At 37.6% G+C, this 115,878-nt stretch overlaps 2 protein-coding genes across 3 annotated transcripts; one reads left to right on the top strand and one right to left on the bottom strand.

Annotated features, from left to right (window-relative positions):
* Positions 1 to 13,703: 13,703 nt before the first annotated feature.
* On the top strand, positions 13,704 to 23,123 carry LOC137277944 (glutathione peroxidase-like). Its single transcript, XM_067809955.1, has 4 exons — positions 13,704 to 14,178; positions 19,423 to 19,555; positions 19,972 to 20,115; positions 21,605 to 23,123. Exons 1-4 carry the CDS (start codon positions 13,847 to 13,849, stop codon positions 21,818 to 21,820), a joined length of 825 nt encoding a protein of 274 aa, XP_067666056.1. The 5' UTR covers positions 13,704 to 13,846; the 3' UTR covers positions 21,821 to 23,123.
* A 1,455-nt stretch (positions 23,124 to 24,578) lies between these two features.
* On the bottom strand, positions 24,579 to 112,309 carry LOC137277945 (potassium channel subfamily T member 2-like). 2 transcript variants are annotated; one of them, XM_067809958.1, is made up of 30 exons: positions 112,085 to 112,309; positions 102,550 to 102,629; positions 89,642 to 89,738; positions 86,049 to 86,108; positions 64,084 to 64,192; positions 63,365 to 63,439; positions 62,939 to 63,025; positions 61,640 to 61,743; positions 61,094 to 61,280; positions 60,017 to 60,181; positions 59,403 to 59,539; positions 58,161 to 58,224; positions 53,054 to 53,162; positions 52,778 to 52,886; positions 52,467 to 52,616; positions 51,832 to 52,028; positions 51,223 to 51,363; positions 47,751 to 47,819; positions 44,319 to 44,478; positions 41,572 to 41,677; positions 40,529 to 40,701; positions 40,013 to 40,084; positions 39,711 to 39,845; positions 39,025 to 39,136; positions 38,141 to 38,245; positions 37,056 to 37,139; positions 36,310 to 36,459; positions 34,511 to 34,670; positions 33,937 to 34,021; positions 24,579 to 32,613 (listed from the first exon to the last, which is right to left on the bottom strand). In XM_067809958.1, exons 1-30 carry the CDS (start codon positions 112,177 to 112,179, stop codon positions 32,361 to 32,363), a joined length of 3,630 nt encoding a protein of 1,209 aa, XP_067666059.1. In that variant the 5' UTR covers positions 112,180 to 112,309; the 3' UTR covers positions 24,579 to 32,360. The 2 variants fall into 2 exon arrangements, with proteins under 2 accessions (XP_067666059.1, XP_067666060.1); XM_067809959.1 differs by lacking the exon at positions 47,751 to 47,819.
* Positions 112,310 to 115,878: the final 3,569 nt, after the last annotated feature.

Genomic DNA, 115,878 nt, shown 5'->3' with positions numbered 1-115,878 from the left:
TGAACTTCCATTGCCTCCCCTTCGATAAAACTTGTTGCGTGGAACCAGTTTTACGGCATTAAAAGAGACTATCGACGGGAGAAATGTTGTGCCAAAATTATATCGGTAAACAAGTCCGATTAATGTGGATACTGTGTGTATGTTTTTGGTGTAAGTTAACACACTAACGAGAGTGAGTGAATATTTTTTTTCGCCGTTCTAACGGTACTCACGCTATATCACGGCATGTCTGGTAATCATGGGAGGAAAGACCGAAGTAGTGCATGTTTTCGACATGATTGAAACCCACGTCTGTGGCGCTGACAAACCAAGAAACAGAGCAAAGGCTAAGAGAGATTCAAACTTACGATCATAGCCTCCGGGCGCGCCCAAGGGAGGCAAATCTGCACGGCGAATTGCAGTGCCCGAAGGGTCTGACCATGCGTGTAGTGCGTGCGATGGTAGAGTAGAGGGGGAGAGCAATGTGAATAGCAACAATGCTTTATGGAAATATATCATTTTTCGGGGTAAAACGCATGATACATTGCTTCGAATATTACAAAAAAATATATTTCATGGCAACGAATAATGGATGCGATTTTTTAGTCTCCAAACAGCAGCCACTGTTTGTGGTTACACGTTATTTTATTGGACCCGCCTTACGCCAACACAACATCAAGCGAGTTAATGAGCCCAGTATTCACTCCAATATTCCTGCAAGGACGCGTATGGACGGATTGTAAGGAAAATATAATGTGTATTGTGTCGTGCGTTATTCTAACGGCGATATTAATCATGCAATACATATGTTAAAGCTACAAGACCATCTGTTCAACATATTATTTCGATAGAGAGCAGCGATAGGGTTAACACAAATGTCATGCAGGGAGTATACACACTTGACACGGCCCAGTTTCATTGCACAGCTTTGACATAAAAGCGATCAGTCTTATGAGAAAAAATGTGAATAGCTTCATACATGTCAGGGTTCTGCAACATTCAAAGCCTCAGTAAATGTTCATAGTAGATAAGTAATGGACAATACAGAACCTCCCACAGACACACAATTTCCACTCAGCTCATGTTATTATTACTGCGGGCCACAAATGTCTTTGTTTCCGCTTGGTCCAGTTCCACGAAATGATGTTAGCGCTAAAACGATCGTAAGCGTACACAAAGCCACGGAACATTCACCATGAGTTGAAGCTGATTTCGTTTTATAATCATAGTCTAATGTGGTAGAGGGACTTGCACGTTTACCCCTATCTCCCAGAAGACAAAACCGTGAAGCCAACGGCTAGATTTGTTCTTCAGGAACCCATGCTTGTCCTAAGAGGCGACTGACGGGATCGGGTGGTCATGATCAGGTTCGCTGACTTGATTGACACATGTCATTGTATTCTAGTTGTGTAAGTCGGTGTTCATGCTGTTGATCACTGTTTTGTATGGTCCAGATGCGATTATATACAGACAGCCACATAGCTGGAATATTGCTGAGGATTGCGTTTAGCAAGAAACCGACAAAAAATAAACGATCAAAAGACCAAATGTATCTGCTATGGTTCCTTAACTCTCCACCTCCTGTTTATATGTCATGCCATTGCAAAGGTCACGTCCTTTGCTGTCCATGAGTATGACAATTTGATGAGTAAACATCATATGTTTGTTGTTTTAAGCTCGGCAGATGGATCAGCGGAGTCAGATGAATGCCCAAGCAGACATAACAACATGCGGGTTCTTTTGAACTAAAGAAATGGCCCCCTTCCGACACTGTGTGGCATTCGGGTCCCGACATCTATGGAAAGCCATTTGGTCTGACCCAGTACAAGACCTGTTAACTCAAAGTAAAACACAAAGATGGATTTAGACTCAGGACTAAACGACCCCACATCCATTTTCTTATAGCCTGCCGCTGTCCCCGATGTGGCCGGACCAGACTACTTTCCCTTCCCTGATTTCTTCCCGCAGTACTAACGCGCTAAATGAAGCAAGTCTAGATATAATCAGGCTCCATCTCCCTGGGTATACTTTGTAATATAAATGGGATTATTTCTTACTATTACCATTTGATATATTTACAGACTATAAGCGTTAGGCTACCACCTTCTGGGAACACTACCATGAAAAAGTTAAGAAGTTAATGGGAGTTAAAAAGCCTCTCTGTCATTTCCGACTGCAGACAGTAATAGGATTCTATAGGGCTTAGTTTCATCTGTATGGAACTCAACGACGCTGTAAGAGAGAGTTTTAAAGAATAGAAAATAGACAGACGGAGACTCTGCCCTAGTCTGTCATACAGATCCTGAAGCAAATATATCCAAGAGAGTCCACGAAAGTCTAGAAAATGTGGCAAGTACAGATTTCAGGAAATGAAAATAAAGAAAGTCTCAGGGCTCCGTTTCATTGGGTTTTTTTAATTATTTTTGTTTACAATGAACTTTTTTCTGTAGAATGTGCTCATCTTACTCTCCCCAAGAAGGGACATTCACGTGTATGCACGTTTCTTCCTACCCAACGCCGACACAGACGACATAATGGTGATACCATTTACACTTAACGAATACTATTTCCGTATTTATCGTGTCAATCACAATGGAACTTGAATAATGTCCAAGGTTTATAGAAATAGTTACAGAAAATCGCAGCAAGTATCACATGACGTACATGTATATCACACAGATGTTCAATGAGGCTAAGGTCAGGGTAGTAGTCGCCTAATACAAACCATACCAGATGTTTCCATTCCTAAACACAGCAGTTGACACACGAGCTGCGCTTTAGCGGGAGCGATTTCTAACCGATGACCAAGTTACGTAAAAACATGATGACACAACCACACTTATCGATATCACCTGTGTGGTTGAGCCCTGTCTGGAAATCCTTTCGAGCAAGTCCAAGTACAACTTCAATCAGCTCTCTATAACCTCGCCACAAAACCTGCAGTGACACTTTTATACACTATATTCTCATGGTGCCTTTGTGACAATTATGATGTCATGATGACGTTATGATGACTATGATGCCATAGTGACGCTGTGACAACTATCATGTCATGGCGACGTTATGACGGCTATGATCTCATGGTGATGTTATGACAACTGATGTCATGGCGACCTTATGACAACTCTGATGTCGTGATGATGCTGTGCCAACTATGATGTCATGGTGACGCTGTGATAACTAAGATGTCATGGCGTCGTTATGTCAACCGTGATGTCATGGCGACGTTGTGACAACTACATGATATCATGGCGACGTTGTGACACCCCTGCTGCAGTCTCTCACGTCATGACGTCGTTTTGAGATGACGCCTTCTCACGTCATGTTTCTCTTGGGATGCCATGACGTTAGGCACCCAAGATTCTGTCTTACGATATGTCCCAAAGTGGCCATGACGTCGTGGTGCATAAAAAGTGCTAAATAACATTTACTGTGACCAAACCGCATTTCCTGTGTGAATTCCACAGTCTACATATTCAACTGAATTGTTGCGTTCATTTGGTATGAGTCCTCCGACGAGGACTGGGACGGTGGTGTTTGTATGTTTCTCAGTGCATTCAACATAAACCTGGGGAAATCTGGACTTGCCTCATTTAGTGTTTTAACATTACAGAGAGGACTGAGCAGTAGAGGAAATCATGTGGTTCAGGGACTGTGAGACCGACTTCTTGGCTGGCATGGGCTTTCTTGGATTTCTTGGACGACAGGCTACTTACACGTGCACCACGCACACAACACACAAACCAGCACAACACACACACACACACACACACACACACACACACACACACACACACACACACACACACAATTCTGAAGGTCTTAAGGACGTCATTATGCCTCAATTGCTTTACGACACAATAACAACTCGCTTCATTATTGCAATGCAGCAACATCATGCAAAATGTTCGTCACCACTCGTGTCTCCCTCAACCCCTCAGTTGGCCTTTTCCGGGAGGAAGCAAGTGGCTGTCACCAAGTGTAGCAATATCTCATCAACAACGCTGTATGGTTTCGTTCCCAGCCACATTTTGTGTCAGTACATGTACATGTATATGTTGGTATACACTGTATTCAAATAGAAGTGGTGATTACGTAGTTTTGAAAACCACCAAACGCCAATTCTCAGAACATGATCTACCCACCTGGGCCCCGTTTCACAAAGCTCTCGTAAGCCTAAGATCTCGTAACCTTTCTCGTAGCATCAGTAGCTCCTGTGTTACAGTATAGGAGGTACAATGGCTATGAGAAAACTTACGAGATCTTAGGCTTACGAGTGTTTTGTGAAACGGGGCCCTGAGCTGGAAGCATGGGAAACGACTGAGAACATCACAGCAACTATCTTATTTGAATTTATTGTTTAATAAAGCAGTAAACGCCCTATAAACCTGTGAACAAGGATTTCCTGTGTACTATCATGACTGCAATACTTCCGCTATTGTTGTCGTCCAAAAGGGGATTGATTGTTATGATCACCAGCTCAAGCATTCATAATGGATACCGTCCATGTGAAGGAGTGAAAATGAGAGTGCCACCGAAAAGTTTGCTGTGTGAAATATTGGTTTGGAATGGTTTCTGTTGGTCAAATCTATCGCATTTTCCATTGTCAATTACAGTCTGACGCCCTGGCGCTTTGAAATTATTTCATCCGTGGCACTTTCTCCGTGCCATGGCACTTAAATGAAGGACCATTCCGATCCCTGGACGGGATGTGAAAAACTGCAGACTTGACATTAATGGTATTCTTGTTAAGTATTCAAGTATATGAGCGCTTGCCCTTGCCACGTTGGTGGCGGGGCGTACTTGCATGGCTGTAAATAGTTTGAGAGGTTGGGTACTCCTTGGCTAAAGCGTTCGCCCGTCACGCCTAAAAAGATGGGGTTCCATTCTCCACATGGGTACAGTGTATGAAGACAATTTCAGGTGTTCCCCGTCATGATATAAATGGAACTGCGCTAAAACCGACATAAAATCATACTCACATATCCTCCCGGAGAGACAATTTGTTTGAAACATTCGCAAGTTCAACAAGGGTTAGAATGAATGATTCTGAAAGACATGAATTTGTGACTGCACAAATTCTGTCTCAAGCGGCTGCTTGATTCCCCATTACGGTGAGAATAAAAAATGACTGCACATTGTTCGAAAGACCTGGGTAACTATAACGTAGAATACCAAATGGAAATTAATGCATTAAAATCAAGTTCTAAATTCGAATACGACTAACGGAAAATTCAACGTAGGAAACGCATCTGCTACGATGCGGCCCTCAAAAAATATGATCAGCATTTGTTTTGTAAGGACCTTGTTTGCCCATATATCGTAAATATTTGATTAATGAATTGTCGGTTAAGCTTCAGTTAATCTTGGAAACACATACATATATCGACGTCAGCGGTAACACCTTGCTCGATTATGTTGGGATGAAAGTCCGTGACTATTAATATGTATCATGTCTTTTTGAATGCAGTACGTCAAACACGCCACGTAGCATATATCACAGATGTGACAGGAAATCACAATACTGTATACATCTGTTGCAAACTCTGAGTTTTTAAGTTTCAAACAGCCGCGTTGTGTGCATATTGAGCTATTTGAAATCTGAAATAAATAGTGCTGACGGGTGAAAAAATATTTGAGAACCACCTCATACGTGGTCAGTTATACAGACCCTGACTTTACATTGCTCGTGTAAGTTCAGAATATGTGGCAAGTCTAGATCACCGCTGTATTCAGGCTTGCTATTGAAGAGTTTCCGGGCTCTTTATTATATTTCGTGAGTCTAATTCAGTCACCATTTCCTCTGTTCATTTGAAAAACTAGATGCCAGTCTATCTTATCCGGGCGGTGGGGAAGCCTTATGGTTAAAGTGTTCGCTCGTCACGCCGAAGACCCTGGTTTGATTAGCTACCTGGATGCTATGTGTCAAGCCAATTTCTGATGTCGTGATTTTGTTCCAATATTGACAAAAGCAGCGTCAATACATATTCAGTCAGCGAGTCTATCATATCTGTTGCAATCCTGAAATCATCAATCACATTGCCAACAGGCAGTACACGGAAAGCACTTGAGAAATAACGTTAACTCACCACCAATCTCTGGAATGACGGTGAACGTTTACTTTCCTGTGAGTTCGACCCTGCTTTTATTGGAGAACGAAAGCCTAAAGAGATACCATACTCTCAGAGTCCATGAACCATATTATTTTCCTTCTGCAGCCCTTCCTACAATGCAAAATCCCCATACGAATGGTACATTTTCAGGTTGCGATATCCCATCTCACCGGGGCTTCTTTTCAATTTAAACGGAATTTTATTTGTTTGAATCAAATTTCTATATTTTTAGAGACAAAGACATTAGTGAAGTGACACTGGTCCATTTAACACAAAGAGCAGGAGCCCTGGCCGGTCGACAAGCTAAGGATAGTTGTCAGTTTCTTTTGGGAATTCGAACTTTTTGCTCTTAGCTTACCCAACTGGGCTATCAGCCTATCTTGGAAAGGATTGTGTCCCTAGTTGCTAGGATACAAGCGGCGTAAAGCCATACTCACTCACTAGACAGCAAAGGCCTGCGCTTTATTGTAGCAATCCCTGGCATACTCTGGCATGTCGCCTTTTCATTTTAATGGGTTTGTTTGTAACTATTAATTCATATATTAGAGACCAAGCGTTAGTCTAATTCTTACATTTTGAAAATGTGATGTTCTTTTACGATTTATACAGAATCTGTCTAGTCTGAACCTTATTCAGTTAGTACTTCCGCCCTGAACGTTCCTGAAGTGAACTTGTGACATCACAAGTGGTAAAGGTTGTGTTTGTGAGTACCCTTCCTGTTTCCCTTTGAACAAACATCAGCGCGAGGATTCCGCATTCAACTGTTGGTCCCTGGTCATGCCCTGTAATTTAAGACGCGACAAACCAGGTCGGCGTTTAGCCTCACTGACCGGGTTGACAGCGTGACACCTACCCCGACTGTGTTTTGTATACATCAAATCACCGGGTCGTCTGGTTCAGACTTAAAAAGTTCAAATCGCATCGTTTACCCGAGGTATTGCGTCGTTAAACAAACACTGAAAAGAAGACGAAAACACTTAATTAGGACACTCTAGTTCGGCTCTCTCAGCTGTCAGATTAAGGAGGTTATAGAGTACTCAACCTCCCCACAACGCCAGCTCCATCAGAGGCTTACGACGATGCCGACGTAGCAAACAATACAACTCCAGTGATAAGGGGAAGACATATGGTTTAAGATAACAGCCTCAATACTATTTTTTATCTTGTTGCGTGAGTGACGTCGGTTTCAAGTTTCACAAAATAAGATAAAAAGCAACACCTGTTATATCTCTCTTTACCCAAGGCGTTTCGTTTTTTGAGACATTAAAACGTTAACAGGTTCCGAGGTGTTTTCGTGAATCATTTTTACCTGACTCGTCGGTTCTCTGCATCCAAAACCTAAACCTAGCTAAAGAAAACGGGATAAAGAAAACACGGGAATACTTTTACTGCCTGTTTTACTGCTTAAATAATCAACAGAACAGTGTTATTGAATATCAAAGCTTTCTCAACGAAAACAAAGGCCAAGTTTAACCCCTGAGATTTGAAAGATATAACGTTGAAAGATATATTTACGTTCTGTTGTTATAGAAATCTTATCTGTGTTGCTAAAAATCCGTTCACTTATTGCAAGTTGAACACAAGCTGAACACTCTTGAACACAAGTGTTTTTCAAAATTCCTGCAAAAGGCATCTGAAAATATATGCATGGTAAATCGTTTCGCGAACACTTATGCCATGGTTACATTGAACGAAATATAGACTAAAAACTTAACCGTGGGTATATCATTTTCATGGTACTTGACATATAACCATACATTCAAATAGAAAAGGAGCCCCAGCCAGATGGAGGACTGAGATCCTGGGGAAATTTAGACCGTTTCATTTAGGGCTTTAGCATTTCAGATAGGATTTTTGCGGTAAGGATAATAATGCAGTTCGGGGACTCTGAGACAGACTATACGCGTTCTTTGAATACTTGTGCATTCAAGTGGAACAGACAGTGAGGCGTTTGTGCGCATTAATGATAACCGTTATTCAGGAAAACCAGATGTATCAAAACATCGGTGAATATAAAACTCCAGTACTGTACGCCAAGGGCCGTCTGGTTTTTAAAGTCAGTGTCATCTGAAGAACCAACGAAGATTTTAAATCAGTGGACAAGATAATTCTGTAAAATTATTTTGAGGTGTGTTTTACCCGTAAGACATAGTTGTTAGTGAAAAGTTCCTTGTTCAGGAGTAAGTGAGTGAGTGAGTTTAATTTTTCGCGGCACTCAGCATTATTCCAGCTATATGGTGGCGGTTTGTAAATTATCGAGTCTGGACCAGACAATACCGTGATCAACATCCCTGTCCAGGAACCTTTTCGATTGCGCAAAGCGACAAGAGCACAAAGATGATCGTATTAACTCAAACTTAGGGCGTCTTTTGCTCCGAGGCTGCTTTGTGAAACGAGACCCAAATGCCTCTTTCAAAGAAGGCCCTTTAACAGATACATACAGATCTGTTTAACGGACTTTAATTGAAACCAGTGAGATTACTGGTTAAAGAGTGCATAGTCTCCCAAACTAACGCTTAGTCCTTGAACATGTATAGTTTTGATAGTGACAAATAAACCTATTTTGAACCTAGGAAATATAGACTTGTTTTGTGTAGAGATTCAGCTTTTGCTGGGAAGGTAGTGCAGTAAAGATAAATGTGGTTCAGGGACTGTGAGACAGACTACCAGTTGCCGTATTGCTGGAATATTAATTGTGCAAAGAGTTAGCCCATGTTTGTTCTATCATCCAAATGTTAGAATGTGTATGACCATAGCTAGTCTGTCGTGCAGACCCTGAAGTAAATATATCCAAGAAAAGCCAAGATTTCCTTAGCTTCTGAAAATGAAGAAAGTCTCAGGGCTCCATTTCATTACATTCTTTTTCAGTGTTGTGTTGGTAGTATTGGCCCTCAGGTGAAAGTGTTAGGTGTTAGTCTCTGTATTACATTTTAGGCATGCTAATATATGAATTATAAACTAAAACACTTTAAATGCCGATCTAGATAAAGATTTATTGTTAATCCATTTCCACCTCAACTGACCAAGATAACATTTTGCTACATTTTAGTTTGATTGTATTTCGAAAATAAAGAGATAGTTACATTTGAACCCTCTTTGTTAGAACTGCCAAAAATGCCAATGTGCTAGTTAGTACCAGTTAACTTTGTGAGCGGTATCGAATTACAAGAAGTTAAGTAAACACTGCCTCTTCCAGTGACCTAAATGCCCGAACAAAACTTTATCTCGAAACGGAGCAGATCCCTCGGTCCAGATTAGTATATTCTACTATGAATTCTACATAGATGATAATATCTGTATTCAAACAGACTTCCATTGCACGACAAAGGATATATTCCTCATTAGATTCGATACGAATACACGAATGTATATTCGCCCTAAAATGAAATATATTTCAGATAGCATCAATGGTACTGTCAGTCAAGCAGTCGGCCGGCGATTCATCATATCGTTGTACATATTACAGTTCATATCTGTATAAAGTACATATCTAGTTCACAGCTGGTATGGACACAATGAATAATTTTCCCACTTATCATTTTGTGTAATACAAAAACAATCGCTCTGTTGTCACAAAGCCTTATCTAAACAAGCATTTTCCAGGTTTGAAAGGCCATTTCCCAAACCTTTATCTGTTACGAGATCTGTTTGGCGATATCAAGCCCTTCAGAATGTGAATATCTGTTACTAGACACTTGTGGTGATATCAGGCCCTTTAGAACATGGGCATCTGTAAACAAACCTCTTTGATGGGATCAATCACACAAAAAACAGAGCATTTGTTATTAGACACCTTTGATGATTACCGCGGCCTCTAGAATCCCAGAATCTGTTAAACACCTTTGTTGGCATCAGGCCCTACAGAATACGGGCATTTGTTATTAGACACCTGTGGTGATACCACGACCTCTATTATCCAGAGGAGTGGTGGGGTAACCAAGTGGTTAAAGGGCTCTCTCACCAGTCCGAAGACCAGTCCCCATATGATCACAATGGGTGATGTCCATTTCTGATGTCCCCCGCAGATATTGCTGGAATATTGCTGGAATATTGCTGAAGGCGACGTAAACCATACTCGCACAAGAACGTTCTGACCCAGTTACTTAAACTGATGCCTTCTTCTATCATTAAAAATAATGAAGTGGATAGCTATAGCTAATCGGTTCATACGTATAAAGCCAGTAAAGTGCGCGCTGACAAAACCGCTCACTCTGCAGAAACCCGATAACAACGATCAACAACGACTCTCCATTTTAACCGAGCAAGCATACACATCTGTTGTGCTGGACAAAAAAAAATACACAGCCTATTGCCAAAAAAATGAACTAATGTTTACTGTCTAAATGAATGTTAATTTCTGGCATAAATACGCACCATGCAAACAAAGTTCAGACATGTCGACAAGACAACCTTGGATGACGTCATTAAAGTATCCATGTGGTACTTAGGCAAGGCGCCATGCTCAGATACCGACAGTTTGCAAGTGGCTCTTTTACTGTAACTGGTATCAGGAAAGGAATTTAGAACTTCAGGAATAAATATTTGTCCCGACTTCACATGAGGAGACATTTTAAGAGACTGGAGAATCTTAACTGCAGTGGTTTTGTCGGACATGTATAGGTTAATATATAAAATGGGGAATCACTCGCAACGTTTTGCAGTCTACAAACGTTCTGAGTAGACACTGTATTGTTTCAGGTGAAAATGGCTACTGTTTGTAGAATGGTAAACCCTGTATCACGATTTCAGTTAGATAAGTTTCAAGTCGGGGTAGCTGAGACATATCTTTGCTACAGTATTCGGTCTGAAGTAACGATGACAGAAATGCTATAAGACATTTCGGTATAATGTGACGACAAAAACATTGTTGACGTTTATATGTAATTTCATCGGTAAGAAAACCGAGTTGATTGGACACTGTGATAAACACGTGTCAAAGAACCATTACCAGTTGATACACGATGTTTGTGAAAACACGAGAGCATCCTGTCCCAAACACTTGCACGTGCATGCATACCAGCTCTTCATATGAAAACAAAACGGGAAAGTTCAACTGAAAATGTCTGACTCTTAGGCCCTGAACCACATTATTTTCCCGGCTCCCCATCCTTACAATGCCAAACCCCCAAAATGAAGCAAGTTTAGATTTCCTCAGGTTCTGAATCTCCAATCTCGCCGGGGAATCTTTCAATTTAAACGGGTTTATCTGTTACTGTCAAGATTATATATTTTCGGAGGCTAAACGTTAGTCTTTTGGAAAGATGTAATTGCATTGCAAATCATTCTTGTCACGGCTTCATGTAAGGGGCACAACCACATCGGCATCTACTGGTAAAGGTTTTATTGCTCAACAATATGGGGGTGAGAGGGTATTCCTTTATGTCAGTCAGTTTCATTCCATACTAGTGAATATTTACTTATCCAAGCAATGATTAATTACTTATCCAAGCAAAGTGTTTAGTCCCTGAATATATGTGAAGAAATCTTGCTTCATTTCTGGCTTTACCATTGTAGGAAGAGTTTGAGAGTAGTGAAAACAATGCGGTTCAGGGACTGAGATAGTCATACAGACCTTGAAGCAAATATATCCAAGAAAGCCCACGCAAGTCTAGAAAATATGGCAAGTCTAGATTCTCCGGGCTCCTTTCTATTGTATTCATATGTTTAATTTCAAAACCTTTATTTTCTGTAAAATATGTCCATTGAAGAGACTAGCCGTTAGTCTAGAACTGTGGGACAGACTAGATGTCAGATGTGCACTGACAAACATTGTCATGGTACGATCATACACCGCAAGTGTTACATCGCATTAATTCCATTTATAAAGATTGTTAGGACAGAAACTTTGGTATTTGTCGGAATGTAAAAATATATACAAATAGTGACGCCTTTATAAGGCCCCATTCTTCTGCCATACAAGTGCCGTGTGCTGCTTTCCTTCCATGTATGCCTCACTTATGCATAATACCTACACATTCTCCAACCCAATACTCCTACACATTCTCCAACCCAATACCACAACCCTCCCTCCAACCTCTGCCCGGCCCATATATTCAGTTTATTAATTTCATCTGCTTTACTAGTACGGGGAAAAATAAACTGCACTGTCCAGTCTTTTCAACGGGCATCATGGTTAATCGATCATAATTTGAATAACATCTTTATTTTTACTGAAGCGTGTAGGACACAAACACTACTCACTAGCAATTATTGATAAATATTTAGAACAAAACGTACGTGTAACTACGTTTTGTTTGTAGCATGTATAGTCATAGTGTTGGTATCTTTCAGAATCTCTTGGTCACAACTTTCAGTTTTCATTATCATGGATAAGGATTTCTGTCAGTATATAGCCTCTTCACTCAAGCCGAACGTGTTATTCAATAGAACCCAAATGAGGCAAGTCTAGATTTTCTACGTGTTTATCTATTAGCCTGTCAGCAAGGGACACTGTTTGGAAATGGTATAGGAGAACCACCTGTTCCTTGACGCTGATAAATGTGGAACGGGGTACACAGGAACGTGCCACACAGAATTTATGGAACCTGTTTATGTAGACTTGCGCAAGTCTTTAAGGTAATAATTATAGTTTGAATGATAATTAAAAAGATAATACTATTACAAAAGTATGATCAGTACATTGTATCAGTATTCTCTAATAAGCTCTTGCTCTGTAGAGAGCTGTGTTATCTAGACTTGCCTCTGTATAGGAAACATTGACTAAATATAGATACATGTACATCCGTGAGCTGAGGTTATCATTTCAAGTCCTCGCTTGGATGTCACGTAGTCCCGGATTATATATCTTGGAACTTGACTTGAAATGATAGACTCAGCTCACGGATGTATCTATATTTAGTCAATGTTATAAATGCATGTATATATAAAAGGTTACAACAAACAATATATATAACAATATATATATATATAACAATATATATATATATATATATATATATATATATATATATATATATATATATATATATATATATATATATATATATATATATATATATATATATATATATATATATATCTGTGTGTGTGTGTGTGTGTTATCTACAATCTATGAAACATGTCTCATTCTAGACCTTTCCTATTTTACTCTCAGTGGTCTGTGAAACAAACTAGCTCTCCATTGCCAGCAACACTTGATGAAAGTGTCAGACCAAGTAAGGCAGACAGCAAGCCCGTCAAACTATAATGTATAAGACAGCTGTTCTAGGGTATGTTTTTATTGTTCTTGGTTCTTATATGCACCAATATTTCAGTGGTAACCCTTTAAATAAAATATGAAAAAACATGCCTGATACGTTTGCACCAGGTTGTCCCAATTCAAACCATCTGCCCTTGAGGACTGTTCAAATCATGGTAATTGATGTTTTTGTAGGATCATTTAAAAATTCCCTACTGGCTAATTCCATATAGTGATGACCTCTGCCAAACACCATATAAACGCAGGCATTTGGCAATCATGAAGTATTTAATCTCTTTATACAGCCCAGGATTTATTTCATCCTCTTTCATATCGGACACTTACTCATCACAATGTAACGTTTAGATAAATAATATCTGTTTTTATCTTCACTTATCTTTTCGACCTTCCCGAAATCCAGTTAGCCTCATAACGTGTTCCCATGGCCTTACTGGCATGCTGAGATATTCAAGTAGTGGTTTTCGTAAACAATTTTGACCTTGTGAACAGTTTACGTTGATAGGGATCACAATGGCTGTAGATCGTGACTTCTGGAATGAAAGAACCAATTTATACCCAACATGTGGATCACATTAGCTTTATCAGCCTCGACAAGTCGGATCCCAGAAACGTGCAATTCAGAAGTTTAAGAGAAACCTACTGTAGTCACAGTTGGTCATTGCGCCAAGCGGTCGCGAGTGCGATGTTGCTGCATGTGTTTTGCGCTGCCGTTGTCGTCTGCTGCGGCGGCGCGACTGCGCGTTCCATTCCGCCACCTGGTGAGAGGAAGGTGTCCTGCTATCAGTCAGACGACTCATCCCATTCTGTGTACAATTTTACACTAAATGACCTTCAAACGGGCACGCCAACGAGCCTGTCACAGTTCCGGTAAGTTGCCTTATGATTTCAAAAATTCCGAACGAACTATTTTCGAAATCTACTTTTCAGTATGTACTGTAAATTGAAAACGAAAACGGAGCTATTTTCGTAAATTTTGGACATTCATGGACATTCAATGCACACTTCTCCCAACATGCTCACGGTGTTATGGAAAACAGTACATCCAAACAGTGACTGAATGTGGTTTTACGCCGCTTTTAGCAATACTCCAGCAAATGACACGATTAGGGACACCAGAAATGGAACTTTTCTCTGCAGAGCCAGCACTAAGTGACGCAAGTCTATATATCCCCAGGTTCTGAATCTTCCACAACACTGGGGTCCTCTTCAGTTGAAATGGGTTTATTTGTTACTAACAAAATAATATATATTCAGGGACTAAACGGTAGTCTAGTTATAATCATACAACGATAATGTATATAGAGGGATATAGTCTAGTTTGGTGCGTCAAAAGCCGAGGGATTTATTTCAGCTGACATAAAACAAATGTAACTCTATACGTTGGATATCATATCTGTATTCATAATATATATTTTAAGCTGGCATGCAGCACATGTAATTCTATACGTTGGATGTCATGATCTTTTTTTAACTCATACAAACCGTGAATAGCATTAAAATGTTTAGCTCTAACCTAGCCAGTGCGAAAAACCAGGCTCTCCGTGTGAAAATCCCATTCTCTCGTGAGTTAGTTTTACGTGGACACTGAACGACTCCGGGTTCCTTGACTTTTTCACGACTCCCACCTTGTGAACCTGATTTAGACGTCCAACGGGTTTCTGCAAGACTTGAGTTGCTGAGGTGCATGTTGTATGGGCAAACTGAGATGTCCTTTCACCGAGTTATGACAATGAATGGACATCAAGCTTAAACAGCTTCCTTTCAAATGCCATCATAGCAAGAAACACTGGCCCCATGGATAGAGCGACTGCCCCGAAAGCGTAAGGCTGGTGGTTCGATCTCTCGTCAAGTCGTACCAGAGGACGTTGGATTGTGTCACGTGTTATCCAGCGTATTATCTGATCCTAGGAAATTTACACAATTAACAAAGCTTGTCTCAGAGTCAATGAAAAATCCAAAATGAGCAAGTCTAGATTTCCGCAGGTTTCGCATCTCATTGGGGTTCATTTCATTTTGAATGGGTTTAACTGGTTACAATCAAAATTATATAATAATATATTTAGAGACTAAGCGTTCTTCTGGCGTTCAGAGTCTGTTCTTCCTTTTGCATTGCACGATCTGTGCAATAATCTCAAACGCGAGGTTAAATCTAATTTTACCCACCTAAAATGAGAATGTTGAAAGTCTGGAAATGGTTAAATGTACATTGTTGGAGGTGAGGAGCATCAAGGTTGTCCTGCCTTAAATCTGATCTCTATGGCAACAGTCCTAGGCATGTTCCTTGACTGATGACTATCTATGTAATAGAAACCGACCGATATGTCACTGGTGAAAAATACCAAATCCAGCAACGGCAGCACATGAAAATATGGATAGGGAGAAATCTATTGCTGCTGTAATAAAATATTTTATAGATATAGATCAGACTGAATGTACGTTTGATATGGAAATCGACAGCAGAATTACATCTATGAATGTATATTAGATACAACAGTTCGTGAAGACATGTGAAGGAAGGTTACATTGACACGTTTGACAATTGTTTGTTTGAATATACGTTTTGTAATGAACGGTTTCATTCACTCTTTTCTTGACATGCCCGGACAATTGCCTCTGACAAACGCTTAGTCTGTGAATATATATAATTTTGACTGTAACAATTAAAGCAATATAAAATTGAAAAGGAGATTGATCAGAGATTCAGAACTTGGGCAAATCAAGACTTGCTTCCATTGGAGCTTCAGTGAGTGAGTTTAGTTTTGCGCCGTAATCAGCAATATTCCAGCTATATGGCGGTGGTCTGTAAATAATCGAGTCTGCACCAGCCAATCCAGTGATCAACAACATGAGCATCGATCTGCGCAATAGGGTACCGATGACTTGTGTCAAGCAAGTCAGCGAGTCTGACCACCCGATCCCGTTAGTCACCTCTTACGACAGGCATGGGATACTGAAGGTCAATATTCTGACCCAGATTTTCACTGGATAACTGTTTCCAGCGTGTTGTGTTTACCATTACCCCAATGTGCACATGCATCAACAGTCGTGATATTCATGAAACTAGGAATCGTAACTGAAAAGGTCCAACAGAGGCATATCATTAGAATATTGTTGCCATAATATCTGCTTAGCTGCATGTCCAATAAAAGTGAGATACTCATATGTGACGTTCAAAGCGGCACTCAGCAATATTTCAGTTTCGTGGCTGGACGTTATATGATAGGGGTCTTCCCGTAGATGTCATAGGTAAAATCTTTTGATGAGATGGCAGAGCTGTTAGATCAAACGCCCAGTTAATATGAACTACAGTGGGAAAACTGGTCCTTATGGACATGCAAGTAACACAATTTTAACGATTAATAAAATCAATTTCTAACACGACTCAAGAAATTACGGGATTCTGATTAGTTGTTCAGAAAAATCAGACGGCATCAATTCTGGATCGAAGATCATCTGTTTTTGGAACGTTTCGCCGCGCATTAACGTGGCGCTTTCAGTTCCAGTTGAAATTTAGTCGCCATCAATTCAGTACAACATGTCTCTGATTTTCAAACGCACCATGTATCTCCTAAATCTTCCTACTACCACGATCATCATTTTGGGGGTAATGGTGTGACGGTTAGTGCAGACTACTGTACATAATGTATTGTACTTAATGTATTCTACATGTGTATTACGAAAAAGGGAAAACTGATGCTACTGCTTAATGTTTTCCGATGTGACAATGTAATGTAACCCAGTCACTGTTAAACTGGCTATACTGGGACACGACGACGCGCTGTCATCAAAGTCAACCAGCCTAACAAGCTGGACTAGTAATACTAGAAATACAGTTGACAGGATTCTCTATTTTAACCCTGTGTATTCACTGGTCTTTTGACATACCACATCAAAACAAATACTAACAAAAAGACAAATGACATATACTGGACAAAACAAGTGAGGGATATTGGCGATTTTGTAATAATTGTTTTGTCGAAGAATAAATGCATCATTATTCATATTATTAAAATTTACATATGTCCCTAACTATTTTGTCCAGTATATATGCAAATGGGCTTTTCTCTCATTTTCCATTAACCCATGAATAATACTAACAGTAACGTCGACGCAATGTCAGAACTAATGCAGAACATCAGTTTCAAAACGAAAACATTTTCACCTTACTTCGTTGTTTGGCCATATCTGAAATACTAAAGACGAACACCAGTTCACGGTATAGTGAAAACTTGCACTGGTCTCCATAGTTATTCATCCCAGTCTTAATTTCTGGAATATATGAATGATAAAAGAACACATTGCCCCTAGAAGACTAGAGCTATGTCTGCTTATCTAAACATGGTTATTTATTACAAGGATAGTACAACTCTGGATTGTCTCATACAACCCGTGAACCACATTTCCCCCCCAATGGCTCACACACACACGCACGCTCTCACACGCACACACACCACCAACAACAACTCCACCCCACACACCCCTCCCCATTAAGTCTGACCGGACGAGTCCAGGTTTCCCCAGGTTCAGGGTCTGAATCTCCCATCTCACTCAGTTACTGGGGCTCCTAGAACCAAGGTCGTGTATATTCAGGGACGTTCGTCTATACTCTGAAAGGAAATATGTTGTTACATTTTACAAATAATAAGAACACGTTGAATTCATTAAGCACTGGCGTTCATAGACCTTGTTTTCCATAGACTTGGCTATTACAGGAATAGAATTACTGCACACTTGCACAAATGTATAATAATTATTCAGGACTGTCTCGGAGCAAGGCTAAGTTTCTGTGGGACCTGATAATGTTCGTTCCGTCTACGTTCCGATACCGATATTCCTGGAGTATGTCTACCATGTCACGCACAAGTAAAGTCATTTATGCCGGGTAATAGTTTATTACAGTTCGGACGAATCGAATTGTCCAGATTAACTGACTGCCGGACCACTGGTTATTGAATAGACCTTGGGGACCGGACGTACAATGAATGTTATTACCGACCTCGGGTTCTAGGGCAGCATGATAGGTCACCAGGATCTCTAACTAAGTACGCCAAACACTCTAGCAGCAACAATGTGATGACTGGACTTGGAAAGGAACGGTGGTATGATTGGAACTGGTTAGCCACGAAGTGAGTGAGTGAGTGAGTGAGTGAGTGAGTGAGTGAGTGAGTGAGTGAGTGAGTGAGTGAGTGAGTGAGTGAGTGAGTGAGTGAGTGAGTGAGTGAGTGAGTGAGTGAGTGAGTGAGTGAGTTTATATTTACACCGCGTTCAGCATTATCCCAGATATATTGGAATCTGGATCAGTGATCAACAGCATGACCATCAATCTACGCATGTGGAACATGATGGCATATGTCAACCACGTAAACGACAATGACCACCAAATTCCGTCAGTCCCCTCAAGCATGGATTGCTGAAGATCAATCTTCACGGATTGTTATGCTGTGGATTGGGTAGTGACAGTAGTAGTATTTGGATTGGTGTGTCACTATGTTCTGATTGTATTCAAAGTATTTTGATTGGAACTGAGCATTGACAATGTTATGACGGGATCAGGGTATTCACAATGTTATAATTGGTTGTGGGTTTTCACAATTTTATAGCTGGATGTGGGTATCCACAATGTTATAACTGAAGTATTCACAATTGCTATTCGCAGCGCTATGATTTATATTGGGTATTCGCAATGCTATGCTTTCAAATGGGTATTCACAATGTTATAACTGGATGTGGGTATTCACAATGTTATAACTGGATGTGGGTATTCACAGTGTTATAATGGATGTGGGTATTCACAATGGTACAACTGGGATTGGGTGAACATAACGTCATGTAGGGGATTTGTTGTTCACAAGGTAAGATGTGCTGTAAGGGAACTAAACGATCTAGTTCTGTTATTCCCATGCTGCGGACACCGGGTTTGGAAGTGGGATTTATACCCATAGGTGTCTGTAGCACATGGAACGAAACAGTTTTGAGCTTCCAAGACTTATGGACCACCTATACCAGTGGATCTACGGTACAAGAAAATTAAATGGTAGACACATCCAACAGAATTTGCTCATGAAACTTCTCCTTGTATATACGTTCATCAGTATTTTTCTTTTGTGTCAGGGGTCAGGTGCTGCTGATCGTCAATGTGGCGGGATTCTGAGGGTCAACACCCCAATATTTGGGACTGAATGCATTACAGAAGGAGTTCAAGGGATTCAGGATTCTTGGTTTCCCTTGTAATCAATTTGGGAAGGTAGCTGACCTTTACAGATAACGAAATTGCAGAACCATGATAGGGTTACTACAAGGCTTTCTTTCTGGATCATCGACGTAAACTTGACCAACTGCAACAGTCGAAATTTTTCCTTAAATATTGTGGACCACATAATATATACCGATGTGGAGAACAAACGAATATAACAAGCTATTGAAAGGGTCCGTAATGCAGCTCAATACACCACTATCATCTAATTATCACGTATGTGATGACTTCTGTGCATAACGAACTGATTTATGATTCATCACGGGCCCAATTGTCACAGATTAATAACGTGTATATGAATTATGAGCAGGTGTTTTCTACATGTGATTTAAATGTTTTCAATACCAAAACTATGAATTCATTGCACGGAAAGGTTTAAATTGTGGCTCATCTGGGTTTTTTTTCAGCAAGAGCCCGGAGCTAACGCCTCCGAGATTCTCAACACGCTGAAGTATGTTCGTCCTGGTGATGGATTTGAGCCAAACTTCAACATGTTTGAGAAAATCGAAGTAAACGGAGAAAATGAGCACCCGCTGTATACATATCTCAAGGTAGACTCGATCTCTTACGCTCGCTGTATACATGTCTCAATGTACTCTCGATCACTGACACTCGTTGTATACATATCTCAATGTACTCTCGATCACTGACACTCGTTGTATACATATCTCAATGTACTCTCGGTCACTGACGCTCGTTATGCACTTATTTCAAGGTATCCTCTATCATTGACTCTCGTTCTGTACTTATTTCATGTAAAATAGTCCTGATTATTGAATCACGCTGTATACATATCTCAATGTATTCTTGATCATTGGCTCTCGTTGTATACATATCTCATGGTAGACCCAAGCATTGACTACTTCCCTTCAAAGATTTAAAACTCTCACTGTATGTTATATCTATAAACATGGTTACATCGAAGACAGATTTTACCATTAACTTCTGGGAACCATGTGCAAACCGTATACAGATGAACTGCCAGAGAATCATGCATCAAATTGCTGTAATACATGTGCTCATACCGTACATGTGAACACCTATGTTTTGGTGTAAAGCTTTGTTAAGAATTTACCAATTTTCATAGGCATCATTTATTGAACTCATGACAATAATCTCTTTAACGTTGCAAATTTGTTCTACAATACATCAGTTCATTTGTAAACAGTACCTTTAAACAGTATGAAATATTTTGCAAAATTTAATTTTGATTGGTTGCCTGAAGTAAGTGGGTATATTTACTCTAGTGAGTCTAAAACTTTGAAATGAAGTATAAAATGCCGCTTTGATTCTCGCTGTATTCATATATCAAGGAAGATCTGAGTTTAGACTCTCGTTGTATACATACCTCATGGTAAGCTGGGTCTCTGATTCTCGTCATATACATATACCAAGGTAGTCTCGATCTTTCACTCTCGTCATATATTTATTTCAAGGTAATCTTATCTTTAACGTTTACGATGCGTATTAACGTCAGTTGAGATGAGGCACTTTAGCTTTAGTTTAGTCCTTTTAGAGAGGTTTGAAAAGCTTACTTTTAGTCTCTCACAATCCACAGGTGGTTGTGTGTTGAGAGTCAGCCCATCTTAGTAGTAACCGGATTTATCGGGAGTGGGTCATACGATTTTACAACCGCTTCAAACGTTCTATACGGAAACGTCAGTTAACTCGGGTCCCTGTGTATTCCTTTTTCAACTTAATGTGTTTCTCGAGCCCCATCAAACTACACTGGACAAAAATAGTTACGGATATTTGCACTGTTTGAAATTTTGAATAATGATGCATTTATTCACTGACACTGATAACATATCAATCATAAAAATACCAATATCCCTAACTTAGTTTGTCCAGTATAGATGCGTTTACGAAGGTCCCTTCAACTTCGATACAGTGGTGTTGGACTCATAAAGTCTATTTTCCCAATTAAAATATGCCTTTCGGAGAGTATCCGACAAAAGACTTTTTTTACGAGTTATCAAATAGAATGCAAGCAATAATTAGGTTAATGTTTGTCAGTACTACACCCTGTTTCTCCTGCAGTCGTTCTGCGCTGCCACAACCGACATCTTCTACACAGACGGTCCTGGCATCTACTACCTGCCCTACCGAAACGGGGACGTCCGCTGGAATTTTGAGAAGTTTCTCATCAACAAGAAAGGAAGGCCGGTATCTAGACATCATTACAAGACGTTGCCGGGAGATCTGACAAACGACATCAAAACGCTGCTGGAGGAGAGCGTGGACAGTGACCAGTAGATACACAAAAGTGAAAGGGCGTACCCAGTGAAATTAGGCAATTCTCCCATTTGTCATATGAACCCATTTCCTTTCATTTTCTCCTGACAATCGTGCTGTGGATTCACGCCTCTCGCCAAACATCCGCACCTTTCATAGTTTTTTTTTTTACTTCATAATTCTAGCTCTGGAACCTACAATACCATGTTCAGACTTACATATGCTCCTGAAAAAGTTGGGAAACCCGAACATTCAATTTGGATAGGAAATATCAAACTTTCAAACACACACATCTTATGAATGCTCCACCATTTGTCTTTATTGCCACCCTAAAACACAACACATGGAATGCAAGTGCACAGTACAGTAACCTCATCCACGTGCGTTGCGTGTCATTTTGTATTTCAACGGTTTTAAGAAGGTTGATAAATCAATGTAGACCATTAATGTTGCATCACGCAGTTGTTAGTGTCCGTTTGTAGACGTTTTTTTCTGGTTGAAAAAGAAAATCGTGCACATGCAAATTTCACATACATCCATCATCTTTCAACGGCGATTACTGTACAAAAAATCATAGTCATTACAAGGTACAAGTGCCATGCACTCTCAAAATTAATATCGCCCAAGTTTTTCAATCGTTAATTAAAAATGTCGTACCCCTACATTTGTTTAGTGTATACAAATGACAACTGAGAACCACAAGAACCATTATTGTACATACTATCCACTCTGCATGCGTGCTTACTTTGGCTTTAGCATCCTTGCTTAAAAAGAGGTGGTGAGGTAGAAGAGGAAGAAGCGTCCGCTCGTCACGCCAAAGACCCGGTTTGATTTCTCACATGGGTACAGTGTGTGATGTTTGAAATATTGCTGAGAGCGGTGTAAAACTAAGCTCCCTCGCTCGCTCCTATGACCAGGACAGCTTTCCTCAAAGACTAAAATTGAGCTGTGCTTTCAATACTGCATGGCTTTCACCTTGAACATCAACAGCCCTGGCGTTAAACGCCCATTTATTTCGTGCCATCCTGCCATTACTGATAAAACGTATTTCAAAGATAGCAATGTCGATATTAGCCTCCTGTACAATCGTTGAAAGTATAAGCACCTTGTATAAGTTTAAAGCGTGTATATTCCAGCAATAATCATCGTATAATGAAAGGCCTGATGACGGGAAGATTAGCAACCGGAAATGGATAATCTCCCCTGACCTCCTTTGAGCATGGGCGCTTTTCTGCATTCGAGCGTTCTTGAGCAATGGAGTCTTTCAGTGTGGGAACTGTTGTGGGAATATACACGTTTTTTTTAAATAAATGATCATTTGAAATGGCCAGTTTTATTCATTTTTATATTTGGTATATTTCGTGACATATCCTGGTTCTTGCTCAAAAGTTCTTTGTTAAAGTTACAGATGGCTCAGAGAACACAGTATGGGCCGTGACAAGAAGTCACAAGGGCCTTATTCCTAGTTATTTGGGACGAAGAGAAAAGTCAAGAAGATTCATGTTCAAATGTCAATTAAAATCACATCAAACCAAACACTATTTACAGTATTTTACTGTGTAATTTATTAATTTTTTTCGGCCTTCTTTACTTTTCATTTCGGCCTATTTGGCTTTTGGCCTCGGCCCTTTTGACTTTTTTTCGGCCTCTTGGAAGACCGTAGTTCGATTCTCCACATGGGTACAACGTATGAACCGGATCACTGGTCTGCCGCCGTGATACTGCTAAAGTACTAGCATTGCCAAAGCTGCTTAAAAATAACCCCACAAACGGACATAAACCTGTTGGGTCAATGAAAGCATCCACAACGTCCTCATGGATGTAGTTCTGTGAAATAGCTACGGCAGTCACTGTGTGAGGGAATAATATTCACCACGGGAATGGAGGATCGGAAACAGTTACTGGCGAGCAATGCCATCAATGGGGGAAATCGATAGCCTTTATCACAATCAGAATTCCACTTTCTTTGTCGTGTGTGAAGTGAATTAATTTCTGAGTGTTTAGTTTCCGTTTTCCCTTGATTAATCTGGTGCAATCCAACCAGATGGCAATCACGACAAATTGAAGCTCACTCAACTCTCGCAAGTCCCCTCTTTTTAGATGTTAGTAATGTGTGCACGCCCTTCTCCATTTAAACTATGATGATCGGGTTAGAACTGGTCTTCAACAACCCATGCTTGTGACGAAGACTAACGGTATCAGGTGGTCAGGATCAATGACACGTCATTATTTTTGGTAGGTCGATGCTTCAGCTGTTGATCACTGGATTGTCTGATCCAGACTCAATTATTCTGCAGACTGTCACCATATAGCTGGAATATTGCTGAGTGCAGTGTTAGTTTCGTAAAAATAAAACAAACACAAACAAGGCTGCACACTAACCTGGAAAATGTCACTGTGCACACCCCACCTAGATATGCCCACAGTTGACACATGTCAGCATATCCAAATTGTGCAGATTGATGCTGATGCTGTTGATCACTGGACTGTCAGGGCCAGATCAATTATTTACAGACTGCTGCCATATAGCTGTAATGTTGCTGAGTGTAGGGTTAAATAACAAACAAACAAATGTAAATTGTGGCAGATCTTTGAATTTTCCCACATTGGTAAACCAATAAACACAGGTTGGGTGGTGACAAATCTAGCAAAATAATCAAAGAGACACAACATTCTAAACCAATATGACAGGATCCAGTTGTTCCTCGGACGACAGGGCAATCAATGCCCCTTGGGGCATGTGAAGAGCAGGATTGTCATATATAACACTGAAGAAACACAAAATTGTGATATTTATTGATCACATAAAAATATTACAAAAATATTCAGAGTTACTTCGATTCTCTGAAACTTTATGCATAGTCTCATGCAACCGTCTCATTCAGTCAAGACAACCCTCTCTGAACTCTGTATCAGCAGTATACACCACATATCCACTAAGAAGCACATTGTCCAGTTACTAGTCTACTTAGAGCAAGTCTATTTTATAGAACAAATATATATGGATGACAACTTCTTTAATTCAAGAGCACAATGTTTCAAGATACAACAACCTGTACCGATATGTTGTGCTCTTGAAATAAAGAAGGTGTCATCCATATATACTTGTTCTATCTTACTTCCAACTTCTAAATATGCCACTGAAAGTTTATTTTCATTCAAGATATCTCTCCTCCTTTTCATCAATATCCCATCAGTAAAATAATGATAATTTACTTTTTATCAATCTGTGGACTACTTCATTGAAGAAAAATACTGAAAACGTTAAAAGATATCTTAACAAATCCGCATTTAAGATATTATAAGGATTTAAATAATTTTTACATTAGCAATCAAATGATAAATAATACACAACCATTAACCTTGACCTTGTTCTTTCATTCTTAATTCAACCTTATCAATATGGAAACTTATTTCTGCTATGATTCATTCAAATGTGTTTTGAAAGAGGAATGTGGACATTAAATGTTTACTCCAATATGTAATCAAACAAAATTTCTATCTATTGTTTTATAAGAGCATACATGAATATAACTAGGTTTGTCCTAACACAATTGCGGTAAAAAACCTATTGGTAATTATTAACTCATGGATGAGTGATATGCCATACTGATTAATGCATATTAAGAAGGAAAACTGTATTCAGATTACATGTCAAAAAACAGCCATAAACATTGGGGAAATACAATTCTAAAATCCCTAATAACATTATTTTTTCTGATTTTTGATTAATTGGCAGGATGGGGAACTATGTATTTCACTTTTAATCCAAGAAAGCTATAAATGTTACATGTTGTCAAGGGCTGGCTGGTTTCTGAATAGCAATGTGCCAAAACATGTCATTATTCACACATGATTTCTTATCACTCTGAAGCATATTTACAAGAAAATAATAATTAATCAATGACAGAAAATGCTGTGAAAACAAATTCTTTACAAGTGACTGCACAAAATATGATATCATTTTAGAAAGACAACATTTTGGAATGGCTTTTGAAGGATGTTACGTCTGATCAATTCAAGTCAAAGAAATTAGTTTCAAACTGATTAATGCATATCTTGTGATATGATACATTTTGTATAATATAGTTATCAGGGAAACATCATTATCACTTTTTCATCTGACAGCATGTTAGGGGCAAGCATGCAAATTTTATCTTAAGGCCAGACCAATTTTATTTCTTGTTTTTCAAATTTTTGTCCTCAGAAAATCCAAAGACAGAATGGAAAACAATATATAAATAAAATCAACAGTCAAAGTCATATTCCTTCTAAATATTAAAAGTATTTTACTTCTGGAAATTTATGAAGTATACATGGGATAAAAGACAATCCAAAAACAAATCCTGGTAAATTTACATTTTTGGCTGATATAAACATAAGGATTGTTTTTTTAGAGCAGCGAAAATACATTTTTATATTTTTTTAGCATTGAAAAACTCCAACAGGCAGGTCCGTAAAACAAGAAATAAAACAGTTCTGGCCTAACCTAAGCTAATGAGGCAATAACAATTTTTGGTTAAGCAGATTGTGACCCTTCTGTCCTAATATCTGTCAGATACAGAATAATAAAGACCTGTCCCCTAAAACAATGAGATGTAAAACAATGGGAGCTTGTTTGCAATAATCACTGACACACCGCTATCTCATTTCCAGGTTATTACTTCAACAAATAAATTGCCACCAAACATATTTTATCATCAGCAAATACATCATTGACAATAATACCATACACATTAATGATCTTCAATTTCAACACAAAAATGATCCATAAAGAACAATATTGTGTGGTTTAAACAATAAAGAACAAGCTATGTTAGCATGGCAGTAAAACTATCGATTAACAGAATCTGACTATGTTTTTGCATGCACCAATGGTGAAAATGAACAAATACTACCCATCTAACAGCTAGGCTACAAGTCCCTGATCACATAAAATAAACATTTTGTGCTTTTTTCATCATTACTGATGGAAGTGTCTGGTAAAACACAATTACATATGACACCATTTTGATTAATTCTGCATCAACAAAGCCAATGATATGTGTCAGTTTGATAGCATCTGAGTGCCCTTGTACAAATTATTTAACAGCTAAGGTGATTATATCTCACGTACCTTTACATAGAGTTACAGCATACACAGAGTACAACATGCTTTGTACAATGGTACCCGGATTTTTCCCCTCTATGTAATGCTCAACTTCTGATAGGGACGTCTGTACAACAAATACTAATAAACAAAAATGTCCCTATCAAAAGTTGAACTGTTTACATAAAACATCCTCTATCAGAGATCATAGGGTATTACACTTACTTTACTCGAGATAATAGGTATAAACTTTAACTCTTTGATCTACTGTACAGTAAACTGATTGATTGTCTGGCCAGTGTTTTGAGAGAAAACACCTCTATCAAGTATGTATGTAATAAGGCCACAAGAAAGTAATTATTAGATTTTCATTTTGAATGTTATGAAGGAAGCAATTATATTACAAAACAAACTGTTCAAGGCATCTTTATTATTGACACAGAGGATTGATGTGTGCACTCTCTGTGTGTAATTAATTGATGACCAAAAAAGGCAATATTCCAGCAATATCACAGTGGGGGACACCACCATTGAGAGCTTCAGACTCAGGTTAAAACAAAACATATAATAATTAATTAATTATGGCCTGATGCACAATATTAGACACATGTCTATACACAGAAACAATAATAATGTTATGCTACATTTTAATCAATATATACTACCAAAATATGCCCATACAAGTCAGCAATCAATATTAATAAATACAGAAGTTCAAAATATTGTTAGAAGATCCTGATTACTTGTCCTCATGATGACATTTATGGTTAGTGTGACGTTTAAACTGCCTTGTGGTGTAAATCCGCAGTATGACTTACTCGGGGGCAACATGGTGGGTAGATCAGAGAATAGGATTCCGAGCAGCACTGGGCCCTTGCAAACCAACCTTAGAGATAAGACAGGACTAAGTCTCCATTATCTGATCACTGAGATCACTTTCTGGGACAAGTCTCTAGACCCCGTTGTAAAATGCAACCTTAGCTTTGAGTGTTGTAGATCTATCCTGATTATTGAAGTTGGGATCATCTAATATCTAAGTTTGTTACTTTTATGAAACATATTTTAACAATCATGCACATATCTGACTATCTTCACATGTAAGTTACTGGATAAGCATGTGTTACAACCTAGCTATAAAATCTGATACGCCTTCAGATTGGTTGGTCTAATCTGATTACACAGGAACAGGTACAATGCATAAAGCACATTCATCCGGCTTGTCTCTGATGTGCGAAGCTCTAATTACATACTTTGTTTCAACTTTCAACTTCATCCATACAGTATATAGTCAGCCAATCAGGTGTTAGCATGGTAGCAAAACAATCAAATGTTGACAATCAGCCAATCAGATGCACAGAATATTCTACACCATTCAGATGGTAATAATCAACCAATCAGAAGCTTTGTGTAGATTCTTGACCAATTATGCTCAGACAGTAAAAGCTAATCTGACACCAGTTGCTGATGTTTACCACTGAATGCTGATAATGACATTCAAGTTAAATAAACACTACATTTGACTCGCCACAGCATTTGGAAAAGAAAACATCCAAGACTCTTTACTGATTAACAGATTTCCATTATTTTATATTACTTCTAAACTGTGACATTCACAGTTTCAGTTTTAAACTCAACAAAACAAAATGATTAAAAATATGAAATAAGTACATCATAGATCAGTTCAGTGGAAATGTATTCCTGACGCCAACTGTCAGCGGTAAAAAAAATAGTAAAATTGTGCAGAAAGCCTTTTTTAGATCACATAATATTTCAGTAAAGCATACTGAACGAGCAATAGATCAAGGCCAGTCAGAATATGGCAATGTATGGCAAGGTAAGCATCTGGTATTATGCTGATGAAAAGTTATAAATCAAATGCATATCAACATCAATCGCCATCAGATCTCTAACATGACTGATCCATGAAAAGGAATTAATATAAAAAAGAAAGCTATACAGGAATGATAATATTAAATATATAGACATTACTAACAATCTTTGGAATTATTTGTATCACAGGACAAATGTCAAGCAAACAATTGTCAAAAACAAAAATTTCTTTCTTGGAGTTAAAATATGATTCTTCACAACCAGGCAGACATTTTAGGAAATATGTAACAAAGATTGTTTAAAAATCAGCGTAAAGATCAGACAAACCTAAAAATATTACAAAGTAATATAACTTAATTTGTACAACAAATCTATCAGCTGATCTTAAAAAGATATACAAAACTGTCAGTGACAGAATCAGACACTTTTTCCCATATCTAATTTTAACTGGCCCTGGTTACTCCTAATAATCTTTCTCCAACTCAATTATGCATACATGACTAAACTGCAGGACTAGAAAACCAGAATGACAATGCCTAGTAACTAACAAATCAAATATATCTAAATTACTAGTAACTAACAAAAACAAATATATCTAAATTACTTTCAATCACATTTTGCCATTTACCTACATACGAATTTAACAAACAAATTTATAAACTAATGTATAAAAATGTCTGGCCTAAAAATAAGCTGCATAAAGGGCTGTGAGAGGTTGACACAGTCAAACTGTACGTCGCGAATCAAACATGTGGTTTGTCAATAAACATGCAGAAAAAAGTAGCATTTATTAATAACTGCCAGCACTAGATATTCTACAAAACTACAACAAATGAACAGAATATACATTTTGATCACTGATCATCTAACATGTTAAACTATTGAGATTCAGTATAACATCAGGAAATACTATTAAAAAAATACTGAATGTGAGATTCATGTAGTATACAGCTAAAACTATGAGTGATCTTCGCAAGAATTTCAGTGATCTAACTTTGGTAAGAGTTATTAGCAAGTGCAAACCGGAACGTAGTTAAAGCAAATCTTTCACACAAAAACCAAAGTTATGATGACATAGCACTGAAAAATTAAAAGAAATCCTTACTAATTCCTTTTAACTGAACTGTACTTACAATCTTTACATATTGGAATATTGAATCTATCCGCTTAAAACAAGCACCATAAAATCATAAACATTTACCAACAAAGCTAAACCATTATCAAATTGAGAATTGACAAATGAGAGTATTTTTTTCATAAACAATCAAATTAATATACCATAACAAAATATACAAACAAGGATGCATCAGCATGAAATGACATCTGGCCAGTGTGCTTCCAGCAGAGTTATCTCCCCTGATTAAACAGCATGATTTCAAATTACCATGACCGGACTCATCTATTACATCATTGCTAATGTTTTTGTGTAGTTCTCCCCTCGCAAAAACACATGAGGATATAACCAAGACTGATATTAGGGCTGGAAGGAAGAACTATGTTGGGTTTTCTTTAATAAAGAAAGATAACCTGCTTCAGAAATTGATTGATGTATGTATCTGGATAAAAACTAGATACTATTCTATTATGAGGAATAATGTATGCAGTCACACAGGGAAGCACCAGTATGATTCTGTGCAGGAACAGAACAATGGTAAGAATCCCATTCTGTAATTAATGTGTAGGGAATGATTGCTGCAATAGCTGGTGAGATTCCTTGCTACCAGTCTGTTGATAATTTTGGAGGAGTTATTGATGCAATCCCAGGGAAGGACACTGGCTACAAGTTTGTTAATTTAGATCAGGGGAATGATTGATAATTGAAAGAACATGGCTGCCATCTTTGAGGAATGGTCAATGAATATACTGGGCAGGAACAGGATTGTTTCTGTTTACCAAGGATTATGTCGGAAAGCACACAAAAATCATCATCATCATCATCATCATCATCATCATCATCATCATCATCATCAACTTGAAAACGAATACAAAGCAACTATTTGCTTTTTGCACTGGAGGACATATAGATTAACATGAACCCTGACTTCTAATCTGACCCTCAGATTTGCACATTGTGCACATTGAAAAAATCATGTGGATGAACCAGGTATTGGTCTCATTACTGTTTCAATGGAACACTGGCCACAGCCATAAGGGATGTCTGATGTCAAATCAGAAATAATTCCATTGCTATCATATCAGACATAATAACTCTGTCAGAAGACTTGATTTAGACACACTTGAAGAAACTTCAGCCAGATAGCCTGCTGTTTTCAAAAAAACTAAAGACTAGTGATATCATATTCAAATGACATCCCAAGCTTTGTTTATGATATAAAAAGCAATTTTGTTGAGTATTCAAATGAATATAATTCTCATTGATGTTTCAAATGTGCACATAAAGAACAATGCATTCAACAAATTCAACAAAAGACTTGTTGTATCAAAAAACTACCTATACCACTGTGGTTGTGAAATAAACTATTTCTATACCAGTATGGTTGTGAATAAACCTCCTACACATGTAGAAATCCAGAAATGAAATTGGTGGTGGAATATATCTTGAAAATGATAGTGCCTGCACAGGATACGTCTGGAATCTCTCATCAAAAGTTTAACTGGGACTAGTCCAGGTTTCAGATATGAATGTGTCCAAAAGCATCTGAAAATTGTTTTGTCTCAAAAACAAAAGAATCAAACTGCTTACAAATATTTCATTTGAGTTTTTTCCTATTTTGTATAGGGTCATTCGTGACATTATTTGCATTTAATTACCATAAAAACTACTGTCTATTTTGATCAGACATAGTTAATGTAAGCAGATACACAGCTGTTCCCACAATAAGAGGATAATCTGTGAATCCAGTTTAAACACTATGAAAACACTGACCTCAAAACATACCCAATCTCATTGCACATTGGTCAAATGAGGAAACTGACACAATCCATGGTAATCAGTGTGACTGTGTTGACATGATTGAACTAAACTGAGAATAGTTTTATAGATTATATTTTCTTTGACTACGATCATGATTGTACAAGCAAACATAATACAACTTTACAGTTTAAAAAACAACAATACCTTACTCACTCATGACACAATTTCCTCTGTTTTCCCATGAAGTAGGGGGCCAAGACATCATGGATGTCCTCATAATATTTCTTCCATAGTTAGGAACTTTCTATTTCGCTTTAATGAACATTTATTTCAATTTAGAGATACCGAATGACTGAGTAAAGATTTTAAACCACAGCGGCAATATTTCTGCCATATCATGACTTAGACACCAAATGATTGTCAGTTTAGTTTCTGAGGATTTGAGAAATCAGTACAAACTTTCAAAGTAGCAATTTGTTAAGAATAAGGTTCTTGTGATTTAATGTCACAAAAAGAAAGCTTACACATCTAGATATCACCTTTGGATCTGTACTTTGGCATCACTTCAACGTTTGGTAAAACAGAATGCACTGTCCTTGTACAAAGAAAATCAACAGATGTTTAATGTAATGTATGGAGGTTTCACTTGCACCTCAACCATAGCATCTTGATCCTGACATATTGACATTATATATAAGGATCATATTGTCCATGTGGATGTGAACCTCGACAGATGATAGTTCAGTCTTTACAGCCAAAGGAACATATCAGTCCCTCTCAGGCACTTGAGATTCTGATTTTGATCGGAATCGATAATCATTGGGTCGTAATCCATTTGGCTTCCGATTTTCCATGTTGGCATTTAGATTCCAGCTGACGCGAGTCTGTGATGTCCTGGCAAGAGGTGGTGTGGAAACAGAGTTTACTGTGAAGTTTGAATGTTTAGCTGAGACATTTCGCTGAGTCCTCGATCGTTGTTTGTTTGGGACGGCCATCATGGTACTTGGTTGTATCACATATCTGTACAGGAAAAATAGAAAGAGATCTTATACAGTCTCTCTATTCAGCAACTTCATCATACAGACATGAATCTATGCACGCAGGAGCCACTTGGGAGGTCTGGTTCAAGGAGACTGTTTTTGTTTGGTTTACTGTACGACACACTCAACAATATTGCTGCCATATAGCTGTGGTCTGTACACAATCAAGTCAGGACCCACCCATGAAGGTCCGGGGTATAATAGGCCTTCAGCAACCCATGCTTGCCATAAAAGGCAACTATGCTTGTCGTAAGAGGCGACTAATGGGATCAGATGGTCAGGCTCACTGACATGGTTGACATGTCATCGGTTCCCAACTGCGCAGATGTATCCTCATGCAGTCCAGTGATCAACAGCATGAGCCTCAATCTATGCAACTGGAATACGATGACTCTCACTCTGTGGACACATATCTGTCTCTGGAAACACATATCTGGTCTAACTTGATTATTTAAGCTGCTTTTAGCAATATTCCAGCATTATAACAGAGGGGGATACTAGTAATGGGCTTCACACATTGTACCCATGTGGGGAATAGATTTATAATATTGCCTGGTGTCAGGGATAGAAACACAGAAACAGGGATAGAAAATGATACATAATCAAAGAGAGGGTACTGACAGTCTAGCATTACTTACTACACAGCACATTTGCCAACAGGATATCATTATAATGATATGTTATTGGTAACAAGATTAATGTTACTTTGGATTGCAGAACACCATTTGGGCTTTCAAACATCTCCTGTTTACCATAAGGGAGCATATGCGAGCAATAATCTATGATCACATCATGGTATTCTTAAGATAATCAAGAATCTTTTTATCTGCCCAGGACCAGTCTATGACATTCAAAATTTTCTACTTAGGAGATAAACATCATGTGTTGGCCAATTTCTGGGTGTTATTGAGTATTTGAAGCCCGGGAATACATTTGGAACCCACGGCGTCGACATTATAAACCAAAAAGTAAACCAAAGGGTTTTACTGTCTGCACTCCTTTACATTGAGTATGGATACAGCCGTGAAGTGTCATCAGCTGGCCGTTTCATCTGGTTCCCATGGTAGCATTTGGATCTGCACATTTGTGACGTCATTCTGACTTTATGTCACAATATGATTTGAATGACGTCCCCACCATGGATGACACAACAAAACAATTGTTTGTGATGTTTCTATGTGTCAATATGCAGCGAATAGTCTTGCAATTTCCAGGAATGAAATCCCATTTGATCATATTTTTCAACCAATCAGATTACAGAACACTGTGATTTTGGTTTACAATATGTGATAAATACACTTACATCATATCTCCATTCTTCAATTTCCTCTTGGGAGAGGGGTTCACTATCACATAGGACAGCAAGCTGTCTTGTTCTTTCACTGCACCTGTTCCAGCAAGATTTATCCATGATTGACAGGGCTTAACTACGAATGAATCGTCACATTGACAACTGTATGTCTGAGGACACTTATACTTTGTCAGATGACTAGAATATACAACCTTAAACAGTGACGTTATGAAAGTGGGTAATTTATATTTAGATTACAATTAATGTCATATTTAACAGGTATACCAATGCAAATATAGGTCTATAAGCAAGCTTATAGAGAAACTAAATCAATGACATTACTTAACATGACTTAAATCACTGGAAGCTGGTGATTCCAGACATAGAAATTCTAGAATTCTCTCAGTACTAATCATGGCTTATTGATACTGGATTCAAAAGATTATAACTATTTTTCCATTATCACAGGGTTCTCTTCTAAAATAATTCAAAGGGAGATAACTCTACCAGCACCCAATACAAATCTTACATGAGAACTGTTTTGCCTTGGAATATCTGTAAAGTTAAAACCTTCCAGTTATCTTACTCTGTTCGTCAGTAATGTTGAGACTCTTCATTCTGCTGTTGATGAGATCTCGAGCCTCATTCTGATCAGTGTCTGTGAAATACATCCTACTGGCAATGGACTGTTTATACTTGGTCGGGCCTTGTCGGGGCCTTGGTTTACTGATGTTGTTGTTCATGCTCTGTGAAAGAGGTACATAAATGTTAGTCACAATTACTCTGTAATTCGGAGAAAACCAATCTTCTTCTCTGCAGGAGATACAATGCTGTCATGCAGGCTGCAGATACTCAATATCCAAACAAGAGTCATCAGAAGCTGACATGTCCCCCCAGCCCCCACATGTTTGAAAGGACAAATCATCTCACAGTTACACATTGTTTTTTGAGACTTAAGTTTGAATTGTTTCCATGAAATTCGTGAAAAACATAAATGCCATATATCTGTAATCAGCAAAGTCACAATTTCAAGATCTGTCTCATATATCTGCCAAGATCTGTTGCAAGATATGAAATGGTTTTCAAGTTGTGCTCTGGGAACGATGCCCATCCCTCCATTTTGAGACTAAGTCCGAAGCGTTTCCATGGAAACCAAGAAAATAATACATCAAGAAAACCTTCAAAATCCAAAAGGCAGTTTTTGAGTTCTGCTCTGGAAATGAAACACACCTCTCCCTTTTCAGACTAGGTCCAAAACGTTTCCATGGAAACCGAGAAAATAATAAATCACAAGATCCTGTACATAGCAAAAGGCACCACTATAGGTTCTGATTGATATATCCACCAAGTTTTGCATAAAAATAATGAATGTTTTTTGAGTTTTGCTCCGGAAACGAAGCCCATCCCTCCATTTTGAGACTAAGTCTGAAACGTTTCCATGGAAACCAAGAAAATTTGAAATCACAAAAACCTGCAAATAGCAAAAGGCACCACTTCAGCTTTTGACTGATATATCTACCAAGTTTTACAGAAAAATATTGAACGGTTTTTGAGTTCTGCTCCGGAAATGAAACACACCTCCCACTTTTGAGACTATGTCCGAAACATTTCCATGGAAACTGAGAAAATAATAAATCACAAAAACCTGTACAAAAACCCGGTAAAATGTAAATGTAGCCTGTTTCAGGCAGTCAGACAGGTCTTATTTCATACACTGATATTTGTGATCAAAAATGAGGAGCAATGTGCTGAATACATGGAATTAATGCCACTTTTAGCAATATTTCAGCAAAATCAAAGTGGGGTACAGCCTGTGAAGGTCTGGGGTAGCACAGACATTCAGCAGCCCATGCTTGCCATAAAACCCATGCTTGTTGTATGAGACGACTAAAGTCAACCTTGCTGACTTGGTTGACACATGTCATCGGTTCCCATTTGCGCACACTGATGCTGATGCTGTTGATCACTGGACTGTCTGGTCCAGATTTGATTATTTACAGACTGCTGCCAAATAGCTGGAATACTGCTGAGTGTGGTGTAAAACTAAACACACTCAAAGTGGGGCACACCAAAACTATGCTTCGCCCATTATAAAAGCTTTAAATACTGGGTTACTCATTTGCCACCATAATATGATTTAAACATTAGACTTTCTATAGATAATACGGACTTAAAGGATAACAACTTCTTACATTGCCTGAATGTGAAGATGTATCAAAACATCACAATCACAAAATAAAGAAGCTGTTATACTTAATGTTGTCAATATAGTAATCCCCAACTTCAAAATTCTACTGAAAGAATTTATATATATACATGTTCCTTGAAGAGTGTCTAGTCAAGTCTAACAAGTGAACAGTTGTAGGGTAGATCACATGACATTACCCTGAGGTCTGGGTCTGATGACACAACAGGCGTGGGTCGTTTCTCCGAGCGGTAGATGGCAATTGGGATCTCCCCTGTGGTGGAACACAGGCCCTGATACAGATCCCCGTAAGTAGGGAACTGAGCTAACGTGGCCCTCCGGACCCTCACCTGTAACACAGTCATATAACTTTCTAACAAAGACTCTTATAATGAGGCCAACAAACTCAGGTGGACAGCTTTAACTGGATTTCAGTTGCATACCAAGAAAACTTCATGGTGGGCTCTCATGAATATATTGCAAGTTAACTTCATAGTCACATTATTAACTAGGGCTTTGATGGTGATGCTAACAAACTCTTCAGCGTTAACTGAATTTCTGTGACATAACATATTTGGCATAAAAATCACCTTAAACACTAAAAAAATTCAAATGTTGGACTCTTACATAAGCACTGCAAGTGAACTTCATTGTCAGTGATCAAATACATACATACACAACATAATTTAGAAAGTGGTCAAATGTACCACATGTTATATGGGTTTACTCTTCTTCAGGAAAATACAGATTCAGATACATTTTGGGGTTGAGTCCCTTACAGGAATTTGAACCCTACCTATCAGAGATACGGACTCTAATCTTTTGGTATTAAATTGAAAACATATGTTAAACAAGAATCATTGAATATAATAGCAGAAGCCAAATCCTGAGTTGTCACTGAGTATCGTCAGCCATATTAATGTGATGGTAATGACTGAATACTTACACTGGAGAGATGGCCAGAGTTGTGTTGAGCATCAATACCCAGAAGTAATCGTACAAAACTGATGAGGTAACCCTTCACAAATGTCTGGGGGAAAGAAAAGATGCAAACATTTCACTGAGACCTTCCTCTTATTCCTCCTCATGATCAATGAAATAGTAACAATTCAGATTTTTAAAATCAAGATGAATGCAAAATTTAGAAAGGTTCATATATTACCATTAGAAAAAATGTAAACATATCAAAAGGAAAGATATGAGATCCCATGCTGTCAATCTCACTGCTTATATGAAAGGACCAGTTAGAGTTATCCCCCATGATTACCCAGAACACAAGCTCTATCACATTACAATTACAGAATGCCAAGTGCTCTAGTAAGAAGCTCACCAAAGATGACGTCTGCTAGTTTAAGAGGGCGTTCTCCTGGCTGAGTTTTAAGAATATGCTCAGCAGGTGGGTGTTTTATTTATCTGCTCCTTAGAGTAAATATGCAGACATGAGTTTCTAACTTTTTGCTATTTGTGAGACATTGTAGGCAAATAGCATCAATCAATTTAGTTAACTGTGCATAAGGTTTGGTCGAATATCTATGACACTATCTATCATTACAGCTATTTATTCTTGTGTTCTGTAAAAAGTGGCATCTTATTACTTTCCTGACCATCAGTATTGGGCTAAGCACAAATTACGAGAGAAATGTCACATAATGCTATACAAGTCATACAAAATATATCTCCTTCATGAGCACTGCTCCCCACTCCGAATGTAGAGATACCAAAGTGTGATTTACTATGGAAAGAAATAAGCCACATAACTGATAAAACACCCTAAAGAAACTGAACTGTAATGTAAATCTTGTAGGTGTGTTTACTGTTATTGTCCGGAATGCTTTCATCATACATACATTGTGAAAAAGATAAGCCAAATCCATATTGCTAACTGTCAAGCACCTATGAGTCAGCATACACCTTATAGCTCAGCCATAGCTATGACGTCAGAAGACAGTTTTTATGAAAAGAAACTTGACAGTTATATGTCAGACTTGACACATCATTGCTGGATATGTGAGAGGGTGAGTGCAGCTGTACCTGGTATAGAAGTCTGTCCAACATCCCTGCACTGAACACCTGCCCCGCAGCGAATGGGAGGCGGAACAAATGTGGCAGGTTGGAGCTGGTCCTCTCCTTCAGTTTCTGGGCAAAACATTAGACACTATCAAGATAAAACTTAATCTAATCAAAATGACTCTCAAACATGAAGTGCAATAACTTGTTTAGAATTTTTTAAGTAACTGCAATATGTTCAATGAATAGAAAGAAAAAGTACCCAAGACACAAATGAAATCCAATTTTGTCCAAGTTTAATTTACATTAATTCCACACAGTTCATATTGGCTGTAAAAAAGGATCAATGACGTAAATTGTGTTGTATGCACTAGTAAAATGGTATCAAAATAAGCATGAAGATATTCTACGGTATCAGTGGAAATATTACTTAATCTTGCCCAAATAAGAGGAAGGACCTTTGAAAACTGGTCTATAAAATTCACACTGAATACAAAATGTACAATGGACAATTTAAAGATGACATTGAAAATCAAATTTTAAGTGTTTCTATTCAATGATTTTGGAGATATTTGATCACTGTGTGTTTACAAGATATATTTCAATCTATATCAGCTGGTCTTACAAAACAACAATATGGATTTATCATTAGCTTTGTTTGATATATACAATATACAGCTGTCATCTCTAAGTGACAGTACATAAGTTAATGATACTTTCAATAATTCATGAATATTATGTGTACTACAAACACAATTGCCTATCATTCATACATATATTTTTGTGAGTCAATGACAATTGTCTATGTCTGTGATAACTGAACAACACAAGAAATGTACCCAAATTCAAAGCTAGAATTTATCAGTATGTAAAATAAGATTAAATGATCTTAGTGCCTGCAGATGTACCTTTTCCAGCTTGGAGATCTCCTGAGAGTAAACATCGTGTGCCTGGAACTGCATGAAGCGCATGTTGGAGGCATCATTCAGCTCTGTGATTACATTGGTGCTGGGGAATAATCTGAAAGGTACGACAATCTACCGTATCCTTCAATTACCACACATGGACAATAAATACAGAGAAACAAGTACATTATTACGTCCAGTCTCTAGGGTAGCTGCTGTATGCTGTATCAAGTCATGACTGAGATCTGGTATGATTCATCCACTTTGACATAATACTGAAAAAATGTAAAGGACCACTTTGGTCTGCATCATGACAAAAGAATGGCACTCATGAAGATCCATGTTAGATTTGGTTTTCAATCACCTATGCTTCTCATAAGAGGCGACTAAAGAGATTGGGCGGTTAGGCTTGCTGACCTTATTCACATATGTCATTGGTTCCCAATTGCAAATATCAATGTTCATGCTGTTGATCACTGGATTGTCTGTTTTACAGACCGCTGCACAGCTGGAATATTGCTGAGTGTGGTGTTAAAAAGCAAACCAACTAAAAGAATGTCTGGAAGATATTGTGCATCATTCTACAAACTGATCTTAGTTTTAAGCAGATCATAACATCCCTACTTCTTATACGAGAGTCGCAACACATTATGGGGTATGGGGCCTGGCTTAGATGGATCAAGACATACCTAGATATCTTCTGGACTGTCACAACTGTTTCTGCATCAGCAAGAGTCTCCTCACTGGCGTCAATGTCCGACTCTTTATTGGAAATGACGACATGAGATGCATGGTTGATGCCAGCACGGAGTAGATCATCGATGCTGAGGGTTGAAAACAAAATAGACTCTAAATATAATGACTCAAAAAAATATTCAACTTTCTGGGCAGAATGTTGTTCAAGCCACGCAGGTACTGCTGATGGAACTTATATTGTATTCTACTGGTATGTTTAATTTAGTTGAAGGCAGATTACTATAAACAGTGATACCTGGAGATTTTTCCTTGTAACCAGTAGACAAGAGGGAATGCAGCTATAGTCTCCAGAAACATGGTGTCTGGTCTGGAAGTACAACCAAAAAAAATGTGTAACTACATACATATCACAGTACTCAAGGACTATATATAGCACAGTGTATGTAAGCAGTACCACCTTAGTCATCAACAATATATACCACAGAATCCATCAGCAAAATATCACACAGTATCCATCATCAATATATGTGATATACCACTGCAATAACTGCAGTCTGGTATTGACCACCAAACGATTGACATCCCCCAGTATGGGGGCCACTTGATGTGAGGCACTATTAATTAATAAAAATTGCAACTACATGGTCCTCATTCTTAAAGCTCACACACAAATTCCTCCTACATTCATTGACCATTTTGGCCATGATTTCCACACTTTGTACTTCTTTCATTTTGGATTAGACACAAGTCAATATTCTGTGTTCCCACATAGATTAAAACAAATTTGCAGCATCAACTATATTTAACCTACTCTTGTTCCAGTAGTAGAACTATGGGGTTGAGACAACCTATACTATGGAAGCTGCTGCGCAGCGGCACAATGAAGTTGTAGATCCCGGTACTAGCGTACTCAGCAGCCAGGATGATGATCTGGCCTTTCCAGAGGTCGTCTTTGGCCGTCTTGGTCTGACAGTGGTCACAGTTCTGTAACAACACTAAACTATTACTAATATAGGACACATTTTTGGAAAGAAATACCTATGAGTGAGAGATTGAGTTTAGCTTTACGCTACACATCGGTAAATAGTCGACATGACAACACAGTGATCAATGTCATGAGCATCGATCTATGCATTTGGGATCAGATGACATGTCAACCAAGCCATCGAGTCTGACCAGTGGATCCAATTAGTCGCCTCTCATGGCAAGCATGGGTTACTGTGGATCAAGTCTAACTTAGTTGTTAACAGGCTGGAATACCTACAATGTCACACAACTGATAAATGAATCTTGAAGTATTGTTGTGCAGATACATGTATAGCCCAAATATATACATCAACACCTCCTGCACACATACACTGGGAGAAGACTATACTGTTTGTGTTTAATAATATACCTATTTATGTAGACATTCTGACAGATTTGTTGCAAGTTGTGAGTTCTAGTAATACTGATACTGACACTCTGAGAGTGGTGATAGGTGGCATAGTTTCAATTAAAAACAGTATACAGGCTAATGTTTTTTTCATCTACATTATAAGTTGAACTGTCTTCTAAAATATATTTCAAACATCAATCCTGAATATGTGACGGTGTATTAATGAAAATGACCCAAATGACAGTAAAAAGTATGAAATGTCAACAAATAAATCACCATACATAATCATATAATTACAATGTATTATAAACAAGAAATTACAATGTAGTACAAAAAAGGCACTTTATAAACATTTTGAGAATAGAATGAGCTTGAAAAATCATTGCTGTTCTGAGAATCAAACAGAGATGTTACCTACAATAATCCAAGTAATTCTCACTCCGCACACGTAACAATGCAAGACCATGCCGCTTTACCTGTCCCCACTCTAGACAGCAGTAGGGCCTTGGTTCCCTGTGAAGATGGCACTTGGTTCTCCGTGTCCCAACATACAGGGTGCTGGGAGGGGAGCCAGTCATGTACCTGCACAGACAAGGGTGGGGGTCTCCTTGACAAGCTAAGATCAGATGACTGATTTAAGGGAAGAATAATTATGTAGATAATTTGATTAAAACTGCAATTTCCTATTCTCATTCAGTGCATAAACTGAAACTATTCAGTTATCACATCATACTAACTTTCTATGCAAATTCATTAATGCAAACACAGAATCCGCATGCTAATCATCCTTCACACATTACGTACCCATTCACTATCTCACCCTTCAACAGCATCACATCAACCAACCACTATCTCACCCTTCAACCCCATCACATCAACTATCCACTATCTCACCCTTCAACTCCACCACATTAACTAACTGCCATCTCCTCCTCCAACCCCATCACATCAACTATCCACTATCTCACCCTTCAGCAGTATCACATCAACTATTCACTATCTCACCCTTCAACTCCACCACATTAACTATCCACTATCTCACCCTTCAACCCCATCACATCAACTATCCACTACCTCACCCTTCAACAATATCACATCAACTATCCACTATCTCACCCTTCAACCCCATCACATCAACTATCCACTATCTCACCCTTCAGCTCCACCACATTAACTAACTGCCATCTCCTCCTCCAACCCCATCACATCAACTATCCACTACCTCACTCTTCAGCAGTATCATGTCAACTATTCACTATCTCACCACATTAACTATCCACAATCTCACCCTTCAACCCCATCACATCAACTATCCACTATCTCACCCTTCAATATCACATCAACTATCCACTATCTCACCCTTCAACCCCATCACATCAACTATCCACTATCTAACCCTTCAACATCACATCAACCATCCATAATCTCACCCTTCAACAGCATCACATCAACTGTCCAAGACCTAAACATTTAACAGCATCACATCAACTATCTACTACCTCACCCTTCAACAGTATCACAACAACTATTCACTATCTCACCCTTCAACTCCACCACATTAACTAACTGCCATCTCCTCCTCCAACCCCATCACATCAACTATCCACTATCTCACCCTTCAACCCCATCACATCAGCTATCCACTACCTCACCCTTCAACAAAATCATATCAACTATCCACTATCTCACCCTTCAACCCCATCACATCAACTATCCACTATCTCACCCTTCAACTCCACCACATTAACTAACTGCCATCTCCTCCTCCAACCCCATCACATCAACTATCCACTATCTCACCCTTCAGCAGTATCACATCAACTACCCACTACCTCACCCTTCAACAATATCACATCAACTATCCACTATCTCACCCTTCAACCCCATCACATCAACTATCCACTATCTCACCCTTCAACCCCATCACATAAACTATTCACAATCTAACCCTTCAACAACATCACATCAATTATCCACAATCTCACCCTTCAACAGCATCACATCAACTGTCCAATACCTAAACATTTAACAGTATCACATCAACTACCCACTACCTCACTCTTCAGCAGTATCATGTCAACTATTCACTATCTCACCCTTCAACCCCATCACATCAACTATCCACTATCTCACCCTTCAACCCCATCACATAAACTATTCACAATCTAACCCTTCAACAACATCACATCAATTATCCACAATCTCACCCTTCAACAGCATCACATCAACTGTCCAATACCTAAACATTTAACAGTATCACATCAACTATCTACTATCTCACCCTTCAACAATATCACATCAACTATCCACTATCGCACCCTTCAATCCCATCACATCAACTATCCACTACCTCACCCTTCAACAATATCACATCAACTATCCACTATCTCACCCTTCAACAGTATCACACCAACTATCCACTATCTCACCAATAACCAACATCACATTAACTATCAGCTATCTCACATAGCAAAACCGTCACATCTGTATCACCCACGTACAAAATCACATTATCCCATCCCATCAGTAGAGGCGGTGGGGTAGCCTAATGGTCCAAGCTTTTGCTTACCACACTTAAGGCCTGAGTTTGATTCTCAACATGCGAAGGCTATTTCTGGCGTCCCCTGCCATGATATTGCTGGAATATTGCTAAAAGCATTGTAAAACTAAAGTCACTCACTCATCTATAAACACCAGTCCACAAAGTGTATTTTGACAACAAGATATATCAAAGTACAAAACCAGAGGTGTTGATATTCAGCAGTAAGTCATTTCAAACATCAAGGTATCACCCTGTTGTTATAAGCCACTAATTTGTACCTCTTGTCCCTCGTCTGGCTGTTCTGTTAGCTGTACTCACTCCCCTGTAACTGTATCATCGGTAAGATCATTGGGTTAGGTGTTCGCTGTGAGAAGATGACTACTGGTATTTGGGGTGAAGTTTTGAGGTTTTGATGTATTATAGATCGATCTTATAAAATAGAAATCTCACCAGAAATTAAGTATGATTCTGTAACATGAATGAGAAAGTGGAGCCTGTCGATAGTGCTTGAGGCAACAAGGTACCAGTAATTGAACACCATGTTTTCTCACAATCAACACTTGAGTCTAATGGGTTAATTAATAGTAGCAGTTAATCCAGTTTCATGGGAGCGAGTACACCTAACAGAAAAGCCAGGTGAGGGGCTAGAGGGGTGGAGTCACCATTCTACCAAATCCTCACCCTTCCACAGTAGCCTCTGGGAACAATCCCATGACTTTCCCCACAGGCGAGGGTGTCGACTCATTCACAGTGTCCAGGCTGTCTTGGCAGTCATACTCCGGGGAGTTGGGTTCACTTGACTCCCCAATGTTGTCTACAGTGATCTTCAACAGCGGCAGCGCTGCAACATGTACATCACAAAATGTATTCCTGTCAATTTCAGTTCTTCACTAGTACACATCCTCAAAAAAGATTGTCCATTTTAAATAGCCTTATATCGTTGGAAACATATAAACATATTTCATTTCAAAAGTATCTAATGGTCCAGATATTATCATGTAATTACAAGATGATATTCAATAAACTTTTCTGAAATAATTAAACATGCAATAAAACAGGTTTATCTTGAATAAATTCTTGTTTGAACAGAAAATAAATACTAGAAAATTTGTAAAAGAAATTTTGTAGGTAGTTGTGGGGAAAAAGGATTTGGAAACATTTTGGTGATTTTGAAAGACCCAATCTGCCATGTCATTTTTTCTGAAAACAAAAAACCAACTCATGTAAGCATGGTAATTATTGTCTGAAAAGATAAAACCTTGGACATTTAACTGAAAGTGCAAATCAAAAATGAAAATGTCACATGTTCATGGTAAGAACACATTGGTGCATATCACTGAGAACTTTGTAATCAAATGTATGCAACAGAAAATCTCTCAAAGCATGCTCAGATCTGCACATGCATGAAGCATTGAGTGCCATCCTACAGACTGGGTGAATATCAAGCATTTATTTTTACAAAGTTACATTCAATTTTAGCATTGGTCAGAGGATCTGTTTACCATTGTGTTCACAATGATGTACGTACCTAGCACCTTGATCTATCATGTTATTCTAAAGCATAATCTGTGGTTTTAATTGCTGAGTCCTCAACTGCTTGTTAAACTGTGTTCATAAGCTGGGTCAGTGATATTCAGGGGCCTTGCAAATTCTCACCTGGACAATTCCCATCAAGGACATTAAACATTGGACATTTCCACACTGGACAATTCCCCACACAGACATTTCACAACACATATTTTTCCCACCTTACAATGCCCCATCAACATTTTCCAAAACAAACATTTTTCGACTTTACTAATTCTCCATAGAACATTCACTTGAGAGAGATAAGTTGTTTGCCTTGGTTGACAGGATGCTGGTTGTGGTTTGAATACCTAATTCGGTATAATTACGATCCTTGGAAGATCATCAGCATGCTTTAAAGTTTCCCCACAGTGGGAATCATCACATCACGCCTTCCCTGTTACATTTAGCTAAAACAGTTGGCAATAACTGAACAAGTTGTACAGATAATCAGAAGCTAATCTTACATGCTGTGAATATTAAAAATAGTTTTAATATCTGTATAATATTCCTCTTATTCTGAACTTCAATACTTTTCTGAGGAAACCAATGAGAATGAAGGCTTACTTAATCAATAGCCTCTTAAAGAGAAAAGATGTACTTCATATGACAATGGTGCAGGCAGATTAAATGACTTCTAGTCTATTAGTTACATGAACATATATCTGTTAATAATATTACTGTCAGAAGTAAAATTTGAGTCAAGTCATATTGGATGAAATTAGTCATTAAAATGTTAAAATCAAATTAATTTACAAGTAATATCTGTTACATTAATAACACTACAGTTTAAGTGGGAAAATAAATAATCCAATCAAGAGGATATAAAAAAAATATCTTCTACAGTCAATGAAAAGAAAATGGTGCCAGGATATCCTTTCTCACTGCATCACACAAGGCTGGTATTCAGTTGCATTTATTCAGTTTACATTATTTTTCTGTCCATATTTTAATTCACACCTGAAGCCAAACTTTCAAATGCAGTTACAAAAATAATTCTACGCTTGTCGTTTATGTATAAAATACAAGTACATGGCCACCTGTCAGAGGCCGTCTGTTGCCATTTGGGTCTCAGCATGCATCAGTTGGTTTACTGAGCCTGGTTGCCAGCATCTACAGGTCAAGCTAAAAAGTTGGAGTCAGTTCCACACATTGCTACAATGTATGAAGCCGATTTCTGGTGTTACCTGGCAAGATACAGCTGGAATATTGCTAACGAACTGGGTGAAACAAGTCACCAACTTACCTACCAATGGACTTGTGTAAAGTCTATATTTGGAGGCAGTCAAATATTGAAAATCATGCCACAAGTCTCAACCCATGGAACTGAGAGATCATAATGTTAGCTTGAATATGTTCAAATGTTCAACAGACTTTTAAACTTCTCTGTTCTTGAAGGTGATATTTTTTGGAGAGTTTTAACCTCCATTTTACTCAATTTTACGATAATGAAAAACAACCTAAGCTTTGAAGTAATATCTCTGTCAGAAACCCTGATTTCAACCCTGAGACCAGTCATGAGAGTTGTCAGCTGACCACTAGCCAGGAGAGATCATATCGGTTAGCAATGTTAATAACACAATCACAGACAATATTAGGTTGAAACAATGTTTCATGCAATCATGCAACATACATCATGTCAAATGAAAACAAATAGTATTAGCAGTCAATTGCAGCCAAGCATATACATGCTTTAAATCAAACTAGACTGAACCAGTTATGTATGGACTCACTTGATATATCAAGTGATACTTTGACAAACACATAATAATTGCATAATAATTGCATACATAATAATTAGCTCTGTTACATAATAATGCTCAGTTCATAAAGTAAGTATATTTGCACTTCATATCATTGGATGCCAAATCCACCTGAATATGTGCTCAGCTGGTGTCTTGCATTCTCACCAAACTGGCATTTGCCATTGACATTTGACATGTAACACTGACTGAAATCTTAATTCCAGCCTCGTTATCTTTTTTGAATATTTATACCTAAGACATATGGCCCTTATGCTTGTTAGAACTGTCCAGCCTGTCTGATGTATTGACTGATCCTTGACTAAATTTATATCATATACAAACATCTGGTATCATGCCAAAACACCCAGCAAGGTCATGTACAAGAGCTTTACATCTAATAATACAGAAAAAGATGTGACTTTGATGCTTAAAGTTCGTTCATTTTAAAGAAACACCTTTGAAATTGTGTATTTTCATTTGTGTTTGCTATTAAGACAAATGAGTGGCAATAGTGCTTCAGTCTTATCAGACTTGTCTTTCATGATGGACTTAACAGGTTTGGGCAGTATGTTTCTTCGCTTCTACAACTTATCATCAATTTAGCCAAATATGTCAATGGCACTGAGGAAGATAAAAAGATGGTAGATAGTGCATAGGTACTTAGCTCAACTGGTCTGTGACTAGATGAACGAATGATACTAGCAATAACTCATACAGAGAAAAGCTACATTAATGAAGTTGATCAGTCAGTTGGTGGTATTTGGTTGTTATTCAAAAGAAGTGTACATTCACGATTCCTTACTCATCGGTGTTGATTGAGTTGTTGGACTTGAAGACTTGACACCATTCTGATCACTTCCTTGACCTTCACCTGGTTAGTGTGAATGGTCACAAACAGTTGGAAGACAAAACAGACAACATGCTAACACAATCCATGAATTAGAGACCTCACCCTCTTGTAAGTCCATATTCATTCAAAGTTACCCAAAACCATTTAACTAACACATGTGGCAGTGTAACTCATGCTGCATTAAGTGTACGATAACTGTTACTGAAATGTTGATAGTTGCCTCAAAACTGTCTTATCTTCTTTATTTTTGACTTTGATGAATGCGTTATATAGAAAAAATGTTATTCAACTAATTGTTCTTCTTATTTTCAATCTGGTTACTAAGCCAAGATGCACAAGTAAATTAAAAATATATTGTGAGGGATGAAAGAAACTAGGTTTGACTCTCATTTGTACAATCAAACAATGAATTTACTTTTTAACTTTTGCGATATATTTTACAAGTTCATCTGTAAAACAAGCAAAGTTAGTCTGGCCCCATTGTAGCTTTCCTATGGCTTTCCATAGACAATCTGATCCATGGCTGGGTGAAACATGGCCTTAATGTTGGCTGTGTATGGAGTTTTATGGAGTCATGTTTTAACAATATTAGTGAAACAAACTCATAGATACCATTAGATGGGCTATATACATACTTACAAAATGGGAATATACATATGATCTCACTGGACTTGTGGTCACAATATAGAGTAAATACATCACCAGAATATTTCCAACAACAAATGAATCACTCAATTAAGGCCAGGCTACATTCATTGCCGTTTTACAAATGAGACAACTGTGAAAAATGCAAAATATAGAAAAGTAGAATGTGATTTTGAAATAATTCGTAATTTCAAAATAAACACTGAATACTTTAGGTCCATTTCCACCACTCTCTGAATGGCCTCAGCATATATAAATATTTCTTTCTTCTGATCCTGACAAGGTGTAAGTATCATCCAGCCTTTATCATTAAAACTAGGAACAACCAAGCTAATCAAATTTCTTTTACTTTGCTACACTTACCTGGCACCGGGGAAAGACCATTTTGAAAAATGTGGTATTTCATTTCAGCAAAACAAATGTACCAGTATTTGTTTATGATACATACCGCCTCTATTGTTTTCATATTTTGGACAAAGACACTGTTTCAAAGTTCTGTAGCTCACCACATACACAAAAACGATAACATGGGTGCAGTATGCAACCAGAGCTTACATCACCCCCGACAAGTCAGAACGGTCATCGTAACAGATAACATGGGTGCAGTATGCAACCAGAGCTTACATCACCCCCGACAAGTCAGAAAGGTCATCGTAACAGATAACATGGGTGCAGTATGCAACCAGAGCTTACATCACCCCCGACAAGTCAGAACGGTCATCGTAACAGGTAACATGGGTGCAGTTGAGAGCAAGTGGAAATTCTTTATATTTCAGATAAGAGTTTTTAATTGCTTTTTTTTCATGTTTACATATCTATCAAAATGAAGTCAAAAATAAAAAACAGACATTTATGATTCACGTTGTAGGCATTTGTTTGATACTGTCTTACTGCCTGGCAATAAACTTGTCACCCCAGACAAATAACATCAATGGCATGTCGAACACACAGTGCAGGATTACCCATATGTAAATATGAGTGTATTTGATCTACAAGAAATAACTATGTTGGCAAAAACTCCTAAAGCCATATATATATATATATATATATATATATATATATATATATATATATATATATATATATATATATATATATATATATATATATATATATATATATATATATATATATATATGGTCAAAATCTGTAGTCTTGATCATCCTTGATCAATTTGAAAAAAAACACATTATCCATTTACATGTAAATCTATTTAAGCAATTTACAATACTTGTCAGTCTGTCAATAGAGGTTTGGAGTTGATCTTAAGAGGGTGTGACCCGTGTCATGAAAAGAAGCATGAAATATCCAATACTTGTTTTCATTTGAAAGTACTCATTGTTTTGTGATTTAAGACAATAAGACATATCATATATATCCTTAAATATAATTTTAATTTATTAATATGATTTAATAATTTTTGGATAACATAAAGTATGAATCTTCAATTTTGATTTCAATGCTTTTTTAAATATTTTTATACTCTTGTATTCAATGTCCACTGTGTTGTTACAACAAAGCTGACCAATGCCAATCACAGACAACACACTACTATATAAGCTCACTTCGACCTTGGGTCATAGTGAGTTACATACAACTGTCCATGTTCCAAAGACTGACATTAGTTAAATTTAAAGATCTTCGTGCTAGGGTCACAGCATCAGATCAGATTTTGATTACATAATCTGAGGCTGCAAATACTTTCATATTGCCAGGCAGATGTAGTCTGTTTATCATTTTGATATGTATTGCTGCTGAGGTAATTAGTTTAAACTTCAGCTTGTATAACAGTTAACGTTCCCTGATATAGTGAAGGGATGTTACAGTGACAAGGGAAGCAACTCTGTCATTACTGGAAGAAAGTGCAAAAGCCTTCTCTAATACCCTGACCTCCACTATTTTGGAGGTCAGTTGACATAATGATAATTAACAAAGGTGATGACAGTTGATCACAGATGTCTATAAACATATATAATCAATCTCTTCGCTTGATTAACAATTTACTCCTTAACACAATACCATCCCCTATACACTGTAACTTGAATTCCTCACTTGTGTAGCACACACACACACCAAAATCTGTCACTAAACACTGCTGCATGTAGTTAGTGAAAAACACAGTGCACATACTTTGAACACGGAGACATGCAAATCAACAATATAGTTAATTAAAACAAAACATTAACATCAACAAACTTGAGAAACTCCTTGAGCATGTCTATAGTCCTGTATAATATCAATGCATAAGCCTTGCCTCATCTAGTTGTGGCTTACATGGCTTACGCAAGACGTGTGAAGGTCCATGTTAGAATACTGGCCTTAGTCCATGTTTGTCTTATGAGGCAAATAACGGGAATGAGTGGTAAGGCTAGCGGACTTGGTTGACATATGTCATCGGTTCCCTGTTCAGATCAGTGCTCATATTGTTGATCACTAGATTGTCTGTTCAGACTCAATTATTTACAGATTGCTGCCATATAGCTGGAATATTGCAGAGTGTGGCGTATAACTAAACTCGCTACCCAAACCCTGATGATTAAGAACACAAGAACTATTTTGCATTATCCACATGATATACGCAACACTTTCTGTGCTGCCAAATCTGTATCCCTTGCAGCATTTAACCTTTTGCATTCCTTAATCTAAAATATGAGAGGGAGACATTATTTCATAAAATGGGTGTGATATCATGAGAGGTTTAAACATGCTCAAAAAGCTTCTTACTAAACACACCAGAAGATAGACACTACATGTGGGGTGACTGATGGACTGTACATACTTTCTGCAGTCTGCATGAGACGGCGCGAGATTGAGCCGCCGAGATGGGATGTTATCGTACTGAACACACTCTCCTCATCGTTCACATCGTCTCCTTCACCCTCCGACTGCAGCCACTTCTGGATCTCGTTAGCAATCAACTCTGAAACCATTGAGCAAACAGGAATCATTATGACAGGAACTAGAGGTAAGCATTTGTTTTCTAGTGAGTATCTATGGTTTTCTCATAACCTGTAAACTATTAGTCTGTCATACAGACCCTGAAGCAAATATACCCAAGAAAGCCCATGCAAGTCTAGAAAATATGTCCACAGCGTCTGAAAATGAAGAAGCTTTCAGGGCTCCTTTTCATCACATTTTAGTTTTTTTAACTAGGAGCTTTTTATCTGCAAAAAGTAGGATCATTTCATTATTAACACATCATATTATATCCAGTTTTTATTTAGTATGTAACATCCTTGTTGTTATACAAATGATGTTTATTTCATCACTATAGCATCAAATACATGTATCTTCATTTATGTTTTCATCCCTGTGATGTTAATCAATCATCATAAAAGTTCTTTTTCTTTTGATGCTGCCAAATCTGCATAATGTACAACAGCCTCACCAATATTCTTATTCCTGTTGGCAGAGACGGACACATTCTCCATGGCCCCAGACTTAATCTTGGAATTTTCTTCCCTTGTGACCCCCATGTAAAAACAATAGTCAGATCCCTTCAGGATGTAGTCAGGGCCGGGGTTGAGCTGTAAACTTGGCTCTGACTTTGTCACATCCAGGACAGCCACAAGCGACACTCCAAACCTGTTGCCAAGGAAACATTCATTATTTTAACATAGAATCAATAGAGTATTCAGGGATATCCCAAAAGATTGATGCTCATGATGTTGATTGCTGGATTGTCTAGTCCAGACTTGATTATTTACAGGCTGCTGTTTTACAGCTGAAATATTGCTGGGTGCTGTGTTAAACAACTAACAAAGAATAGGGTATATCCCAAATCATATTTTTCCAGCAGTGATGACCACTTATCTATCCTTCAGATATCTGTAACTCAAATCAAAATTTATATATCTATCTAGACTTTACCCAATTATATCTCTCGGTTTGATGGCACAGTGCATACTTCTATGACTTATGACTCAAAGGTTGCCTTCCTATCCTTTGTACTCTTTGACAAAATCTTAATTCTGGTAAAAGCAGAGTTAGACTTGACTCATGTATCACAGGAAATATTCTCACCTTGTGTGGGCACATGCTGAGGCCTCTGTGAACTTCTTGCCATCATACTGTCTGAAGAAGGCACTCCGATTCAGCTGTATATGATACACCTCATTGCCAGAGTGTCGGCCATACACCTGCTGCCATGCTTCTGTTGCCAATTCTCCCTCTCTGACCACAGTCAAACAAAAAATGAAATCAAGGTTTGGAAAAGTGACAATAAAAGAATCATTTTCTGACTATTGACCAGTATCTTAATTATTGTAAATAGATATAACTGCAGTGAGATGACAGCACATAATTCATAATAAGTATCTGCAATCATGACTTACCTCCCCCTTGATGTGTGCAACAGCAGGGTAACAAGGGTAGACAACCCAGGGTACAGACAGTTGTTAGCCAGTAAAGCATATTTAAACTCATCCTCACAAACCACATGTTCTGCAGAGAGAAAATAACACAAGACTCAGGGTCATGCAAATACCTGTATAACTTGAGAAACAATGTAACAATTTGGAGACACATAAACTGGGCATGATTGAAATTATGCTTGACGAATAGTTTGATGAAATACACATTTGTTATTGCTTTCTCAAGACGAGGCTCACCTGCAAACTTCACATGCATCTTATTTTCTGCTCGGAATAGTTGCACATATTGTCGACACTTTGGTGCAAAATCCTTCACAGCCCATGAACGCAAAATTGTATGCTGATCCTGCAAAATAAGAAATGCCAGTTTAGACATAAAGGTTCTTCAAAAGAGGAAAATAATTTGCTCTAGATCAGTTTATATTTTACTGAAGATAAAATTTCCAATGTAAAGTACACAGTCTACACAGACATGAAATTGGAAATTTTAACCATTTTGACACGAGTGTGGAACATGCTTTAAGCTAAACTTACCCTATCTCACACGATGGATGCCCACCCAACCTGCCCCATATCATAGATTACAGAAGGCTCCAAGACATCAAAATGACAGGCACAGGTCATCACAGTGGCTGAGCATTCTGTAAGCTTAATGATGATTGACAAGTGTTGATATCAGGGTAGGGGCAGGGGTCGGGTGGGCAGAGGACAACAAGTTTTGATTCAACTGAGCTTAAAGCATGTTCCACACAAAGTTGGAGAACAAGAACTGAGCTGCATAACATGAGATAGGCTAAGTTTAAAAAATTAAAAATATATGAACTATATTTATTAAAAAACTTAGAAAAGGAATAGTCATAAACACATGTAAAATAAGTGAAAATGGCAAAAGTGAACTGGCAAAAAGGTGACTCAAATCATTGTGTGCAATGAAACAATCTCTAAACATTGACAAAACTTTTGCTTTCCAAATAAATTCTCATGATCACCTTTCCTAAAAAATGCCCTTTGTTTTTACATCAAAAGCACTCAAACATTCGGCAAAAAAAATCCATCTCCCAAAGCTGTTATTGTCGAAGAATTCAAAAAGAAGGAAATTAAATAAACTATTTGTTTGCTGTAAATAAAAAGTTAGATTAAAAAGTGACAAGAACAAAAATGCAATTAACGAATTAGGTGCTTTATGTTATGTCTGTTATCTTGGTGTTATGTCTGCTGAAAATAAGCTGGTCAAAAGTTATCCTGACAGTCTTACTACTCATTGATATTATTATTATTGTTCTACAAGTACAAATGTGACGACAAAACAAACTGTTCTGAATGTACAGCATGCAGATTTGACAGTTTTAGTTAGTGCCAAATGTGCAAAGTGAACTTTCTAATGCTAAATCAATCCTTGACAAAACTACAAGTGGTATAGTTTTCTATTAAAAAGACAGTATGTCCATCTCTGTTCTACCATGACCAACTGGAGAAAGGGTTTAATGCTAGCAGTATGTATGTAAGTAAACAGACTTACAACAGTTTGTAAATACACGAATCTTGACTAGAGTAAGAAACCTCATACTCCACTTTTATCTGTATTCCAGTGATGTTATAATACACCAGAAATAGGCTTGACACACTGTCTCAGTGTGGCATTCATGGGGATCATGGGGAATCAAACCTGGGTCTTCAGCGTGATGAGTGGACGCTTTAACCACTAAGCCACCAAACCGCCTCAATCTTAACCAGACAAAACTTAAGCTTGATAGCAGAAACAACTTTGGACAATAATTGTTTCTACACTGGAAATCCTTCAGTGATGATCTCCCTCCTAAAGAGACTAATACTGAGAGGCACAATACTGTGATTTGAAACCTTTACTTTACCTACAAGAAATTAGTATCTCAGTCATGGTAGAACTATGCATTAAAAGTTATTATTATTTTCATATTTTGAAACGTCTAGACAGTGCAAAGAAAATGACCAAAGTACTAATACCAACTATAGAGCATAGAAGACTAATATTTCCATGACCTCTGAGGTCATACGATGTCCATCAAGAGTGAGTAAGCAGGATTTCATGCTGCGATAACGATGACATGACTGCTTGTTCTCGATGAGGGTGAGAACCAAGTAGCCCTGTGACTTGAGTGACGATATTTACATGGTACTTTCCCTTAGTTATAGTGATTTACCAATATGAAATCATCCTGTTATACTAGTGAGTGAGTGAGGTTCTATGCTGCTTTTAATATTTATTCCATCAACAGCACATCAGGAGACACCAGAAACTGATTCTGTACCAATGTGGGCATCAAACCCGAATTTTCAGAGTGATGAGCAAACGCTTTAACCACTTGGTTATCCCACTGGCCCAAGCTTTAGATTTGTCTTTAACAAAAGGCTTACACAATATCGCTTAACTGACAAAGTCATTAAAACAAGATTTCGCTCTGTGACAACAGAGTCACACAGAAGTGACTGCATGCATACACTACTGTTGTATGTCAAACCACATAGAAACATAAACATACTTTACATAGAAAAGAATCAAATTGAAATAGATCCAGAATGGCAAACCTCTCGACTATGTAGTGGCATATTACGAGTTGGGAAGTGTAATACTGACAAATTTATGGTTAACAACATGCTTTATTTAGTAAGTGCAATGTTTCTGTACAGATTTCGGTGTCACTGTCTAGTTGTGTTTCGACAAAAGCCAAAGAAGCTGTTCCAAAATGTCTCTCACCAAATAAAAAAGGCTTTCCATAAATTTTTCAGTATTCTTTTTGGAATCAGACATTTAATTCATTTCTTTTTTAGAGTCATAGGTATACACTGCATGAGAAGGGAAATAACAACAACAAAAATAACAGAAATAAAAGATATCTTTGATAGGCATTCTAAAAGATGCTGCTATTCCTGACTACTTCACAATAAAGAAATGTTAATTGATCATGAATTATGGTTATCGTGAATGGATACTTACTTGTGGTTTAAGCTTCACTGTGTTGTTAAAAGCAATGCAATAAATGAAGCTATCATTAATGGGTACATTTTGTGTTTTTGTGAGGGTCTCTCAAGGTTTCTTTAAATGTGATATAGATGTGATAATGGTGTATGCAAGTATGAACCCTAACAGACCCTCTTTACTTACACTATGAATCATTTCCTGTTTTGAAACAAACACATTGACAGCACATGACAAAACAACAAAACCATACAATAGCTTCGTTTCATACATGTAGACAAAACATAACACAGCGAGGTCTCTTTCTGACAAACAGTAAATGCACTGGAAGCAGTTTTTATGCCATTTCTTTTTTATTGTACAAAAGTAGAATAGGAAATATTAATGAAAACTGATTGTCCTTGACTCCTTGTTTTATTACTAAATTGGAACAAAGCCTGAGAGTCTAAACCAGAAGGATCCAGTTAAACTGAGGGGCCAAAGAAAGTATACCAAACTTATTTTCATGTGCGCTTATGGTTCTAATAGGAAAATACTTCATTTTGAAAATATTTTTCCATTAAAAGGTTTGAATAATGCATATGGTTTTGTGTCACTGGTTTCAGATCACACTAGATCTAAAATTGAAAAACAAGTATGCTTTGAGAGAAAACAATCACAATTCATTTTTAGATGTAGTAAATTTACATATTAAGAAGAGGAAAATAAAGAAATATGACAAAACCATCTGTGAGAAATGGTTTCTTTTGCCCCTTAGTATACAATGATCTGGAAGTGGTACCATGAAATCTGTACAGTTGTACAAACCATAGTACATGTATGTGCCCCAAAAGTGGTCGACCTCACCTGGACAATTATAAAAATGCAACTGTTTTTATGCTTATTTTTCTACATATTATCTGTCAAGCTCAAGCAAATTGTTTTTCGGAATGTTCTAGCGTCACAATCAATGTTTTGTTTGATTATTTATCTTGGTACCTCCCAAATATCGACAATAAATGCATCCCTTACTTCATGAGATAAAATATGAAAAAAAAACAACATTTTGTGAGTTTGAGATAACTAGAAGTCCTCCAGAATCAAATGTGGATAATAAAATGTATAAAAACGTAATTTGAAAAAACAGTCACTTGTTAGAGTGACTCCCCTATGATGTTTACTGACAGAGTTTGTTTTGGAGACACTACCCACCAACATTTTCAGATGACGTAATCAAAAGGACATAACTTATTCTAATGTTTTCACTTATTCATGCATGATGCCAGGGGGTCAAACGAAATACTGAATGGTCACACAAGTGTCAGCTCTCAAAATATTGTAAACAGTGCCAACTTGAACTTTTGGACAAAATGTTTTAGAAAGAATAAAATGGTGGTGTCATTTGAAAACAGCCTCATCTAAATATATATCAAGCAATCCAAGTCTTTGAATGGGATTATGACATGAAGTCATCCATACTGTACTGAACATATTTCATAACATATTATCTGAGCACATGCCACTATCCAAGAGGTACCAAATGACATATTGTTTTTCACTTCCTGCAACGTTGCAAGAATTATTACACCCCAGGAGTTGTGATGACAAATATCTCGTTAACCATATTAACTACATACGTGAAATTCTGGACATGCCTTTGTTAATGATTCCTTTAAAATAAAATGGAAGCTTTTCTAACATTACATATTGAGAATATCATGAGGCTGACCACTCTTGGTCAGTACAGTGGCCTGTATCAAACAGTACACACCTGTACTGTTTCTTGAGGCCAGTACTGATTTGTCAACAGAATTACATTACACACTCAAGGCATACACTGAACACGTCATGCATATTACACATTCAAGTCAGCTGTCCTTCTAAAGGTGGGATCAAGTCAACTCCCTCCTGCCTTACGAGACATCAGAAAGATACAAAAGAGAAAAAAACATTTCATTTCTGTTCATATTTGTTTCACCTTCAAATACTAACATCAAAGGCGCAATGTCATGCTTTTTTGACAATACCTTGGTCTATAATACACATGGTAGGGCATATGCAATCAGTTTAACTTTCTATTGATACCTAAGAAAGTCACTATTCCATACAACTTGCCTGAAATATATTATTGAAACTTCGAGGTGAACAGCTTCCAAACAGAAAACAATTTCCACTTTTGGAATCTAAATGATTGCTCCATACATTGAAAACTGTCACACACTATGTTGTCAGTGTTTGTCATACTGGCTTCAATCACTTGTTGCATTATTGGATATTTGTAAAGAGCGTTCCAAGGGACATAACTCTATGGGTCTCACAGTTTGGTCATGAAAGGGTGCATCGCATCACATCACAACATACACTCATATGTTAAATGGCAACAGTCAGTCATTCCATAAAGGTACTTACCGCTTTGTCTCGACATCCACAGTTCTTTGCAGCAAGAAAGAAACAAGCTTCAGCATCATTGATTCTATAACAAACATTACTGATCGTAAAACATATATCTCTCATTCTATAACGAACATTTTTTATCATATAACATATAGCCCTGATTCTGTAACAAACATTGTTGATTCCATAACAAAGATAATGGATTCTAGAACAAATATCATTGATCCAAAAGCATATATCCCTGATTCTAAGCCAAGCATTATTGATTTAATAACAAAGACAACAGATTCTTGAACAAAACTCATTGCTCCTAAAATATATATCCCTGATCCTATGACAATCATTATGGATTCCACAAATCAGATAATTAATTCAATAACAAAATCAATTATTTCACATTGCATGGCAGATCTGATCTTCAACATGACTATCTTCTATCACTGATATGGATTGTAGCCATGAGCATTCAACCAATGAGGTATACTTTTAGACCAACATAATTGCAAACAAATTCAATTTTATAATTCATCATTTTTAATCCTAATTTTCCTAACAAATCTGGAATAAAGGCCAAACGCTCAGGGAGAAATGTACAGACTGGGGTCAAGAACGTCATCCTGCTGGATAGTTTCACAATGTTACAGGTTCCAAATTTTCCTGTTCTCAAATTGGTGTTGGGCTTGCCAAATTGCTTGAGCATTCACTCATTACGTCAAAGATCCATATTCAATTTCCTACATGGTTACAAAGGTGTGAAGTCCTTTTTGTGTATTCCCCTCCATGACGTAATGTGGTTTAAAACCCAGCTTTAGACTGTTTGACTCAAAAGCAGACCAGGGAATTGTAATCTAACTTGAAAACTAAGAAATGTTTAATACTTAATGAATCATTGATTATAATCAACATGACACTAATTCTCTGCACTCTGTGAGCTTTCTGCAGAATTTATGTGCTAATGATAAAAAAGTTGTTTAACGAACTATCATTAAAACACTGACACAGTTCACAATTTGTTACGTAGGAGGATTGCAAAGAGAGGAACAGCCTGGAGTGTGTGTAGCACATGCACAAGTGCCAACAAAGTTTTAATGGGCATTACACATTTATTAATTTTCAAGTTAAATTGCAATTCAATGATCTGCTTTTGAGCCAAACAGAATATAACTCACTCACTCATTCCCGTTCTCTCAGTATCACATGACATGCCTGATTGGAACTTCTATATCGCACAGCCTTGTAGTCTTACAGAACACCTACCGACATCTCTTGAGGTCTATATCCTTCAGGGCAGACCCTCTGATGTACAGGACCCTGTTGGCCCACTTGGGATCTTTCAGGATCATCTGCATACTGGTGTCCAGCTCATCAGAGCTCATCAGCACCACAGTGTGTTCCTGACATAGAAATATTGGATACAACAATGCAGTAATAGTCAAAAAGCATTTCCGATATAGATGACTAAAACAATCGATAATTGGAAATATTGTTGTTTGGAGAAATGATTACTGACTTTCAAAGCTAGGTCTTTATTCACAAGGATGCGATTTGTTGGTAATCCAAGTCTAAATATGTCACCACACATCACCTCTGTGAAATACATAGATTTCTTAAAGATTTTTAGTCATTTTTGCTTAAAGTTAACTGTCCAATATTTCTTGATATTCATTTAATGAAGACTAACCTCTATGATCTATATATTGTTAGTCAGCCCTGCTACTAAACCCCATAATAGTTCACTGTCATTGGATACCTTCACATAACTGAAGGAAAGTATAATGCGGTTCAGTATCATTAATTCCAAATACATTTACATACACAAGTTTGGCTTCATCAAAAAAGTTTCATCTGTGGAACCAATTCAAAATACATACCTCAAGTTTGGGATGTGCGTAGAATTCATTGAGGAAGTTCATGACAGTCTCTGTGGTGAGTGAAGTGGAACACACAACCACATGTTTGTTGCGTGCAGCCTTCCGTCGGCCATATTCCCCTCCTGACCGTTTCCTCTGTACATAGGTGGAGGCGATCTCTTCCAGCTGAGGAACACAGAATACTCACACTTTCCAACATTGTAAATGATGCACAGAGTTAATCATTTCAACAACCATAGATTTATGATTATTGAAAGTCCATAACACTAGTAACTTCCTAGCAGCTAATTGTATTTCTTGCTGCGTCTAAGAACATGTAACATTTTCTCTTATAATGGCATGGTTGTTAATGGTTGTCATAGATGACCAAGATCTTTTATGGATAAATCTTCTTTTAATCTTTTACACACAAGGTTTCAGGGTCACTTCAGATCCCTCCATCAGGCGTTCATCAGAAGTTCACCTGATGAAGGGATCTGAAATGACCCTGAAACATTGTGTTGAAAAGATTAAAAAAAGATTTATCCATAAAAAATCTCAGTCAAGTGACATGTTGTCTTTATGTATACACAATATGCTTTATTTGAAGCAGAGACATGAAACATATATACAGTTTCTGATGTCAAGGTTTATTCTCAAATCAATTGTTTATCAGCTTTCCAGAAGACAAAATAGGCAATGTTTGACATGTAACCTATAGGCTTCCTGTATCTTGTTAACGTTACTTTTGGTAAACAATTTTACAGATTTAATTCACCTGCGTATATCCAACCAATCTTTATACAGTTAGATACAGATGGTGACAATCCTGAATTTATAATCTCTGATGGTGTATCTGAGCCTGTGAACTGTGTAGGTGCCTTTGCTTCTACTATGAACCTCCAACATCATATGGCTTATATAAATATAGAGTATATCACAACACATTATTCCTTTATCAGCTCAAGAAAGAATCCATTTGACAAAGTTTTTAGAAAGAATATACAACAAAAATAGGTTTTCGTGCCTGTCAGGTTATCTGATTCCTTCTCTGCAAAAAGCTACTACCAGATAACTGAGTGTTCAACAGATACTTACCTGCCGTGGTATAAATGCGAATGCCACACAGATCATGAAAAGCATGAAGAGGCGACCAACCCATATGTCTGGAGAGATGTCGCCATATCCGACAGTTGAGAATGTCACTATCACAAAGTACACCGACTCAAACATGTTGAGTTTTACAAGTGCACTCGATCTTTGGATGTGCTGTATTCCACAGATACTGTTAACAGAAAATACAAAAATAGTAACATATAATGAACAGCGAAAAAACACTACTCCGTTGTTAGTCAAGTTTGTAAGTAGAACACATAAACATGAACACTTATTTTTATGAGATTTCATTTTTCAAAATTTACGTTTCTTTTGATGTTCAGTATATGTACAACATAAACCTCTTCATGATCCTCAACATCAAGAACTGCCGCTATGCTCATCAGCTTTATCATCCTGATCATTAATAATAATAATAATGATCATGAGTAAGTATTCATCATGATCACCTACATAGAATTGACAGTGAAGGCGAATGTTGTTATAACAGGAACAAACATAGCCTTAAAAAAATGAGAAGTAACTCACGTAGTAAAGATGAGACAGAATAGCGTGACATTAAGTAGAAGAATCTGTTGTGATAGTGTCACAGATATGGTCTGGAATCGCTGCTTGGTAAGGTGAAGGTCATTCTGGAATGGAAATGGTTTGTAGGCACTATGGAGCACAATAGTCAATCAAAGAACATACCTGCATGAAATATTCACTGAGTACAAGTTTGTAAAGACAATTGATGACTGCAACAAAACCAGAAAATGCTGAATCATCAGGTAAAGACAATCTGTAAAATTGCAGCTAATATTAACTTAAAGTCTCTCCCACAACATAATGATGCAAATACCAAAGATACCTCAATCCAGGAGAAAAAAAACCAGGATCTTACTTATCATGATCAACTTCTGTAACACAGGAGCTCATAAAGATTTACTTTAGAATTGGTCTTCAGCAACACATGCTGGTTGTGGGATGTCACATGTAAGATTGGTGGACAGGATCACTGACTTCGTTGATCTGTGTCACTGTATCCCAACAGCAAGGATCAGTGTACACAATGTCAATGCCTGGACTGTAGGACAAAGGTCTTCTCTGTCCTCTGAAGACAGAGCATGCCTCTTGCAAATGTCCAAGATTGTTTATAACCAATGGAATCTGTGTTGCCAGATGATTAATATTTTAAACTAACATATTAAAATATTCAGATTCTATGAAGGTGGACACATGGATGCTCTAAATTGCTTAACAGAGAGTCAATAATCTCTTCTAAGTGCAAGTACTTCTGACCAGCACTACCTACTTCATCCCTCTTTAAGTTTAAAATCCTCAAGCAAAATAAGAAATACTATGATGCAATATGCATGCTTGAAGCAAGTGACGGGTGACCCGTGATCAGAGTACATTATAAGCTGCATTCACATAAACCCATGGCTTCTTGCTAAGAGCTAGATAGTATTGCATTTACTTATGATCTTAGCCTATCAGGGACAGATTAGCTTCTGGCTGAGAACATACAGAGCCAACAGGGAAAGGCAATCATCAAATGTGCTGCCTTCTTGGGAACTGTATGAGACATTTTCACCCTTACACTTAAATCAAATCCATGTTTTTCACATCAACACAATTACATAAAGATACATAATTGTACGCAAAAAAATTATACCTCCGGCCTCAAACTTTAAGGGACATTTCAATGTCATTCTTTAAAACCATTATTTCTGTCCATTTACATCATGATGATCCAGGGATCAAATCAGTTCCAATCCACGACTATACAGGGGTACATCTCACTCTGCCTTGATCAAAGCAGATGTTCAATGCAACAGTACTTACAAATAGTCTCTCCAGCGCCATCTTGGCCAGCCAGACATTGAGGAATATAGGCAGGAACAAATCCTTCAGCAGCACAGGGTAGGCTACCTGGAGAGTGAAGAATGGATATTATAATGAAATAACATCATATGTAGCACCCTTACATGCAAGACTACACAATGGGGCTATATGGTCTTTTAACTTCAACTTTGTGTAACTTGTTCCCAGTTCAACGTTAAGAATGATTGCTGCAGTGGCTTAGTGTGTTAAATCACAGACATGTGCCTGCAGTTAGATGCCCTACTCTGAGAGTGTGGTATGGAATCCCAGAAAGGACTCAACCTCTAAGAGTAATAGAATGTGTATTTTACATATAGAGCTTTAGACCCATATATAACGTATGTTACATATGATGTTTCAGGATCATCACTGGTATTTTCCACTCACTGTGGCTATGACAGGAACTGAACAGAACAGTTCCAACAGGAATCCTGGCTGAAGAATGTTTTCATGGCGCCGGCCCTGGAACATGTACTTGAAGTGTAATAACTCAAATAATTGCACAGGGTTTGTCAAGGTCTTCCACTAAGAAGAAGTCAATACACTTTCATCAGAAACTACAATTATGAAAACATGATCTTTGAACTCATGTACAGATACTTAAGTGTCATGAGGTGAAAAAATATAGTCATGTAAAACAAACATTTCATATAAATTTATATTTTTGTAGTTTTGTTTACAAATGAGCCTGACAAGTCATTTCTTTGAAGCTCTTTCAAAATATACCATTAAAATAAAGTAGCTGATATTGGATTTACAACATTGAAACAAATTTTACCCAAAGAGGGAAAATGTGACAACTTATTCCAATCCTTTTGAAATGTTTCATCTGTATGGACATACATTACCTTTTCTCATATGCTTTGGCATCTTCTAGTGGTATGCTCACAGAATGGAATGTCCCCTGCTTTTTTTAATGGACTATATTATCAGTTAATCCCAGACCTTTGTTTACTTATATTACTGCGATGTTTATCAGTTCATGAGGAACAAATAATATGTAATTAGATTAGAGCAGGTTCCTCAACCATTAATTTTCTTCAAAGTCAATCAGAATGTAATTATCATATCTTCGGGACTGCCACAGCTGTGTTTGTTGTCTTTACCTTTGTCATGACATAGATCTGTAGCATGGCCTTGATGAGAGTGATGACTGCCAGGAATATCTGTACAATCCAGAGCCCCAGTGGTCTCGATACCCACAGTATAACATACCTGTCAAATAAAACCAACGGCTTAAAGCTAACTACCATAACAAACTAACTACCATAACATATGTTTGAAAATACTTACTATTTTATTCCTATACTTGTTATGATCCATGAAGTATCCGACCTTTCTTTCTGCCATAATTGTTAAAATAAGTTGTAATTTGCTCAAGAAATATTATCTCAACATACTTCAATTACATCAGGTACATCACATACAACGTTTTTGTCCAGAACAACTTTATTTCTTTTGTTGCAGACTTCTACCCTCAGAAAACCTACAGGCAGGAGGGAGAAAAAAATCATCAGTAAAAGCAAAAACCCACATGAGTTTCCATGATATCTCTTTTGGTTTGGTTATATTAACAAAATGTAATCTGAGTGAATTTAGGGGTCACAGTCATTTCAAAAGTATTTCACATACATAATTTAATGTTAGGACTTCATTTTTTGGAGCATTGAAAATTAATTCATAATTTTATTTTTCATATTTTTGAAAAAAAGTGTGATGGCAGATCTGTAAGACAAGAAATAAGAATAGTCTGGCCTAAATGAGGAAATTTTAGGCTGTTCTACAGTGGTCATTTAACTGATTGTTATTATTATGTACATGGAAAGAGAAAACACTTTACCTCAGAAAACAGAACAGGCCAGTTAAGCAAATTATAAAATATCAAATTTCAGAATATTTTTTGTACAGAGCATAATCAAAGCATAAAATAGATATTATGACATGTGAACTTGATTTGTGATGCCATGGAACAAATAAAATGAAAAGAAGAAGTTCACGTCAAAGGAACAATTCATCTCTCCTACTCTACTGTGAGTCTTAGAGTGCTACCTAAATGTCACACAAGCAGATTGCCTGAGATTTGATTTTGTTTTTTGCCAAATTAAAATGGCATGCTGTCATTAGGTAAAACAAACTATAGCGTTTGAAGTGATATTATAAAGTCCTTCATTCTTGTGTGACAGAACAGGCCAGTTAAGCAAATTATAAATTATCAAATTTCAGAATATTTTTTGTACAGAGCATAATCAAAGCATAAAATAGATATTATGACATGTGAACTTGATTTGTGATGCCATGGAACAAATAAAATGAAAAGAAGAAGTTCACGTCAAAGGAACAATTCATCTCTCCTACTCTACTGTGAGTCTTAGAGTGCTACCTAAATGTCACACAAGCAGATTGCCTGAGATTTGATTTTGTTTTTTGCCAAATTAAAATGGCATGCTGTCATTAGGTAAAACAAACTATAGCGTTTGAAGTGATATTATAAAGTCCTTCATTCTTGTGTGACAGAACAGGCCAGTTAAGCAAATTATAAAATATCAAATTTCAGAATATTTTTTGTACAGAGCATAATCAAAGCATAAAATAGATATTATGACATGTGAACTTGATTTGTGATGCCATGGAACAAATAAAATGAAAAGAAGAAGTTCACGTCAAAGGAACAATTCATCTCTCCTACTCTACTGTGAGTCTTAGAGTGCTACCTAAATGTCACACAAGCAGATTGCCTGAGATTTGATTTTCTTTTTTGCCAAATTAATATGGCATGCTGTCATTAGGTAAAACAAACTATAGCATTCGAAGTGATATTATAAAGTCCTTCTTTCTTGTGTAATGGCAAAATTACAACAGGTAACCAATGGAGTTATAAGAGCCTAACAATTCACCCTGTCAAGATAAGGATGGCACACTTTAACAACGGAAACAGTTTTTCCAAAGGAGGGGCTCGTTTTGTGATCACAGGTAAACATACAAGTGATACGGGTAACCAAACTCCTGGAAACAATTCGCATTTTGTGTTTTGCTCATTGACATATCACTTATTGAGTCATGGTGTTGTCAATAAATCCACTCACCTGCATAAAAGTGTCTAAATGACTAAATACTTAGTATGCTTCAAATAGGTGGACCCTCTTTCTATTTCTCATGCACTTGTGTATCACCAGGCACAAAATGACATGTGGACTTCACTAGTAGTTTCAAATCTTAGTCACATCCCTTTGCAACAACTCTGTTTGTGTATGCGACTAACGGGATCGGGTGGTCAGGCTTGCTGACTTGGTGGACACATGTCATCGGTTCCCAATTGTGCAGATCGATGCTCATGTTGTTGATCACTGGATTGTCTGGTCCAGACTCGATTATGTACAGACCGCCGCCATATAGCTGGAATATTGCTGAGTGCGGCGTAAAACTCAACTCACTCACTCACTCACTCACTGTTTGAGTACCTTCAAAACAAGCTTTGTGCACCACAGTCACTTTTATTCCGGGAAACATAAAAGTTATGTTTTTTCAGGGAAAATCAAGTGTTCACAGTGACATGATAGAAAAACAAGAGTTAACTTCTCAAGAGTTGGTACCACTAACTGAACATGTGAATAGGTTAGATGATGTTTTAGTGGTAATAAGACAAAAAGTTTGTTTTTCATTAACTGAGTTCAACACCATGACAGCAGTTCTACATAAAAGTGTTGGTAAAAAGCTTTTTCTTCATGAGAGTTATCTCCCCTATCTGCCTTAGATCCATTATACAGAGGGGCTTACATAGGGTTCAACAAATGCAACAATTATAGTAACAATTGCAAACAATGCTGAAAAGAGTGAGTAAGTTAAGTTTTATGCCGTATGTGGCAATATTTCAGCGATATGGCGGCGGTCTGTAAATAATCGAGTCTGGACCAGACAATCCTGTGATCAACAAAATGAGCATCAATCTGTGCAAATTGGGAACCGATGATACGTGTCAACCAAGTCAGCGAGCCTGACTACCCGATCCCGTTAGTCACCTTTTATGACAAGCATAGTCGCCTTTAATGGCAAGCATGGGTTGCTGAAGGTCTATTCTACCCCGGGACCTTCAAAGGTCTCCATGTTCTGAGTGCTTGTTAATATGCTAAAAAGAACGCGGTTTAGTTCCAAAAGTTGATTTGGCATTAGAATTTATAATGTACCATTTCAAATGTACAAAATCTTACACAAAAATAGGTCATAATACAAAAGTATAGAGAACATATCTGTCAAACATAGCACAGTTTTACTGAAAAACAACTTGCATCTATTGACTTTGAAAAGAGATTATATATCTGTAATCGACAGATTCAAATAATTTCTCCATTACACAAAATGAAGCATGACTGTCATTTTTCAGTTTCAACAGGTGTTCATTCATACATTACATGAGATGAACACGTTTCCAATGACCTTGATGACAATGGTGTAATAGGAACAACTTTTTTGTCTAGGCGTGATCACACCCAAGGCATGGTTCTTTCACGTGGCCTTACAAAGAAAACTTGAAAGTTAATCCCTTATGACATATTTTCTAGTTCCTGAAAGGTGAAGGACACCTCTGGGGTTTCGTAAAGACAAGCCGAAGATTTACACCTGAGTGTACTTGGTCAGCTTCCATTTTATTCCTGAACAGTGACACATGACAACTGTGTCAACTAAAGTGTATCACTTACCAGATCGGTTACAAACATAGCAAAAGTTCTCCAATTACAAATCCAATTTGTATCCATGGATTCTCATCTTTCAAATTGGTCACGTCATGATGATATAATTTTACATAAATTCCTCTTATCTTATACAGGAAAGTAAGTTAATCCCAACCTATATTACCATGTTGGGCGCTGCCATTGTCGGTACAGACTGGACACTTTTACAAGGAAAACATAATTTCCATAAATCATGTGAATTTCAATCTTCTTACCTACATCAGAGTGACACAATGTCCCACATTGCAATCAATCCCAAATTGCTATGTGGTAACTTGAACAATGTTTCGTTACTATGTTGAACAGAAATAATTGAAACAGTATTAGTTTGATGCAAAGTCTTATGACAGGTGGGTCATTAAAGAAAAGAGACGGCAACAGCCATACATCTGACCGTAATCCAATAAGGTTCTAATTATCATATCAAAAATCATGTTGACAGGGGTCTTGAACTGCTGACTATATAAAAACATGCATAAAAAATCATGGAAAAAAGGCTTGTTAAAAATTCATAGACCCTGAAAAGAAAGACTATCAGATACCAAGGACACAAGGGACATAACTCTCATTTACCATACAGTCTTCAAAATAGTGGAGGCAACAGGCAGTGACACAAGGGACGTAACTCTCATTTACCATACAGTCCTCAAGATGTTGGCGGACTTAGCAAAATGTGACACAAGAGACATAACTCTGGTTAACAATACAATGTCCAAGATGGTGGAGGTAGCAGGTGCAGAGACAAGGGACATCACTCTGACTAACAATACAGTTTTCAAAATGATGGAGGTAGCAGGTGGAGACACTGGTGACATATATGGTTGCAGAGTGATTGTTCATAACATTATGTCTGATAACAAATGATGTTTTCATAGATTAGACTATAGACACTTGCAATCTTTTGACCCTTCATCAGTCATCAGGAATTCAGCATTTCATTTACTTAAGTCTGCACAACAGTCCATATTATCTTACAGATTTTTACGGAAGGAGTCCATGATTGCCAAGACACTATTCCTGAAAATGTTTATTTTCACCGAAATCAAAATTAAGTTAGTTTACTACCAATAGGCAAGTTCAACTCTGTATGGTATTAATAAGAGCACCCTCCTTGACATTTTTCTGAGTGAGTGAGTGAGTAAGTCTAGTTTTATGCCACTTATAGCAGTATTACAGCAATGTCACAGTGAGTGGACATCAGAAATGATGACATTGTACCAATGTAGGGAATCGACCCCAAGTAGGCCACGCAACTGCTCCTTGACATTTTTCTAAACTATGGATCATTTATTGAAGTGAATCCAAACTTCAAACCCAGAACTTGCACACTGAATCACAGAACTTTCGGCTGCTGGCTCTCCTGTTTCTCCATGACATGCTGAACTTAAACATGGAAGTATGAATGTGGATTCTAAAAACCCACGTATATGCTGATCAGTATGAAATCAATAAAACAGCAATCAAAAACATGCATGCCACATTCATCTCTGTTATGTTTAAACTTCACATATTTCTCACAGATGCAACGCCTGTAATCAATAGTATTCATCTTGGTATAACAATGTCGTGCAAGCCTTGCTGAATTACAATCACTTAACAGAGGGAGGCTTACTGTTCTTATCTGATTAAAGCCTCCATTTACACAGTTTTAGCTCAACGACAACAATGTGGGGTTTTTTTAACAAAAAAAGAAAAGATATCATGCAAACTCCGTAACAGTGTGGCAGTTTTCTGGATAAAACCCCAAATGGCTTGTGTGCTTAAATTGTTATTTCAGAGCAAATTTGAGTGTTAAGATAAATAAAACTTTTTTCATATTAAATTGGCTATTGTGTGTAAAAGTTTGTTATCTGTATTCATTGTGGAAGAATATGAAAGAAGAAGTGTCACATCAAAACATGAACCACACTGAATTTGAACATATCTGTTGCACATCCATGGCAGTATCTAAATGTCGTAGACCAAGATGGACCCACTTATCTCATGGGGCATTTTCACCTGAAAGACCTGTCAGGTCGTCAGGTAGTTGTGTCCCTTGATTGTAGCAGAACCCACCGAGCATTGACAAAATTCCATACTGAACCAAAAACATTTTTTATTTGTTGGGTTAATAGAAGTGACTAAACACTTCCCATATCCATAAGAATTATGCAAAAACCAAAGTGAATTGTCCAATTGTGACTATCACATATAACTGTACATAAGCCAATGTTTTAGGACAAAATAAATTGTCAGAAAGGGGCTGGCTTATCTATGTGTTACACTTCCATCAAAGCGATTTTCTGGTGGTAAAAAAACATTATCACATCACATCATTTGAAAGAACATAAGAAAATGGCCTCTGTCAGTTAATGGTCCAGGTAAGCTCTCAGCATATCTGTGAGATCAGCTCATCTATGGTCACATACGGTATTGTGAGCGAGTTTGTGTTTTTTAACACCATACTCTGCAATATTACAGCTAGGATCTGTAAATAATTGAGTCTAGTGACAATTCAGTGACTGATTTCAGAGAAACCATTGTTTCATTAATGCACCCAACAGTTAAGGGTCAAAATGAAACTTTCATATCTCACCAAACAATCATTCTAATACCATTGTACTAAAGTGCCACTGCAGTAGGGGTGCATTGAAAATTGAATCTGACACCTTAGTTTCTATTTTCAATAACCATTATTACTATGTTGATTTGATATTTGAAGTTATTTCCACACAGTCGAAACAGTTTTTAGCACTGAAATAAGGCAAAACGTGATTGGTTGACACCAGGTTAATTATCTGGTTAAAACTGTTGTTAATAGGTATCGCAATCATTCATGCTAAATAAGCAGACTTTGAGGGTTAAATGAAATTTGATGTCTTTACATGTATGAGGAATCAAAATGAAAATGATCAAATCAAGGACCCAATATCAGAAATCAAACTGAATCGAGGTCCGGGTGAATCGCTGCAGCCCTACACTACAGTGATCAACCAGTACAAGCCCATTTCAACACAATGCTAATTGTTTATTCACCTAGAAAACCTATCCCACCTACACAAATAATGAAACAGTCCATTATTTGTTGGAGCCCTGACACAATTACGACAACTGATACTTTTGCAACTTTGATTTTTTAGAAATGGAATGTTAGGGTCAGATGAGTGCAGAGATACCAACTTAAACATTTAACACTTCACTCAAATTATGTAAACTACCACCTTCTGTCGTAAAATGAATGTGCAAGTGTAGGTACAACAATGGACAATGCTACAATAAAGCAGCTTTCAAAATTGATGACGCATTTTATAGTGACAATAACACATGCACTTAAAAGACACTGATAAAAACACACTTTATGATTATCTCCAGGAAAAATTATAGAGAGATGATGATCACAGAGACATGAACAGTAAAGATGATAAACAACAAGAGTCCATGGACCCGTGAAGGTCCCAGGGTAGAATAGGCCTTCAGCAACCCATGCTTGCCATAAAAGGAGACTATTCTTGTCGTAAGAGATGACTAACGGGATCGGGTGGTCAGACTTGCTGACTTGGTTGGCACATGTCATTGGTTCCCAGTTGCGCAGATCGATGCTCATATTGTTGATTATTGGATTGTCTGGTTCAGACTTGATTATTTACAGACCGCAGCCATATAGCTGTAATATTGCTGAGTGCAGTGTAAAACTAAACTCACTCATTCACTAGTGCCCATGTTTAGATGACAATAGGAAAAGCATTAGGCTAAGTATCTATAATGGTTGTTGGTTGTTTCATGTCACAAAGAGCAATATTTTCAGGCTAAATGGTGTCCATCCATAAATAATCGTGACTTGACCAGGCATTTCAGTGATCAACAGCATGAGCACTGATCTATGCAAATGGGGTACGATGATATGTGTCAGCCAAGTCAGTGTTCCTGATCACCCAATCCTATTAGTTGTCTCTTAAGACAAACATGGGTTACAGGTTCCGGTATATTCCGGAACCTGAAAGACAAAATCTAACATGATTCCAGTTAAATGTCTGCTAATTTCTAAACCATAGTGGTTTAAGTATAAAATTCTTCACCATATCATTACCAGCAAATTCCTTTCTTTTTAAAATGTGATACACATACAGCACTTTATGTGGATATTTTAATACCAATGCAAATCAGATGATCATCTGTTTGGCATTGTGATCATGTGAGTTCCATCTGGACGCATTTTGAAACATAGGTCAAGCAGGAAGCCAATTTATCCATTAAACTTTAAAAGCAAAATAAGCTTCTTGGCTCTCTGCTACCCAATTTCGGACCAATAAATGTTCTAATAATAGTATGCAAACAATGTATGTTAAAAAAAAGAGCATCTAAAAAAAACAATAAATTTTGAAATTGATCCTTGAAGAACTTGCATGGTTTTATTGCTTTACAAAATACACAGCAAAAATGTACTGACATCTTAACCCTAAGTTTTATTCATCTTGTCACCATATGTTTACTGATATGCATGTGCCACTGTGTATAAATGCAAAAAATAGCGAAATTATAAAAAAAAGCATGAGTTACTGAAGATCAATTGTAACAGACATTTTCACACACACTGAGGCATTTCTTACTGCCACTTATTTCCACTAACATCCGTATATGAGGGAATTATTACTGCCTCATAACTATGTCGTGGAAATCTTTAGTTTCACTGGTGTGAAATATCAGGAATAAGTATGAAATAAAATTGTTCACAACCAATTAATTTCAGACACAATTTTGATTATTTGTGCAATGTTTCTCAATACGGACCCTCCTTCAATACATACTGCTTATGGTGACAGTTTTAGGCAGGACGTTAAGTTTGGCAGTTTGGTCACCAGCACTTGCAATATTAAATAAATTTACATATGCAAGCTGAAAAAATACTAAGAGAAAATTATTTCAGTATATTCCTATTTGGGAATGTTAAACAACATTTACTGCACCAAAGACCCGAGAAGGTCTTGGGGTAGAATAGGCCTTCAGCAACCCATGCTTCACACATGTCAACCAATTGCGCAGATCAATGCTCAGGTTGATGGTCACTGGATTATCTGGTCCAGACTCGATTATTTACAGGCTGCCGCCATATAGCTGGAATATTGAGGAGTGCGGCGTAAAACTAAAGTCACTCACTCACTACTGCACCAAAGGGATGAAACCCTGGCCTTGGGAATGAACACATGAAGTGCTCGTACAGTATGTGGAGTGGTATAATTGAGTGCCTCATGGCCAAAGTCATTACATGTTCAGAGAGCCTTGTGGAAAGTAGAATTGATTTATTGTTACTTCAGACATCTTATCATGCAATTAATATTTTAACATATCACGAACAGATTTCATTTGCTTCCTTTCTCACAGAACTGATGCCATTAATACCATTGTCGGTAGTTGTCAGCCAATAAAACATTTAGCCTCTCACTACATCGGTTATTGAAAACATAAATTGCACATGACTTCATTCCTGCCAAGAGGAGGTTAGCCTTGTGTTTAAAGTGTTCACCTGTGACGCTCAAGCCTCGGGTTCGATCACCATATGGGCACAATGTGTGAAGTCCATTTCTGGTGTCCACCACCATGATTTTGCTGGAATATTGCTACAAATACTCTCACTCACTCATTGCTGATTGGGAACTTATTCATGACACATCTTATTTCTGGCCTCACTTGTCCATGTCTTCAAAAACACAGGTACAGTTAGGGGCCAACATGGCTGGCAGCCATCTTGGATTTCTTCAGTGCATTTCCGTAACCACCACTTACGCTGAAAAACTATTTGTCACCTTATCCCCATTATTCATGCAAATTGTCAGTTATGTAAAACTTTGATGAGCACCTGTCCAGTAGTAAAATGTATGAAAAAAAACAAAAATAAAAAAGTAAGCAAAGATTGTGAGAAAGGCCATGGTGAGTTTGAAGATATTTCCCCCTAGAGTCTAATCCACTTGAAACTCCATGTGAACTTTCTCACAACCTCACAATGGCCAAGAACATGAGTAAGCATTCTTGATCTTTGGATGATTGACGCTAATTTGACGATACCCATGACTACAATGATTCAAAGAAAAATGACCGATGGTATTGTAACTTCCTTCCTAAAATTGTTATGGAGTAGCCTTTTCACTGGCACCCTCCAGCGTTCAGTCTGATGTCAAAGAAATCATCTTTTGTTGAATGAGTCAGGGTATTTTAGTTGTATCATGCTGTGACAGGATAATGTTTTGAGGAACTTGATGTAAGTGAATGACCTTCATCTTCATAACCTCCGATGGAGATTCCAGGTTAGAGCATGTCCCCAATTACTGAAAGTGATTTTAACAGGAACCACCCAACCAATCTTGTTGAATGCCAACAGCGTTACCGGTTAGCAGTTTGTGGCATGTCACTTTAACTTTCCTAACAAGATGATGATATGCAGGATTTTGAAATAATATGACATATCAGTATAAGCCAAACCTATTGTGATATATATTCATTAGTATTTCATATCAAAACACAGTGTACATCACACACTACATCCCCGTGAAGGTCCATGCTATGTTTGATATTCAGTAACCCATGCTTGTCATAAGATGCGACTATACGATTCGGGTGGTCAGGCTTATCGACTTGGTTGTGCAGATCGATGCTCATGCTGTTGATTACTAGATTGTCTGGTCCAGACTTGATTATTTATAGATTGCTGTTATATAGCAAGAATATTGCTGCGTGTGGCATAAAACTAAACTCACTCACTCACTCACTCACTCACTCACTCATGCAACACTTGGTTGTAACATGAAAGGATAATAAGGATGATCAATCACAAATTCAAATTTAAGAATATAATACATTGGCAACACACTCAACTATACTCAACACCACCTGCCACTGGTGCCTCCTTTCTCTTGAGGACAACTTGCCCAAGGTTAAAAATCAATGTTATTCTACAAATTCAGTTTCTGTAGTTAAGCCTTCACTACAGACAGAATGATTTTACAGCTGTGATACAATGATTTTGTTTATGATTTTTGTGTTTTTTTAATGTTTATCCATCCAGTATTCATCCAGTATTTCCAATATTCAATGCTGTCTTTTTCAACACAATGACTGCTGAATGAGGAAACAGACATTTTCAAGTAGGCAACATTCCATGAGGAACTGGAGTTAGTGTGTTAAACTTATTATGCTTGGAAAAGGAACTGGCTTATTGTGACTTTTAATGGCCATACTGTGTATGGATATAATGGCTGTCAACAGCTTGGTTATTTCTAAAGACAATATAACGTTACTATGGAAAAACATCTGGTTTTTATGTAACCTCAAACAGTTTTCTTATTTGATGTGCATTAGAAGTTGAGGTGATAAAGAATGATGGCAATCGTTATGGATTTACAACTTCTTTTATTCTGTGAAAGGAGACGTTTCAACATAGATTTACTTGCTTGTCAATGATAATAGAATCAATGTCAATGACTTGCTTGACAACAACATTAGAATGTCCATCATAATGTTGCCAGAATAAAAGAAGTTGTATATCCATAAAAATTGCCATCATTCTTAAACCCAAACAGGCCAAATACATTATGTGAAAAATAATCGCAAAAGATCCAATGATCAAACCCAAACAAAGTAGAAAATAGTCACAGTGGCACACTGACACCAACATATGATGGCCAAGCTAATCATGAGTCCTTTTCTGATATGTATCAGTCTTCCCATAACACCTTATCTGCCACTTAACAAAACCATGAACAAATTCCTTTTAAAGCCTATTATGAGATCCATGTAACTAGATACAATCACAAGTGCTGAAGACAGATGCCTGATCCCCGACTGTCTTACATTACTATCTGTTAGGTAAATGGAGATCCTGTAATTGTATGCTAAAAATAAAGCTGTATCTCACTGTGTCAAGAAACAGGGAACCTGGGAGAGTTTTGCCCATCTGGAGTTTGGGACTATCATAAGAGTAATTCATCATTTGGGGAAAGTCCATCATTTGGGGAAAGATAGTTCTGTTTGTTACTTTGTTTACCGTCTTATGTTATCCACACCTATGTGCAAGGGTTGAACAATTTTTTTTTCGCCACTTGTGACAGGGCAAGTAAAACTAAGAAAGTAAGTTGCCCTCACCAATTTTCCACTGATTTCATGACATCATCATGATTATGTAATTATGAAAGAATATATCAACATGGTATCTGATGTTAATGTTTGCTTAAATCCAGGTTTATTTGCAGTTTGGAACCATAAGTGAAAATTATCTAGTAGCCCATGGACAGGATATCAGTATTTGATTGCCCAAAATGGAAACTGACTTGGGTGTCAGGTGATGGGATTTTTTACCCCCTGATATGTATGTAATAATAATCAAGTCAGAAGCAGACAGCCCCATGATAGACAAGTCAGCAAGCCTGACCCCTTAATCTCACTGATCACTTCCTGCAACAAGCATGGGTCGTTGAGGACCAGTTCTGACCAATGTTTCACAGGTGTAGTCAGTTGTGTCCGAAGGGAACTCAAAGTTGAAAATCTGGCAAGTATTGGACTCATCCAGTTACCTTCACACTTTTATTCAAACAGACTGTGATGCCCAAATGAATGCAGGACAACTGGGAATTTGACACATCTATTTCAAATGATTCAAGGATATATGTTGATAAAGATAACAGGATATTATCCTATATAGCTAGTTTAAAGTTGCACTCAGCAATATTCCTGCTATATGACAGTGGTCTGTAAACAATGCAGGCGCATGCAGACAATTTAGTGATCAACAACATGAGCATCAATCTAGGCAACTGGGATACAATGACATGTGTCAACCAAGTCAGTGAGTCTGACCACCTGATCCCGATAGTTGATTCTTACAAGCATGGGGTACTGAAGATTCATTCTAACTGTTCCAAATGTTTCCAGTTTTCAATGATCTTTTGCCAGTTCACAGCAGGTAATGATCCTGTCACTTTAGTTGTCGTCAACGCCTTCATTGGCATTTTTACTGATCCATCAACACTTTCAAGGTCAAAGTGAACACACCGACTACTAAACGTCTCAGTTTTGCTATTCAAAACGCTAACAAAGATCTGTTGATATCTACCTTGAAGACCTAGTTGACTAGCAATGTCCTCATTAATGTAAGTTTGAGTACTAGCGTCATCCAACAGAGCATTGACCTTTATTTCAGAAGTGCCATTCTTTAAGACAACTGGTACAGTCCTAAGTGCATAGGTCTTAACTTGGTTTTTGATAGCTGACATTGTAACAGATGAAAATTGCTCTGTACTACCTGATGTTTGGTTAACATCAACTTGTAACGTTTTTTTGTTGCTATGAAGTAAACGATTATGCGTTGCCTCACACCCATCAACATTACATTTTTCCCACTGTTGACAATGTTTCCCAACATGGCCTTTGTCTAAACATCAAAAACACAGTTGCAGGCATTTTACCGTTTCCCATCTGTTGACAACATCAAGAGCTTTCAGTTTGCGACACTGTGAAGTTGTATGGTTTTGCATTTGACATACATTACACTTGAGGGTTTTCTCGTTTTTTGTTCCAAAGTAAACACCTTTGTGTGTACGTGAACAGGATTGTCCGCTCCTTGACTTTTCTTTTTTTTCCACTCCGTCCACCAAACTAAATATTGACACCTTTCATGACTGTCCACCAAACTAAGTTGACTAGATAAGTTATCTGAATTCGAACTATGAACAATGCCCGAATATGGCAACTATTTGTCTTCATTCACAACAGTGCAGACCCAAACTCTACTTTTCGACCCTACATCTTGCTGTCCAAAGCGCATATACACGACTCTGCACATGCAAAAAACTCAAAATGCACGAGACGTGACGGTTGCGTTTTTATGAGATGTTCATGTTTCTCGAACAGGTGTGTTTTGGCTATTGTTTTTCACATATCAAAATCATGAACTAATGTAACTGACATTCTCTTCAGAACACTAACATAGATCTTTGTTACCTGAAAGTTCAACAAAACTGCCCTAAACTGTTCAACTGCAGGTTCTTCTTTATCCCAGAAGCACTGTCAGGATATTCATACAAACATATAAATACTGCAGCTCACCTTCTTCAGAACATCTATTTAAGGATGACAGCCAAGTGAATAAAGTGTTTGCTCGTCACACCAAAGACAAAGGTTCGATTCCCCACCTGGGCACAATGAGTGAAGCCCCTTTTAGGTGTCCCCTGCCATGATGTTGCGGAAATATTGCTAAAGACGGCTTAAATCCACACTAACTCAACAAATATGACAACATTCAGATTGTAGACAATTCTTCCTCGTTATTCTATAAATATATCGAAGATTACATAAATGAAACCTGTAGTTCATAAATGATTTCACAGATAAGAAATATTGCAACATGACATACCAAAGCCACCTGCCAATTTTAACACTATTAATTTCTTCATTAAATGCATTCTATAGTAAACATGCTGATCCTATGGGTCAGTTGTTAGTCAGCTAATAACATGTCTCTTAGAAAAGCTGATGAAAAGTCAAATAATGTACATACAAAATCCTTAGCAGTAATGACTGACAAATTGATCAGGTAATAATTATCATGAAGAACAATGCCTTTCAAACATGGTCAAAGGTAGAATATGACATTGTAAATTACAGCAACGGTACTTTTTAGTGTGCTGAGTCCTATCCTGAACAATTCTAACTGTCATGCTGAAAGTGGACACAATCACGATATCATCAATGTTCCATGAAACATACAGGATATTAAAAGAAGATAGCTTTATCACTTAATGGAATTACTTGGTTCATAATGTGGGGCATGTCTCAAAAACAAAACTGAATATATATTGCTATGTTCCATGTTGTCTTTGAGGCAAACCACCAAGGCAATTAATATTCTTCCAGTAACACAAAAAATGTTACAAATGCATTAAAAATCTCTCAGATTGTATTAGTTCAACCTTAGAACCCATCCTCAAAAGCAAACCCAAGTAATTTCTTCATGTATGTTTACAACTGTGGTAAATGGTAGTGGGCAGGTAGCCAGTGGGAACATGTTTACATCCATGTGACACTGGTCAGTTAAGGCTGGACATCTGGCCTGTGGCAGTCCAGGTGGACATCAAACAAGGAAACAAGGCATGTGCCTTCAAAACAACATCCATCACCTGAGACAATAACTATCATTTCACCTGCACTGTAAGGTCATCTGGTTGGGCTGAAGGCGTTGTTAAGAATATGCTTAGTACCATTTTGAACACAGGTGTTACTTACATAAATAAACAACTACAATAATACTACTTAATGTGTGATATGAGTTAGCATGGTTTAAGCAAATAGTGATGAAAAAAAAAAACAAGCAAAATAATGCTGATTCAGCAAATTTTTGGGGCGATTAGTCAGAACATCTGAACAGGATCTTCTAGTATTTCAGATATAATGTGCACACAACATTTTTTAGGGAGAAATATAGACAGGATCTACACTTACACACAATAGCATACATAACCATATATATTTCAGAGGAATATTTTACAAACAACGATAAAAATGAATAGTTAATAAAATAAATCTTAATTTATTTATTTATTTCCTTAATTTACAGAAAATTATGTTTCAATTTATTACACATATGTCAAGAAAGCACAGTTCAAATGAAATACAGCTAAATTAACCATGTTTGTTCGTTCTGCAATACATTTTGAACATTCTAAAACATTGGATGAACGTAACCAGAAACCATTGAACACCAAACCTGCATATCTGGCCCCTTACATCTTGCATTTTAACCAAATATATGAAAACAATCTTTTAAGACAAGGTTTGTCCTCACTGCAGCAAAATAAACAACCAGAATGGATTAAAGTCCTGGGTGACACTGTATGTATCATGTCTAGTGAAGGCGTGCCAAGTCAATCCCTTGGTCTGACAGTGTGTGACTGTTTGAGCTGATAGAGCTCTGACAACTAAGCGATGGGATCATGCATGTTAAAAGTAGACAGGGCAATTTCCTTGTATGTCATTTTTCAGTTCCTGATGACAGAACATAGGGACAATCTCAAAACTAATTTGCAACATCAAAGTCACTTGAAGTCAGTATGGCACTGAACCTGCAACATGAAGATTTTCCACTGAAGCAAGGAGAATGTTAAGTCTGGACTAATATTATAATGCTTAATATTATTATAATGAATATTAATTATAATGTTATTAAAGAAAAAAAATTATAATCTATCATTTGAGAGTCAATATGAACTGCTCACTGGTTACTTCCCTCTTGTGTCATTTAGGATCTACCAATGACTATGAAATTTTCTATTCGTTAAGAAAAAGCTTTTTTCCATCCAGCTTTGTGCATATTGTTTTGTAATGCTCAAATTCTCTAATAAGCATTCTGCTGAAAGTTGTGACATCACAGTTGTGGGTTTGCCTTGACCTGAACATTACAACGGATGCATTAAGACCTGAAAGATCAACCATAAAAAATCAGCTCTTCAGATCTGTCTTCAGTTCATGCCAATAAATAGTAACTCCAGTCGGCAAATCATTACTCTGAAATTCAAAACATGAACACTGTAGATAATGAAGGATGAAATTAATATTGGAAAATGTCTGGTATGAAAGCCTCCATAGAAGGTATGTTGTTGCTTCGCAGTATCTTCAGTGTTTTACCGTCAACACGTCACCCATGAAGATCGTGTTAAAATTGATCTTCAAAAACCCAAATCAGAGATTGTATATACCTTTCATGTCTCTGCTTCTATAAAGCAGAAATGTGAACATCTGGGGTAGAATAGGTCTTCAGCAACCCATGCTTGCCATAAAAGGCGATTATGCTTGTCATAAGAGGCGACTAATGAGATAAGGTAATCGGGTGCTGAATTGGTTGACACATATCCCAGTTGTGTAGATCATTGCTCATGCTGCTGATCACTGGATTGTTTGGTCCAGGTTTGCTTATTTACAGACCACTGCCATATAGCTAGGAGATTGTTGAGTGTGGCATAAAACAACAAACCAGCCATCCAACCAATCTGTTAACATTCAGAGTTGACAACACACAAAGTTTCAGAGCAAATAAGCAGTGAGGCTGACCTGATATGTCCTCTACACATAAAATATACTCAAGGACACAGTGGTAGTTTAGTAGCATTTCTGTGTGACTGGTGGCCATGTTGAGATGTTTGTATCTCTCCAGCTGAAGTACTACTGATGCAGCTTAACACAACACTCACTCACTCACTCACTCACTCACTCACTCACTCACTCACTCACTCACTCACTCACTCACTCACACTGCTAAACACATCAGGAAATTGTTTTATTGCATCAGGATTTAGCATATTTATAATGTACTGGTACTGAATACCGAATTCCACTGACCAATTTAATGCTCATGGGACTACATTATAGCGTTCGAAAAAAAAGCACAGGTGAAAAAACACTAAATTTGACTTTGAAAAATGTCCACCAGAAAAATAGTCCAAATAATAAAAAAACTTAAGATATACATTTACCCAGCCTTTCTAATTTTTAACACTTTTCCTCTGAGGACTTTTTCGACCCCATAATCTACATTATATTCAGATGCAACTGACAATGTACATGGACTTAACTGTAATTGTCACCCTATGTATCAGCCGCATGTACTTAACGAATATGATACATCACACAACACACAGTTCTCTAAACATCTACACGACTGTCTTCATCATACCGAAATTCAATCCATTTATATGTGATTCATGTTCCTGTTTTACCCTTACACCAAGCAGTATCTTTCCCGAACATTAAATGGCAAATGTCATGGACAACAAGAGCTATGACTGTAATGCTCTACCCAAGAGAGACACCAGTAGACACGATCTCATTCAAAACAATCATCTGAATGAAACTGGAACTCATGAAGATTAGGACCAGGTGGCGGCCATGACACTCAAGCTGGTCCAGGTCCATCCAAACTTTAGACAAAGTATGGATGTTTAGTATTTGGTTTGCTTCTGAATCACAGGTCAAGTACTTAAAACATGTATACTATCCTATTCTCTTCAGGATTTTAGCAAGTCACACCTGTTGAACTGGTTAAGCATCTAACTTGAAATTTGACAATAATTTCAAAAATTCTGTAACTCATGCAGCATTTCTCAAGTCTTTACAGAACTATGACGTATAGTAAATGTGTCCTTACATCAGGCAAATCTAGATAAGACAACAGTCTAGGTACACCAGTCTTTTATGGCAGCAACTTGCTCTTATCATTTACATATTCAAAATGTTCTGATTTAAAAAATAATTATTGCCACAAAGACTTGTGCAGGTCTACAAGTCACTTGAATGAACAAATTTATGATGAAATATCCTGAAATGCATGCAGTATATCGTATTGCACCTGCACTTATAAGCAACAGCTTCCACTACAAACCTTCAATTTAATTCTTATGTCTATACCCCTGTAACCTTGAACAACATACATCACCAGAACAAGTTGGAAAGTTGTTTCAAATCAAATGTGACTGGTTGACAATACCAGTTAGAAAAAACTGTGAGATTTTCCAGCCTGTGTATATGGCGACCCCATTTCTCAGGCACCTGATTTCAGGTATGAAAAACTCGCCATATATACAAGGAGAGATATGATAAGCGAGTTGAAATTAACATCTGACCAACTCAACAGTGTGGGTTCTATCCAGCAATCCTTGCAGCAGTCATTGCAACACCTGCTATTCAGCATCTCATATCAATACATTCTAAATTTCAACCCCACCCAACAAATCATAAAGGAGTATTTACACCTGGCTGCCTTAATTTACATAAATCAGAATGACATAAGTGATCACATAATAGAGGGAAACAAACTTGTTAAATAAATAGCAAATCAAACAAGCAGATACTTTAAGTCTTTTTATATATATATATTTCTTGTTGAATTATCGCCCATTAAGAACAGGAATGAACAAGAAGCAGTGAATTCCAGAAATCTAAATGAAACCAGAAACAACAGATTTCCATAAAACGAAATGTTGTCAAAAAGATGTGGGTTTTATGCCATTAAGATACAGTAACTTAAACATGCAATCCCTCTATGAGGTTACCATGCTATACTTCAACAGAGTTCAGGAGAAGATAGAGCAGAAAACATCCCATACAAGCACCTGTGTTACACTTTGCCAACCTCCACTGTGAAATTATTTGAAAATTATTTACATACACCAGTCTAAATGAAGGATGAGCATGATAAGAATTCCCTTGAACAATTAGTCGCACGTTGAAAGATGACAATGGTTTTGACAGAAGATGACCCTGGACTCTCTGACATTACTACTAAACAATAGTAGTGGGACCATGGCCCTTGAAACCAATAGTCTGCAGCGCAAAGATAACAGTCACATATGTTTTAAAAGTAGGCTTACAACTGTCAAAGCATTATATTCACTTTAAGGAATGGGGTGCGGAAAGGTAATTGTTTTATTGTATGCGTGAACACAGTGAAGAAAAAATTTTACTTTTGAATGGTATTATTTCTTGTTAAGTTGTGTCTCCTTTTACAAAGTTTATTTAAAAATAATGCCAACAATTTAAAATTGCATTTTAGTCTACAGACTTTATTAATAAATTTTAGGTTTCCAGAAGTGGTTTTACTCTGAACTTGTAGCATTCTTTAAGAATGCTAATGTAAATTGTACTTGTACATAAAGTTCTAATTTGATTTCTGAGTTAATCTTTTCATTCAACTTTCATGCATTTAACATGCATGTCTGCATATGCGTGTGTGTGTGTGTTTGTGTGTGGCTGTCTGTCTGTCTGTCTGTCTGTCTGTGTCTGTGTGTATATGGATAGTACATTACTAAATATTTTGTACAGTGGGAACAAAAATGGAAATAAAAAGACAGTGTTGAGGTAAATGCACCAGGACAGTCTGACCATGAAAAAGCACAGCAGAAACTAATAAAGCAATATAGCTTCAACTAGACTATACAATGTCTTTAACTGGCTCAACTGAGACAAACACTGTGACAGGTTTCACAAGACATAAAATTCATCCTTTTGCTTGACACTTTCCGTCAGTTGCTTCATAAAAATATCATTTCCTTGTGCATATGTGCATGTATAGGCCTGAAACTACCACACAAGAGACAAAGGAAATCGATCCAGAATAGTTTCCAGTAGTTAATAGATGAGGATTTCATAAAATACGGAGGTAAACCTGTCAGTCTGTCAGATGATCCAGGCATGAAGATCAGTCCTGTGTTGCCTTGCATGAGAGGTATACTGTCAAACAGTTTACACATAGTAGCTGGTCTTCTCGTGGTGCCACCCTCAAGATGAACTATATACAGACATTGTGGACAACCAATCTCCACTTGAGGCACATAGAATGAGAGTTAAACCTGTCAGTCTGTCAGATGAAACAGGCATGAAGATCAGTCCTGTATAGCCTTGGAAGATTGGTATACTGTCAAACAGTTTACACGTAGTAGCTGGTCTTCTCGTGGTGCCACCCTCAAGATGAACGATATACAGACATTGTGGACAACCAATCTCCACTTGAGGCACATAGAATGAGAGTTAAACCTGTCAGTCTGTCAGATGAAACAGGCATGAAGATCAGTCCTGTATAGCCTTGGAAAAGTGGTATATTGTCAAACAGTTTACACGTAGTAGCTGGTCTTCTTGTGGTGCCACCCTCAAGATGAATGATATACAGACATTGTGGACAACCAATCTCAACTTGAGGCAAACAGAAAGAGAGTTAAACCTGTAAGTCTAGTAAGTTGGAACAAGCATGATGTCAGGCCCTATATTAGCTGTGGGAGAAGGTTACAGTCAAACAGTCAACAGGTAGTAGCTGGTCTTATGGTGGAGGCCACCTGAAGATTGTGGACAACTAATCTCCAATTGTGGCTCATGGAATGCTAACTTGATTACAGTTGGGTAATTGTGAAAGATACTGGGAATATATATGTCTACTTTTTCAAGAAAAAAATCTAAATGAATCAAATTACAATTCAACAAAGCAAGTGCTCTGTCTTAAGAAAATTTTTTTTTGTAAAAACACCCTTTCTAAACTCCTTTTGCTCAGTACAATTCAATACATCGTTCAATATTAGGAAATCATTGCAGAAAATCTGTTGCAGTTCATGGATTTGGGTTTGATTTTCCTGAAAAATAAGACTGAAATAAAGAGCAAAGACAGACACCTCATATAAGCATCTTCCATAAAAAGTTAAAAGTGAATGTTCATTCACATATCAAGGCATAAACAGAACCTGTTCAACATCTGTGAATGTATATCCTCAAGACAGACATAGCAAGGGAGTGAGTGAGCAATATTCCGGCCATAAGGCGGTAGTCTGTAAATAATCAAGTCTGGACCAGACAACCAAGTGATCAACAACATGAGCATCGATCTGCACAATTGGGAACTGATGACATTTGCCAACCAAGTCAGCAAGCCTTACCACCCGATCCCATTAGTCACCTTTCATGGCAAGCATGGGTTGCTTAAGGCCAATTGTAACCTGGACCTACACGGGTCCAAAACCTCCATAATCTTGATGCAATAAAACAAAGTGCTGATATGTGTAGCAGTGGAGTGAGTGAGTGACTGTCACATTAAGCTCAGCAGTATGGCAGCTATTAATGGCTCGGTTTAGCAACGCATGTTGCTTGGAGAGATACTAACATCTCAACATGGCCACCAGTCACAGTGAAAACTACTAAACTGGTTCTGTGTCCTTGAGTGGATTTTATGTGTACAGAAGATATTTGATCAGTCTCTTTCCATATTTGCTATGAAACTGTGTGTGTTGTCCACTCTGCATGCTAACAGAACGATGCATAATTAATGTGCCGTTTGCACGTGGACCTGACAGACCCTTTAGTGGGGTGAAAGAGGGGTGAGTTGACCAAAAGATATTACAACCTGAATGGAGTGTTACGTTGAATAATAAAATTTGTGTGAATTATATATGAGTTTGGAAATTTGCCAGAAGTTATACGGGGGGATTAATGTCTACAGATCATATTTGACCAGTCTCTCTACAAATTTGCTATGAAACCATGTTATAAACATTGTACGTTGACAGAGTCTACCTCAAACTACACTAACCATCTCCCGGACCATGTACATGTACCAGCACATCAACGAGACGTTACGGATGTATACAGTTCAGCGGTACATAAATCACTGTAACATGTTATCATAGAGACTTCCTGAAATTAACGGGAATTGTAATGATGCCTTTGTTTCATTCAACACAAGGATACTTGCTACCTGGAGCAGAACATGGAGATTGTGAAGGTTTTATTAGGCTCCGGTAAAGAATGTCAGTTGGCCCTAGCTTTGTTTTCCTGTTTCTTCTCTCACTCACCAGTTGATATGGTCCACTACAGCAACTTCTGTGGAATTTTCATTACATGTAGATCCATGGCTGAAAGAAAGAAGAAATTATCAAGAGAATGTTTTATGTTGTATTGTTATGATACAGTAACAGACCAGACCGGGGTGGCATGAGAAAGCAAGTAAAAATAAGAGTGAGTGAGTGAGTTTAGTTTTACACCACACTCAGCAGTATTCCAGCCATATGGCGAAGGTCTGTAAATAATCAAGTCTGGATCAGACAATCAGGTGATCAACAACATGAGCATCGATCTGTGCAATTGGGAACCAATGATATGTGTCAACCAAGTCAGTGAGCCTGACCACCCGATCACGTTAGTCGCTTCTTATGGCAAGCATGGGTTACTGAAGGCCTATTCTGCCCCAGGAAATTCATGTGTCAGTAGAAATAAGATCTGTGAGTGAGTGAGTGAGTGAGTGAGTGAGTGAGTGAGTGAGTGAGTGAGTGAGTGAGTGAGTGAGTGAGTGAGTGAGTGAGTGAGTGAGTGAGTGAGTGAGTGAGTGAGTATAGAGAATGTCAATTTAAGAGACAAAACTCTTTCCACATCTGTAAGAAATCACTTAAAAGCACAGTCAGTTGTCCAGTTTTCATAATATCATGAGAATGTGTTTTTTGTTTGCTTGTTTGTTTGCTTGTTTGTTTGTATAACCCCACTGTTAACAACATAAGTTCTGTTTTAAATACAACCTTTCATTATTGTGAAAATGAGTGAAAATACAACATTATGACCTTTACACAAATTGACCTAAAAACATAGGAAATTTCCTTGCTCGGTATGTTAGCGATTACAAAACAGGAACTTGAGGGACACAATCTTCCATCATGAACTCTTAACTCATAACACAATTTTGTCATTGACACAAACACTAGTGAGTGCTCCAGTGCACTTGTGCATGTAAACAAATTTAAGAGTTACAAGTTTTTTTTAAAAAAAAAAAAACTTCCTTAATGAAACTAGTTGTATAAAATAGCTTTTTCGTTCTGCATCAGTGCAAAACAATTCAGTTGAAAATTGTATACAATCATGTCTCGTTAAATCCAACATCACCTGTTGCACAACAAATTGTCAGATTAATAAGGATGTTGAAATTGGGACTAAATTAAGTTTATTCAATTTATTACCAACAAAAGCATCGGATAAAGCTGATTGTCAGGTTACTGAGGTCGGATTAATGAGACTTGACTGTATGTAACTGTCTATTTAATAGATTTCTTTATCCTCATGGTTGAATCTTCCTACATTGCATCTTAGTCATTGTCAGTGTCAAGGTCAATTGAATGTAGTCATTTGTCAGTCTAGCGAGATAATGGCAAGGGTCTTGTCTCTTCTGTTAGTAGACATTCATAATTGTGCCTTACAAAAGTTTTGAATAATTCTAAAATTTCATTTGCGCTCTCTCTGAAATACAATGGTTACCCTTCAGTCATACAAACTTTAAGTATACTGATTTAAATTTCAATGTGGCTTTGAATTATTTTTTGAGTTAAATTAAAGATATTATATTGTCTTCATGAACAATAGCACCTAACAAAGATTTTCAAGCTGCATCGCTATTTTATACACAGGGGGCTCACAACATAAATAAATGGCAATGAAGTATATGGTCACACTGACCTGAGACACCTAAGCACCTTATATACAGTGCTAAGACCCTGTCTGTAAAAATATATACCTTGAAGCAAAGTCTTCTGCATAACAAGGCCCTGCAGGTCTATATGATACTTGATTTTAAAGAAAATGTGCAATATAAAATTTGTATGCACAAATGTGCACATTAATAATGAAGATAACCAGCTCTGCACCAGTACCTGTGTGCACCAATTTATTCCACAAAATAAGCCCAGTGTATTAAAACAGAAATGAAGCATACAACAGCAATACAGGCTCTTTGACTCAACACAATACCAGGGTATATATTAAACATATGCAAATATTATATTCACAAAAATATGGCAGAATAATTTTCACAAAAATATATGAATAAACTAAACTAAAACTGATTGAGAAGGTTTTACAGTACATATGCATATCTCTCCAGAATCAGTTCTAATTTGTATTACAAGTTAATTAGTCATTTGAGAACCTAAAGGAACCTGACATGAATCTGAATCAAGAGTAATGTTAATCCAATAACCACATGAAGATGAGAAATCAACTTTAACAGGTCAACAAAGCACCTGAGAAAAAGGTCAAGGTCACTTTTCATTGCCCACCCTCAGCAAGACACTTTCCCCTTCATTTTACACCAGTACAGGTAGGACACTGCTTTTTATGCAACTGTCAAACTGGAATGATGAATTAGCTTCTTAACAATGTAGTAACATCTTATCATGACAGAGAAAAGGCTGATGTTCCAGCTTAAATTTTGTCTGAATGTCTTTTTTAACATTTGTCATGTGAAATAGCACTCTGAGAGAGCACTGGCGTATTCATGATACTCGACAGACAAGATGTCCTGTGTGGCTTCAAAATTCTATTTGAAGTGTAGGAGTGCATTGACTGAAAGTTTCAGTCTTGTCAAGGCTTGTTAAAAACGATGTTTCAAGTGTGGAAATTGCCCTAGAACATGCATAGTGTCTTAAATGTTACAAGAACAGTTTATTTGATGTTTGTTTTATCTGATATTTGTTAAAATCATGCTCAAAACATGCCAGCATTGCCCTAATTTGTGCTTCAATTCTGCAAATGATAGATTCTCTGGTGATATTTGCTGTTTCTTATGAGCACGAGTCCTGAAGAATGTGTAGACCTGGTGAACCGAACCTAAGTGTCTAACATCTCAATGAAAACAAGAAGGTAGCAGGAATGGAAACATGTTGCAATAAATCCTGGTGCACTAAAAGAATTTGAGTGAGCAGTGAGTGAGTGAGTGAGTGAGTGAGTGAGTGAGTGAGTGAGTGAGTGAGTGAGTGAGTGAGTGAGTGAGTGAGTGAGTGAGTGAGTGAGTGAGTGAGTGAGTGAGTGAGTGAGTTGGGTTTTATGCCACTTTGGGCCAAGTATGAATGCTATATGGGACCATGGGGACATAAAAAATGGTTTTCACACATTTTACCCAAGTTGGGAATCGAACCCAGGCATGACGAGCAAGTACTGTAACCACTAAGCTAGACTATCGCGCCTGTGGCAAGAACAGACCTGGGTTCTTAAAGGTGAAATTTACTGTCGGTGTCATGCAAAATGAATATGTCTACGACTGAGAAGAACCCAGAAACACAAATAGACTGACAACTAGAAACATAATAAGGGCAGGTACTAGTCTCTCTTACAGACCCTGAAGCAAATATAACCAAGAAAGCCCACACAAGCAAATGTGGCAAGTCTAAGAAAGTCTCAGGCCTCCTTTTAATTTCATTCTAGTTTCTTTCATTATGAACTTTTTGCAGTACAATATCTTCATTTCAGAGACTAGTTGTTAGTCTAAAACCTGGCCTTGAACCAAGCATTCTGATTCAGCACTAAGGGCTGCAACTCTGCACTGACAAATGCAGGGCCATGGACGACTGAGCTCTGTGGACCTTTAAATGCAAAGGCGGCTGCGTTAAACATGGGAACAGCATCTTACCAGGCATAGACTTCCAAGTCATCAATGCAGACTCGTGTAACGTACAGTGTACACACAATGGTCTTCACAGCCAAGTCAAATATAGTACTGCATAATCCTGAAACAGAAGAACCTTATGTCAATGTTTTCAGACAAGAGCATATGACACGTTAATCATTTGCATGCATCTACAAACCAGACTCAGCTAGAACCACAGGAAGCACTGTCCTCTTTCCAGACTCTGACCTGATCCTATGAAAATCTCTTAACCAACTTTAAGATCAATCTGCGTCTAATCTTGAATGAGATTAACACCCTATGATACAATCAGCTCATTCTCTCTCTCTCTCTCTCTCTCTCTCTCTCTCTCTCTCTCTAACTTAAAGAAAAACAAAAAAAACTCTGAATGAGCATTCCTCAATCAATAACTCGCACATAACTACTGCAGTTCTCTCAATATGCTTACACTGCTACTTACATCAACTACTCCTGATTTTCTCAACCTGACCACATACACATAATAACCTAAGAGCACATTTCTATACAGGGTGTGCCTAAGCAACAAAATCTGCTCCATCTCAAACACGCAACACCGTGTACAATAAATAACAAGACCAGACAGAAAGCTGTGATATGCACTATACCAATATTGAGTGTGCTGTGTAACTACTTTTTAAGTAGCCACAGTATGTAGCACTTGTCATATTCCTTTTCTTCTGTGCAGCAATTCAGATCGGACTTTCTGTTAACTCCTTTAAAAGATGGGTTGAATACAGCTTGGGCTTGTAATGAATGACTGTATCAAGATATAGTCTACAGAATTTGTCTATATTTACACTGCAATATATCTGGCCTCAATATCACATTTACTACAGGACTTCTGAAACACTATTGTTAATATTTTGTTATTCCATATCATCACTTTAAATATTTTGCAAAGACTGAATATTTGTTAAAATGGATATCTTTAATAACATGCCATTTCTAGCTGGATGTATTTTAATGCACCTGATGTCTTAACCTTACAAAATATATTTTTCACTCAAAGTACTCAGAAATATATTTTCTGGTTCACATCAGTAACTGTTGGTCTTATTCCTTTCAAAGATAACTGACCCGTGAAGGTCCAGGGGTAGAATAGGCCTTCAGCAACCCATGCTTGCCATAAAAGGTGACTATGCTTGTCATAGAAGCGACTAACGGGATCGGGTGGTCAGGCTTGCTGACTTGGTTGACACATGTCATCGGTTCCTAATTGCACAGATCGATGCTCATGTTGTTGGTCACTGAATTGTCTGGTCCAGACTCGACTATTTACAGACCGCCACCATATCGCTGGAATATTGCTGAGTGCTGCGTAAAACTAAACTCACACACTCACTCAAAGATAACCAAAAAATCAAAATATTGTTTGTATACAAATGAATGCCATGATATACTAGATATGGATGAAATATACAAGATGTGACATAACAAAAAGATTGGGATGAGATCCATCCACTCAAAATCAATTGCAATTTGTTCAGCTTCTAAATCTAACTTACTCACTGACCCTGCCTATCATTACATGACACTAAGCGGATTCTGGCATCACCTTGACGACAGCCAAACCATCAAGTGTCATGTCCCTGTACAGAACATGATGCCATCACATGTCACAGTGGGGTTTCAAAAGAAATTTGTGTCAATGCAAGTCACTCTAAACTAAGATAGTTTTGAAAATAATTTTGTCTAATTTCACGTTACAGAATTCCACATATTAAATTCATATTCCTGAGATATTTATGCATTGAAAGTAAGATATAACAATGTAAACTGGGCTCTACCTCCCATACAGGAATAGATTTACATATCTGCATATTTCTGATGTATTTATGCATTGAAACTTAATAGATTTGGAATGTAAACTAGATTCAGCTTCCCATGCAGGAATATATTTATATATCTGTATAAAGTAACATGAAGTGTTTTGTTTTCCGTACAAAACTTTCTCACTGTTTAAGGACAATAGCATTATTCTTAATGAATTTGTGTCACATTTTTTACAGTGACAGCATAATTTTTCTCTTGTTAGAACAGAGGATCATTCTGATTGTGCATGCAAGAAGCCAACAACTATTCCTTGTGTTTGTAACAGCAGAGGCAAATGGGTCAGAGGTAAGATCAGGGGTCATCTGTCAAAGATCAGGGGTCAGGTGACACACAGCGATGGAGCCATTTACGCATGATTGTTTGAGTACAAACGTCAGCATCACGGCCAAACATTTCTCATATTTTACATGTCTCTAGTCATATTTCAACCATTTTTTCATTTTTTTCAATATTTTTCTCACAGGGATCATATGAATACAACAAATGTTATAGAAAAACATCTTATCACTAAAGTGAAAAATTGGCATGTATATTTTTTTTAAGGAAAAAGAAACAATTTTACAGAAGCAATTATTTTTGTTTGTTGTTAGACGCCTTTGATCCAATGCATGCTTACCTTTCTGTGCAGAAAAGACTTTACAATTACACTCACACAACAAAATTCATTAACAAGCATAGTCATAACCTAAGCATTCAATGCTATGAGTTTAATAAGATTAACCAAAACAGTTGTCATCAGATGGTCTGAATTTCATTTTTTTAGATGGAGTTTCAGAAACGTGTCAACACACATAGTCTTTATCAACACAGAATAATGACAGTTTGAGAAATGATGACAAACGAAAATGCAAAAAACACTTCTCTTATCTGTAAGAATACAGTGAGTTAATCAGTCAGTCAGTCAGTCAGTCAGTGAGGCAGTGAGTGAGTGTGGGTGGGTGAGTTTTGAGGGAAGGAGCGAAACAGTTTAGTTTTATGTCGCTTTCAGCAACATTCCAGCAATATCACAGCACTAGAAATGGGCTTCACACATTGTACCCATAGTGAATCAAACCTGTGTTTTTACCATGATGTTCTAAGCGAATGCCTTAGCCAATGCCAAACCTGGATCTGACTTCCAAGTGAGAGGTATGAGATAACATAACAGCAACCAACTTGGGACAACAATTGTCTGAATGAAGATCTAATCCAAAGGCTAGTTGTAGCCATGATATGAATGTCTTGAGTGTTTTAATTCCATTACTTGCATGACGCTAATCCTAACTGTCACCGCCCATTGTGTTGTACATTGAATGTCACACATCCTGAATAAACTGCATCCTTCCTGACTGCTCTTGCTGTGGTTTACATTTATGACTTAATTCATGTCATAAAAGCCTTCTTCTTATTTAGCATAATATCATAACAAGGTCTCTCCCTCAGCCTAGTCAGGCTTAGGCAATGTGCTGATGGGCACAAACACAACAACCGACATGCTGAACTGGCACATACTGACGGGGATTCTAGTAGATATGTCTACATGTATTAAATGCTATATATCACTTTTTCCAAATATCGTGTGACAAATTTATTAGCTTTTTTCTTTAAACAACGACATTCAGCATTCAGCAGAATGAGACACAAATTGTTTCACCGTAATATAACATGAATGATCATAAAGGGAGATAACTCAGGATGCCTTACTTTATGATAAAAAATGATCAAATCTGAGGTTTTGTTAAACAAGAAGTGAAATACAGAAACATTCTATTTTTTAGATACATTTATTGGCACAAACATGAATTTGTGGCAACAATTAAATAACTGTTTTTATACTCATAATTATATATATTCAATTTCGAAGGGATTTGCCATTTGGCTGCCACATTCCACCAATGGTCAAGGTCATTTGTACAACCTGTGAAGTGTTTCACAAGACAGATTTATACACTTTGTACACCCTGGCAAATCCGCCTACATGGTTTCATATGTTTTGGCTATTAACCAATCAGAATTCAACAAATTTATCTTAAGAGTAATAAGTATACTTGTATTTAATGCTATATATATATATATATATATATATATATATATATATATATATATATATATATATATATATATATATATATATATATATATATATATATATATATATATATCACTCTCTACCTGACATGAATTTAGGTGATCACAGTCCTGCCAAGACCTACACACCATCCCACACATATAGCGTTTGGAATATGCAGACATAATCATTGTCACATATTCGCCTATTCAGGTGTCTGCGTGCTTTGCGAAATAAAAAAAATGTTTAAATTTTTGTCACATGAGCTGCCAATACATGTTGAACTATCAGAAAATCTGGCGCTCACAACAAATGTATTTTGTTATATTTTATTGACAGCATGTACTTGGCAATGTACCCCAATCCTTAAATCAGATACTGCAATCTTAAGTGTCGGTACCCTACAGGTGTATTAATTTGTCTCTCCATCCCTGGACAATATTTTGTCCCATCCCCTAATGAAATGTTCTATCCCCAAATCAGGCAGGTCAACATTTTCCAAAACCTCTGAATCTCTTTTCTCACTGAGGTTTCTTTTCAACCTTAATGTTATTTCTACCTGAGTCTCCACAGAATGTATTGTGTTTTCACATGGCTCAATGTCTCCACAACTATACAGTAGAAAAACATCAGCTGACCAGAATTTCTTAAATCTTGGTGCTGGACAATAGCTTATTAACCATGCTGAACAAAGTACAGTCCAGATGGTTTCTAATGCTTTAAAAAAGTTCCACATCTTTTCAAAAATTCTCCACTACGTCCTCCATTCATGTGGAAATTTGTCCAAATGACCGACCTTTCAGTAATAATCTAACAAACTACATGTCAGCTGCCTATGATGGCTGATGAAGTTGGTGATAACGTTCCATCGTGCCATGGTTCACCAACTTACACAAGTATATATCTCTAGATGTCTTTCATGTTACAAAGTGAATAGAGGAACTGGACCCTGAGACCCTACACGGAAAACACATCATTATCTTCCACTCAAACCTCCCACTGACCGGTCAAGAACTATAGGGTGGACTTCTGACCAATTTGCTTATTCAATAAGCTTCTTAAACATATAATTTCTTTCCTGTAACACCTCAAACATGAGTTTTTTCTACCACTTTGGTGAAACCCAAGCACATAGACGTGATGCTGGCAGACATAGTAACATACTCTGGTCTAATCTAGCACTTTAAAACCACAATACAACAGTTTCTGTTATGTTCTATAGGTCCAGAACCTAGCTAAGCAAGTTGAAGAACAGTGATTTGTAACGCACTTGTAAGTTCTCACCAAAACTACAGTTTTAGCCTAATACTTCCTATTTAAAAAAAACGTTGACAAACAAATGCAGAACATTTTTATGTGATTATTCAGGTATTTTGGTAAATATCCATATCTAATTTAGACTTCAGACAATATTCATAGAACAGTAAAAAGGTTTTGAATAACTTTTTATGAATATGAAAGATGGAGCAAAATGTAAGTACAATGAACGGCTGACAGCACCTGTGTTATCTGAGCATGTTTGCTACTGAACAGAAACTGCAATTTTGAAAATGAATATCTCACAAAACAATTTTTGATAGACAAAGTGCCGTACAATTTTAAAATCTTACTAATGTGGTTAAGAAAATCTATGAACAAGTCCTAGAAAGGAAAGGACAAAGCCAGTCTCCTTGTCACACAACATATTTCCATACTTCCTATCAAATATGGAATAAACCCAACCTGTAGTGCTTACAATGTACTTTCAGTATTAATTTTCAGCAATTCATTTAAAACCCCTTGACAAGCGAAAATTTGAAAGAAACGACTATTTTTTCAATACAGTGATTTTCATAAAGTATATTCAGAGGTATTTTATCATGAGTTTCAGTGTAATAATGAACAATTTCGCAATAAAGCATTTTCTTATCTATCACTGAAGTAGCCTGTGTTAAGACATAATATTTCATTATCATTAGAGTGCTGACATATTCATCAGTAATCCAAATCTGGGAATCTTAACTGCAGACCTCGAACAAAATACTGGCCTTTGAGCAGGTCTTATTAAATCTAACCTCCTAGCTATTGTCAGGGATAGTATTCTGCACCTAAGGCAAACGTTTGTAACAGCTGCATAGAATATTCTTGGCCTAAGGGTACTCTACTCAATAAAAATATCTAAAGAAAACCGTAAGTGAGCAGGATGTCACTTTAAAATCTACTCTTGTGCACTGAACATGTTCAGGTAATTATCACGATGAGATTGTCATCAACCATCAATGAGCAAGATGCCACTTTAAAAAGTAACTGTAAATGGAATACATTGAAACAATAATGATAAGATTTATCATATAATTGTGGCCTCAAGACATCTCCCTGTCACAGGCATACTTCCCTTCTACTTTAATTATCTATATAGATCACCATACACCTCTGTAGAGAAGAGGCTTGAGGCAAGATATCCAAATTGTATTGAAAGAGCATTCATTTATCCAACTACTGTTAATGACATATGTACCTTGTACTTTGTGTGATCCTTTTCATATGAATACATGAAGGGGTTTTAGGCCTCTGCAATTGTTGACCTGACCAGCCATTAAACTATAGTAAACAAAGACTTGCATAACACGAAGGGCTTATCAAGACCTGTATTGAATCTACAAAGAAAATGTGGGGATGAGGATGTTCTCTGTAAGGTTAGATAATATTTCCTGTGTATTTGTGAGATACTTGGGCCGTTATTTCAATGTTATTGTGATAATATGGCACAACAGGTTGAGTGAGTTTATGCTTTTATTACCCTTTTAGCAGATTATTGCAAGGTCCATATGGTGAGGCTCCTGGGATGAAGAAAGTTTGTTTGCATATACAAGCTATATGATGACAGCTTGTGAATAATCTTGTCTGGACCAGGCAATCCAAAGGTCCCTCATTAATGGGGGTGTAGGTGTAATTGTTTTATTATAAGGGTTGGAATGGTTTTGATTTAGATATATGGCATAAGTGAATGTCAATGGTAAATTGTTGGCAGATGGTGGGTAAAGGATGTTGGTCAAGATGCTGGGATTTTGTCCCCTTCCTGGATGACGTCGGATTTGTTGGGTTTGAGGAAGATGGTAGGGAGAAGAAGCTGGCTGTGATTAGGTGGGACTGGCCTGTAATGAAAGCTGCATCACTGGTGGAAGAATGAATGAAATCACTACAATACCCATCCATTCATCATTAATAACGAAGTTATTTCATGACAACAAACAAATTGGAAGTTTGCAAAAGTAAATTATAAAATATGGGGATCTCAATAGACAAACATATCACGTTATATTTGGGGTTACATTTTCTCAGTAAAGTGCATCAACTCTCCAAATGTTGGAAGTAATTCCAAAGCTTTTACTAAAAGATGTTTACATTATTGACTGTAGATCAAATAGTCAAAGAATTCCACTGAATACATGAGTGACTCTACTTTAATGCAGTTTTTAAAAGTATTGACTCAAATTATATCAAGGCATATCTGCTAAATCTGGGAGGAAAGCCTGAAGTAATACAGGTCACCACATTCGTAAAACTGACATAACTCAGGAACATGAGCATGGTGCCAACAAACCTTACATTCTGGGGGTGACTACTGACGTGGAAACAACTACTACGAGAGTATACTGCAACACACTATTGCAATACCGATAGTCTATTGCGACACACTACTGTATTAGTTTTTCGTCCTTGAATTGTCTCATTTGAAGTCATTTTCTAAATAAATGTATGGTCTATATGATTCAAAAACAAGTTCAAGTAGCTTCAGTCTCTTTTGCTAACTGACAAGAAACTGGAAACCCTGATCAAGTAAACACCTCTTTGTTTAAGAGATGAATGGGGTGGACAATTCTAATCTATGTGAATAGCTGAGATACTCTCTGCATTTTTCTCTGTGCATTTATTAACAAAAGTCAATTACTAAACTATATATAGTCTCCCAGTCACACATACTATCAATAGTTTTTCGTTTCTACCATTGACTAACTGCTATCAGAGACTCAATAATAATAAGACACCAATAACTTGATGCATCGTTACAGTCCTATTATTTCAGGCTATTAGGTATGGAGATCTCTATCTGTACAACTATACGTGAAAAGCAGAAAGTCAACAATTTGTTGATGATACAGAATGGGGCCTGTCCTATAAAACCTGATGGATAGAGAGGCGAGTACTAAATGCAGAACTGGCACTAATCTTGGTGATATATTTCCTGTCTGCTTGCAGTAGACTGTGATACATTTGACGTGCTTGTCTATACTGAAGTACTGTATTAGCTTAATGTGATGACAGGCTACTTGCGTGAAACAGATAAAGTCAACTGATTACACCATGAATATATAAATATTGTCTTATTGACTATGTATTTTGGTTTCTTTAGGTACAATGTTTTTAAGAGCTTCCTATGATAATGTAGTATATTATTGTTACAATTCACTTGTCTATTCGGACAATAAGAGAATTTATCCATGAATTCAATTCATTATTTGTGGTCACTAGAATTGAACACTTACAAATGATTTCAACAGACTGTGTTTCACTTGCAACTTGATTGGTCTTTTTTTTTTGCTGAGTGAGACACAAAAAAGGAATATATATAAGCCAAGCACAGGTAATAATTAGGTTAAAGGTGGCACTGTTCACAATGTACATGTGTATTGCTGTTTGTTACTATATTCTCACAAAACATATCATAATGACCTCATGATGTTACAGCCGTCTTATAACTCTGTTTTTACAATCGCATGTCCGGGAGAAGGGTTCCCAGTACCTATCTATAAGCTATTACTGAATAAATATTTTAGATGTATGCTATCCTAATATCTGAATACTAACTTGTGGATCTACTTGTGATTGATAATGAAAAATTATATACATTACAAGATGAGTGAAAATTGCTGAGCCTCATATATGCAGTTGGTTTAGTTTTACACCACCTTCAGCAATATTCCAGCAAAATCACGACTGGGGTCACCACAAATGGGCTTATCCACCTAGGGAATCAACCCTGAACTTCAGCATGGTGAGTGAATGCTTTAACTACTAGGCTACTCCACTGCCCTTAAAGCTGCGAAAAAGTGGTCAACCAGCACAGTTTTATTGTAAGAATAAAGTAACTATAAAAGTATACAAAACGCATGAGGTTACTCCTGCTCTAATCCCTGGCAAACATAAACACAGTAATCCACTTCACAGCCATTAATAGGCTTAATCACTCCTGATAAGCCTCCCGTCTGAACCCAATCTACAATAGCTTACTGCCCTGACCTGCTGCTATAACACTGACCCCTAACCAGCCACTGTGGTGTTCAGGTGTGTCTGTTTGGGGATTAATGTCCTTATGATGACTCAAGATTACAGCATGAATGACTTAGAGAGTTGGTGAAAGAATACAATTGTTTATCTAGTGTAGTAAACGTGTTGGGCTAAAGTGAAATGTTGGTTTGTAGCTGCAGAGTGCTGTATTCTTGGCACATAATATCGTCTCACCATTCATCTGTCCATCTGTTTAAAGTATTGGCATAAGATTTAATTTCTAGATTACATTAGATGATATATATCAATGTTCAGGTACAGTATGCACTCTTAATTTGAACAGTGCACAGGATAAGCATGGCAGGTCACACTGTTGGTATGACAGAAGTTTACAGAGAGTGAGTGAGTTTATCTTTATGCCGCTGTAAATAATAAGTCTGGACTAGACAATCCATTGATCAGTAGCATGAGCATCGATCTGCGCAACTGGAAACCAATGACATGAGTCAACCAAGTCAGTGAGTCTGACCACCCGATCTCGTTAGCATAGTCGCCTTTTATGGCAAGCATGGGTTGCTGAAGACCTATTCTAGATTGCATTAACCAAGACACACACCATGACATGCATTAACCCAGTCACAGACCATGACATGCATTATCTCAATCACAGACCATGACATGCAATAACCCAGTCACAGACCATGATCTGCAGTAATCCAGTCACAGACCATGATATGCATTAACCCAGTCACAGACCATGACATGCATTATCTCAGTCACACACCATGACAGGCATTAACCCAGTCACAGACCATGACATGCATTATCCCAGTTACAGACCATGACATGCATTAACCCAGTCACAGATAATGACATGCATTAACCCAGTCACAGACCATGATACACATTAACCCACAGAACATGACATGACCACTTTTTTGCATTAACCAAGACACACACCATGACATGCATTAACCCAGTCACAGGCCATGATATGCATTAACCCAGTCACAGACCATGACATGCATTATCTCAATAAATGACCATGACATGCATTAACCCAATCACAGACCATGATCTGCAGTAATCCAGTCAAGGACCATGACATGCATTAACCCAGTCACAGACCATGAAATGCATTAACCCAGTCACAGACCATGACATGCATTAACCCAGTCACAGACCATGACATGTATTAACCCAGTCACAGACCATGACAGGCATTAACCCAGTCACAGACCATGATAGGCATTAACCCAGTCACAGACCATGACATGCATTAACCCTGTCACAGACCATGATAGGCATTAACCCAGTCACAGACCATGATAGGCATTAACCCAGCCACAGACCATGACAGGCATTAACCCAGTCACAGACCATGACATGTATTAACCCAGTCACAGACCATGACAGGCATTAACCCAGTCACAGACCATGATAGGCATTAACCCAGTCACAGACCATGACATGCATTAACCCAGTCACAGACCATGACAGGCATTAACCAAGTCACAGACCATGACAGGCATTAACCCAGTCACAGACCATGACATGTATTAACCCTGTCACAGACCATGATAGGCATTAACCCAGTCACAGACCATGACATGCATTAACCCAGTCACAGACCATGATATGCATTAACCCAGTCACAGACCATGACAGGCATTAACCCAGTCACAGACCATGACATGTACTAACCCAGTCACAGACCATGATATGCATTAACCCAGTCACAGACCATGACAGGCATTAACCAAGTCACAGACCATGACATGCATTAACCCAGTCACAGACCATGACATGCATTATCCCAGTTACAGACCATGACATGCATTAACCCAGTCACAGATAATGACATGCATTAACCCAGTCACAGACCATGACATGCATTATCTCAATCACAGACCATGACATGCAATAACCCAGTCACAGACCATGATCTGCATAGTCGCCTTTTATGGCAAGCATGGGTTGCTGAAGACCTATTCTAGATTGCATTAACCAAGACACACACCATGACATGCATTAACCCAGTCACAGACCATGACAGGCATTAACCAAGTCACAGACCATGACAGGCATTAACCCAGTCACAGACCATGACATGTATTAACCCTGTCACAGACCATGATAGGCATTAACCCAGTCACAGACCATGACATGCATTAACCCAGTCACAGACCATGATATGCATTAACCCAGTCACAGACCATGACAGGCATTAACCCAGTCACAGACCATGACATGTACTAACCCAGTCACAGACCATGATATGCATTAACCCAGTCACAGACCATGACAGGCATTAACCAAGTCACAGACCATGACATGCATTAACCCAGTCACAGACCATGACATGCATTATCCCAGTTACAGACCATGACATGCATTAACCCAGTCACAGATAATGACATGCATTAACCCAGTCACAGACCATGACATGCATTATCTCAATCACAGACCATGACATGCAATAACCCAGTCACAGACCATGATCTGCATAGTCGCCTTTTATGGCAAGCATGGGTTGCTGAAGACCTATTCTAGATTGCATTAACCAAGACACACACCATGACATGCATTAACCCAGTCACAGACCATGACATGCATTATCTCAATCACAGACCATGACATGCAATAACCCAGTCACAGACCATGATCTGCAGTAACCCAGTCACAGACCATGATATGCATTAACCCAGTCACAGACCATGACATGCATTATCTCAGTCACACACCATGACAGGCATTAACCCAGTCACAGACCATGACATGCATTATCCCAGTTACAGACCATGACATGCATTAACCCAGTCACAGATAATGACATGCATTAACCCAGTCACAGACCATGATACACATTAACCCACAGAACATGACATGACCACTTTTTTGCATTAACCAAGACACACACCATGACATGCATTAACCCAGTCACAGGCCATGATATGCATTAACCCAGTCACAGACCATGACATGCATTATCTCAATAAATGACCATGACATGCATTAACCCAATCACAGACCATGATCTGCAGTAATCCAGTCAAGGACCATGACATGCATTAACCCAGTCACAGACCATGAAATGCATTAACCCAGTCACAGACCATGACATGCATTAACCCAGTCACAGACCATGACATGTATTAACCCAGTCACAGACCATGACAGGCATTAACCCAGTCACAGACCATGACAGGCATTAACCAAGTCACAGACCATGACATGCAGTAACCCAGTCACAGACCATGACATGCATTACCTCAGTCACAGGCCACAACATGCATTAACCCCAGTCACACATTGTATCTTAACCACGGTGATACTAAAGTGATACTCATGACTGTATCTTGAAATGAATGCTTGATTCATCCACTCACTAACTGCCCTAGGCAGAGTTTTTACGCTTTCCTTTGACAAGACCACTGCCAACCACATACCTGACACCCTTTTGCCTCAAGCTGACACAAGTCGTTCAATGTTTAGGGTCAATATTGTTGATAAAAACCTATCTTGAATTTATGTGCTTCTGCATCTAAAAACTTATAACAAAGCACAATGAAATAAACATTTTAACGGATACAGTCATCATCTTTTCACCATTTGTCTGTCAATAAATCTTTTTTCAACCATGTGTATGTTTTATTATGTAAACCTATCAGTAAGGTCCTGTTGCGTAACAAGAGCAGCTCCAACCTTATCTGGGCCACGCTGACATCCAAATGAGACTTACTTGTGGTGGGGTTCTTAATGAGGAGTCTGCGGAGGCGGCCACGCATCGACATTTCTTGTGTAAAATACTTCACAGGAGACCTGAATAAATAGAAAAAACAGAGATCAATTGCAATAATTTATTTTGAACTATGATATGCTATTTCATTTAAAAGCCTGAGGCAAAAGGTTGTCAGGTAATAACATAATTTTCACCACAGACTATGAAAATTTATCTAATGTTATAAAAGTGATGCCTTGCACAGACAGACAGAACCCAGTCTGCATGAGACATGAAGGCAGCAGTTCATGTAATATCACATATGTACAGGGTGAAAAATATACTGTGTGGGGCTTGGTATAGTGTTAAAAACTGAACCACATTATTTTCCCTACTGCCTAGCCATTCCTCCAAATTACAATTCTAAAGCCATACATAAAGTTAGTCTAGTTTTCCTCAAATTCTGAATTTCCAATGTCACATGGGCTCTTTCGTTGCTTTCAAAAATTACAAAGATTGAGAGACTAAGCGTTAGTCTAGACGCAATCTGTGAAAACTAAAGTATTTAATACATTCAGTTTTTGTTTAAATTATTCATTAAACTTAACTACAAAGAATGAATTTTTCAAAAATTTTTTGATAAGACAAAGTAACAATGCAAAACCAATTAATTTCTCCGCATTTTCAGAGCTAGGTGACAATATGATCTGTGATGGTGAAATTTGTTACTGATGTAAAATAAACAATAAAACCACTTCCATCTATTTAAATATTAAACACTCTGTCTGTATGTATCTCATCAATGAGGCAACCTGTTCTGGTTTGTAAAGTGGAGGATGGGTATTTACTGTCTTTGTGAACATTCATCTCTTCATTGCAAGAATTGGTTCATAATTTTAATCTCATGTTTAATCTCATGCAATTATGCTCATAACTCATGCTTCAAACACAGAATGCATACTTTGTTCGTTTTTCAAAGTGAGCTGATTATTCTATGAGTAAATATTCAATTATTATTATAATATTATTATGATATTAACAATTTTATTGCACCGGTATCCAGTTCAGCTGCTCATAAGTGCTTTGTTTTTCACTCGATCACAGGTTGTCAGGCTCAACAGCACGTCGTATTAATCTCAGTCTCAACTCACTGAGGATCATTGAACGTCATGTAGATAGTGGTCAAATGTAACTTATATGTTAGATCTGGGATAACACTTCCTCAGTAAACTGCTGAATCTAGTACTTTCCTTGCATTGAGTCCCATCCAGGATTCAAACACACACTCAGAGTCAGGCACCAACTCGCCAGTACACAAAGGCAGCCATCTAACCCACTCAGCCACTAAGCCCATTAGGTACCTTACTCTGAGAGTGTGGGTTTGAATCTCATAACACAGGGAAAGAAACGTTTCAGAATTTCCTTCTAGACCACAGGTCCAGTGAGTGGACAAAAATTAATGGTCCTGTCTGTACTTCCAAAGGAACATTAACTGATTTGGAGAAGAAAATGCACTGGAACATATCATTCAGTGGTCCTGATAAATCTTTACTAGCCAGGGACTACAGGACCAGCGTAAATTACAGGTGGGAATTTGATATTTCCAGTTAAACAAATCCAAATACATATAAGGATAAAAATGAAACTGGAAAAAATAAAAACTTGCAGGACTGGAAATAGAACTGGAGACATGCATAGTAACTCAACACCGCCTGTTCGACAGATCTAAAAATGTACTCTACAATGTCTGGTTTGAGATGTATCCCTTATGCATTAAGGTGTCAAGGTGAAGGTCATCTGTTGTCTGCACCTTTTACGGCCTCCATGAGAGTCCCAAACTGCTTGGCACTGTCAGTGCTTGGCCTTATCGTCCCATGGAATCAATCAAATTACATATTGTGGTGTGGAGCAAGTTCACTCACTCTTCCTGTTGTGCTTTTCTAAACCATTGGAAGTTCTGTGGCAGTAGATGAATAACACCTTCTGCTAAATATTTGTTGGGGTTCAGATGAGGAGACTTAAGGGGCCTTGGCAGCTCTTAGATGTTGTGGTTCCTCAGAATGGTCCCTGTCAATGTTGCCATGTGAGGTCTGGCGTTATTGTGTTCAAAAATGACATTTGACTGTTACTTTATGCTGTGTTCAAACTCTCATAAGCCTAATTTCTCGTAACGTTTCTCATAGCATAACTCCTACCTATGTTACGGCACAGGAAGTATGAATGCTACGAGAAAAGTTACGAAATCTTTAGCTTACGAGAGCTTAGTGAAATGGGCCCTGGATGACTCGGGTAAATACCTCTGCCTCTTTATCAGTGCTGAAATCGTAAGCAATCCTGATATTGCGGTTGCTCTAGCTCTAGAGGTGGCTATGGTGAGTGTATCACATAGGTGGCACACCCTGATGAACCTGTCTGCTGCAGTTATAACATGTGGTTGACTGGATCTGAGTCAGTCGTGTTAACCTCTGTATCTGATAACGGTTCTATACTCTTGTAATGGTGACTGGCAATGCATGGAAAAACCCAGCTACATCACTCAGATGACAGAGTTGTTGTGATCAGCTTCTGTCATTCATGCCATGTTTTCACTTTTCACTTGCAGGACAGCTGTGATAACAGACGTATGAAAACCTGTAGTTTTAATCACTCAACAGGTCATTTTTCACAATCCTTTCAGGCTGGTGTTTAGTTGCCATGCCCACGTGGTTGCAATTTTGAGTTCCCTCCACAATTTGTGGTAGTACTTCATTTTTCAAATTTTTGATATTTGATAATGAATATCTGCAAAACTCGGTCAGATATCTCCAGTTTATTACATTCATCTTTGAGCAGAGTATACATGAGAGGAGTGAGTGAACGAGTTTAGTTTTACACCACAATATTCTAGCCTTATGGTGACAGTCTGTAAATAATCAAGTCTGGACCAAACAATCAAGTGATCAACAGCATAAGCATTGATTTCCGTAACTGGAATAAAATGATATGTGAACCAAGTTAGTATGTCAGACCACCCAATCTCGTTAGATGCCTCTTGCAACAAGCATGGGTGACTCAAGATCAATTCTAACCCAAATCTTCACGGGAAGACAGAAGATGCAGTCGCATGAACCGAGGAAGGTGAGTTCAAGACATGGAAATCTGATAACTCCAGTTCAACAGATTTGATTCTCAATATATATAATAAATATAAAAGGAACTTAAGAAGAATCAAGAAAGTGAATTCATTACCACTGGGAATTCAACACCTCCAGGTCAACAGATACAAATACTGGTATACATAATGATACACTGAAATCTGCCAACATCAGCACCTGTCTAATCCGGTACACTGTCAAAACTAGCATAAAATTTTAGTCTCGCCATTTTAAACGATATTATGACCATTAAAACGCTGTCTAATTAGATGCCTGGTACAACTTTCCGGTCGCAGCTAACAATTTTAACTATAATTAACACTGTCTGAACTGGCCTGGGTATGAGCACTTCCATCAAAGACCAATAATTAACATTCTAATTAATCCTTTTGGCACACTACATACAATCAGGAAGTAGTGATCTCGAGGTGAATGACACGCTCTTAGCTGGCATCAGTATCAGCAAGCCAAGCAAGGTGCCATAATCCAATACAATGACCTCTCAAAATCGTTGATGGCATTGTCATCAACACTGTTTTTATTTGTTGCATAGTTACAAAAGATAAAAGGCATCGTAGACTTAAAGAGATTGACCAGTGTGAATGGCAGCCATATGATCAGCACTTACAGTCTAACCCGGCACCCTCTCTAAACCGGCATTTTATTTCGGTCTTATGGAGTTCCGGTTTAGACAGGTTTCACTGTAGATACAAAATAAACTCAAGAAGGGTTCAGGAGGTGTGTTCAGAGAAACATAGGAAATCAACATCTCAAAGTTTGTCACATGATTCAACTGTATACCGAATTTGAATAAAGAATGTCACACATTTAATAGAGACACCGTGAAGGAATATATTTAAAGCCAAGATGCACTTCTCATGCCTGGAGGATTATAGTCCTATCAATCTGTGTCAACAAGCGTCTAAGTTCTGAATATATCCAGCATGTAATTTAATCATAAAACAATATAACACAGAAACAGGTCATAAACTTGTCAAAATAAAAAGTCCTGGAGATCAAGATTGATGGAAGTGAGTTTACAACTCTGAACGCTTGTGTGACTTGATCTCCCTGTCCCAAGGTTTCCAGATAATATACATATTGCAGCCATTAACTATCATATAATTTCAAGTAACTGGGAATTATTTTCATCTTAACACATTTCAATAAGAAATAAATATGACCTCTCAATGAATATTGATCTGAATAGAAAAAAGTTTCGAAAAGCAGTTTTTTAAAGTGATCGTAAACTTATATCTGTTTGTATTTTGAGACAATCATTTTTACAACTGCCACAGCCAGTCACTGCATTAAACGTTCCTCTCCACATTGAAAAATGTGATAGCTGCATTTGTATGGTAAATTAGAGGGATGCTTGTTTTAATTTTATCTAAGATATTCCAGCAATGTAAAGGAACACAGAAATGTATGTCAAACCAGGTACATAAGAGAAACTAGCTCGGATCTTTGCAGCAGCATGTGAACAATTTAGCCACTTAACTGATAGTACAGTAAAACAATAGCAACGGATATAGAACACACAGAAATAATACAGTAAAACAATAGCAACAGATATAGAACATACAGAAATGATACAGAAAAATAATGGCAACAAATATAGAACATACAGAAATAAGCAGTAAAATAATAGCAACAGATATAGAACACACAGTGAGTGAGTGAGTGAGTTCAGTTTTACGCCACACTCAGCAATATTCCAGCTATATGGCGGCGGTCTGTAAGTAATCGAGTCTCGACCAGACAATCCAGTGATCAACAACATGAGCATCAATCTGCGAAATTGGGAACCGATGACATGCGTCAACCAAGTCAGCGAGCCTGACCACCCGATCCCGTTAGTCGCCTCCTACGACAAAGAACACACAGAAATAAGCAGTAAAATAATAGCAACAGATATAGAACACACAGAAATACGCAGTAAAATAATAGCAACAGATATAGAACACACAGAAATAAGCAGTAAAATAATAGCAACAGATATAGAACACACAGAAATAAGCAGTAAAATAATAGCAACAGATATAGAACACACAGAAATAAGTAAAATAATTGCAACAGATATAGAACACACAGAAATAAGCAGTAAAATAATAGCAACAGATATAGAACACACAGAAATACGCAGTAAAATAATAGCAACAGATATAGAACATACAGAAATAAGCAGTAAAATAATAGCAACAGATATAGAACACACAGAAATATGCAGTAAAATAATAGCAACAGATATAGAACATACAGAAAACCAAACTGCAGAAGTGGAGTATCATTGTGTGGTAATTACATGTACCATCAAAATGGTTTCTATTTCTCCAACGTTTGAGTTTTACCACTGTCACTCAATCTCTCATATTAAACTTATGAAGATTCAGGTAAGGACTGATCTTCTGTATCCCATGCTTGTCGTAAGAGATGAATAATATAACCAGGTGGTCAGGCCCGCTGACTAGGTTGTCACATGTCACCACATCCAACCTGTCTAGATTGATGCTCATTATGTTGATCACTGGACTGTCTGGTCTACACTCAATTATTTCTAGACCACCATTATATAGCTGGAATATAGCTGAGTGAGGCATTAAACAGTCCAAAAAAGACAATGCTCCATCTGAATTCAAATAAGTGATGAAGTTTCTTTTTCTTGTCCCTAATGACAGAAAACAATTTGATGCACAATGTAATATGATCACAAACAACCTATAACACCTCAAAAATAATACTGTTTTCTCTGTGAACTACAGTTATAAAGAACTCCAAGAGGCCACTAATTTCATTTCCGTAAAAGGTGTAGTGTCTCATATGCATTTTCACTAAAAATAACCACAGAATGTTTTTTCTGACATGCATCAGTTAGTCCAAAGTAATATAACATGTTTGTTGAATGTAGCATACGGTTTATTAAACATGCTAACGGCTGTCATAAACGTTTCTTTCCTGAAATAGACGAGTTACGACACTGTACACAGTAGTGGTAGTTGTATCTTTCATGTTTATCACACACTTAAGGGTGATTTATCATTGGACACTTGAATTAACACTGTCACAGCTGTCATGTGTCACTGATTGCTGTGTTATATATGCTGATAAGTAACAATGTTGTCGTAGACCGTTCTCCCGGTATGTTCTATTGTTATGATTGTTTTATATCCTTCCACTTGAGAGTTTGACAAGACAATGACTGCTTGACAGTTACGTTGCGCCGTTATGACAGTTATGAATCAATTAGTCAATGGGTTACTGTTAAATGTAAACCTGCACACTATGCAGCATTAAGTTTGATGTTTAATGCAGCACTCAGCAACATTCTAGCTATATGGCATCGGTCTGTTATTAATCGAATCTGGACCAAACAATCAAGTGGTCAACAGCATGAGCATTGATTTATGTAACTGGAATATTGTCCACCGAGTCAGTGAGTCTGACCACCTGATCCCACTAGTTTTAAGACAAGCATGGGTTATTGAAGATCAATTCTAACCCGGATCTTCACAGATATAAGAGAAAGAAGCAGGAACCCAGGAAGGTGGGTTCAAGACACATGAGAATAAGACACCTTCATTTCAACAGATCTGATTCTGAAAATATATCATGATAGATATTAAATGAGTCAGCAAGACCAACCTGCCAAACCCATCCATCGAACTCTGCAATTCCCATTTGGAAATTTTAATGACATATAGCAGATTGGTGCTAAACTTCCATCGTCAATAGGTTCAGATGAATTCATGATATAATTCTACAAATATGGTCATTTTTAAATAAACTCTTTAACAATTTTTTGTTGTAGATGTGACCCACTAGAAAGTGAATAAATGACTTCCACACAAGGAACCAACTGGTGTACATAGACATTCATCTGGTAAAGTCCAGTAACTCCACATTTTGCACGTGGCAAATTTATCATCAATGTGTGCTTCAAAACCTACATAAGTTTCTCTGAAACTGTTTGGAGTGTTCTATCATACATGGGTTAAGTAGCTTAGCGGAGCTTAGTGCCAAAGACTCGGGTTCAAATCCAAACTTTATATAATGTGTGAAACCTATTTTGTGTGTTTCTGGAATTGTGCTAAAAGCAGCATAAAACATTACTCAGTCACTAGCATCATAACTGATGAGAGCATCGGTACACCTGGCCATCTTGCTTGACCTTAATGAACAAAATAATGAGAAATGAGGCAGACACCTAGATCCTCTTCACAAGTAATCATAAAGCACTATCATTAAGCATCGACTGTCAAGTAACTGAAGTGTCACTGCCATTCCTTAACATATTTATTCCTCAAAACAAATCTCCTATGGTGGTAGGGATGGTGGCCTTGTGGTTAAGGCATTTGCCTGTCATGCCAAAGTTCCGGGTTCAATCATCCACAAAATTTGCATAAAGTGTACAGCCCATTTGTTGTGTCCCTCGAAATGATATTGCTGGAATAATGCCAAGGACGCCCTTTATTAATTACTTGGTTTACGGGCACTTTTCCAGCAATATTCCTGTCGGTAGGAGGTAAAACAAATAGGTGCTATTTCAAATGTTTTTTCTTATTTAGGATTTCAACACAAGTAGTCTGTTTGTAAAAAAGAGAATATGCCATCAGCCATTCAGGTGTTCTCATTTCCTAATATATAAGAGTTTAATAAAAAAAACAGCATTTTCATGGTAATGTTCATTTGGCAATTTTATTTGTTTCAATATTTAAGATTTTGCTTTGCCACTATGCTAAATTTGTAACAGAAACTTGATTTCAACAAGGTAGATTTTTAAATCATCTATTTGGATTTCATTTATCATCCTATTTAAATAATGCAAAACTTGATCAGAAGGTCTGTACACCAAGGAATAAAAATGTGTGGCCTAAAGGTGTCATAAACTTACACTCACACACACACCTATGGAGGTGCAAAGCCTACAACTATTTACATTGTTATGTACATAATAGCAGTATTTATCAGAACTAATAGACGCAGAATAAGTAGACACAATTAATTTCAGCAATTACATTCTACACATGACTGAGGTATTTGACCAACCTTTAACATACCTACATGTATGTATGTACTAACAATTGTCAAACATGAACTGTGTATTACCACTGTCTGCCCAATAAATCACCAGAGTGAATTTATTTATTCTTTTTTTTTTCAAGAAAAAGAACATTCTTTATTATTTTTTAGCAATATTATTAAACGAAATGTCATGCAAAGAAAATTGTGTAAGCTTTAGACAATGTTTTTGTAACAATTTACAGTGAATCATACTGAGCAGCATGGAAACAAGTGAAGTGTTCATTAGATCAACCACAGGTTATTTAGCAGGTTAAGTAGATTCAATCACAGACAGACTGCAGCATTCAGTTAAGTACCAAATAATTTAATCATTCAGTGAATGATTTCATGTAAGATATAAAAAATATTACTTATATCTTTCCTCAACTGCTCAACTGCTGCACAGTATGAAGAATTTACAGGCTCCTGACAGTGAGAACCATCCTCTGGAGTTATTGGAGAAGAATGAATTCAAACAGCTTCAAGAAAACATTGCAAAGAACATAAACTATGCAGTATGTCATGATTATATCAAAAATATCAAATGACAGGTGTGTATTAAAATTATAAAAATGCCTTCCTGCTCAACTCATATATTTCAAGGTAATAATTCACATATCAGGTCTTGAGATGGCCCCTAATCTATTGTGTGGAACCCCTGTATTAAAACCAGGCTTTGGGCATACTGAATATATTCTGTATGTGACATTGTTTTGATAGATGTCTAATCTTTTTCAATCACTAGTCCAATAGCATGCTATTCCAGAACGAGATGTTAATGATTCTGAAAAAAGGCCAAAATTTATCCTCTGTTGAAAACATGGTGTGAAAATAACTCATAAGAGATACAGCTTCTGCTCAGAATTAAAAAAATGGAAAACGTGCAATATTGATAACTATGCAGAAATTGTTTACTTTATCAGGTAATAATTATATCAACAAATTAAGGAAATAACTTGCTCACTGATATAGAAATAATTAGTAATGGATCGCGGACTTGTAAATGACTTTTCTATGCATTTTTCCTACTGACAAATTAAGTGTTATCAAAGTATCTGGCATGAACAAGCTAACACCTGACTTTTAACAAGCATGAAAGAAATTGACAGTCGCTGGAGTGTGTGAAGTTTTCAAGGACTGCAACGTATGACAAAGTAGCGTTAGTAGTCACAGCTGATCTGCTCAAGTATTCTAAATAGCGCGAGGAGTCTGTTTACATACGAACTTCAACAACTGCCGCCCATTGAACGCCACCACAAACAATACGCGAGCATGCGATTGACAATGACTCGCAGTCCGCGGAAACGGAGAATAGACAATCACGCAATAATAAAATAAAGTTGAATAATAAACATATTCACCCATCAGCCCAGTCCTGATCATCCTCGTCATCGTCTGCCTCCTCATACATCCATGCCAAATCGCCAGCATCATAGTTTGTGGTTGTGTCCGCCATCCCAGGGCACTATTCTACGTACGTAAACAAAGCAGTGAGCACAACTTGTGCCGGCTTCCTCGGACCATTAAGATCCACTGAGGTTGACTCGAAATTTACGAATGTATATGTCCCTGCTGATAGCCTTGCAAGCCGAACCCTCCTGTCACGCTCAAATGCCTTCCGCTTCAACCTATGGCCACACCGGTTTTCGGGGAAGCCCCAGGCAAGTGTGGCGTTAATAGTTACAGAATATGCCTCAGTGAAACGAACATTGAGTATGGGCGCCTTTTAACTGGACACTGTAGACGGCGATTTGTAAACAAGGAATTATTACTTGTAGCGTTATGTCACATTAGGTGTAATGTGTCCTTAATTTTACTGTTATATGACGACGTGCGTTGTAATTATTAAAGGTATACAGGGTCTCTCGTTTCTGACTTTAGTTGACAGTGGTTGTCTTAGGCGGATCCAGTGAGGGGGGAGAGGAAAAGTGGGGTTACAAGCGTTACTAGAGTGTGCACCTCCAACCCCTTTTCTTAAAAAGCTCTATCCCACTCTAGTTTTGTGGTTTTACTTTGTTTTGGAAAGTTTAACCTATGGTGATTTACAGGCCTTTTTTTTAAAAAAAAGAAGAAAGAAATTGTCTCATTTCGATTAGGTTTGTTGATGCGGATGTTATAGTTATGCATTGTTTTACGTCGTGCACAGTGAGTACATAGTTTCCTTGCGCTTCCACTGCACTTTCATGGCGCCATATAACAGATGACGTCATGTGAATGAAATAATGTGCCATGCATTAGCATTAACTTACGACTATTTTAGCGCCAAGAGAACTTCGAAAATCCAGGCCCTGGAATATGTGTTATTTGTTTGTTTATTTGTTGTGTATTTGCGTACGTTCCGATCACTGCCCTTGGTCATGGATTTAGGTTTTTAGGGTATTGCATTTCCTCATCCATTGTTTAGTGGATACATTTTTAAGCGTCTGACAGCGGAAGTCGGTGTTTCGATCTCCAGTCGCGCCATTCTAGAAGATGTGTCCAGGCGGTGGTGTAGCCAAGTGGTTAGGTAGTGGCTCGTCACACCGAAGACCCGTGTTCGAATCTCCACATGGCTACAATGTGTGGAGCCCATTTCTGATGTCTCCCGTCGTGATATTGCTGGAATATTGCTGAAAGCGGCGTAAAAATAAAGCCATTCACTAAATAACAAATTTCCCAAAAGCTGTATCCGCCCTTGCAGGTATACAACGACTGGTTAACCCCAACAAAAACTCACCATATATTTAACGGACAGGGGCATGAAGTCACGAGCCGTTGTACCAGAAGACGCTTGAAAATCTTGTAACAATTAAATAGCCCTTACGCCCCCAAGCGACAAACACGTCGTTGGACTACCTAAGGCAGATGCAAGTGCATGCTTGAAACTGGGCTAACACAAAGACTCGATACAAACGTCTTCACTGTCAGCCCAAGGGTGTTCAGCAGCAATAGATTCGACACAAGACGTTTGGATCCGATATCCCTAGTCTCGCAGGTGGTCGACAACCTTCAACCTCCCTTAGGGAAAACTGGTTTCTTCTGACTGGAGACATACGTCATCACTTCGTGATTGTGCCGCCTCACTCAGAAATGGAACGCCAGGCACGTTTGGATACGACTGAAGGCCATGTCAACTAAATGGAACAGGACGGATCGCAGAACCTTTCAGTTGTGAATCAATGTTCTGATTTCAGGATTGAAATGAAGTAGAGTCAGTAATGATTTAGGATCTGATGATTTGAGCTGGAAAAACCGACCTTCATGCCCTCCAGTTGTGACAGGTAAGCGATGACGTGATGACGTTGTGAATGAGTATGTGACTCTAACTGCTTGGGCAATAGTACCGGACTCCATCCTCACACGACGTTGCCAAGGACGTTGATGGCTACTTGGTGCAAGGAACCACTGTCCGCACGGAGAGCCATCACGGTTACCAGACCTCAAAACTATCGAACAGAGAACATGGAACCAGCTGTAGATCTCCCTCTTCTGATAATTCTACAAGAACTCGCCAATGCTCTTCTTCACGAGTGGAACAGTTTTCCCTTTTCAACCATCTACAGCTGATCAGGCGTGGCGTAACGATGGAACGTTTTGGCAAGTCCTTTAATATCATTTCCCGCAAAGTGTGGTTACGACAAGTACTCTTGTCCCCTCACTTAGCTTCTGCCTAAGTATTTGAGTTAACGAAGTTTCGATGTAAATAAAGATCCCATAGGTCATCTCACTCATCCTCAGCTAACTGCATAATTTCAAAATTCAAAAGCTTAAAAGTATTTAGACATTGCAAGAAACTACTGATTTCTAACACTACAATATCTAACGTTTTTAAATCCATCACTGGGGGATCCAAATCGTACCTCAAATTTAATCACAGAGCGCTTATGTGGGTAAAAATCCTCGTAGTCAGAAACGTCACGCGCCGTATACCTGTTTCAAGTGTGATGCACTCCTCCAGCTTCTGTATCAAAGTAAGTACCCTGCTGTATCAAGAAGGGCTTCGTCCTTAGTTTTGAAGGACATACAGTGTATTAAGGACTGATCACAGAGGCTCACACACTAATACAAACTTGTAACTTCATAGACGCCTTTTACATATCTTAAAAGGGAAAGAGTTCCTTCTATTCCCCCATATTATATCTTCCGCAGATTAACAGAGGTAACGCTAAGTGGTTCCATCCTATATATTGTACTTAATTTGCTTGGAGTTTTTTTGTTTGTTTTTGTGGGGTTTTTTAGTTATTTTTGTAATTCTTCTAGTAATTGTTGTGTTAGGTTTTGTTAATAATTCTAGTATATATCATTTTATAAATATCATTTGGGATGAGGGAATGGGAGGAACTCTTACCCCCAAAAGAATAAGAACAAATCTGATTTTGCTGTGACGGGCCATTTAAGCATAATCACAACAGTGTGATTAATGTATCAAAAGTATCACTCATGAAAACCAGTACAAGTTGTGGGTATATGAGAAATGATATACTAAAATTACAACCAAACGCTTCAACTGTCAAAATGTAACGTATTTGACGCATACATTAGCTAACTGACGTCATGAACAGATCAATGTCTAATGCAATACACATCAATACAATGAAAAAGTATTTGAGTTTTTGTTGTTAGGAAATGTTTTCATTTGACATATCTACATGTCTTTTCAATATGTCTTGCACCAGCTGTACCAATAGTGAATTGGCGCCTTGCTTAGCCCATGGCAATAGGGTCCTCGATTAAGACTGAGTGTATAAGATGTTAAGTTCAAAAGACAAAGGAACACACTAGTACATTAATTTAAGTTTGATAGAAGTGTTTTGTTAGGTACTTGTGAATTTCATCAAATATGTGACGAAGTCATCAAATACGTTGCGTGACCATGAACGCTTGATAACGCATATTTAGAACATATGTTGTTCTTTAAATGTTCTCTGATGCAAATTGTTATGATACAAATGAAAATTTGAAAAATAGATCAGTGTTTATCAAACATTTTTACCCCCAAGCGTACGTAATGTCCTCATTAGATACGTTATGTTGATAAATATGCTTACATGGTCAGAGTGGATAGCCCTAAAATACTTACCTTTTCATGATCAATTAAAATAATATCACGCCATGCTATGTAATATCTATATTTTTAATTTATGTTTAGATATCATTTGTTGTCAGGTGACACTTG

The sequence above is a fragment of the Haliotis asinina genome, chromosome 3 (assembly GCF_037392515.1).
Source record: "Haliotis asinina isolate JCU_RB_2024 chromosome 3, JCU_Hal_asi_v2, whole genome shotgun sequence".
Classification (NCBI taxonomy): domain Eukaryota; kingdom Metazoa; phylum Mollusca; class Gastropoda; order Lepetellida; family Haliotidae; genus Haliotis; species Haliotis asinina.
The sequence above is the reverse complement of the archived record's forward strand: the minus strand, read 5'-3'. Positions and strand labels throughout refer to the sequence as shown.

Bases quoted from the DNA above. Each gene is read 5' to 3' on its own strand.
- LOC137277945 (XM_067809958.1), bottom strand. From the start codon at position 112,179: ATGGCGGACACAACCACAAACTATGATGCTGGCGATTTGGCATGGATG. The intron at 41,678-44,318 runs GTGAGGATTTGG...TTGTCTGTGCAG, and splicing joins CCAGAGGCTACTGTGGAAGG to GTACATGACTGGCTCCCCTC. The intron at 39,137-39,710 runs GTATGTCTTGAT...CGTACCTTTCAG, and splicing joins ACAGTCCAGAAGATATCTAG to ATTATTCCCCAGCACCAATG.